Raw genomic sequence first — 144179 nt, forward strand, 5'->3', positions numbered from 1 at the left:
CCTTAATAGGGTACCCACTTGGATACTGAGCTGCCATGGGCTACATTTGTGCAAGAGTTCTAGGTTATCTCCGTGCATGGTCTTTGGTTGAAGTATCAGTCTCAGAAAAGAACATTGGGCCCAGATTTGCTATCTATTTTTGATAAGACTAATTATGTGTGAAATATGAAAAATGTACTTATGCACAAATAGAACTACAAAATGGCCGGTAGATGGATCAAGTGTTTTCTTAATACCCAAAGTCCCAGCAATTGTTCATTAGTGATACACTGAATAATATTTCCTCACCTAGAAACTCAATTATCCCCTTGTAATGGCATTTTGACCAATATATCTACACAAAATGACCTTGGTTATAGTCAATAACCAATATAGTCACCCAATATCTTCTCTTGGGAAAAAAATCACTATCACAGTAAGAGATAAAGATGTGTGTTCAATCAATTTATATTGAATACATGAATTATTGCCTAAATATTTCCAGACCTCTTTCAAATGTATAAAAGTCATCAAATATGCAGAAGGCAATCATTGCTCAAGTCCGGTCATTCTTTTGACAACGCAGTTCAGAATACTAAGGTTCTAAGTTTATGTAAAGTAGGTTATGATGGCTATCTTAAATAAGCAAATCAATCCCAAATCTCAGAAAAAAAAAAAACACGCTATGATAAGGTTGATGTTTTACATATTATTTATCTGTTGTGGGTTAGATGGGTAGTTTTACCCTATAAAATTTAGTTGACTTATGTATTTTGGTCATATTCAAATGACCAAAATTACTTCAAGGTACACCTTTTTTCTTCCTCCAAAGTTGTGTTCTCTATATATTTTTTTAAGATTTATTTATTTTATGTATATGAATGCTCTGTTTTCACACACACCAGAAGAGGAACTCGGATTCCATTACAGATGGTCATGAGCCACCATGTGGTTGCTGGGAATTGAACTCAGGACCTCTGGAAGTGCAGTGAGGGCTCTTAACTGCTTAGCCATCTCTCCAGCCCTGTGTTCTAGATTTTATCACTTCAGTATTACTTTGTACTGCTTAATTATTTTTGGCTATTTAGTCCTCAAGTAGAGTGGTCAGCTTAACAGGGGATACAAAATCAGAGAAAAGTTTCTTTCCTGCTATAACCAGTAAATAATTGCCCTTCATTCCATGATTAGTGTTGAGACATACCCAACTTCTCTTTTCATATTGGTCTGTCTTGGGCCTGCTCAGGTTTTGGACATACTACCACAACCACTATTAATTCATGTAAGCAGTTGCCCTGCTGTCTCCAGAAGATGTCTTCTTGTGGTCATACACCCTTCTCTAGCTCTTACATTTTTTTTCTTTATTAATTACACTTTATTCACTTTGTATCCGCCCCATGGTTCCCTCCCTCCTCCCATGCCAATCCCTCCTTTCTTCCACCCTCTGCATGCATGCCCCTCCCCAAGTCCACTGATAGGGGAGAATTTCTTTTCTTCCTTCTGATCCTAGTCAATTAGGTCTCATCAGGAGTGGCTGCATTGTCTTCTTCTGTGGCCTGGTAATGCTGCTTCCCCCTCAGGGGGAGGTAATTAAAGAGCAGACCAATCAGTTCATGTCAGAGACAGTCCCTGTTCCTATTACAATGGAACCCACATGGATACTAAACTGCCATGGGCTACATCTGTGCAGGGGTCTTAGGTTATCTCCATGCATAGTCCTTGGTTGGAGTACAGTCTCAGGAAAGACCCCTGTGCTCAGATTTTTTTGGTTCTGTTGCTCTCCTTATGGAGTTCCTGTCCTCTCCAGATCTTACTGTTTCCCACTTCTTTCCTAAGATTTCCTGCACTCTGCCCAAAGGTTGCCCATAAGTCTTAGTATCTACATTGATAGTCTGCAGGGCAGAGCTTTTCAGAGGTCCTCTGTGTCAGGCTCCTGACTTGTGCCTTCTTTTCTCCTTCTGATGACCAGCCTCTTTGCCTTTCTGGATAGGAATTGAGCATTTTAGCAAGAGTCCTCCCTCTTGCTTAGTTTCTGTAGGTGTACAGATTTTAGTAGGTTTATCCTATATTATATGTCTATATGAGTGAGTATATACCGTGTGCATCCCTCTGCTTCTGGAATAGCTCACTCAGGATCATCTTTTCCAGATCCCACCATTTACCTGCAAATTTCATGATTCCCTTGTTTTTTATTGCTGAGTAATATTCCATTGTGTAGATATACCACAATTTGTGTATTCATTCCTCCATTGATGGGCATCTGGGCTGTTTCCAGCTTCTGGCTATTACAAATAAGGCTGCTACAAACATGGTTGAGCAAATGTCCTTATTGGGTACTTGAGCCTCTTTTGGATATATGCCTAGGAGTGGTATGGCTGGATCTTGAGGAAGTGCTATTCCTAGTTGTCTGAGAAAGCACCAGATTGCTTTCCAGAGTGGTTGTACAAGTTTACATTCCCACCAGCAGTGGAGGAGGGTTCCCCTTTCTCCACCACCTCTCCAGCATGTGTTGTCTCTTGAGTTTTTTATCTTAGGCATTCTGATGGGTGTAAGGTGAAATCTTAGGGTCATTTTGATTTGCATTTCCCTGATGGCTACTGAGGTTGAGCATTTCTTTAAGTGTTTATCTGACATTCGATATTCCTCTGCAGAGAATTCTCTGTTTAGCTCTGTACCCCATTTTTAAATTGGATTACTTGATTTTTTGCTGTTTAACTTCTTTAGTTCTTTATATGTGCTGGATATTAGCCCACTGTCAGATATAGGGTTGGTGATAATCTTTTCCCAATCTGTACGCTGTCTTTTGTTCTGAGGACAGTGTCCTTTGTTTCACAAAAGCTTTTCAGTTCATGAGGTCCCATTTATTGATTGTTGCTCTTAGAGCCTGCGCTGTTGGTGTTCTGTTCAAGAAGTTGTCTCCTGTACCAATGAGTTCAAGGCTATTCCCCACTTTTGCTTCTAAGCAGTTTAGTGTGTCTAGTTTTATATTGAGGTCTTTGATCCACTTGGACTTTAGTTTTGTTCAGGGTGATAAATATGGATCTATTTTCATTTTTCTACATGTAGACTTCCAGTTAGACCAGCACCATTTGTTGAAGATGCTGTTTTTTTTCCATTGAATGGATTTGGCATCTTTGTCAAAAATCAGGTGTCCATAAGTGAGTGGATTTATGTCAGGGTCTTCTATTCAATTCTGTTGATGCACCAATTTGTTTCTATGTCAGTACCATGCAATTTTTAGTATTGTTGCTCTAGAGTACAGCTTGAGATCAGGGGTGGAGATACCTCCTGAAGATCTTTTACTGTAGAGAATTGTTTTAGCAATTCTGGGTTTCTTGTTGTTCCATATGAAGGTAAGAATTTTTCTTTCAAGGTCTGTAAAGAATTGTGTTGGTAATTTGATGGGAATTGCATAGAATCTGTCGATTGCTTTTGGTAAGATGGCCATTTTTACTATATTAATCCTGACAAGCCATGAACATGGGAAATCTTTCCATCTTCTGATATCTTCTTCTAATTCTTTCTTCAGACCCTGGAAATTGTTTTCATACAAGTCTTTGACTTGCTTGGTTAGGTTCACACCAAGGTACATTATGTCCTTTGTGGCTATTGTGAAGGGTGTTGTTTCCCTAATTTCTTTCTCTGCCCTTTTGTCTTTTGTACATAGGAAGGCTACTGATTTTTTTAAGTTATTTTTGTATCCAGCCACTTTGCTGAAGGTGTTTATCAGCTGTAGGAGTTCCCTGGTAGAGTTTCTGGGGTCACTCAGGTATACGATCATATCATCTGTAAACAGTGATACTTTGACTTCTTCCTTTCCAATTTGTATCCCCTTGATCTCCTTCAATTGTCTTATTGCTCTAGCTACGACTTCAAGAACAATGTTGAAGAGATAAGGAGAGAGTGGACAGCCTTGCCTTGTCCCTGATTTCAGTGGGATTAATATAAGTTTCTCTCCATTAATTTTGATGTTGGCTATAGGCTTGCTGTATATTGCCTTTACTATGTTCAGGTATGTACCTTGTATCCCTGATCTCGCCATGTCTTTAAACATGAATGGATGTTGGATTTTGTAAAATGCCTTTTCATATCTAAGGAGATGATCATGTGGTATTTCTCCTTCAGTTTGTTTATGTCAAACAATGATATCTGAGCTTTGGTGGGGTTTGGGGTATAGAGTATATTCTCTCTCTCTCTCATATATATATATATATATATATATATATATATATATATATATATATTTCCACATAGAGTTGAAGATTCTATAGTCTGTTATTTCTGCACTTTGACCGGTTTTAAGTCTCTGTGTTACCAACACCTGCTGCAAGTAGAAGCTTCTCAGATGACAACTGAAAGATGTAATAAACTATGAGTATAATAACATATAACTAGTACTCCGTTCAATACTATGTATGCATAATAGTAGTAGGATTTCTCCTACTTCTTTAGTACATCTAACCATAGGTTCTTGACCAGATAATTCTGTCAGGTATCAGCTACAACTTGTGATGTATGTTTTACATCTAATTAGAAAGTGGTTGGTTACTCTCGTAAAAAGTCTGCCATTGTCACACATATATCTTTTTTTTTTTTTCAATGCAGTTTATTCAGGAACCTTGAACAATCCTCGGACCCTGGGGAAAGCCAGCCCACAGCTTAAATAGCCTCTGGGTAGCCAACACAGGCATGCCACGTGGGCAATGCAGATAGGTCCACATACATGGAAGCAAGCCAGATCCTCAGCCTTAGCCAAATGTGGAATTGTTCGTAACAGAGAGCACTCACCATCGGGAAGGTGGAAGGCGGAAACCAGCTCCATCTTTAAGGCATAGCATTCCGCAGCTCTCTACAGTTCCCCCATTTTTGTTTTAGACACATCAGGCAAGAGTAGAGGTCTGATCTCTGATATTTGAAATAAATTGGGACTTTGTACTGATGTTCATTTAGGTGTCATCCACCCAAAGGGCATCAGACCCGTCTGATACCTTTTTCTCAGAGGCGGGACTTGGGGCATCAACCCGCATGCAATCAGACATGCTCTTCCTGGGTCCAAAGTGGCTGACCCTGAGTGCAGTGCTTAGCCTCGCATCCTGAGCGTAACATTTTAGCTTTTTATGGTATCCAACCATGCTTGGGGAGAATGTCCTGCTTCAATGGCTGTAAAGGCCTGATTGATCATGACTGCATCACACTGTTGTGAGACTCTAATCTTGCATATATACCACAGGCAAACCAAGGAGACCAACACCAGAAGGCCTGCTAACGCTCCCATGCCCGCCCATTCCTTCAGATGATGCATGGATGCAACAATCCACGATGATAATCCTGTGGCTAGTCCTGCGTCCACTCTGGTAGAATTTACTGTGACAATGGCCACTCTCAGCTGCTCCATTGTAGTATCGAATTATCCAGTCCAATTACCTAAACTACAGCTCGACAATTGTTTAGACAGATTTGCAGCACAGGAAAAATTCTCATGTTATATGCTAGTGACTCAAAGTCCAGCATATTTTCATTGACAGCCAAGTTGAACGATTTGCCATAGGGTATCAATTTGCTCCTGCACGAGGTCAATCCTCTGATTGAACACCATCAAGCTTCCTTTTAGTTGAGCATTAATTCATTTATGTACAACTAAGGCATGAGCTACATTGGCTAAATGATTATTCAGGGTCTGAGCAGTCTGCCCAGTATGACTCATGGCTAATGCCCCGGTGGTAGCTCCAACAGCCGCCAATGAGATGGTAGTAACAAAGGTGGCTGTAGTTCCAAGATCCCTTTTCTGTCTGAAGAGAGTCATAGCGTGAGGGGCATCAACGGGCACAGGCACCCAGTGAGGCATGCGAGTAACCAGGGCATACCTAAATTTTCTAGCATTCCAGCATTGGGCAAAAAAGCAAGTATCATTACCACAATTACTTGGCTCTATCTGGCTAATAGTGAATAAAAATGGGGGATATAGACAAACAGGTGTGGGCTTATAGGAAATATTATGAGAAGCCTTAACCCCCTCGTTGGAACATCCTGCGTCAGTTCAAGAACTAGCAGTGGTGGTGTCTGAGGTCTGAGTAGGTTCAGGAGACCATTGCCCCCAGGGGCGAGACGTGCTCCATGCCAATTGACTAACTCCATGTTTTCGTCCACTTTTGAAAGTCATTTAAGGTTCTTAAATTATTTTTTCCCTTTTTTTAAAATTTTTCATCAATTACACTTTATTCATTCTGCATCCCCCCATAAGCCCCTCCCTCCTCCCCTCCCAATCCCACCCTCCCTCCTCCCTCTGCTTGCATGCCACTCCCCAAGTCCACTAATAGGGGAGGTTCTCCTCTCCTTTCTGATCTTAGTCTGTCAGTTCACATCAAAAGTGGCTGCATTGTCCTCTACTATGGCCTGGTAAGGCTGCTCCCCCCCAGAGGTAGGTGATCAAAGAGCAGGCCAATCAGATTATGTCACAGGCAGTCCCTCTTCACATTACTATGTAACCCAATTGGACTCTGAACTGCCCTGGGCTACATCTGTTCTGGGTTATCTCCATGAATAGACCTTGGTTGGAGTATGAATCTCTGGGAAGTTCCCTGTGTTCAAATTTTCTTGTTCTGTTGCTCTCCTTGTGGAGACCCTGTCCTCTCCAGCTCTTACTATTTCCCAGTTTTTACCTAAAATTCCATTCACTCTGCCCAACAGTTGCCCATCAGGCTCAGCATCTGCTTTGATAGTCTGAAGGGAAGAGGCTTTCAGGGGCCCTCTGTGGTAGGTTCCTAGGTTGTTTCCTGTTTTCTTCTTCTTCTGATGTCCATCCTCTTTGCCTTTCCGGATGGGGATTGGACATTTTAATTAGGGTCCTCTCTCTTGCTTAGTTTCTTTAGATGCACAGGTTTTAGTGGGTTTGTCCTATGTTGTATGTCTATATGAGTGAGTATATACCATGTGTGTCTTTTTGCTTCTGGGACAACTCACTCAGGATGATCCTTTCCAGATCCCACCATTTACCTGCGAATTTCATGATTTCCTTATTTTTCATTGCTGAGTAATATTCCATTGTGTAGATGTACCACAATTTCTGCATCCATTCTTCAGTTGAGGGGCATCTGGGTTGTTTCCAGCTTCTGGCTATTACAAATAAAGCTGCTACAAACATGGCTGAGCAAATGTCCTTTTTGTGTACTTGAGCCTCTTATGGATATATGCCCAGTAGTGGTATGGCTGGGTCTTGAGGATGCGCTATTCCTAGTTGTCTGAGAAAGCGCCAGATTGATTTCCAGAGTGGTTGTACAAGTTTACATTCCCACCAGCAGTGGAGAAGGGTTCCCCTTTCTCCACAACCTCTCCAGCATGTGTTGTCACTTGAGTTTTTGATCTTGGCCATTCTCATGGGTGTAAGGTGAAATCTCAGGGTTGTTTTGATTTGCATTTCCCTAATGGCTAGTGAGGTTGAGCATTTCTTTAAGTGCTTCTCTGCCATTCGGTATTCCTCTACAGAGAATTCTCTGGTTAGCTCTGTTCCCCATTTTTTAAGTGGATTACTTGGTTTGCTGCTTTTCAGCTTCTTTAGTTCTTTATATATACTGGATATGAGTCCTCTGTCAGATAAAGGGTTGGTGAAGATTCTTTCCCAATCTGTAGGCAGTCGCTTTGTTTTGATGACGGTGTCCTTTGCTTTGCAGAAGCTTTTCAGTTTCATGAGGTCCCATTTATTGATTGTTGTTCTTAGAGCTTGTGCTGTTGGTGTTCTGTTCAGGAAGTTTTCCCCTGTACCAATGAGTTCTAGGGTATTTCCCACTTTTTTTTTTCAAGCCGATTTAATGTGTCTGGTTTTATGTTGAGGTCTTTGATCCACTTGGACTTCAGTTTTGTGCAGGGTGACAAGTATGGACCTATTTTCATTTTTCTACATGTAGACAACCAGTTAGACCAGCACCATTTGTTGAAGATGCTATCTTTTTTCCATTGTATGGTTTTGGCGTCTTTGTCAAAGATCAGGTGTCCATAAGTGTGTGGGTTTATTTCTGGGTCCTCTGTTCGGTTCCATTGATCCACCATTCTGTTTCTATGCCAGTACCATGCAGTTTTTAAAACCGTTGCTCTATAGTACAACTTAAGATCAGGGATGGAGATACCTCCAGAAGATCTTTTATTGTAGAGGATTGTTTTAGCAATTCTGGGTTTCTTGTTATTCCTGATGAAGTTGCGAATTTTTCTTTCCAGGTCTGTAAAGAATTGTGTTGGTAATTTGATGGGCATTGCATTGAATCTGTAGATTGCTTTTGGTAAGATGGCCATTTTTACTATGTTAATCCTACCAAGCCATGAGCATGGGAGATCTTTCCATCTTCTCATATCTTCTTCTAATTCTTTCTTCAGAGATTTGAAATTTTTTTCATACAAGTATTTGACTTCCTTGGTTAGGGTTACTCCGAGGTACCTTATGTCATTTGTGGCTATTGTGAAGGGTGTTGTTTCCTTAATTCTTTCTCAGCCCTTTTGTCTTTTGTATACAGGAGGGCTACTGATTTTTTGAGTTAATTTTGTATCCAGCCACTTTGCTGAAGGTGTTTATCAGCTGTAGGAGTTCCCTGGTAGTTTTTGGTGTCACTCATGTATACTATCATATCATCTGCAAATAGTGATAATTTGACTTCTTCCTTTCCACTTTGTATCCCCTTGATCTCATTCAACTCTCTTATTGCTCTAGCAAGGACTTCCAGCACTATGTTGAAGAGATATGGAGAGAGTGGGCAGCCTTGTCTTGTCCCTGATTTCAGTGGGATTGCTTTAAGTTTCTCTCCGTTCAGTTTGATGTAGGCTTGTTGTATATCGCCTTTACTATGTTTAGATATGTGCCTTGTATCCCTGATCTCTCCAATACTTTGAACATGAATGGATGTTGGATTTTGTCAAAGGCTTTTTCAGCATCTAGGGAGATTATCATGTGGTTTTTTTCTTTCAGTTTGTTAATATGGTGGATCACATTGATGGATTTCCGTATATTGAACCACCCCTGCATACCTGGGATGAAGCCTACTTGGTCATAGTGGATAATATCTTTGATGTATTCTTGGATTCAGTTTGCAAGTATTTTATTAAGTATTTTTGCATCAATGTTCATAAGGGAGATTGGCCTGAAATTCTCTTTCTTTGTTGAGTCTTTGTGAGGTTTAGGTACCAAGGTGACTGTGGCTTCATAGAATGAATTTGGTAATATTCCTTCTGTTTCTATTTTGTGGAATAGTTTGAAGAGAATTGGTGTTAGCTCTTCTTTGAAGGTCTGGTAGAATTCTGCGCTGAAGCCATCTGGTCCTGGGCTTTCTTTTGGATGGGAGACTTTTGATGACCACTTCTATTTCTTTGTCGGATATAGGACTATTTAGTTGATTTACCTGGTCCTGATTCAGCTTTGGTAAGTCAAATCGATCAAGAAAATTGTCCATTTCATTTAGATTTTCAAATTTTGTGACATATAGACTTTTGAAGTAAGTCCTAATGATTGTTTGGATTTCCTCAGTGTCTGTAGTTATATCCTCCTTTTCATTTCTGATTTTGTTGATTTGGGTGGTGTCTCTCTGCCTTTTAGTTAGCCTGGCTAAGGTTTTGTCGATCTTGTTGATTTTCTCAAAGAACCAGCTCTTGGTTTCATTGATTCTTTGAATTGTTTTATTTGTTTCCAATTGATTGATTTCAGCCCTGAGTTTGATTATTTCCAGCCGTCTACTCCTTCTTGGTGTGTCTGCTTCTTCTTTTTCTAGGGTTTTTAAGTGAGCCATTAGGGTGCTTGAACGAGCTGTCTCGAATTTCTTTTTGAAGGCACTTAGTGCTATGAACTTTCCTCTTAGCACTGCTTTCATTGTGTCCCACAAGTTCAGGTGTTTTGTGTCTTCATTTTCATTGATTTCTAGAAAGACTTTAATTTCTTTCTTTATTTCTTCCCTGACCCAGCTGTCATTTAGTAACAAGTTGTTCAGTTTCCATGTGTGTGTAGGCTTTTTGTTATTTCTGTTATTGTTGAGGTCCAGCTTTATTCCATGGTGATCAGACAAGATACATGGGATTATTTCAATCTTCTTGTATCTGTTGAGGCTTGCTTTGTGACCCACTATATGGTCTATTTTGGAGAAGGTTCCATGAGGTGCTGAGAAGGTAAATTCTTTTGTGTTTGGGTGTAAAGTTCTGTAAATGTGTGTTAGGTCCATTTGATTCATGACCTCTGTCAGAGACATTGTTTCTTTGTTTAATTTCTGTTTGGTTGACCTGTCCTTTGTTGAGAGTGGGGTGTTGAAGTCTCCCACTATTAATGTGTGTGGATCTATATGTGCTTTAAATTTTATCAATGTTTCTTTCACAAATGTGGGTGCCCTTGTATTTGGGGCATAGATGTTCAGGATTGTGATGTCTTCCTGGTGGAATTTTCCCTTGATGAGTATGAAGTGTACTTCCCCATCTCTTTTGATTAATTTTGGTTGAAAGTCTATTTTATCAGATATTAGAATGGCTACTCCTGCTTGCTTCTTGCTACATCCTTTTGCTTGGAAAGTTGTCTTCTTACCCTTTACCCTCAGGTAATGTCTATCTTTGTGTCTTAGGTGTGTTTCTTGTATGCAACAGATTGCTGCGTTTTGTTTACGCATCCATTCTGTTAATCTGTGTCTTTTTATTGGAGAGTTGAGTCCATTGATGTTGAGAGAGATTAATGACCAGTGGCTGTTAGATCTCTTGATTTTGATGTTGGCTGTGGTCATCAGGTTGTGTGCTTGGTTGCTTTTTGTTTTACTGAAGTGAGGTTATTTATTTCCTGTGTTTGCTTGAATGTAGCTAGCTTTCCTGGGTTGTATTTTCCCTTCCAGTGTCTTCCGTAATGCTGGATTTGTTTGTAGGTATTGTTGAAATTTGTTTTTGTCATTGAATATCTTGTTTTCTCCATCTATGAGGACTGAGAGTTTTGCGGGGTATAGTAGCCTTGACTGACATCTGTGTTCTCTTAGGGTCTGCATGATATCCATCCAGGCCCTTCTGGCTTTCATAGTCTCTGTTGAAAAGTCAGGTGTGATTCTAATGGGTTTGCCATTATATGTTACTTGGCCTTTTTCCCTTGCAGCTTTTAGTATTTTTTCTTTGTTCTGTATACTTACTGTTTTGATTATTATGTGGCGGGAGGATTTTCTTTTCTGGTCAAATTTGTTGGGTGTTCTGTAGGCCTCATGTATTCTAATTGGCCTCTCCTTTAGCTTGGGGAAATTTTCTTCAATGATTTTGTTGAAAATATTTTCTGGGCCTTGGAGAAGGGAGTATTCTTTTTCCTCTATACCTATTATTCTTAGGTTTTGTCTTTTCATATTGTCTTGCATTTCTTGGACGGTCTGTGTCAGGAATTTTTCGGATTTAACATTTTCTTTGACAGATACATCGATTTCTTCCATTGTATCTTCTACACCTGAGATTCTTTCTTCCATCTCTTGTAGTCTGTTGGTTATGCTTATCTCTGTAGTTCCTGTTTTCTTCCCTAGATTCTTCCTTTCCATTATTTCTTCCATTTGTGTTTTCTTTAATTTTTCCAATTCTATCTTCAGGTATTGAGTTGTTTTGTTTACTTCCTTCACCTGTCTGATTGTACATCACACATATATCTTAATGAGCCAATCATTACAGCTTGCAGGTTTCACATCTGGGCAAGAGAAATGTTTTTGAGAAAATGTTCTTGTTGTATAGTTGAGCATATTTCAGATATATGCCTAGGATTGGTATCTATAGTTGAATCTTGAATTGCCACTATTCCTAGTTTTCTGAAACAGCCCCAGATTGATTTAGAATGTGGTTGTACAAGTTTACATTCCCACCACCAATGGAGGAGGGATCCTCCTTTCTCCACATCCTCTCCAGCATGTATTGTCACTTGAGTTTTTTATCTTAGCCATTCTGATGTGTATAATTCTCAGGGTCATTTTGATTTGATTTAATTTCTCTGATGACTAAGGACCTTAACTCTACCCATCAGGGTATCAAAGCAGATGCTGAGATTCAAGCCAAACTTTGGGCAGAGAATATGGAATCTCATGAATGAAGAGCGATATAGAAAGACCTGGAGGGTACAGGAGCTTCACAAGGAGACCAACAGAGCCAAAAAAATCTGGACTCAGAGGTCCCTGCAAAGGCCAATACTGAAATCAATGACTAGGCATTGAAAGCACCTAGAACCCCTGCTCAGATGTAGGTCATGCGCAACTCAGCCTCCCTAAGGGAACCCTAGTAAGGGGAACAGGCTCTCTCACTGTCATGAACTTTGATCACCTTTCCGTGGGAAGAACAGCCTTACCAGGCCACAGAGGAAGACAATTCAGGCATTCCTGCTGATACCTGATAGGCTAGAGTCAGATAAAAAAAGAGAACCTTCCCCATCAGTGAACTATGGGAGGGCAATAGGGGGAGAAGAGGGATGGAGGGTGGGAATGGGAGGAGATAAGGGAGGGGACAATAGCTGGGATACAAATAGAATAAATAATAATAATAATAAATAAATGAATAAATAAATAAATACAGAAATGTTATTTCCCCCCCTGTAATTTCTGTAGTATCATCCTGCTTAAAGAAAAGTACATATTTCATTATGTTTATTATATATTATAGTACTATATGAATGAGTATATATCATGTGTGTCTTTCTCTTTCTGGGATACCTCACTCAGAATGATCTTTTCTAGATCCTACCATTTGCCTGCAAATGTCTTGATTTCCTCCTTTTTGATTGCTGAGTAGTATTCCACTGTGTAAAAATACCACAATTTCTGTAACCATTCCTCCATTGAGGGACATCTGGGTTATTTCCCGGTTCTGACTATTACAGAGAAAGCTGCTAAAAACATGCTTGAGCAAATGTTCTTGTTGTGTACTTGAGCCTCTTTTGGATATATGCCTAGGAGTGGTATAGCTGGATCTTGAAGAAGCACTATTCCTAATTGTCTGAGAAAGCACCAAATTGACTTTCAAAGTGGTTGTACCAGTAATGAAATCTATACACCTAAAGAAGATAAACAAGAAAGAGGACCCGGGGTAAGATGATCAATCCTCACTTCGAAAGACAAATGGGAGGTGCATTGGACATAGGAGAAAACAAGTAACAGGACAGGAGCCTACTGCAGAGGGCCCCTGAAAGACTTTACCTAGCAGATACTCAGACTCATACCCAAACCTTCGGCAGAGTGCAGGGAATCATATGAAAGAAGGGGGAGTTTGTATGACATGGAAAGGATAGGAACTCCACAAGGACCAAATATATCTGGGCACAGGGGTCTTTTCTGAGACTGATACTCCACCAAGGACCATGTATGGATAAAACCTAGAACCTCCGTTTGGATGTAGCCCATGGTAACTTAGTATTCAAGTGGGTACCCTAGTAGGGGGAACAGGGTCTATTTCTGTCATGAACCCAATAGCGGGTTCTTTGACCTCTCCTCCTCCCCCCATTGAAGGAGCAGCCCTGCTAGGACACAGAGGAGGACTTTGCAGCCAGCCCTTGAAGATACCTGATAAACCAGGGTCAGATGAAATGGGATGAGGTCCTCCCCTATGAGTGGACTTGGAAAGAGGCAGGGAGGAGATAAGGGAGGGAGGGTGAGGTTAGGAGGGAATGGGGGAGCAGGATACAGCTGGGATATAAAATTAATAAACTGTAACTAATATTAAAAAAATTAAAAAATTAAAAAATAAAAATAAACAAATGGAAAAAATTAAATACGGAGATAAAGGGGGGATACAAAGTGAATACATTGTAATTATAAAAATTAAAATTAATAAAAGAAAGTAAGATGGTATTAGGTGTAAAAATTAATTTTAGAACTAGTGTTCAGTAAAGAGAAAACAAAACAACAATAAAGACCAGAAATATAAGCGTTAATATATTTTTTATGTAAAGAATATGACTTTCCTAGACCATCTATAGTGTATCATTTCTGTAATTTTCGCATTTTGGGAGGGTTAGGCAGAGGGAATATCCTAACTGTGAGGTCAGACAAGTCCACGTATTGAGTTTTGGAGGAATACCCTGTCCTAAAACAGACATAAACCAAAACAAAACACAACCATAAAGTAAACTTCTGCTGTGAAAAAACAATAAACACTTTATCTTCTATAGTTCACACAACTATTAGCACTTTAGAGGCAATAAGTAGTCACACTCAGGTTCCATCATATTGTCCCTTGGTTGTGAGCCCTGTCCCTCACAGAAGACTAGATTTTTTTATTTTTATTTTTCTGTACAATTGAACCATATCCCAGATAGTTATGCAAAATAAATCATCTGCTCTTGAAGACTCTTTCTTCTCATTGTGGTTGTAGATGACTGCCACTTAGAAAGATGCATCTGTGTTCCTGTGTTGCTGTTCTGTTTGTATCTGTGGTTGGGTCCTTTAAGCTGTTTATTATTCCATCACACAGATTTACCTTTACTTCACCGTTCATAAAAGGTTTTCCAAATTTTGCTTGTATACAGTAAGACTTTTATAATATACTTGAAATATGGTAGAAAAGTCCTTCGTTTTCTGAAAGTGATTGAACTAATGTATTTTATTTTTATTGTTGGTAGTTTTTAAAGTGTTTTTTTTTCAGTTTATAAAACTGATTTTCCAATGCACATCTCATTTGCATTGGACGTATGACAGGAGTCTACTGCAGAAGGCATCTGAAAGACTCTACCAAGCAGGGTTTCAAAACAGATACTAAGATTCATAACCAAACCTTCGGCAGAGGGGAGTTAGTATGACAGGGAAAGGATAGGAGTCCCACAAGGAACAAATATACCTGGCACAGGGTTTTTTTTCTGAAACTGTTGCTCCAACTAAGAACCATGTATGGATATAACCTAGAACCTTTGCTCAGACGAAGCTCGTGGTAGCTCAATAACCAATTGGTTTCCCGTAGTAAGGGGAACAGGGACTATCTCTGACAGGAACTCAATGGCAGGCTCTTTGACCTCCTCATCCCCCAAGGGAGGAGCAGTCCTGCTAGGCCACAGAGGAGGATTTTTCAGCCAGTCCTGAAGATACCTGATAAAACAGGGTCAGATGAAAGGGGAGGAGTTCCTCCCCAATCAGTGGACTTGGAAAGGGGCAGGGAGGAGATGAGGGAGGAAGGGTGGGATTGGGAGGGAATAAGGGAGTGGGATACAGAGTTAATAAAATGTAACTAATAATAATAAACAATAAAAAAATAAAATAAAACTGATTTTCCATCAGGTTGGGTAAAAATTATGGCTTGTATTAAATGTGGAGAAAATTCCATGAAATTTCCTCTACTTGGGCTGTTAGGTTTGGAATATTTTTTTCTGTGTTATCTCTGACAACAAATATTTTCTTTTCATCCTTGTTTTCTATACCTCATTCTTTGGTTATTGGAGACATCATGGCACATTAGTGTGTGAAAGCCTTTTGATGCTGAGCCTTCAGATCCCCAAACCCTGTCAGTACAGTGAGAGAGAAGAACAGGTCTGGAGGTCAGGCTATAGTGGAGGACAGAACTTTTAACACACACGGAAAGGTTATGAACCATAGACTAGATACAACTATATTCAAATGAAATGTCTCCACTGCAACCATTCCAGTGCCATTCAAAAATGGAAATGTGAGTAGGAGAAGCCAAAGTTGGAAAAATGGTTATCCTTTGGGCTAAAGGGGTGGCTTAGATATTAGAAGCCCTGGCTGCACTTTCAGAAGATCCAGGTTTGCTTCCTATAACCCATATGGCAGATTAAAATAGTCTCTAGTGGACTCTACATCATATGTATGTGATTCACAGACATGCATTCAGGCCAAACACTTATACACACCAAATAAAAATACAATAAATGGATTAAAAAAGAAAGATAAATGGCATTCCTGCTGGGAGTTCAAATATCTAATATTAGAGTTTCATGAAGGTTTTACTCTCAACCATTTTACTCTCCTGTGTCTGTTCCATGTGGATGAGGTCGCAGAATGATATCCCATGGTCCTATTGCATACACATTACACTCAAAAACCTTATCACAGATGGACAGTCAGGACCCGCAGAGAAGTTAATAATAGAGTCTCTTGTTGCTTTCTTGGTCTTTATAAGGGGCTTCTCAAGATAAAACTCAAATATGAATACGTGTACCCTAAGTCCTCTCCTTCCCCAAGTTTCAGCTTTTGACACTCATATTCAACACTCCTCATTCATCTCAATCCTATTAAAGTATCTCCATTTTTTAGGGTCGCTGGAATATTCTTTAACTCTCACAAAATGAATTATGTTGGTTTTTTTCAATGACATCCTATATTCACTATTTTTATATTGACCAGTTTTGTTCTGTGATGCTAATCTCATTAGGCACCAGACATATGGTCCCACATGACTATACTTTTTCCAGTGTCATCTGTAGAGTTCAACACTGGATATTTTATGGCCAACAGAACCCACAGGTAGAAGCATCTAAAGTTTGCCAGGGATCATCTCGTGGAGTGAAGCAGATAAACCGTGCAGATAAGCATCAATTGTTTTGAAATAATAGAGAAATATGCAATAACAAACATGCCAAAGGGTTAACATTCTAAAGACACTGCTGTACTTGCCTTTCTGGATGACATGTAGAACTCAAAAGTACTCTTTTTTTTTAATATTTGGGGGTATGTGGGTGAGCTTTTTGACCTTATGCTGTTCAGGATAGAAATTATCAAACAAATGCTTTGTACTTATGGAAGGAGAAGCTCGAAATACCACTGTCCCTTGTAGAATTATCAAGACAAAAAAAGTTTTGCCCTGATAATTCTAGGTCAAGCCTGTCTTCCGTGGATATCATTAGGAAGGCAAACTCTTTTCTTAATGTATATGTCATTTATTAAATCAAATTATTTGAGAAGAAGACTAGTTAATGCATAAATTTGATGGTGCTGTAAAAAAAAAAAAAAAAAAGAAAAGAAAAGAAAAAGTGCCATAGCCTGGCTGGTCCCAATTCTGCAACCAGAAGTTTTTCAGTTTCCTCATTCTCTCTGTCACTCATCAGTGGTTATGGATTCATCTTATGTCTACATACAGTTGGTCATCCGTGTACCTCTGTATTCTGAATGCCCACGCCACCTTTTGTAATGCAAGGACACCTCATATATTGAATGAAGATCTAGTTTTTAAACTTTCTTCTTAACAGCATCATTTCTGTTAGGACCATCTTTCCAAGCACAGGTGCATTCTGTGAGGCTGAGGATTATAGATTGACAGGTGAACTGTGGAGGGGAATGTGTCATTTAGTCTATAGCAACCACATAATAAAAATTTTACTAAGTCATTATGTTACACATATTTGATATTTGATGCCCATAAAATTATGGTATTTTATGAATCACTATGAACATGAGAAAATGTTCATAGGAAAGTTAATTTTAAAATTTGTCCTATAGAATTATTTAGAATATATTAATAATATAAATAAAACAATTCTTACCTTTTTACAAAAACTTAAATTTTTAGAGCCTACCTTTTCTTTATTGACATATATTTAGAAATATAAGGTAAAACTGTGTCAACTAATGTAGAAGAATAAAATAGCAAATCATCTTTAAAAAAATAAATAAAATTAATTTTATTTATATATTTTTCAATAAATTTTTATTTTCTTATATTAATTACAGTTTATTCACTTTGTATCCCAGCTGTAGGCCCCTCCCTTCTCTCCTCCCAATCCAGTCCTCCCTCCCTCTTCTCCTCCTATGTCCCTCCCCTAGCCCACTGATGGGGGAGATCTTCCTCCCTGTCCATCTGACCCTAGCTTATTAGGTCTCATCAGGACTGGCTGCATTGTCTTCCTCTGTGGCCTGGCAAGGCTGTGTCCCCTCAGGAGGAGTGGTGTTCAAAGAGCCTGCCACTGAGTTCATGTCAGAGACAGTCACTGTTCCCCTTACTAGGTAATCCAACCAAGGACCATTCATGGATAAAACCTAGAATCCCTGCTCAGATGTAGCCCATGACAGCTATATATTTAGTTATTACAATTTATTCACTTTGTAACCCCCTGAAACTCCCTCCCTTGTCTCTTCCCAGTCCCACCCTCCCTCTTCTCCCTCTATGTCCTTTCCTTATCCCCCTGTTAGGGAAGGACCTTCTCCCCTCCTATCTGACCCTAGATTATCAGGTATCATCAAGGCTGGCTGCATCTTCTTCCTCTGTGGCCTTGTAAGGTTGCACCCCCCACCCCCAGAGGAAGGTAATCACTGAGCCCGCCACTGAGTTCATGTCAGAGACAGCTCCTGGGGAGCTGGAACCACCTGGAAACTTAGCAGCTAATGGGCTTCCTTTGAACAAGGGGTCTAGGTCCTCTCCATGCATAGTCATCTGTTTGAGTGTTGGCCTCTAAAGGGTCCCCTGGGCCCAGATATTTTGGTCTACTTGTGTAGCCTGGGCTGACCTTGAATGAACTCATGACCTTCCTGATTCTGCCTTCTTCAGCAAATCCTACCAGTTTGAGCTCCTGTCCCTTCCAGGTCTTTCTATCTCCCTCTTCTTCCATAATGATTTTGGCACTCTGCCCAAAGTTTGGCTACGGTATTTTCTTAAGATAGAGTCTTATTGTGAATCCCTGACTGGTCTCAAATGTTTTCTCTAGACCTTTGGCTCTGTCTGACTCTGCCTCTTTAACACTGGGATTAAAAGCTTTTTTTTTTTTCCAACATGCTTGTCAGTACCTAACATCTTTAAAAAGTTCACTGTCAGTAGTATCTTCAAGTAGCTTAAGAATATACTGTGACACTCAGTAAGAACTCAGTTGCAACTTCTCCTTTCACTGCCTACCAGATTTTGGTGCTATTCTGCCAGGCCCAACTACTATTTCCTCTCCCTCTAACATCTAATACAAAAGAGAGAGAGAGACTATGTCCCTATTTATTCTAAATTAGATGTTTAGATATATGTGTATTTTATGTGTATGTTTATGGAAAGAAAGAAGAAGGTTAGTGAGTAGTAGAGAGGACAAGAGAAAAAAGGCCCAAAAAAGGAAAAGAAAGGAAGTTACCAACATTTGTGAGGTGGGGATTGTGCACAAGAGTGTAAGAGGAAAAGCCCCAGTGTGGTGAAGTGTCTTCTTAGGAAGTTTCATAGCCCTAACCATCATCAAACTGAGGAGAGGATACCTAGGTACTCTATATTTTTCAGTATTAATGGTCTTGTTCATGAACTATGATCTGTGATCACGTTGCATTTCCTAAGCTCATCTAGAAAGTAAACTGAGACCTCTGTCTTCTTCTATGAAATACAAGAATACAGAGAATCAACTGTACACTGAGTACAGTGAGGGGAAATAAAAGAAATGTTATTCAAGTTGATATGTGCTCAGAGAATTTTTACAATAATTTTTTCAGCCATCTTTTTTGTAAGATATACTGCCTGAAATGTATATCCTGCCTTTCTTGAGAAATTCTTATGAGGTCATGTGACTGCTTACAAAAGATGCAATATCGAGAATTTCTGAATCAAATAGCCTGGAGCTATGACTCTCAACTGTTCATGCTGAACACAATCACCTTGAGGGCTTATTAAGACACAGCTTCTTCAGAGCTCTCAAGAGAGTTGGAATCAGTAGATTATTTACATTTCTAATCAGGTCCCAGGAGACTCTGGTGTTGTCCTTTCATGGAATAGCAGTGGTCCTGAGATATGGGGAGGTGGGTGGGTAAAGAAGAACCTGAGACTGGGTTCTTCTTCATTCCAATTTCAAAACTGCAGAAAGGGAAAAATGTTTCCTGCTCATATTTACTTACTTAAATTTTCTGACAAAGGAAAGATAGCTGAAGGAAAGATTTCGAAACAACCTGGTCATAAGCACAACATTTCCAAAGTGGCATGTTAAGAGGAAAGCCTTTTCAGCCAGAACCCCCGTAATTCTTTCAACTTGAATGTATACACACACACACACACACACACACACACACATGACATAACCCAAATTATGTTCTACACAGATCTTAGCTTTCACTGACAAAGCTTTAAAAATGATGTGTTTCTGTCACTCAGGCAACAACTTGGAGCGGGAGACTCAGCTTTAGAGAAGTGTCACAGCTGGTTTTGGAACTGCTTTGAAAGCTTCAAGCTTTGGCACAGCCAGACATTAACTTAGCATGAAGCAGAAGTTTCAACTCTGGAGACAACAAACTTGGATGACTTGGATGAATTGAATGCACATTTTTTTTTAATTTTTTTTATCAGTTACATTTTATTAACTCTGTATCCCAGCCGTGTCCCGATCCCTCATTCCCTCCCAGTCCCTCCCTCCCTCCCTCCCTCATCTCCACCGTGCCCCTTTCCAAGTCCACTGATGGAGGGGAACTCCTCCCCATTCATCTGAACCTGTTTTATCAGGTATCTTCAGGACTGGCTGCAAAGCCCTCCTCTGTGGCCTAACAGGACTGCTCCTCCCTTTGGGGGTGGGGAGGCCAAAGAGCCAGTCATTGAGTTCCTTTTAGAAATAGTCCTTGTTCCCCTCACTTTGGGAAACCAATTGGTTACTGAGCTACCACAGGCTACATCTGAGTGGAGGTTCTAGGTTATGTCCATACATGGTCCTTGGTTGAATGTCAGTCTCAGAGAAGACCCTGTGCCCAGATATATTTGGTCCTTGTGGAGCTCCTATCCTTTCCCCATCAGACTAACTCCCCTTCTTTCTTATGATTCCCTGTACTCTGCCAAAGGTTTGGTCATGAGTCTTTGCTTTGAAAACACTGCTAGTTAGAGTCTTTCAGATGCACTCAGTAGACTCCTGTCATACGTTCAATGCACATCCCATCTGTCTTTCTAAATGAGGATTGATCATCTTACCCCATGTCCGCTCAATTGATTATCTTTTTTAGGTGTATAAATTTCATTATGTTTATCATATCTTATAGGTCTATATAAGTGAGTATATCCCATGTTTGTCTTTCTCCTTCTGGGATATTTCACTCAGAATGATCTTTTCTAGATCCCACCATTTGCCTGCAAATTTCATGATTTCCTCCTTTTTGATTGCTGAGTAGTATTCCATTGTATAAAAATACCACAATTTTTGTACCCATTCCACCGTTGATGGACATCTGGGTTGTTTCCAGGTTCTGGCTATTACAAATAAAGCTGCTATAAACATGGTTGAGCAAGTGTCCTTTTTGTGTACTTGAACAAACTTTGGGTATATACCTAGCAGTGGTATAGCTGGGTCTGGAGGAAGCACTATTCCTAGTTGTCTTAGAAAGCGCCAGATAGCTTTCCAGGGTGGTTGTACCAGTTTACATTCCCACCAGCAGTGGAGCAGGGTTCCCCTTTCTCCACAACCTCTCCAGCATGTGTTATCGCTTGAGTTTTTCATCTTGGCCATTCTGATGGGTGTAAGGTGATATCTCAGGGTCGTTTTGATTTGCATTTCCCTGATGGCTAATGAGGATGAGCATTTCTTTAAGTGTTTTTCTGCCATTCGATATTCCTCTGTCGAGAATTCTCTGTTTAGATCTGTTCCCCATTTTTTAATTGGATTACTTGGATTGCTGCTTTTCAGCTTCTTTAGTTCTTTGTATATACTGGATATTAGTCCTCTGTCAGATAAAGGGTTAGTGAAGATTCTTTCCCAATCTGTAGGCAGTCGTTTTGTTTTGATGACGGTATCCTTTGCTTTACAGAAAGTTTTCAGTTTCATGAGGTCCCATTTATTGATTGTTGCTCTTAGAGCCTGTGCTGTTGGTGTTCTGTTCAGGAAGTTGTCTCCTGTGCCAATGAGTTCTAGGCTGTTCCCCACTTTTTTTTCCAATTGATTTAGGGTATCTGGTTTTATGTTGAGGTCCTTGATCCACTTTGACTTTAGTTTTGTGCAGGGTGATAAATATGGATCTATTTTCATTTTTCTGCATGTAGACATCCAGTTGGTCCAGCACCATTTGTTGAAGATGCTGTCTTTTTTCCATTGAATGGAATTGGCTTCTTTGTCGAATATCGAGTATTCATAGGTGTGTGGATTTATTTCTGGGTCTTCTATGCGGTTCCATTGATCCTCCTTTCTGTTTCTATGCCAGTACCATGCAGTTTTTATTACTGTTGCCCTGTAGTACAGCTTGAGATCAGGAATGGAGATACCTCCAGATGATCTGTTGTTGTACAGGATCTTTTTGGAGATCCTGGGTTTTTTGTTTCTCCATATGAAGCTGAGAATCTTTTTTTCAAGGTCTGTAAAGAATTGAGTTGGTATTCTGATGGGAATTGCATTGAATCTGTAGATTGCTTTTGGCAGTATGGCCATTTTCACAATGTTAATCCTACCAATCCATGAGCACGGGAGATCTTTCCATCTTCTGATATCTTCTTCAATTTCTTTCTTCGGAGACTTGAAGTTTTTCTCAAACAGGTCTTTCACTTGCTTGGTTAGGGTCACACCAAGGTACTTTATGTTATTAGTGGCTATTGTGAAGGGTGTTGTTTCCCTAATTTCTTTCTCAGCCGTTTTGTCTTTGGTATATAGGAGGGCTTCTGATTTTTTTGAGTTGATTTTGTATCCTGCCACTTTGCTGAAGGTGTTTATCAGCTGAAGGAGTTCTCTGGTTGAATTTTTGGGGTCGCTCATGTATACTATCATATCATCTGCAAATAGTGACACTTTGACCTCTTCCTTTCCGATTTGTATCCCCTTGATCTCCTTTAGTTGTCTTATTGCTCTGGCTAGGACTTCAAGTACTATGTTGAAGAGATATGGGGACAATGGACAGCCTTGTCTTGTCCCTGATTTCAGTGGGATTGATTTAAGTTTCTCTCCATTGAGTTTGATGTTAGCTATAGGCTTGCTATATATTGCCTTTACTATGTTTAGGTATGTGCCTTGTATCCCTGATCTCTCCAAGACTTTAAACATGAATGGGTGTTGGACTTTGTCAAATGCTTTTTCGGCGTCTAAGGAGATGATCATGTGGTTTTTCTCCTTCAGTTTGTTTATGTAGTGGATTACATTGATGGATTTCCGTATGTTGAACCACCCTTGCATGCCTGGGATGAAGCCTACTTGGTCATGGTGGATGATATCTTTGATGTGTTCTTGGATTCGGTTTGCAAGTATTTTATTGAGTATTTTTGCGTCAATGTTCATAAGAGAGATAGGCCTAAAGTTCTCTTTTTTGTTGGGTCTTTGTGTGGTTTAGGTATTAAGGTGACTGTGGCTTCATAGAATGAGTTTGGTAGTGTTCCTTCTGTTTCTATTTTGTGGAATAGCTTGAGGAGAATTGGAGTTAGCACTTCCTTGAAGGTCTTGTAGAATTCTGCGCTGAAGCCATCTGGTCCAGGGCTTTTTTTGAAGGGGAGACTGTTAATGGCTGCTTCGATTTCCTTGGGAGATATAGGGCTATTCAGTCTTTCTACCTGATCTTGACTTAGTTTTGGTAGATGGAATCTTTCAAGAAAATTATCCATTTCATTTAGATTCTCAAATTTTGTGGCATATAGGCTTTTGTAGTATGACCTAATAATTGTTTGGATTTCCTCAGTGTCTGTGGTTATGTCCCCATTTTCATTTCTGATTTTGCTGATCTGGATAGTTTCTCTCTGCTTTTTAGTTAGTTTGGCTAAGGGTTTGTCTATCTTGTTGATTTTCTCAAAGAACCAGCTTTTTGTTTCATTGATTCTTTGGATAGTTTTATTTGTTTCTAGTTGATTGATTTCAGCCCTTAGTTTGATTATTTCCAGCCGTCTACTCCTTTTGGGTGTATCTGCTTCTTTTTGTTCTAGGGTTTTCAGTTGGGCCATTAAGTTGTTTGTATGTGATGTTACGAATTTCTTCTTGCAGGCACTTAGTGCTATAAATTTTCCTCTGAGCACTGCTTTCAGTGTGTCCCATAAATTTGGGTATGTTGTGCCTTCCTTTTCATTGAATTCTAGGAAGTCTTTAATTTCTTTCTTTATTTCTTCCTTAACCCAGCTGTCATTGAGTAGTAAGTTGTTTAGTTTCCATGTGCGTGTCGGTTTTTTGTTGTTTCTGTTGTTGTTGAGGTCGAGCTTTAGTCCATGGTGGTCAGATAGTATACAAGGGATTATTTCAATCCTTTTGTATCTGTTGAGGCTTGCTTTGTGGCCCACTATATGGTCTATTTTGGAAAAGGTTCCATGGGGTGCTGAAAAGAAGGTGTACTCTTTTGAGTTTGGGTGAAATGATCTGTAGACGTCTATTAGGTCCATTTGATTTAGGGATTCTGTGAGTGCTTTTATTTCCCTATTTGGTGTCTGTCTAGTTGATCTGTCCCTTGGTGAGAGTGGAGTGTTGAAGTCTCCCACTATTAAGGTATTAGGATCAATGTATGATTTAAGCTTTAATAATGTTTCATTTACGAATGTCGGTGCTCTTGTATTTGGGGCATAGATATTCAAGATTGTGATGTCCTCTTGGTAGATTTTTCCTTTGATGAGAATATAGTGGCCCTCCTTATCTTTTTTGATTAACTTGGGTTGAAAGTCTATTTTATTAGATATTAGGATGGCTACTCCAGCTTGTTTTCTGGAACCATTTGCTTGAAAACCATTTTTCCAGCCCTTTACTCTGAGGTAGTGTTTGTCTTTGTTGCATAGGTGTGTTTCTTGGATGCAACAGAATGTTGGATCCTGTTTCCTTAACCATTCTGTTAGCCTGTGTCTTTTTATTGGTGAGTTGAGTCCATTGATATTGATAGATAATAGTGACCAATGCATGTTAGTTCCTTTTGTAATGGAGTCGATGATCTAACCCTGATTCATTGCTTGTTTTCTTTTCATTTTTGTTGGGACATTATCTGTATGCCCTGTTTTCTTGGGTGAATTTGTTTTCATTGGATTGGAGTTTTCCTTCTAGTATCTTCTGTAGGGATGGTTTGCTGTGTAGATATTGTATAAATTTAGTTTTGTCATGGAATATTTTGTTTTCTCCATCTATGTTGATTGAAAGCTTTGCAGGGTATAGTAGTCTGGGTTGACATTTGTGATCTCTTAGAGTCTCCATGATACTTGCCCAGGCCCTTCTGGCTTTCATAGTTTCTGATGAGAAGTCCGGCGTGATTCTGATAGGTCTACCTTCATATGTTACTTGGCCTTTTTCCCTTGCTGCTTTTAATATCTTTTCTTTGTTCTGTAGATTTAGTGTTTTGACTATGATGTGACGTGATGTGTTTCTTTTCTGGTCTAGTCTATTTGGAGTTCTGTAGGCCTCTTGTATATTTATGGACATCTCTTTCTTTAAGTTGGGAAATTTTTCTTCTATGATTTTCTTGAAAATATTTTCTGGACCTTGGAGTCTGGAGTCTTCTTTTTCGTGAATTCCTATTATTCTTAGATTTTGTCTTTTCATAGCATCCTTGATTTCTTGGATATTTTGTGATTGGAACTTTTCTGATTTTACTTTTTCTTTGAGAGAAGTATCCATTTCTGCAAGTGTGTCTTCAGCTCCAGAGATTCTCTCTTCCATCTCTTGTATTCTGTTGGTGATGCTTACTTTTGTGGTTCCTGATCTTTTCTCCAAGTTCTCCAGCTCAAGGGTTTTCTCATTTTGTGTTTTCTTTATTGATTCTAATTCTGTTTTCATGCCTTGCACCATTTCTTTCATGTGTTTGAATTTGGATTCCTGTCTCTCTACGATGGCCTCTATTTCTTTTTTCATTTCCTTCTTATATGCTACTAATTTTTCCTCTACTTGTGTATCTATTTGTTTGGCTATGTTTGCCTGTGTTTCTTTAAGGATATTGTCTATTTCTTCTTTCTTTGCCTCCAATTGACTGGCCATCTCTTTGAAAGACTTGTTCATTTCCTCCTTATGAGCCTCAAATAATTGGGCAAGCATGGCTTTAAAATCATTTTCCTGTGCTTCTGCTGAATTGGTGTATCCACCGATTTTGGGGTTTGCTGGTGAAGTCATGATGTCCTGATTTATGTTGGAAGTGTTCTTTCGCCTACCTCTGGCCATTGGCTTATCTGAAACCTTCCCTGTTTGTTTTTGGATTCTGCAGATCAGACTGGTGCTGTCTCTCTCTGGTGTCTGGAGAGTTCTTCCGGAAGCTGAGCACTCTCAGCGTGTGCTGAGGACTAGCTGTACCTGTGGGAGGAAAGTACGCAGGCGCAAACGGGGCAAATGCAAACGTGTGTGTGCGCGCGCGCGCGCGTGTGTCTGTGTGTGTAAGTGTGCGTGGATGAGTTTCTCGAGGGACAGAGTGATGGCTAATGTTGAACCCTTGAGTGTGTGGGAGGGGCTCTGTACTGTATATGTCGCAGGCGCTAATGATGATCGCAGCGCAATTTCTGGTATTAACTGTCTTAGCTCCTCAATCAGGCCCACAGGACAGGAACTTCAATGTCCCTAGTGCCCCTCTGTTTCCCAAAGTGGGTATGTGGGTGGGAGGGGGGTTCGATGCCTGGCTTCTGATTTAGAAGGACCCAGGATCTGGGGAACTGCAGATTCTCAAGGGTGCACTCACTTACAGGCAGGTCTCTTGGCCGAGATCGTGGTATCAGGGGCTCTCTGCTCTCTGGTTTGGCCCTGCTTCTTTGATGTGTTCCGCCAGTTCTGTGCTGCTGTCACTGCCAGGTTCTGAGGTCTTGCTGCAGCTGGAGATTTCAGGGTGGTCACTTCAGCAGGGATGGGGTAATCAGGCTCTCTGTTCTCTGGTTTGGCCCTGGTTAGTCTTAAACTGGAGGGCTGTGGTGCCCCGCCAATTCAGTACTGCTCCGCTGCCATGTCCCACTGTAACTGGAGAGTGGCTTGCTAGTCCCAATGCTTTCTGGGAAGTCCTGGGATCTCTTCGTTGTGCTCTCCAAGCTTGGGAGGCCCAGTGCCTGGTGTGTCCAGGTTGTATGACGTTTCTGCCTGGTTTCGGTGAGTATATAGCGTATTCTCTGTCACTGTGGGATTGGGCGGGTCGTACCGTCAGTGATGGCGATCCTGCGGAGCTAGTATGGTGTCTAGCAGATTCGCGCCCTGGGAGGATGGTGCAGCCGCTGCGCGAATCTGGGACTCCGGGGTACGTACTGCTGGCTTTTGTCTGCCGCTAAAGTGGTTGGGGCTCTGTCTCAGCGGTTGTATACCCCAGGCAGTTAGGTCTGCGCTTAGAAAGATGAGTCCGCTGTGCCGCTGTGCCAAGGAGGAAGGAGGTCTGGGGGAAGGGAGTGCAGCAAGAACAAAGGATCTTTTCTCTCCCTCCCCAAGCAAGTCTCCGGGTGACCGGAGGCCAAAGTTTTCACCTCCTGCGATGTTCTCTGGTGTTCAGAAAGCCTCGCTGTGGTTTTCCTGGGTTGGGGGTCCTTCCATTCTCCACCTCAGAAGATCAGGTATCCCACTGCTCAGAAACTGTGTGTGCTAGTCGCCATCTTGGCTCCGCCCCTGTTGAATGCACATTTTTAAATATCTTTGAAAATACTACCCTTAAGGGGTGAGACTGAACATTTTAAAGTGAGAGACAGCATGAAAGGAAGAGAATTGGCTATTCATGAGGAAACACAGTGTGTTAGCAAATCTTAGATGCCCTGGATATGGCCACAGAACCTTTCCTATCAAGACCATGGAGTATTTGTATTGACCCTTCCTTTGGAAGGTTAGCATATATGTGCAGCATTGAAACACAAATCCATCATCTGGCATATGACGTGCTACATGCTACTATCTATTCTTGTTTCAGAAATCCAGTTTAATAAGAGGTTACCTTCTTGATTCCAAACATTGAAAACAAGAACAAAACATCATAGGCCAAGCATTTGCTATCTATTAACCAAAACATATTGTCTTCTTGTTAAAATTTCTGTAGAATTTTTCCACAACTATCTCTCTGCTATTGATTTACCTTAATCTTACCATAATCAGGGTGTTCAATTGGGATTATTAAAATATCTTTCACCTCACTGAGGCCTCCAAGTTTTCAGATGAGAGGACAATTCATACACCTTAAACAAACAAACAAACAAATAAAACCAGTTTAAACTGAGAAAGGCCAAAAGCCAGGACCTTGGCAAAAGTTACAAAAATTGTTAATGGAATGAAAAAACTGATTGAAATAAAAAAAGTACTTCCCCAGTGAACACACAGAAGATGAGAAAGTTAAACAACTTTATTGCCAATTAGAGAGAAGGTTAGTGGGCTTGAGAGAAGATCAAAATAGCCAAGATAATCTTTTAAGACATAGCATTATTCATATATAAGCCCCGACTTGCTTCAATTCTTTGAGGACTGAAGCTTCAGAAGAAAAAAATTGAAACTAGCTGAGGGTGGAAAATGGGACTTCACTGTAACACAGAACTGTGAACTGAAGAAGTGAGTGCAGGCTCAGGAGCTAGGTCAGAGATCTGGAAGATCAGTGTAAGATTACGGGTGAAGGTGTGGATCCTGAGCCACAAAATGTCAGTAAATTGTGTGTATTTGTGTGTGAGTGTGTGTACCTGTGTGTATGTCTGTGTACCTATGTGTATGTGTCTCTCTCTCTCTTTCTCTCTGTATGTGTGTGTGTTTGTGTGTGTGTGTGTGTGTGTTTGGGAGAGTGTGTATCATGTGTGTGTGTATGTGGTTGTGGTTGTGTTTGTTTACCTGTTTGTATGTGTAGATTTTTACATGTGACTTTGCTCATGTGTGAAGATGCACATGTACCTAGTTGCAGGTGAATGTGGGAGCCATCTAAATTGATTTCTGATACAGGGTCTGTCAGTGGAAACTGGGGCTCAATGAAACATTTTTTTGGGATTTATTCACCACACTGATCCCATTAATACAACTCATGATTCATAGGAAGATACTACAAAACCAACATTGTTACAACTTAAGAAGAGGTTGACCCCTAACTCATATTGGTGAGTTCCAGAGGCCCAACATTTCAGTGGAGAGAGCATTTGAGGTGTGAAGGGAACACATTGGAGATGTAATTGGAACAGACCTCCGAAGGTGTAAGGGAATCACAGCTTTCTCATGTTAGCAGAAGAGGATTCTCTATTTATTAGTGAGCGATGGAAGTGGTTTCTTACTTTAAATACACTCCTGATGAAGATGCTGTGAACACCATTGAAATAACAAAAAAGGCTTAGAACATTATGTAACCTAAGCTGGCAAAGGAATATCAGTCTTTAAGAGGATTGAATCCTATTTCAATAAAAGTTTATTTGGCACCAGATTTCTCTAAAACATTGCATCTACGGTCAGATTATTTGGGGGAGGGAAGAACAAGCTAATAAACAAACTACATCATTATCTTATTTCAAGGATTTATCATGGTTGTCCCAACCATCTTCCATCAACATGTTGATCACACAAAAATATGTCAGTAACATAATGCTTTTAAGGAAAAACAAGGAGTACTATGGTTCTCTGAAACTTCAGAAATTATTACCAAGCTTTGTCAATAAATTATTTTTCTATGTTAAGTCATGTACATTTCTATATCTAATAGTATTGTACACTAATATGACCCATATGCTATAAACAAAACTTCTATATGTGGTAGGAAAACAGAATTAAAATGGATGACATTACATCTGGCCTTGTTTCTTTTATTATGTTAAAGAAGAAGATGAATAACAAATTACGGAACCATGCCAGGTTTATAAAACTAAGTTCTATAGCATCTCCTAGACTATACTTTCTCCCACTACTATTGTAAATCAGTCCTTTTCAAGTATGTATAATTCAGTCTGCATTCTTCTTAAGGCCTTATAATTATTATGGAGACTAGAACAAAATGAACAAGCAACAATAATATTGTGTGGGTACCATCTAGTGTTTTAAGGTACAGTTTTAACAGATGCCATGTAGAGCTGCCTGTGATTAAATTTTCCTTCATTTCCAAAAAAAATAAAAAAACACAATAAAACAAATTTTGACTTATTTCATTTCTATAATGGACAGGAATTTTGGAATTAGAAAGTGAAGTGTACTAATGAATGCACAAATCATAACTGCAAATATCCATCAAAGTGTTGAGCTAAGGAAATTGCTCGAGCAGGTTAAAATGTGTTGGGATACAGATATTTCTTTTCCAACTTATTGTCTTCAAATACTGAAGAAATATTTGAAAGTGTTAAATCATGCAGTTATCTGATCATTTATTTCTTGTTGACTTGATGTAAACATCATTCTTGTTTTGTTTTTTCAAGAAGGGGTTTTTCTGTGTAGCCCTGACTCTCCTGGACTCACTTTGAAGACCAGGCTGGCCTCGAACTCACAAAAATTTGCCTGTCTCTGCCTCTTCAATGCTGGGATTAAAGGCATGTGCACTTAATAGTACATCTTTTTTTTTTTCTAAATGTAATGCTAATTCAGTAACATATCCAATTTCTTTCTATAATTCTTCAATTGTTCATGATTACTGAGAAATCACTCTATAAATTTTTGATCTGTGAATATACACTTTATGACCTTGTTTCCAGAAAGTTTAGAAAATGATAAGGGAATGGGTATATTTTAATAAATACATAAACTAAATGTCTGAAATTCAAACAAGTCGTTCATTTATATATTGCTTTTTTGACAGTTTACATACTTGTTTATCTTGAACTTTAATAACTTTGTGTCCTATTGCCCTTGTGTTCCTCACCTCTCCTGAAAGAAGTTGTTTTGTACTGTGTGTGTGTGAGGCTTACTCAACTCATAAGTTAACAGTTACCCCAATGCATCAGTATCAAGAGCATTTTGGAAGTGTGTAAATCTCAAGGGTAGACTTTCTATAAATTGAACTAGTTCATCAATAAAGAGACAAATGTCATTTATTCCCTGCATCTACTCATTGACATCACTCCAAAAATTCAGCACCTATGAAGTAGGGAGGGAACGCTCATCCAGATACTTTCATGAGATTGTGACTTCTTTCTCTCAGGATCCAAACTCAGGAGAAATAAGTGTATACTGTTTATAAATTTTCTATTCTAAGGTATTTTGTTATAGCAGCCTCTTTGGACTAATATAGAGATGTTCATTTCTGCATGTAGATAAAAATCAAATGTTTATACACATACAAAGGAGGCTTGCATACCATACAAAACACATTGTCATGATTTTATGTCATATCATGTCATAACAATAGTACAATGTGATAAAGGATGCATTTATACAATCATGCATTGATAAAAATTTAGACAAATAAGATACATTTAAAAAATGTATTTCAATGTATCGTTGAAAAAAAATTACCACTGGGTGGATATTGAGAAAACCTAGATTCTTTTTTATATTATTTATTTATTTATTACAGTTTATTCACTTTGTATCCCAGCTGTAGCCTCCTCCCTCCTCCCCTCTCAATCCCACCCTACATCCCTCTCCTCCTCCCATATCCCTCTCCAAGTTTATTGATAGGGGAGGTCTACCTCCCCTTCCATCTGACCCTAGTCTATCAGGTCTCACTAGGACTGGCTGCATTGTCTTCCTCTGTGGCCTGGTTAGTCTTCCCCCCCTTCAGAGAGAGGCGATCAAATAACCACCCACTGAGTTTATGTCAGACAGTTTCTGTTCCCATTACTAGGGTACCCTCTTGGACAGTGAGCTGTCATGGGCTACATTTGTGCAGGGGTTCTAGGCTTTCGCTACGCATGGTACATGGTTGGAGTATAAGTCTCAGAAAAGACCCTTGTGCCCAGTTGTTTGTTTGTTTGTTTGTTTGTTTTTTCCCTGTTGCTCTCCTTGTGGAGCTCCTGATCCCTCCATATCTTTCTGTCCCCACTTTCTTTCATAAGATTCCCTTCACTCTGTCCAAAGTTTGACTATGAGTCTCAATGTCTGCTTTGATACCCTGCAGGATAGAGTCTTTAAGAGTCCCTCTGTGGTAGGCTCTTGCCTTGTTCCATGTTTTCTCCCTCTTCCAATTTCCATCCCGTTTGCCTTTCTGAATGAGGGTTGAACATCTTATCCAGGGTCCTCCTTCTTTTTAACTTCTTTAGGTGTACATATTTTAGTATGATTATCCTATATAATATGTCTAATATCTTCTTATAAGTGAGTATATACCATCTGTGTCTTTCTGTTTCAAGGATACCTCACTCAGGATGATCTTTTGGAAAGGATCTTTATCAACCCTATATCTGACAAACAGCTAATATCCAGAATATATAAAGAACTCAAGAAGTTAAACAGCAAGAAATCAAATAAACCAATTAAAAAATAGGGTACAGAGTTAAACAGAGAATTCTCAATAGGGGAATACTGAATGGTAGAGAAACACTTAAAAAATGTTCAACACCCTTAGAGATCAGGGAATGCAAATCAAAATGACCCTGAGATTTCACCTTACATCCATCAAAATGCCTAAGATCAAAAACTCAAGTGACAACACACGCTGGAGAGGATATGGAGAAATGAGAACCCTCCTCTATTGCTGGTGGGAATGTAAACTTGTACAACCACTCTGGAAATCAAACTGGTGTTTTCTCAGACATTTAAGAATAGTGCTCCCTCAAAATCTAGCTATACCACTCCTAGGTATATATCCAAAATATGCTCACGTATACATCAAGGACATTTGCTCAGCCATGTTCATATAAGCTTTATTTATAATAGCCAGACTCTGGAAACAACCCAGATGTCCCTCAGTTGAGTAATGGATACAGAAATTGTATTATATTTACACAATGGAATATTACTCAGCAATTAAAAACAAGGAAATCATGAAATTTGCAGGCAAATGATGGGAACTATAGCTAGATTCTTGATGTGGTACAGGGTCTTTCTCTCATCTCTCTCTCTCTCTCTCACACACTTTGTGTGTGTGTATTCCAATTAGTTAAAACAGTTACTAGGTTCTTACCAACTGTCTTTCATTTACAGTGGACAGAAACATTTGTTATTACTAAAATATTATTAAGTGGGTAGAAGTAAAAGGTTTAGAGGCTTGGCTTATACAGGAGGGCTATCTGAGAATGAATTTATTCTCCACATCTGCTGCTTCTTCTTGGCTTGTCTAGCCAAAATGTTTCTTGTAGATATATTTAAAAGGTTAATGTGCGATAGATTCAGTCTTCCTACCATGGAGACATCTTTCTAAGAAATAGAATAATTGCTACAGCGTAGTGAGAAAGTAGTTTCATCCTACCAACTGGATGCAAAGTGTTGTGTACTGCTTTAGGCAGAAAGAATAAAGCTGCTTTGCAGAAGTATCACACGGTTTACAGAACACAGCAGAGGAGTGAAGGAGATTCCCAGGCCAAGGCATGTCCATACACAGAAGGTTGTGAGAGCACAGGCAAGGGAGCACAGCCGGCAAAGGGGTGCATAGTCTGTACATCTTAGAGGGCACGACTGACCACAGAGGGTCCTTCTGCAGAATGGAATGCTATTCTTAGGGACACAAACAGCTCCTTTTTCTAGAATGGTGGTATGCCAAAATCAGGGGTAGACTGAGTCAATGAGGTAAATAATCAGCATATAGACTTGTTCCATTATTAAGAGTACCCCATATAGTCGGAAGAATGACTTTGGGGGCACGGGTGAAGACTAATTTTGTGGATGAGGAAATTGGGTTTCAGTAAAGCTAGACAGACAGAGAACATTCACGGAGGCAGTGCTTAGAGCTGATAACAGTGAGACACATAGCTTCTAAACCACACAGAACTAAACCTTAACTAAATGTGGAGCCCTGGGGCTGTGTTCCTCAGGCCATGAGTGAGCGTTACCGAGTGGATACACACCGCTTGTGTCTATGTGTAGACCCGTTTTGTAGGGGGGGAAAGAGGTAGACAGGTAGGATGCGGATGGTCTGGCATTTTAAAACACGGTTTCACTTATGACAATCACATCATAACCTATTACCTCAGCATAAAACCATGGAGGCCTAATCCCTCTAAGTCTAGGTCAGGATGTCATTCTGTTGCTGGAATATCAAGTAATATCAACATGATTTTTAATGCAAATACCGTTTTAAATAAGGAAGCTGCGGGGGACAGTTTCCCCTGCAAATTAGCATGTCTGCAACCAGGGGCCCTGCGTACCTTTGTACCTTTGATTCTTTAAAATCTCCCTTCACTTGTTTTTTTTTTTTTTTTTTTCTTCTTCTTTTTCTTCATTATGCCTCTACTTCCCAGGACCCCATGCCATCCCCTCAAACACTTCCTTCTTGCCTACGGAGATGGGAAAGGAAAGGAAATTGATGCAGTGTCGGGCCTAACATGACATTTGAAAAGTGACTTTTTGATTTTCAATTAACCTTGCACAAAGAGGAAATATTGAAATTCGCCCCTTTGTTCTTGTCTGAGTCTGCAGACAGGCTGGTTGGTGCTTCTTGCTGAAGGGACTTGGGGTGGGGTGGTGGGAAAGGAAGAGACCAGAGGAGGAATCAAATCTGCACCTACGATAGCTAAGTTTCGTTTTTGGCACAGAACGAGGGAGACTACCTGTAGTAATTACTCTCAGAAGGGAAACAGGTAGGAGGGAAAACGCTCCTTTCGTTTGTTTGACTTAATTGTATGCTTTTATGAGCCGTCTGGCTGGAAGGATTAAAGTTACTTTTAATAACACTTCCTTTCAGGAAGAATTTGATTTGAAGTTTCCCAGCAGGGCCTCCTAGTCCACAGCAGGGCCTGTTCCCCTATCTATGTCCCCCTCCTCCGTTCCCTTAGAGTCAGCCCTCTCCCCTTCCCTTCTTTGAAAATGCCCATTGTTCTGTTTGCAGGAGGGATGCACGCGCTGTTATGGAACACATCATGTTAACTCCCCAGTGTACACTTTGCAGATTTCCTAGGCAATCTTGGAGAAAGAAAGCAAATATCCTGTCTTACCCCACTTTTCTTCTGAGAGGAAACCTTGAAAATTAAATACGGAAAATACATTAGCTTGACTCCTTGGACCTTGTGGGGCTGCGAGTGAACCCTGAGTGGCAACAGTAACAGCTTCCATAGACACACACACATCATGGGACACTGTTACCCTGATGGAGCCTTTCTGTTGGCTTTCTTCTTTGTGTCTGTTCTTGCATGCAGCCTTTGCTCTTGTCTCCCTAGCTGTTTGCTCTGTCTTTCTTCTCACTGCTTTTGTCTGTGTTGCCTCCCTCTTTGCGGGTTCAGTCTGGTGGGCCTCAGCCGGGGTGACATCGGTGAAGTCCGTCGAGGTTGACTGAGGCCGGTGACTGGCCTGGATGGACCTTGGGTGCCCACCGTGGGTCCAAAGAGGATGTCAGGGGCCGCGCAGGCTGAGCGGTCCATCCCAGAGCCAGAGCACAGAGGACGCTTCATTTGGTCCCTAGATGGCAGCAGGATGCCGAAGCTGGGGCGACTCCAGGCAGCACGTTCAGGTCTATTTTCTTGAACAGATTGCCAGTGGATACAGCGGACAAACAGCTCAGCGCGTCCCGGAGTGCAGGTCAGGCAGAAGAGCCAGGCGCAGGGCTGCAGCTGGCGGGGCCTCCCGGGTCATCTCCAGACAGACGTGATAAGAAAAAGGCGAGTGCGGCCTCCGGGAGACAGTGGTGGTAAAAGCAGCGACTTCAGATGGTGACAAAGTCCTGTAGGCTTGAGAACACAGGACACTGACCCGTGAGAAAACATTGTTGGCAGGCAGGGACCCTGGGGCTATGTGGGAGGATGCAAACGCTGACTCCAATCTGACCACCCCAGACACATATACAGATGTACTGTGCCTACCCTCCCTGAACTCGGGTGTCTGCTCACCAAAACCAGGGCACTTCGGACAAATCAGGATCATTAGGACCATGGACAGAAACAAAGACGGTAGGGTGCAAGTTGCAGCAACAGCCCTGTTTTCAGGTTTGGCCAGAGAAAAACTTTCCGCTCCGCTCTGCACCCACTGTTCTCAGGCTGTTTATCTTTACTAGCCCGAGACACCGTACATGAAAGCAAAGCGGGGCGGGAGGCTGCCCAGCTTAAAAGCTAGCCGCCTTTACCTTCAAGCCACTTCTCTTACAGACTTCGTACCCTGAAAATCATAGGAATCTGAAATCTTCCTCCTTAGAAACTTATTTCTAACCAATATCTAGTGCCCAAAGGGGAAAGGATTATACAGGGAAGCAGAGACAATTGTCAGTGTATGCAGTGTGAGCGTGGCTTCTGACCCATAGCGTCAGTCGGAGAATTCTCAACATCAGTTACTCAGAGAGAAAAATCCATTTTCTAAATCCCTCCTCTTAAGGTATATTTAGGAGTATCTTTGCCAGCGGTGCACCGTGGAAGCCTCTCTCCAAAAGCTCCAGGACAGAGGTTACAGGCTTTCATTCTTTCTCTTGCCTGTGATCGTGTCTTCTTCAGTTTCTCCCAATCCCAAATTTCTCCTGAACCAAGGAATAACACAATCTGTGTAAAATACAGCTAAACTCACATCGAAAGAGGGAGAATTCATTGTCTGCAGTGTTAAAAACAAAACACAAACAAACAACAACAAAAAACTGTCGTTTATGGGATTCAAAATCGAATCAAAGTGATACAGGGGGAAAAAAAAAAGAAAGCTAGAACACGTTGAGAAGGCATTAAACAAAAGGTTTGTCAGTGCCTCTCATCGTTTCTGAAAGATTTGCCAGATCTTGGGGTCAGAATGCAAAGTCACTCCCTACTACCAACCACCTCCTTATCAGTTTTGAATCCAGAAACCTTGCCTCTCCTGTCAGTCATTCCACCAATCTCCTAAATCTCACATTGTAATATTAAAACATCATATAATCACTTTTTTAGGGTTAATGCTTCCCCCTCTCCAGATCTTTCACCTTCCTAAAATCCTCAACTTTCAGAATCTATCCTGACAATCAGATTAGCATTTGTTGTTTTAAACAGTTTTGCCTGTCACTGTTGCCGGCCTGAACCTCAGCAACTTGGCCTTCTCGTCTGGTGAAAACACAAACATAACTGAGAATTGTTAGGCAGCATAGAAAGTGACTCTCCCTGAAGGAAACAGGACAGTATTAGTGACACTTACCCAGCTTTCCTTTTGCCATCAATAAATGTATTGCATTAAGTTTACATGGGACCTTAAAGATCTCCATTGTTCAGTTTATTTCTTTGTCATTGGCTACTTCATTTATTTACCTGTAGATTGTTTTCCTTCTTACTTTCTATACTGAGTGTACCTTCTCAGGCTTCCCAACACTAAATTTTCATTCTTACAGTTGACATTTTGTTCCCCTCAATTGCTTTGCAGAAGAATGAAATCCATTAGGGAGACTGTAATTTAAGACCCTGGACTCCATCATAAATGTCACTCTTTCTGGGTCCCTTTCTTCTTTTCTCTTGGTCTCAGTAGCTGAAGAGCCTTTAAATGATATCTGGTGGTAGAGTATTCAGGAATGCTCTTCATGTGCCAAAAGACTGAGCTACCTTCTTTCCAGGTCAACTTTTGTTTTTTAATCGATTACCTCTCTGATTCTCTAGACACTTGGTGGTACCGAACTACTTGTGAGCATCATAGACTGGCACTTACCCACATACAAGCATACACACCAATACATACATAGCAGCACAGGTGAATATTCACACACACACACACACACACACACACACACACACACATACACACACACACACACACACATTCTTTTTTCTCTGCTATGTTATTTGCTTTCTTTCCTGCATCCCCGAGTGATGCAGAATGGCTTTATTATTAATTTTCCCTAATTATTCTTCATCTTTCATGATGCATAGCTTGAAAACAGCAGTAGTTGTCCAGAGTCCTGATAACATTATTTTTCCTGATATCTAACATAGGCTTTCTTTTACTTTGCCTAGAAAGGGACATGGATACAGTAGCTATATATGTGGTTTCTAGCATACATGCAACTTCTGTTTAACACATTTCTCAAGCCCTAAAATGTTATTTATTATTTTATTTTATTTTATTTTTAGCGGCAAATGCGGACTCTAACACACAGTTTTCAAAATAAATTTGTGTGTTTCCATCACACTCATTTCAGTGCTATTGCCTGCTAAGCAATAACACATACTCTCTAAAAACAGCCTGTGCCAGATGACCTCACTCCTTGTTTTGTGTGCTTAGATCACATTGCCTACTGGTTCTAAGTCTTACCAGTCTAACCAGTCAATTGTCTGTGACAAGAATTGGTGCAGAAGTACTTCTGAAAGACTCACAATATGGTCAAGGAGTATTTCTGATCTGAAATGGGTGCTGTGGAGAGGAGAAAGATGGCAGCAGAAAAGAAATCTTGAAGGTCTTGAAATAACTACAGACTCTTAGTGAGCTGCATGGGAGAAGGAGAAGTAATGAAACTGTCCTTGATCAGATTCAAAATAATAATCCACACCATGATTTCACAGCTTTGTCAAAATTTGCCCTGATGTGAGGTATCTCTATTAAGCAGAGGTTCCCTTAGTCCACATTATCTGCTTTACTCTTTTTTTTTCCTGTAATCTAATGAGCACTGCAAAGATAAATGTCAAGTGGCCAAGTATAACCTAGCCAAGAAGATAGAAAGGAAGACAAAAGAAGAATAAAAGACTGGTGAATTTCTGAAATATCAGGCAATACTGAACTTAGAAACTGATTTATATAATTTTATAAAAATACCATACTGTACAATTATGAACTATACATGATGAGAAGTGGCTTTTTCAATCAAAAGTCATTTTAAAAGCACCCAAATTAATGGCCAGAATAAATCCACCTTTGCCAGAGAGTAGTTTCCACATCACTATTACTACCTTCATCATCATCATTATCATCATCATCATCATCATCATCATCAACGTCATCATCATTATTATCATCACCATCATCTATGTGTACCAGGCATTATTCAAAGAACTATGCGTGTGTAAGAAATTAGTCTTTTGAGCAACCCCTTGATGTTGTTATTATAATAATCTGAACCTGTTACATAAGCTTATAAAATTCAAGTCAGTGGACGATAACACAGTCAACCTTCAGAAGCCATATGTGTGTGTGTGTGTGTGTGTGTGTGTGTGTGTTCACATATGTATTCTCATGTATTATTGGAACTACTAATGGATGAATTTTCTTTCCAAAACTTTTTGCTATAGCTCTTAATTTTTTCATTTCAGTTTCCCAAAGTCATCTGTCCAGATATTACCTCAGAAAGTTAAAGCTTTTATTCTTTGACCATACTTCTGCATGAGCAGGGGTGAGAGGCATGAAGTTAAATGTAGCCCTGTGAGAAGGGTGCCCCAAGTCGAAATTCTTAGTCTTCCACCTCGTTAGTAGTACAACGCTACAGTTAGGTATGTTTACTCTGTTTTGTGGTCCTTATTCAGGGTCAAGGATGTCAGGTAGTTGTGGCATTACTAAGTAAAAGCACAAGGAGGGACAGGACATCTTGCCTGTGTACCCGTTGGTAGCTCTCTCTTCCTCATTCTGAAACACAACTACCTTCTATGCAAATGAATTCTTTTTCATATTTTGTTTCTCTATTCTTTGACAGTTTCATACGAAAACATGTGATAATTTGGTCATGCTTACCTCACAACTCTTCTTCCAGCACACCTACTATCCCCATTTTTATCAAGTCCCAGACTACTTTATTTTCTTTTCGAATTGCTTCTCTTTGCTTTGTAAGTCACTAAATTACTAGGGTGAGTTAAGTGGCCATGGGTGTAAAGATATCCACTGGAACATGAGTAATTCTCCGGTGGCTACATTATGGAAGATGGTGACTCTCCTTGGGCTTGGTTGAAACATATTAGCCCATAATCCAATGTTGACTTTGATGGTATTTGCTATCTTAGTCCTGCGCAGGGTATAAGAAGGTAGCCACGGATTCTGTGAGTTCACAAATGTTACAGCCATATCACTCCAATAAGAAAGGGTTTTACAGCTCTCCTCTCGATGGTTCAGCTTTCACATTTTTTTCTCTCCCTAACTTTTTGATAGAGTGATATGGATGTCATTATTTAATGCTGAGCACTCATCATATATCCATACATAATGAGTCCATATTTGGTTCTGATATGTTCATATACCTTTATTCAATTCTGATCATCTTCAATAATTCCCACCTCTCAACACTATAAACAAATCAAGATCAAATTTTTGTAATGCCTCACAATGAGAATTAAATTGCATCATGAGATTTCTGAGGCAAAAAGGAAAAAAAAGATCACATTCAAACTTTTATAGGGTTTTCATGCTCAGCAAGAATCTTTGGAATTTACCAGAGGTGTAAACCTTCTGGACACAAAGATTAACCAGTTTCCCATTTCCATTTGGTGATACAGAAGGTCCAGCTCTTCCAAATTGAAACTGTTAGAAAAGAAAAGAACTTCTGCTGGTGTCTAAGACACTTTGAGCAGATCAACATAAAAAAGAGTACTGTTCCCTGTCTTCACCATCTTCTGAGGTCTATCCTATTTGCCTTTCTAAATGAGGATTGAGTATCTTATCCAGAGTCCTCCCTCTTACCTTACCTTCTTTATGTGCATAGATTTTAGTGTGATTATCCTATATTATATATCTAATACCCACTTGTAAGTGAGTATACACCATGTGTTTCTTTCTGCTTCTGGGTTACCTCACTCAGTATGATAATTTCTAGTTCCCGCCTGCAAATTTTATGATTTTCTTGTTTTTAATTGCTGAGTAGTAGTCCATTGTGTAAATGTACCACAATTTCTGTACCCATTCTTCCATTGTGGGACAACTAGGTTGTTTCCAGATTCTGGCTATTGTGAATAGAGCTGTTACAAGCATGGCTGAGAGAAGCAGAGGCTAGGACTCATAGCCAAAATGTGGGCAAAGTGCATGGAATTTTATGAAAGAAGGGAGAGATAGAAAGACCTGGAGGGGACAGGAATTCCAAAAAGAAACCAACAGAACCAGAAAAAAACTTGGCACTGGGAGCCCTGCAGAGACTTATACCCCAACCAAGGACAATGCATGAAGAAGACCAAAAAAAAAACTGCTCAGATGGATGTAGCCCACAGAGTCAGTCTCCAAGTGTGTTCCTTAGTAAATGGAGAAGGGGCTGTCTCTGGCATGAACTCAGTGGCCAGCTCTCTGATCACCTTCCTCTGCAGGGTACAGCCTTGCCAGGCCACAGAAGAAGACAGTGCAGCCAGTCCTGATGAGACCTGTTAGGCTAGGTTTAGATGGAAGGGGAAGAGGACCTCCCCTATCAGTGGATTAGGGGAGGGGCAGAGGGGAAGAAAAGAGAAAGGAAGGGAGGAAAGGATTGGGATGAGACAAGGGAGGGGGGCACAGCCAGGATAAAAAGTGAATAAATTATAATATATTTAATAAAAAATAAAAAATACTCTTATTTAAAAGAGACTGTATGTTCGAACATTCAAGAGGAAAGATAGAAGGAAGGAATAAAGAATGCAAAGGGGGGGGGGAAGACCTAAACACACAGACTGAGAGTAAGAGACAGACTGACAGACAGACAAAGACACACACACACACATACACACACACACACACTCCTGAACTTCCTCATCTATCAATAGGAGAGGATACACCTTTTTTTACTGGAATATGATAAGCCAGGCTTGGTTGATATCTTTGATATCCCTCCCCTTTTCTGAAGACAAAGAAGGAGGAGTGGATGTGGAGAGAGGGAAGGTAAGGGGAAAGCACTGGAGGGAGGGAGGGAGGGAGGGAGGGAGGAAGGAAGGAAGGAAGGAAGGAAGGAAGGAAGGAAGGAAGGAAGGAAGGGCGAAAGGGAGAGAGAGAGAGAGGGAGAGAGAGAGATAGTCTATAGACTCATAAGGACTTGGGATACAAGAGTTATTGTCGGAAAGTCATGTTTTTAGAGTGACATCTGTGCATCTCTAAAAACAAACACATAAACACACAAACACATTTTCATCAAATATTTAGAAGTTAAGTGAAAGATTATAGTGAATAAATTTCCATGCTCTCAGGAAACTGTACAAGAGAATTATTTTCTCAAAGAAACAGTTGTGCTTTATAGAGATGAGAGGATAATTTAGTTAATGAAAATGGTCAAAAGTTAAACTGTATCTTGTCTCTGAACTTGGTATCATGGAGATATCTCTTCATTATTTTCTAGATTTATTGTTAGTGCATGTGTGTGTTTGTGTGTGTGTGTGCACATGTTTGTGGATGCCCATGGAGCTCAGAAGAAGGTATATTCTTTGGAGCTAGAGTTAAAGGTGGTTGTGAGCTGTCAAATAGAAATAGTGGGGACTTTATTTTTTCAAAAGTATTAATATGTCACTGGATGAGCCTAATAAATTTTCTCTTAGTGATCCAGATATTCTGTGCACCCAATGGGTGATGGTCTAGTGTAGACAAGGAATTTAAATCACTACCCTGAGCAGACCAGCCTACTTGCTGGTTCTGAAACACCCTATCTTCAGTAGTCATTGTTGCCTTGGATGAAGCCTTGCATCTTGGCACCTCTGTAGTTGTTCTCATGGTCATTCTGAACAAAAGCAATGCTTGAGAAAATCATATTTAGTTTTGTCAGCCACAGATATTTTTCAGGAACTAGTGTTGGTCACATCTGACTTTCAAACTCTTTTTGGTAGGTGTCTCAGACAAGCATCAAATACACCATTAAATCATTTGTCCATTACAAAAATTATTCCACATTTCAGATCACAGTGTCTTTGAGTCATTTCCCTACCTAAACTTTTGCAGGATTTTGTTCTGTAATATTCATCTTGTACTTTTATATAGACATTAATATTATTAATTTTACCTAACCCTCTTGCTGGGTAATGAAGATTTTGTAGAGAGTATAAAGTTCTTTTACAAAATGTCTAATAAATGTTTCCTCAACTTTGTTCCAAAGATTCATGGATTATACTGAAAGGTGGTTATGATGAAGTGGCAGGTAGAAAAAAAATGTTATTTAAATGATTTTGAAAAGCTGTAGACATAAAATCAACTTAGTTTAATTTGACTTAAATATTCAAGAGTATAATGTTTTGAAAATTTTATGAGAATATTTTAGTACTTGTACAGCCATGGAAGAAAATTGTGTTAGTGGTTGTTTTTAAAAAATATAAATGAAAACTTATTTGTATTTGAACATAAAAAGAGAAATTGAGGTTTATTAAAAATGTTAGAACAACCATATGTAGAAAATAGCCCTCAATAGCTAATTGTCAACATAAGGAATGCCTTGGCTTGTCCATGTGTGTTCAAAGCTATCTGTGTGTTAAGAAATGAGGCTGGCTGTCAAATCTATAGGTAAAATGCAGTTGTGAGAAGAGTAAAGGCTATCTATTCGTTTCAAGTCAATGCAGTTTTATTGGCTGCTAACCCTACTTGGTCAGGCATCAGGAATTTGTCAATGGTTAGCTATCCTATTTAACTCTGTTTTAGGATGTGATGAGACTTGTTTGCTTTTTATTTGTTTCTGTTATCTATTTAGACTCAGTGTTCTATTTCGTCCTTACAAAGGTGATTCACAGATAGGAGAAAAAAAAAAACTTCCAAATTTTAAATCATTTTGAAAATGAATCTAAAAAGCCAAGACTGTGGGAGGAGTGGAAAAAAACATGCAAATATGATGCATGGAGTGGATTAGAAAGAGTTGAATATTTCAAGAACAGAAATTACAATTCAAGAGCAGCTATCAATTTTGAAAAAGCTTTTCTTCTCATGGGGCAAAGACAATGGGATTTTTTCCAGATAAGGAGTTCTGTGTCTATGGATGATCTTTATCTATTCTTTGGTCTGGGTGGAAACTGAAATAAGTGTATGAATCTTTTCCTCCATTACTTTGAAACTAGTTTAAATTTTGTCACCAGGGGACACGCCTTGTGTGGTGAGGTAGTATCAAAAAGGGGTGGTTATAAGGATTTCTTAGCAAAACACAAAAATAATAAATGAATAAAATGAAAAATCTACAACTCTTTCACCTGTGGTTGTTCTGTTTTGAAACAGTTTCAGTACCGCTATCAGGACGATATCATTAACTATAAGTGCAGAAAAAAAGTAATGTTTTCACATTGAAATAGATGTATAGACAATGACCGTCAGGGAAGAACTTGGCAAAATTATTGATTGTTATCCACTTCGTCTTTGTGTGAGAAGCAGCTTTCTAACAGTCCTTTGTTTGTTGATGTAGATACCCTCATATTATTTTTAGTAAGAGAAAAGTGGATTTCAGAAAGGTTACATCTTTACCTGAAGTTGCTGCCTTTGAAGAGAAGAAGCGGAATTAAGCAATGACCTGTTCAGGACGGCTTGTCCTACATGGTGTTCAAATATAGTGCTATTTTGTAAATTATGGACATATACAGTTAACTGTTTTAATATAAATATCACTTGGAACAGAAAAACCCAACTATCATTCCTCTATGAATTGAACAGAAACATCTTTTTGAGACTGGGTCTTACATTTTAGTGTAGGGTGACGCGGAATTTATATAGCCGAGGGCCACTATATGACCTCAAATTCATGGCAATTCCCCTGCCTCTTACTCCTGAGTACTCAGATTCCAAGTGAGAGCTAAATTATTTAGTTACTTTCTCTCATGAAATATTTTGAGACTAATGTTTTGGGCTATGAAACCACAAAAAAATTGTTTTTTTTTTCTATGACCTACTAGCAAAATCATCTTGTTGCCAATATGTAAAAAGTAAGGAATTCTTTGGCTCATTTTTATTTTCCCTTTAGTCCAGTTATTTATATCAGAAGTAGATGTACCCATATGTAGACAGATTGTTTATCCTCATAGCACTAATTCTTCAAGGTGTGCAGATGATGGGATTGGTGACTCAGTCATCAATCTACAAATAAACTGATTGCTCCAACATTGCCGTGATTGTTATAGCAAGGACACGGAATCTCTGATGGCCTTCCTTGACAAAGGCTTTTACAGGCACTGGTCATACACCAGTGAAGGGAGCATGGGATGGCTCTGCTCATTGAGAAACTGTGACTCACTGGTGAGCATCTGCAGAGAATAATACAAAACTAACTTCAACAAGCAAACAGACACACATTAGATAAAATAAGTTGAAAAACTTCTGGAAGATAAAATTTCAATTACAACGATACCTTAGGTGGGAACTAGATTTGCCTATTCTAGAACAGGAAGAGAGATTGGTGAGGTATTTATGCTGGAGAAAGGCTGTTTGTTCAGGGACCTAGTCATCCCCTTCTTCATTGAGTGGATCAGAAATGTTGATGTTAGTAAAACCACATTTAGAAGCTACATAGATATTTAAAGGGGAGACTGGATCTGATTTGCAATTTTTAACAGACTAGTTGGTCATCTGTATGAGAGAACAGAACAAGAGATAGAGAGCAGGAACATCAGACTATAGCACAATGCAGCATAAAAGTAAAGGAACCTTGAAAGGATAGAGACAGGATGACCAGCGAGTTCTGGGGTAAGACGCTGTCATCAAGGTAATAGGTGCTCCTGGGAAATTTCATGTAATGGGAGAGGAAAAGAGTGAATGAAAGAAGTGTTTTTGATTACCTTGAGCAGTGAAGATGGCTGACTGCTGGAAGAAATAACTACGGGAGAAGGCCAGGCATGGAAAACGAAGATTGCAAAGGAAGGATGGGGAACATAATGAAGAGTTCTGTTTTGAGCTTGATAAATATGAGATGCATATTAGACATCCCTTAGAGATACTCTCCTGGAGATGGGAGAAGAGGTCAAGGCTAGAGATACAGTTTGGGAGTCATTATCATATAGATGAATTTGAGGCCATGGGAATAGATGAGATTACCTATGGAGAGGCGGTAAAAGATCCCAGGAATGAGCCCTGGGGCACTTCAAAAATTTGAGAGTGGTATATTTTTTTTTCCTTAAATAAATGTCTTTCTATTTAACTAGTAGATTTAATTTCAGGAGTTTTCTTTTCTATGAAAGTATAGTAAGCCAAGTCCAAGCAATCATTATTTTTCTCTTTTAATATTCTCTAATCCTCAAGCCCTGAGGGCCACATATGAAGTTATAAGTAGCTTAATAAGAGAAAATACACAGTAACACAATTTGCTTCAAAGGGGCTTCACAATGGCTGCTTTGCAGTTATAGCATTTCTTCCCATCTTTGGACATGAATTGTCCTCAGGCCTGTGTAATGACAACTTATGTTACTGTACATTGCCCCATTGCAAACAAAGGAGGAAATGCTGCTTCCTATGTCCTTTATTTTAGATCTCTGTTTTGGGTGTGGCTGGGACAACCTTTTCCACTGAGCAACCCTTGCTTTAAGCTTTGCATTAGAACATACCATGGCACTTTTTCCCTCCCAAGGAACACTCAGCCCTCTATTTTTTTTTTGTTTTGTTTTGGTTTTTTTGGTGTGTGTGTGTGTGTGTGTGTGTGTGTGTGTTGGCAATGTTATCAAGCAGTTTCAGTACAAAGGCCTGTAAACTGAGGGTTGGAAATAGCTGTTCCCTGCAAAATCCAACATTGTAACATTATAAAAAGCAATCTAATTCTTTACCATCCACAAATAGAACCCTGGGGCCTGGCTCAGTTAGGAGCCTTTCTTATGATATCCTCAGAATTATTCTTTCCAAATTCCAGATTGGAAAGAATCTCCTCAAGAACTGTACACACACAGGCATTTCATCTTCAGTCTTAAACAATTCCTTTTCTATTTTTTTGTCCTCTCTGTACAGATTACATTTGTGATTGCTTATCTTCACTCTTTTAGAAAGGAGGTTTTTTCTTCCAAAAAAGATGCAGATCTGTTTCTCATGACCAACTTGGTTGGTTAACTTGCAGGTGTGTTTCACTATTACTGGCAAAGGAATTGGGTTTGGTTTCATAAATATTTGGAGTTTCTTTAACAAGTTTCTTTAGCAACCATGTATGGTTGCCCAAAAGAACTCAGCTGAACTTATTCCTACTCACATATATATGATGTAGTGTATGTCTCAAGACTCTGCCACTCACAGGTTCCATTACAAATGTTTTCATATTCTCTTTTTTTACTTTTCCTTTTGATATTTTACACTCAACGGATCCTTCTGACAATAAAGAAATTGCCAAATCTATCTTCCTGAATTCTAGCCTGCCGCCTGGGAAGGCCCTAAATGTTCATGACTTTCTATGTATACTGCAGGTCTACTTTGGTTGCCATAGTCATCTCATTTTTATTATCAGTGGACAGCAAGCACAGCCTCAGCCCCACTCCTCTGGTTCAAAATCACCCAGATCTCCTCTTCTGTGACATCATCATCGGTAGCCCTACATTTTTTTTTTTTCATTTAACACATCTCTGTGATCCTCTTGTGTCTTGAAATTGAACAAAGTTTAATATCAGGCTCCCAAAAGCAAAGGCTTACACAGAGAACAGAAATTCTTTTCATGTCCTTTAGGCCATGCACTTGGATTCACTTTGGATAAAAGTCAGAGAAAGTTCTGACTATAACAGAGATGTCTCAGCAGTTCAGAGCACTGTTCTTGCAGAGCGCCCAAATTTGGTTCCTAGCCTTCACATGGTGGCTCATAACTGTAATTAATTTCAAATATCAGGAATGTAATACCCTTTTCTGAAATGCTTAGTTTTCTGGCATGTGAGTGGTGGACAGCCATACACAACACCAACACATGAAGACAATGAAATGAAATGAAAACAAGAAGACCTGTGACAATATATTCTTCCATGCCTGAACGAATGCTGTGCCTGACTCTCTATCAATTTAGAAGAATATTTATGCATTTGGAATTTTTCACTTTATTCTTCTTATAATATTAGTATTTTAAATGTATTATTTTTGTCTTTGGGGATTAAGTGACTTAAAACAAGAAAGTTCTTTAGCAAAGATATTTTTTCCTTTTTACATGCTTATCTCATTGACCTTTCCAAAGTAAAGGTGATAGCCAGAAGTAATTTCTTCCATAGTCACCTTCTACTTCTCCTGTCAGTTGTCAATGCTTTGTCAGTAAAGAAGTTAATAAAAAAAAGAAGAGACTTTGATGATGACAGCTCTTAAGTAGTCTGAGCTGTGACTCTACTAACCTTAAAGTAAATGAAGCTAGATCCAGTGGCTGCATGATCAGGTGCTGTTATGGGGTAATTTAGTCCAATTGAATATTACCATAATGGGGAAGAAATGAGTCTGAGCACACTAAACTTGCTACAACTCCTAGAGAATTAAGCTATGCAATATCCATGTTCCCCAGTGAGTGCAGCTGAAATGAGGCTGGGCCTGCTTTGTCAAGGTGAAGGTCATGTCTGCTGACCTTGCTTTCAGGAATAGATATCCATACAGGAAACACCAATTTAAATTGATTTGAAAATCATTTGTATTTTCTGTTCAGTTTTGAACAACTAGCTTTATCTTATGTTTATCTGTATTAGCAATTTTAGAATTTTTAAAATTTTTATTTTATTTTTGTTAATTATAGTTTATTCACTTTGTGTCCCAGCTGTAACCCTCCCTCATCCCCTCCCAATCGCATCCTCCTTCTCTCTTCTTCTCCTATGCCCCTCCCCCAGTCCAATGATAGGGGAGGATCTCCTCCCCTTCCATCTAACCCTACTCTATCAGGTCACATCAGGACTAGCTTCCTTGTCTTCCTCTGTGACTACTAAGGCTGCTACCCCCTCAGAGGGAGGTAATCAAAGAGTCAGCCCCTGGGTTCATGGCGGGATCTAGAAAAGATCATCCTGAGTGAGCTATCCCAGAAGCAGGAAGATACATGGTATATACTCACTAATTAGTGAACATTAGATATATAATATAGGATAATCATACTAAAATCTGTACACCTAAGGAAGCTAATCAAAAAGGAGGACCCTGGGTAAGATGCTCAATCTTCATTCAGAAAGGTAAATGGTATGGACATAGGAAGAGGAAGAAAACAGAGAACAGGACAAGAGCCTATTACAGAGAGCCTCTGAAAGACTCTACCCAGCAGAGTATCACAATTCATGCTGAGACTCATAGCCAAACTTTGGGCAGAGTACAGGAAATCTTATGAAAGAAAGGGGAGTTAGAATTTTTTATAAAGTTATTTTCCACAGTTAGCTTATTGTTCTTAGCATATTATGAAATTTTACAGCAAGAGACAGACAGTGAAACAGAATTCTACACATATACAAATGAACTTAGTCACTGAGGGTCTCCTTAAGTATGTCTTAACATTACTTCTATGCAATTTAGTATTTTAATGGAAATATACTAGTTTCAACTAATATATGAAATAATTGTGGGAGAAAAATCTAGTGTATAATCTTATTATTCATATGTATTAATAGGGCACATTATTATTATTTTTTATTTTCAGTCATTGATCAAGATGTCACAGGCACTGAAAAGTTTATAAAGTTAATGTTATAGGTGAAAAAATATAAAACCTAAGATTAGGTCAGAGGATACTATCATGTCAGGAAGAGTCAACAACAAAAAGTGAATGGCAGCAAATTTCAGAATAATGAAGCAGGTGTGGAAAAGAAGAAGTGGATAGAGCATACCAACTAAGCCCAGAAAAACATTAAGATTTAAGTGCCACAGAAATGGCAGAAAACTTTTGTTATTAGGCACATGACTGCTTTGCATATCATTGGGAATGTGTGGTTGCTGATATTCCTTATTTAATAGCATCTTAAAAACAGCATTCCTTATCAGGATGGGGACTGAGCACTTTAGTCAGGGTTCTCCCTTTTGATTAGTTTCTTTAGATGTACAGATTTTAGTAAGTTTATCCTATATTATTTGTCTATATGAGTGAGTATATACCAGGTATGTCTTTCTGCTTCTGGGACAGCTCGCTCAGGATGATCCTTTCCAGTTCCCACCATTTACCTGCAAATTTCATGATTTCCTTATTTTTCATTGCTGAGTAATATTCCATTGTGTAGACGTACCACATCAGAAGAAGAAGAAAAAAAACAGGAAACAAGTTAGGAACCTGCCACAGAGGGCCTCTGAAAGGCTCTGCCCTGCAGACTATCAAAGCAGATGCTGAGACTTATGGCCAACTGTTGGGCAGAGTGCATGGAATCTTATGAAAGAAGTGGGAAATAGTAAGATCTGGAGAGGACAAGAACTCCACAAGGAGAGCAACAGAATCAGAAAATTTGAACACAGGGGTCTTCCCAGAGACTCATACTCCAAACAAGTACCATGCATGGAGATAACCTAAAACCCCTGCACAGAGGTAACCCATGGCAGATTAGTGTCCAAGTGGGTTCCATAGTAATGGAAAGAGGGACTGCCTCTGACATAATCTGATTGGCCTGCTCTTTGATCACCTCCCCCCGAAGGGGGAGCAGCCTTACCAGGCCACAGTAGATGAAAATGCAGCCACTCCTGATGTGATCTGATAGACTAAGATCAGAAGGAAGGAGAGGAGGACCTCCCCTATCAGTGGACTTGGGGAAGGGCATATGTGAAGAAGGGGGAGGGAGAGTGGGATTAGGAGGGGAAGAGAGAGTGGTTTGTGGGGGATACAAAATGAATAAAGTATAATTAATAAAAGTTAAAAAAAAATCAGTATGACCCAAGATATGGACTTCACCCAGAAACATCTGTTTCTAAATTTGGTAACTTCTCCCAAACCTGTCTAATATCTAGGTAATGTCCATGATAAGTTTCTGGATGACAAGTAGAAGACTGGAAGACATCCTAACAGATGCAGATGGAGGGCTATCTACGGTCAGCTTACGTAAACAGTTTTTGTTTTCTTGCACAGCATGTTACTTAATACAAATATTTGTATTAAGTAAGGCCTCTAGTACATGTAAAATTAATACATGTTATAACATGACATAATATGTCAGTGCAAAACTTCCTGTTGCTCCCAAGTTGCTATGATTTACCCCCGTGCTCTATCCTGGCTATTAACACCTGTCTTTGCACCCATAAGCTATTTTTGTTTCCATCCTAAACGTCAAAGTCCCTTACTAAATGTCAATACTTCCGTTACAGTGATAGCAGGTATCCAGTGTTAAGGAAGTTTTTGTTTTATATCTTTATATCTCTCTTTTTTTTAAAAATTTTTCATGGCTAGATATTGAATCAAACCCAGTGTCTTGCATATGCCAGACAATCTCCCTGCCACTGAAATGGTTATTTATATTATCTTTTACCTATGTAACTTATTGATCTTTTCAAAGATTACATAAGAGTCTTTTTTTCCTCTGTCCTTATATTATATCACATGACCATGATTAATTTTATAGGCATAGCTTATTTTTTTCTGAGAGGTGTTTTCCTATTCCATTCTTTTGCCATTGTTAACCCTACAAACTGAAAAACATGACTTGGGAGTATTTTTATTTTCTCTACATTCCTTTCTACTCACAACTTGTAAAACAAAATCTCTCCTTACATCGATGTTCATTGCCCTTTAAATATTTTTCGCATGTAAAAATATATGTCTCAATTTTACCTAAAGTTATGTGCTTACAATTAAAATTCAACTGTCCTTGGTAAGTTGTTTTAGTGAAGTCACTAACTATCAAAATTAGGGTAGCTCTAAATGAAGCTTGAGACCCATTTTATTCACAGTCTAAGCAAAACTTAAATTTATGAACACAATTAGTGACTTTTTTTTTCCACTTCTGCAAGCCAAACATAATCCAATGTTCAGGGACACATGTAATCTTGAAGCCTGTGATCCTAGTCAGTGAGGGTCCTCTCATCTTCTCTTACCTCTATCCTCTTTGTAGATTCCTCCAACTTCCTCATCTTGGTAATCATTATTGGCATTTGTCTCAGGTCTTTGGAGTAAAACTGAAAAATGCAATTTGTCCAGGCCTAATATCCAGTGTACCTGTGAATATATCACCTTCTATATTAGACAGAAAAGAAAACAAGCTACAGAAAACATAGGAGCTGAAAAGCAACACTTAATGGAGTGCTTATTTAAACATATTTTAAAATATGTTTGTCTACTTGACCTAACTGCTGGCTTAAATGCAATAAGAAGGCATTTTAACACCATTAGTATCTGGATGTCTGCCAGAGAAAGCTCCTTGCTTTATACCCCCTTAGGCAGTACTGATGAAACTACCTAAAATGGAGTTTAATAGCACTTAATTCATTTTAAATGCTAAAGCAACCAGTAAAATGTATCAGATGATTAAAAAAAAAAAAAAAAGACTCTAGAGGTTAAAGAAAGTATTCCAGCAGGGACTTCCTTGCTTATAAATAAAACGTGTCAGGTTTTTCTCTTGAAGTTCTAGTGAAAATCCCATCTTCCACCAGATAGTGATTTCTGGAAGGGATTGCCTTAATCCAGCTAGGGTACGGCTACCTTCTCCACTGTGCATTGCCCAACACCATGGTTCCTTTTTGATTGCTGATTTGGCAGATAGTGGTGGACAGATAGGCAGAAGTCTTTAAACTTCCTTCTATGCAATGCACTTAAGCAATCTAAATTTCAGATAGGAGCTGCCCAGGGAGACGATGCTAACTGTTTCTAAGCATTTTTGTTGAGAGCCAGTATTTAAGTAAACATTACAAATTATGGTTGTCTAGTAAATAACATGGGCCGAAGCCCTTGAGAAATTTATTATTCATAATATACATCATTTTGTCAGCTGGATCATGAAGGTTTTTTTTTTTCTACAGAATTTGACAGAGGTTTTTGTTGGATCACTGGCATGGAACAGTAAGTGCTTTTCAAGACCCACGCAAAGTCAAAGCTTAATGCTCTTTCCAGCCCATCCCTTATTAGAATATAAGCCCATGGCAGGATAGCCACCAGTTATCATGGCACAAGTGATGATGCTGATGCCAGCTAGCTTGGGTATTTGCTGCAGTATCTCCAGAACTGCACGATCTCTTCCTATTAGGTTTAACATGATGAGCCTAAGGAAAAGTTTCATTTGTCAGACTTTATAGTCACCGGGGAAAACATTCTGCCAGAAAATCTCCTCCTAGGCCTTAGCCTTTTGGTATAAACCTGAGGTTTCCTCTAGTTATCCCCTGCTATATTTTCTGTCTCTTCTTTCCAATATCCACCTCTTTGTAACTCACTGCCAACCATCCAAGACAGTCTCTTCCAAAAAAACTTAAAATAATAAGTATAAAGGAAAAAGAATAAACTCAAGTAAGAGGCACAGAAAATACATTTAGCAAAATCAAGAAAGAGAATATCTCCAAAATTTAAATAAAAAGATAGATATCAAGGTTCAAGAGGCATACAGAACACCAAACAGACAGAACCACGAAAAAGTCCCAACAACATTTATTCAAAACACTAACTGTACAGAACGAAGATATGATATTAAAAGTGGCAAGAGAAAGAGACTAAGTCGTATATGAAGTCAGGCTCACTAGATTAACACCTGATTTTAACTGGAGGCTCTGAAAGCAGTAAGAATTAACCTCTAAGAGATCAGAGATGCCAGACTAGACTACTGTATCCAGATACAGATATAGAGCACTGTATCCAATGAAATCATCAATGATATATATGTGAAATTGTCAAGAAAATACTTGTATACTGAATTAAAGAACACATCAAAAACATTATCCACCATGATCAAGGCAGCTTAATCCCATTAATACAGGAATGATTCAAGATAATTTTTTAAAAATATATGAATCCATTCCATAAACAAGAGGACTAAACTGACTATTAGGGGAGAAGGATGGAATAATGTAAAGCAAATCTTGGAAAGGTGTATGTGTCCACTGGAATCAGAGTTTAAGTGTATATGTGATAACTAGTTAGCAGAGGTGAAAGACAGCAAATTAAAGGGTAATAATAGTGTCATTTTTAACAGGGATAGAAAGGATAGTGCTGAGTTAAATAGACTCTCTGATTTAATTGATAAAGTCCAAATGTGGGTCATGGAGGAACTAGCTAAAGCAAATACAGTATACACTGAGATTAATATTTTAGGACACTGAAAATAAGTGTCAGTTTTGTTATTTATGATAGTGACAAAAGTTAATCCTTCTTCCAGTCCAGCAGTGAACTGGCAGCAGTTCATTTTTGTGTCAAAGCTCAGTATCTCATCCCTGTTCACAAGGTCCATAGTCACGGCTGTGATTGTTTACCCTGTCTCCTTAATACTGATGAAGGAGACAGTCACCCATGGTTTGCAGGGAACAGCAGGGTAGACATCCAAAGAAATGCAAGGAAGGTTCGTGGGTTGTCATTACAAGTTGGAATGAAAATCGAGGACTGTGTAGGTGGTTGATGGACATTAATTTAATTGTGGGGCAATTCTGTGCAAGGTTAACTTCCTAAAACTCCCCCACCCTGCAAAAAGGCATTTTTTATGATGATCTAATTCATGCAGAGATGTAGACAGGCTAGAGGCAGAGTAGGCTATATGTTTTTCCTAGATTGTGGAATGACATTCATGCATTTTCTGAGAGAATCATCTTCCAACAAGAAATGCTATGAAAACGCTTGGCATTTAGGATACTTTGTGTGTATGAATTTTGTTTATCTAGAATTTTTTCTCTCAATCCTAAAAGGGTTCTTTTGCCTCTGTGTGCCTTCATTTCTCTTACCCACCATTCCTCTGTATTTTCTATCTTTTCATTTACATAAAATATAAGCCTCTGAAAGGTTAAAGAAAAGAAAGACTTTCCATAGACAAGAAAAGTCAGTGAAACTTTTCACCCTACAGTGGATACAATACAGGCTTCAAAAGTATTGAATAGCACAGTAAGCCCAAAGCCAACAGATTCTGCTTTCACATTTACTTCCTCACTCACCCCAATACCACTTGCCTATGACCTCTCCACAGGTGTGATTCTACAGAGCTGACTCTGAAAGTCTATTACTTGATGAGAAAAGACTATGTAGACACGAATGGTGCTCAGGTCTGTACCTGTGGTGTGAAGTTTTTGCTCCCTGGTTACCTTTATGTCTCCTCATAATGACACATATCTTCCTTTTCCATAATAAAAGAAAAAAATTGTTCCATATATAATTACCAAATTCAGAGAGGGAGATATCCCTTCTGATTATTAATCAGGGTAGTTGGGGACATCACCTTTCTTTGGTTTGAAATGACGAAGGAGTGGAGCAGGGATTGGCAGTGCATGTTTTCTCCCTGCTGGAGAGATGAAAGAGATGGTGGTGGGGCTGACCCACAGGATCACGAACATCGTCTTTTACAATGCCCAGGAAATTTCCTTATTCTTTTTGCTTCCCTTAATTACCAATGAATTTTGTGAATATAAAGCAGATCACGTATATCTATGACCCACTAAAAAGCATCACATTATGATCACTTCTGTTGTACTATTCTCATTGTGTCAAAAAAATCACTAAATCAGAGACATCTAAACTTTTATGTTGACATACTTAGAGATACTTCCCTAATGCTAAGAAAAACAATGCCTAGTTCTCTTGGAAACTCGAAGAGTTCCAGGAGAAGTTTTCTGCTTCACTTGATGATCTATAAATTTTCTTTCCATACCCCACATTCACAGCATTACTGTTATTGCTTATCATTTCAAGTTTTCATTATTTACAACAAATACTACTTTACATTGTCATTTTTTTTTTCTGTCCAGGACAGGTCCAGGGCACAAATTCTACAGTATTTTAGAGTCTGCACATGTACTTTGTGTTCTCTATAGATTTAAAGTGGTCATAGGCAGAGCAGATGTCAAATGATCAGTAGCTGAATACATTTTGGTGGAATTAACAAAGATGTGTACTTGATATATTATCAGATGGCAATGACATAAGTCAGTATTTTTTTTTCTAAAGAACAAAGAATAAATGTGCCATGTTTTGATCAGGTGCAACTTCAGGGAGCATTTGGGTGGTGAGGGCTTTAACAAAGGCAGAAGCTGACAATGTGAGAATAGGAGGAAATGAGGAAACATTAGAAGGAAACTCTTCTAAGTAAAATGTAATCACAAAAGAGAGTCTGGCAGAGGAAGTGGGGGTGTGACGAAGAGGATGCACTGTCTGCAATGGGTTGAGTGTTACTATAAAGAAGACATAATTCCAAGGAGACCAACACCAGAAGGCCTGCTAATACTCCCATGCCCGCCCATTCCTTCAGATGATTCATGGCTGCAGCAATCCATGTTGATAATCCTGTGGCTAGTCCTGCGTCCACTCCGGTAGAATTTACTGTGACAATGTCCACTCTCAGCTGCTCCATCGTAGTATCGAATTCTCCAGTCCAATTACCTAAAATATAGCTCGACAATTGTTTAGACAGATTTGCAGCACAGGAAAAATTCTCATGTTGTATGCTAGTGACACAAAGTCCAGCATACTTTCATTGACAGCCAGGTTGAGCGATTTGCCATAGGGTATCAATTTGCTCTTGCAAGAGGTCAATCCTCTGATTGAACACCATCAAGCTTCCTTTTAGTTGAGCATTAATTCGTTTGCCTGTGGTATGTATGCAAGATTAGAGTCTCACAACAGTGTGATGCAGCCATGATCATTCAGGCCTTTACAGCCATTGAAGCAGGACATTCTCCCCAAGCATGGTTGGATACCATAAAAAGCTAAAATGTTACGCTCAGGATGCGAGGCTAAGCACTGCACTCAGGGTCAGCCACTTTGGACCCAGAGAAGAGCATGTCTGATTGCATGCGGGTTGATGCCCCAGGTCCTGCCTCTGAGAAAAAGGTATCAGACGGGTCTGATGCTCTTTGGGTGGATGACACCTAAATGAACATCTGTACAAAGTCCCAATTTATTTCTAATATCAGAGATCAGACCTCTACTCTTGCCTGATGCGTCTAAAACAAAAAGGGGGGAACTGTAGAGAGCTGCGGAATGCTATGCCTTAAAGATGGAGCTGGTTTCCGCCTTCCACCTTCTCGATGGTGAGTGCTCTCTGTCACGAACAACTCCACATTTGGCTAAGGCCGAGGATCTGGCTTGCTTCCATGTATATGGACCTATCTGCATTGCCCCCGTGCCACGCCTGGGTTGGCTACCCAGAGGCTATTTAAGCTGTGGGCTGGCTTTCCCCGGGGTCCAAGGATTGTTCAATGTTCCTGAATAAACTGCATTGAAAAAAAAAAAAAAAAGAAGACATAATTCTCCAATGGGAAGAACATGTTTTGATATTTCAGTTGTAAACAGCATTTAATTTTCTCCGAAATACAGAACGAAACTTTTGCCAGGGTTTGAGCACAGAAATGATAGAGAGAAAAAAGAGAGAGAAATAGTTTTGGATCGTGTTTCAGATGAGCTGGATTCCTTGTGGTAAAGAGAAGGCTGAAACACACCTAGTGAGGAAACAGTTGCGCCAAGTTGATCCTGGTTGGACAAATAAAAATCTCCTTTGAACTCATAGCATTTAACCATGGTGTAGAATATAGGCCTAAAGTTCTATACATCTTCCTTCCTCCCTCCATCCCTGCCTCATTCTTTACCTCCCTCCTTTATTTCCTTTCCTTCCTTTCTCCATCTTTCCTTCCATTTTTAAAGGATACAGGCTATTGGGTGTGAAGATTCTCTGTGCCTTAACTGAATTTGATAATCATATTCAAGATGAAACACTGCTGGACAGATGTGAAAAAAAAGAATGGCAAAAATGGCCATTCTAGAGTCAAATACATTTGTGTGGAATGTCTCTTCAAATATTGTCTTATTATACTTTTTAAAAATTGATTCTCCTATATGTCTATATGAGTGAGTATATACCCTGTGCATCCTTCTGCTTCTGAGATAACTCACTCAGGATGATCTTTTCCAGATCCCACCATTTACCTGCAAATTTCATGATTTCCTTGTTTTTTATTGCTGAGTAATAATATAGGATAAACCTACTAAAATCTGTACACCTAAAGAAACTAATCAAGAGGGAGGACTCTTGCTAAAATGCTCAATTACTACCCAGAAAGGCAAAGAGGCTGGACATCAGAAGAAGAAGAACAGATGCAATAAGTCAGGAGCCTGACACAGAGGACCTCTGAAAAGCTCTGCCCTGCAGAGTATCAGTGTAGATACTGAGACTTATGGGCAACCTTTGGGCAGAGTGCAGGGAATCTTAGGAAAGAAGTGGGAAACAGTAAGATCTGGAGAGGACAGGAACTCCACAAGGAGAGCAACAGAACCAAAAAATCTGAGCACAGGGGTCTTTCCTGAGACTGATATTCCAACCAAGGACTATGCATGGAGATAACCTAAGACCCCTGCACAGATGTAGCCCATGGCAGTTTAGTATCCAAGTGGGTTCCATTGTGATAAGAACAGGGACTGTCTCTGACATGAACTGATTGGCCTGCTCTTTAATTACCTCCCCCTGAGGGGGAAGCAGCATTACCAGGCCACAGAAGAGGACAAGGCAGCCATTCCTGATGAGACCTAATTGACTAGGATCAGAAGGAAGGAAAAGAAGTCCTACTCTATCAGTGGACTTGGGGAAGGGCATGCATGCGGAGGGTAGAGGAAGGGAGGGATTGGGACAGGAGGAGGGAGGGAACCACGAGGGGGATACAAAATGAGAAAAATGTAATTAATAAAGAAAAAAAATCGATTCTCACGAGTCCTGTGACTTGACATCAAATTTCTAAGGATATTATCTCAAAACCATATAGTATATGTATGTATGTACATCTAAGTATATATTTGTGTATGTGTGTGTGTGTGTCCCTAATCATGTGTAACTAGTAACACAGCACTTTTTAACTCCAATTACCAACAATTCACACTTTTAAAGCTTTTTATTTTCTTTTTCAGTTTCTTCAACACATATTCTCGCCTTATCAGCTATAAAATCTTACCCTATGCTTCATCTTCCCACTTGTTTCTCAAATATTTAAAGGTGTAGAGAGTAAAAACTGATGACCGGATTGCTTTTTTCTAAATTTCCCAATTTTTGTAAATATAACTATTTAGGTCTTTTCTATAATTGCCAAACCTACATCCCTCAGTCTCACCTTTATAAAAAGCATAAGATCACTGTTATGCAGCCCTCTTAATCATCACCTAGATATCTCTTTAGTTTAATACCTTAAGTCCATCCAACAGAAGGTTTTGTCTTGCAGGAGAGTCAATATCCTGGCTTACTATCCACCTAACAACCTGAAAACCAGAGAGGATTTCATACTTCCATTCTTTTCCTTTTCTTTACACCCACTATGAAGTGGTAACACAAGCTAAGATTATTCTCTGTTTATGTGTCTTTTGATATCTTTGGCCAATCTCCTGATCTATATTTCTATTTTTCCCTTTGGACAAGTCCAATAGACTACAACTGCTCTCTTTGCTCCATTGTAATCTCTTCTCCACCCCATACTCAAGAGGATTGTAGAAAATATCAAGGAATGCATTGCTTAAATTTGGCAATGGCTTCACCCGATATTGAGAATAAAATCTAGTTCTTTACCCCATCTGACCTTGACTTATTCTTCTGCTCGTCTTGCCTAACTCCATGCTTCAGCCAGAAACTTTATAAAAAGCTTTAGTTTTTGTAACTGTCTTCTTTGGTGAGGGAAGATTTTAATAACTCCTTCCTCTCTCTGAAATATACTTTCCTGATATTCAGTGACTAATCTCTCTCTTAAATATAGTATCTCTTAAATATAGTCTGAATAGAAATGTCTACTGTACCTACACAATCCGTAATTGATGCAAAAGGCTTTCAACATTAAGAATGTGATTATAGAAACAACAAAAACACACATTATGTGGACACTTTTTTTTTAGGATTAAATGCTGCAAGCCAAAGCCATAGAGCCAGTATTCTGACAAGACCCTCAAGTGACTTGTGGGTGCATAACTCTCAATAACCTGGGTTATTTATCCTTTTTTTTTTTAACTGCTTACATTTCCAGTTTTGTATTCCTGTCAGTCAACATTGCCTTGTACAATCCATCCCTCCAAACCAAGGTTAAGTCCCATGAAAGCGTGGTCCAGTATGCTCTGTTCAAATATATCATTTCTACAAGAAAGATATTAGTTCCATTTACATCGTGTTTATTAGTTCTTTTTTTTTAATTTTTCATCAATTACACTTTATTCATTCTGCATCCCCCCATAAGCCCCTCCCTCCTCCCCTCCCAATCCCACCCTCCCTCCTCCCTCTGCTTGCATGTCACTCCCCAAGTCCACTAATAGGGGAGGTTCTCCTCTCCTTTCTGATCTTAGTCTGTCAGTTCACATCAAAAGTGGCTGTATTGTCGTCTACTATGGCCTTATCAAACACACATTTTGGGGGCAGCTATGTGTATGCCACAGAGAGAGAAAAGATTATCTCATTTTTCTTGAAAAGACAATTTGAATACTTCTTATTTCTTATTTATATTTAGTACTCTGAATTCTTTGTATATTCTAGATGCTAACCCCCCTGACAGATATGTAGCTGCTAAAGATTACCTCCCATTCTATAGGCTGTTTCTTCATTTAGCAGATATTTCGCTGTTAAAAGCTTTTTAATTTCCTGAAGTTTCATTGGTTGGTTATTGGTCTTTTTTTCAGAGGGATCAGAGTCATATTTAGCCAGTTTTTTCTTACTGATGTTGTCTTGACCCAGAGTCCTTGAGTGGTATTCTTTTGTGTCGTGGGTGGACTGAATTCACTGTCCCACACATGTTAAGTTTGCACAGTACCACCATGTTACAACCTGTTCTTATTATTATTTCTTCCAAGATGAAGAGCGCATGCGTTAGTGCATTCCAAAGCCTTTACAAGAAGGTTTCATTCACTCTATATTTGCATTTCTGTGCTTCTAGGTGTCTCATCTCTTTTTATTTGGAATAAGTTTATAAAATCCCTTTTGACTGGTTTGTTATATATGGTTAAGAAATGGAAAACCCAAAAGTTAGTCTCTCTCTCTCTTTCTTTCTTTTTCTCTCACACACACAACCCCCCACACACACAAACATCAGAGGCAATGTATATGCTATAAGAAACAGAAAAATAACGTTCATCTCAGTTGAATGCTTTCAAAAGTACTTGTTATGTTCCTGAACACGTTTCACTTTTTCTAGACCCTGGAAAAGCAAAGGCATCAGTGGAAACAATGAAACAATGAATAGCAAATTTGGTTTTCCAACCGAAGTTCCTGCAGGTGATTTCAAAAGTGGCAGAACATGTAAGATGCTCTCAATTTTATTCAAGCAAAAAATCTTCCATCCCAGCTTTTTTATAAGCCCAGACTCACACTTGGTGGTACACACCAAAGCCCTCAGGAACTCTGGTTTCAAATCAGTGTCAGAGCATTTATATTCTGAAAAAAAAAATCCCTAGAAAATGCCAGCTCTACCCAGTCTAGGATTGCTTCCCCGTGTCCCGCAGTTACAGTTGTCAACATCAGTAATGTACATGACGTTTGAACTTCTTCCAAGTGGCTAAACCACACGCTCAGGCTCCTGAAAAATTTCAGTGTCTGCCCACCTGCTGTTCAAGTGTGGAGAAGAGATGAAAGACATTTTCCTCCATGAAATTAAAAAGGACCTAAAAACAAATGATTCTGACTGAATGCCTCTGTCTGTGTCTAGTCATTTGCCCCAGCTCAACAGTCTCTTCTACAGTACTTAATTCCTTACATCCCTTCTTTAATACAATCATATGCAAAGCAATTTTGATAGGACCCATTAATACTATATAAAACCTGAAGTGGGGTTTTATATGTAAGATATTTTTTGATGATGATGAAGAAGATAATCTTAACTTCCATTATGCGAAAAATGAGGCCATCTCTGTCAAAGAGGTAGATATAAAGAAATGAAATTGTTTTGCTCGTTAGAGAATTGAAGAGTTTTGTGGTGTAATACAATTTGGTAAAAGCCTTTGAAGCACTCTACACTAAAAACATAGTCATTCATTCATTCACTAGACTTCTGTTTATGCATTCACAGACTTTCTGTATTGTACCTCTGGAGATACTCTGCAAGGACAACAAAGGGAATTTAAAAGATGCATCTGCCCTAGTTCCTGTTCTCAAAAGAAGTTATTATTTTAGATTAGGCATATGAATAGAATAGATAAAATAGGAATGCAATGACTAATAATGCAAGATGCAGGCATACAAGATAGCATATGGTAACATTAAGTAAAAAAAAATAGAAATACAGTCAGGAGATATTTATACAGTCAGAATGATCAGGGAGATAAGAGAGCTTGGCTGGGCATTTTATAAATAGGGAATATTTAAAAGAGCAGCAGAGAAAAGACATTTTCCATATGGGATTACATGAGAAAATTCAGGGAGGTGTAACACAATCAGTACATGGGAAGTGGAGGAAACTGGCGTAATCATGGAATGTCTGCATCAGTTAATTAATGTATTGTCCACATAGATCTTTTTTTACATATATTTTAAGGCACTTAGAATCAACTGGAAATGTTTGTTGTGTGTTATTCATTTCTTTTCCTAGTTCAAAGTGTGGTCACATAGGAGAAGAGAATGTCAATAGCAGAATAGAAGTGATATGGTAGGGGAAATGGAGGGTCAATACAAAAAGAGCGAAGATAACAAAGTAGTAATATTCTATGTAAAGGCCACGAGAAATCATACTTTTATCTATTTATGTAAATATACCTACAATAAATATAATTCTGTACATAATATACATGTGCAGTTACAAAGAACATTTCTCATCTGAGCTGACAGTTCTCCCTTCAAGAGCCAAAGACCAACTAACAAAAAGCCAACATGAGGTATGAGAAGCTCTAAGTTGAGTTGTTGGTCAGGGATCTACAAGAAACTTCCCCAGAAAAAAACCATTATACCCTATTGCTATTGCCCCTGGTTATCTTCCAGAGGTGTACCACAAGTCTCTATCGATGAACACAATGCATGTCACAAACAGGACCCAGAGGCTTCTCATCTAGAGCTGATATGAAAGGTCCTCTACTAGCTTTTAAAGTACCAGAAGGCACCATGAAAGCTTCTAAAGGAGGAAGGCTAGCAACAGTGCTACCCATCTATGATAACCATGAACAACATCAATTATCAGCATGAAAAAATAGTTCTAAAAGTGCAGTAGTAGCAAGTATGCCTTGCCAGTAACTAATAGCTTTCTACTTAGACCAAAGACACACTGTACAGAAGGACTATCACACTTGGTATTGGAAACCTAGCTAATTGATTTATGCTAGGGAAGTGATGGTTATCAGAAGAGAATCTACGAACACTATGTTTATAAACCAGTATAATTCCTAACAACAATATAAATATTTGGCCTTATAACCACATATAAAGTTAGTCTTCACTCCTCATCAAAAAAACTTATCTTTGCAACATACGGAGATAACTTCAGCAAACCTCAAACAATTACATGTAAAGTCAAGTCCCATTGGATACATCTACAATGAATTATTACACTTAAGATTCTGGGAATATTGAAGCAAAGGAGATAGAAAAAAATTTGAGAGCTAGAAGATCTGGTAGTTTGCTAATAGATCATGTCTCATAGTAATGTCAAAGCTATACCTATAAATCCTCACCGACAAGACTGCCTAAACATGAGCTGAACATAGATTACAAAAATAGACATGCTAAAGTAGATGGTAAAACATCTACAGGGTCTCAAACCACCACAAATAATTTTGGGTATCTGAGGACATGTCAGAGTAGGAGAGATTTTCTCCAGGAAAGAACACACCTATTTATAGTCCAGTGATCAATAACTAGCCCTATAAACATACATAAATTTAATGTAACAGAGACCTTGCAGGTTATATTTATGAATATATATATATATGAATGTAATAACAATGAGAAAAGAGGAATGAATTTTAAGGAGAGTGGGGAGTATGAGAATGTTTGGAGATAGGGAAGAAAAGAGTGTTTTATTATAATCTCAAAGACAACACTAAAATGAACAAACAACATGAATAAATAAAAACTCAGCCCTTAAAAAAGATGATGGTGATGATGATGATGATGATTAGGAGGAGAAGGAATGGTGGTGGTGGTGGTGGTGGTGGTGGTGGTGGTGGTGTGTTCATGTCTGTGGACATGCATGTGGGTGAAGTTCCCCCAGAAGCCAGGAGAGGACATCAGGATCCCCTGGAGCTAGGGATTGTGAAGCTATCTAAAGTGAATGTTGGGCGCTGGCATGGAGTTTTCAGTACAGTATGATGCTTAAATGATTAGGTATCTCTCCAACACCTTACTTTCTTTATCTCACTTAATATCTAAAATACTTTTTCTACCTCTTTAAAGATGAGTGAATCAAAAATCAGATGAGAGACTATATTTCTGTATATAATATATCTTATAATTTATCCTAAATCAGGTAACTGAAAACGAAACAACCTGAGTTTACTATATGTTCATCAAACTTGAAGTAGTATCTGATTTATCTGTGTCTCCCACCTTCTCTTCCTCTTACACAGCTCTGATAATTTCTGAGAGAAATTAATCCAGTATTTGGTGGTTTCAGACCAGTATAATCAATCATTTGATGAACCAGATAATTGCTTTTGCTTTCTCATTTACTTTAATTATGGGCAACATTGGGTAACACTAGTTCATATTTGTCAAATGTAAAATTCAAAAAAATAATAACTCTTTAAGCCTACCTTAATTTTATTTGTAAGCCTAATTTTAACTCTATAGTCCTTGCAGGTATGGAGTTAAAATAGACTTATCTTAGAGTTCTACATTTAGCAAGTTTAGCTATGGTGATTTTCCTTAAGTAAGTTGTGACTTTTTTTTTTTAAGGAATGCTTTTAAAACATTGACATTTTTTCTAAAGCAGAACAAAAATTTTCTTAATATCATGTTGTCTATTGTTTGGCAAAATAAAATAATATAAACAGAATAAAATAATCTCAACAAATAAGCTCAAATTGTTAAGAGATCTTTTGACTAGTTATTGACGTATAGCATCTTCTTAGCCACAGGAAAAAAAAATGCTATTTATGGTATTGGGCCAGAAAGAACTTTCTAAGGATTTATTTACATGTGTGTTGGTGTTCTGTGTGTGAATTTTTTGTATTGTCTACATGCATTGCAGGTGGATACCAAAGAAGTCTTTCTAATTGAGGATTGATCATCTTATCCTGAGACCTCTTTCTTCAGCTTCTTTAGGTGTATAGATTTTAGTATGTTAATCCTATCTTATAGGTCTAGTATCCATTTATAAATGAATATATACTGTGTGTGTCTTTCTGCTTCTGGGATACCTCACTCAGGATGATCTTTTTTTAGATCTCAACATTTGCCTGCAAATTTCATGATTTCCTCATTTTTAATTGCTGAGTGGTATTCCATTGTGTAAATGTACCACAGTTGCTGTATCCATTCCTCCATTGAGGGATATCTGGGTTGTTTCTAGGTTCTGGCTATTACAAATAAAGCTACTACAAACATGGTTGAACAAATATTCTTGTTGTGTACTTGAGCATGTTTTGGATATATGCCTAGAAGTGGTATAGCTGGATCCTGAGGAAGCACTATTCTTAATTGTCTGAGAAAGCACTAGATTGATTTAGAAAGACAAATGGGATGGACATTGGAAGTAGGAGAAAACAAGAAACAGGACAGGAGCCTACCAGAGAGGGCATCTGAAAGACTACCCAACAGTGTATCAAAGCAGATGCTGAGAATCATAATCAAACTTTGGGCAGAGTGCAGGAATTCTTATGAAAGAAGGGAGAGATAAGAAGACCTAGGGGACAGGAGCTCCACAAGGCACAAGGAGAACAACAGAATCAAAAAATCTGGGGCCAGGTGTCTTTTCTGAGAGTGATACTCCAACCAAGGACCATGCATGGATATAATCTAGAACCCCTACTCACACATAGCCAATGGCAGCTCAGTTTCCAAGTTGGTTTCCTTAGTAAGGGGAATAGGGACTGTCTCTGACATGAACTCAATGACTGGCTCTTTGACTACCTCCCCCCGAGGGAGGAGCAGCCTAGCTAGGCCACAGAGGAGGACATTGCATCCAGTCCTGGTAAGCTAGATTGGATAGAAGGGGAGGTGGACATTCCCTATTGGTGGACTTGGAGAGGGGCATGGGAAGAGATGAAGGAGGGAGGGTGGGATGGGGAGGGAATGTGGGAGGGGGCTACAGCTGGGATGCAAAGTAAATAAAATGCAATTAATGTAAAAAAAATAAAAATTTAATTAAAACAAAGAAGCCAGATATCCTTGAAATGGAGTTACAGATGTTTGTGAGGAACCATGTTAAGACTGAGAACTGAAACTGGGACGTTTGTAAGAGTAATAAATCCTCAAAATATCAGAATCATTTCTCTTACAGTGACAAAGTAAATACTTAATTTGTGTAAAATGGCTATAATATGGAAGTTATACAAATTAGGCTTACTGTAGACATCACAATGGACAGCATAGAATGTAATAAAAGTAAGTTAGTATAGGCTGCAGAAAAACAAAGGAAATATGAAATTGTTGAAAATGTGAGTTTTATGGTGGAATAATAAAGGCAGATACACAGGAACTTTGTTGAAACTAGGATCTAGTAAAAAGTAGACAAACTTTATAGCTAATTGCACCAAGTTAAATTTATTCACTATAATGCATTTTAATTGTATCCTACACTTGAAAAAATACATATATAAGTGCACATATTCACATGACTTGTAAATCTGGCAGAATCTAATTAATTATTGAGATTTTGCTTTTTATTTTACCTCCACAACAGAAACTAAATAATGTGTATTAGTTGTAACAACGATGTTATTGCTTTCAGAACACTAAAATCTACTGGAATAATAGGGTATTACCCATATCAGCCTATGACATGTGTATTATTGTGTGTGGAAACTGAACAGTTGCCCTGTCTTCCATTTTCAAGTCTTGGTTGTTTGGACCCCAGAGACTATGGATATCTAGCTTTGCTCTTCGCTTCAACTTTATATGATGATAAATGAGTAAAGATTAAGGTTTGTGTTAGTCTTGCATGATCAATTTTCTAAAACTGCTTAGAACAACATCCTGTCATTCCCATTTTGACCAAAACAGTGAAGAGGAAAGAAATCAAGCCCATCACCAACTCCTTTGCTGCTTTGCTGTGCTGATCAATATTCTCAACCTATGAGACAACATTACTCCCTTTCCTTTCTCTGTTCTTTTGTTATGTCTCCACTACAGTGAGGAAAAGAAAACAAAATGCATGATTATTATATGTGCATTAGGCTTTGAATCTCTTTACATTCTTTGTCTTCTTTTGATGTGTCAAGAATATAATTCCATGCTGCAGCTTAAAGAAGTTCAACAGATTGTGAGTCTTCTTAAGCTCTTTTTATACTTCATTTAAGAAAGCTACCTGAACGACCTGTTCAAAAAAAAAAAAGACTTCATGTCACTGAAGAAAGATATTGAAGAAGATATGAGATGGAAAGATCTCCTGTGCTGATGGATCAGGAGGATTAATATAGTGAAAATGACCATTCTGCCAGATTCAAAGCAATTCCCATCAAACAACAACATAAGTCTTTACCCACCTCGAAAGAACAATTTTCAACTTTATATGGAAAAACAACAACAACAAAAATTGCCAAAATGATTCTGTATAACAACAAATCATCTGGGGGTAACTCCATCCCTGATCTCAAGCTGTATTACAAAGCAATAGTAATAAAAACTGCACGGCACTGGCATAGAAACAGAATGGTGGATCCACGGAATTGAATAGAAGACTCAGCAATAAATCCACATACCTATAGATACTTGATTTTCGACAAAGAAGCCAAAAACATAAAATGGAAAAAAGACAACATCTTCAACAAATGGTGCTGGTCTAACTGGATGTCTACATGTAGAAAAATGCAAATAGATCCATATTTATCACCCTGCACAAAATTAAAGTCCAGTGGCTCAAAAACCTTAACATAAAACTAGACACATTAAATGATTAGAAGAAAATGTGAGGAAGAGCCTAGAACTCATTTGCACAGAAAAAGAACTTCATGAACAGAACACCAACACCACAGGCTCTTAGGTCATCAATAAATAGGACTTCATGAAACAGAAAAAGATTCTGTAAAGCAAAAGAAACTGTTGTCAGAACAAAATGACAGCATACAGATTGGAAAAGGATCTTCACCAACCCCATATATGACAAAGGGCTAATATCCGTATTATATAAAGAACTAAAGAAGTTAAAAAGCAACAAATCAGCTAACCGAATTAAAAAATGGGGTACAGAGCTAAAAAGAGAATTTTCAATAGAGGAATACAGAATGGCAGAGAAACACTTAAAGAAATGTTCAATGTTCTTAATCATCAGGGAAATGCAAACAAAATGACCCTGAGATTTCACCTTACACCATCAGAAGAGCTAAGATCAAAAACTCAAGTGACAACACATGCTGGAGATGTTTTGGAGAAAGGGAAACCCTCCTCCATTGCCAGTGGGAATGTAAACTTGTATAACTACTTTGGAAATCAATCTGTCCCTTTCTCAGACAATTAGAAATAGCATTTCCTCAAGATCCAGCTATACTACTCCTAGGACTATATCAAAAGATGCTCAAGTACACAACAAGGACATTTGCTCAACCATGTTTGTAGCAGCTTTATTCATAATAGCCAGAACCTGGAAACAACCCAGATATCCATCAACTGAGGAATGGATACAGAAATTGCGGTACATTTACACAATGGAATACTACTCAGCAATTAAAAACAAGGAAAGGATGAAATTTGCAGGCAAATGGTAGCATCTTGAAAAGATCATCCTGAGTGAGGTATCACAGAAGCAGAAAGACACACATGGTATATACTCACTTATAAGTGGATATTAGACATATAATATAAGATAAACATACTAAAATCTGTATGCCTGAAGAAGCTAAGAAAGAAGGAGGACCCTGGGTAAGTTGATCAATCCTCACTCAGAAAGACAAACAGGATGGACATTGGAAGTAGGAGAAAACAGGAAACAGGACAGGAGCCTACCACAGAAGGCCTCTGAAAGACTCTACCCAACAGTGTATCAAAGCACATTCTGAGATTCATAATCAAACTGGGCAGAGTACAGGAAATCTTATGAAATAAGGGGGAGATAGGAAGACCTAGAGGGGACAGAAGCTCCACAAGGAGATCAACAGAACCAAGACATCTGGGCCCAGGTGTCTTTTCTGAGACTGATACTCTAACCAAGGACCTTTCATGGATATAACCTAGAACCCCTGCTCAAACATAGCCCATGGCAGCTCAGAATCTTAGTTGGTTCCCTAGGAAGGGAATCGTCTCTGACATGAACTCATGTCTGGCTCTTTGAGGGCCTCACCCTGAGGCATGGAGCAGACTTGCCAGGCCACAGAGGAAAACAATGCAGCCAGTCCTGATGACACCTGATAGGCTAGGGTCAGATGGAATGGGAGGAGGACCTCAGCTATCAGGGGACTTCCAGAGGGTCATGGATGAGATGAGGGAGAGTGGGATTGAGAGGGAATGAGGGAGGGGGCTATAGCTGGGATACAAAATGAATAAACTGTAATTAATATAAAGAATTTTTAAAAATCAAAGATGAAATTAAAAAGTACTAGAACAGCATTTTGCATTTATAGACATCAGTAGAGGTTATTCAATTTGTCTCTTTACCCATCTTCTCTGATAATGTCTCTCATGTGTGTTGAGACTGCTTGCCAATCTGCCTTGACCTGTATTTGAGACTGCTCTAATTAATCTCTCCATTCCACACAGATGCCTTTCTCTTCACTTGTATTTCTCCATGTAAATGTCTATGGCTTTTCTGTTGATGCATACAACCATTTGTACATGCCTTCATTCTATTTAATAAAGCCTGGATGAAGTTAAAAAAAAAAAGAAAAGAAAAAAGAAAGCAACCTGAAACAGCTATCAGTCATTATCAAACAATTTATGTACATTTCTCTATTCTCTAATGACATCTCTAATCTTTAAAGGTAAGAGGAATATGTCCTTTTCATCTTTACATAGACACTAAAAGACAAAAAAAAGTTATAAAATTCAGTAAATGATTAATTAATTATATGATTGTTTGACAGAAAGGCATGGGGAGTCCCTGCTTTGTGGACTTTCTGTTATTTATAATGGCTGCAAATTAAGATACTCGAAACTTTCGCTGATCAACAAGAGGCTCAGAGATTTGCTATGCAAATTTTTGACTTTCTTAAACTCAAGCCCAACACATCTTGTCTTATTCCTAGCGTAGTCATACTAACATGGTGCCAGTACACTGAAACACATATATTCCAGTACACCTCTATGTGAATTTAGATGAACCACATGTATCATTTGTACACTGAGATATATTCTTCAATCTATTAGAGTTCATATGGCTTTTTTAAAAATCACTCCTGAGAGTTAGGTCAAACACAATGTTAGCTAGATCATAGTTATTTATTTGGCCAGTGTGGTCAACTTTTGTCTCCACACTCACTCAACGTTTCATGTTCAGGTTCACTTACAGATGGAAGAACTGTCCTCAAGAATAGTTATGGATCAGCAAGGGCTGCTGACAGCCAGATGCATTCACAGCTGGGCACTATTCAGTCTAACTTTAGGGTTTTTAGGGTTGTGATAACTCCCAGAAAATCAATACTTTGAGTTTCAGGAGTATCCAAATCGGTCTTCCTGTCAAATGTGTTTGAGCTTGTTTCTTTGTTGGTTTTCTTTGCATTCTTTCTGTTTTCTATTTGTTTTTCTTTCTCTGTTATTTTGGTTGAAAAGTAAATAGCAACTGTGCCTCTGTGTTTATGAGATAAATCAAACAAAATAAACCTCAAATATGATCCCGCTCCCTAACTATCATCCTCATACCCATATGCTAAGTAAAGATAAAACTGAACAAATTCCTGTTTCTCCTTGCTGATGGTAGGAAAGAGGATATAATCACAACAGACTCAATCGCTCATTGAGCTGCTGGGCAGCAGCAGGGCCTGCAAGGGTTGGGGATCCTCAGTTGCTGAAAGCTGTGAGAGGATTGAATAGACATTTGTGTGAGTTGCTGGGTGCTGGGAGGCATCTGAATGCTTGGGATGTGATGTTCAACCCCATTGTGTTTATATGAATACACATTACCATTTCCAGCAAGGAAGCTGATAACAGCACCATGATGCTTTGCTATAAAATCCATTCAGCATTTTCCTGTGTGTTTTACTTCCTTTAAAATGGCTCAGGAACAGGCTTGAAAAGTGCCATTGGCTCTCTGTAACATCCCCTTTCCCCAAATAAGACCCCATTGAAATACACTGTAGGGGTGTTTCATTGCAAAACACTGGCATGCACAATAGGAAAAAAATGAGGGAATTTTCTTTTAACCTCAGTAGGTTCTGGGGTTTCATGTGTGGAGAATGGGTGTTTTTCATTGTTTTCATTTGTTGTTTGTTTGTTTGTTTTTGTTGTTGTTCTTGATAGTTTAATTCTCCTAGTATGTCTATGTTAATGATTACAAAATTAGAAAGCACATTTAACTACGGAGAAAAAGAATTGTGTGAAGGCTCCTGATAAGTGTAATTAGATGTGGGTATAGGAATCAGGATTCTTGTACCTGCCTTTTTAAAAAGTTAAAGATTGATTAGCTATGAAGAGAAACTATGGCATTTTACATTAACTGTATTTACATTTAAAAAGAAAACATGGATAGAAAGGTGAAAGAGCTTTTAACAATTGATGCACATCTGGGATTAGTTTAGTTACAAGAAGTGTGAGTTTATGCAACAACAAAAACGTATATCCAGTTGAGGCTTCATAGGCTTTTCTCATGGATTTAGGTGTGTTTATTGTTGTCTTTCTTTTCCTTCCTTCCTTCCTTCCTTCCTTCCTTCCTTCCTTCCTTCCTTCCTTCCTTCCTTCCTTTTTCTGAGATAGGGTTTTTCTGTAGCTATGGCTGTCCTGGACTCCCTGGAACTCACAGATCTGCCTGCCTCTGTTTCCCCAAGTGCTGGGATTACTGGCGTGGGCACCCTCATATAACTTGGTGACATTCTTGTGCAGCTCATGTTTGGGCATTGATGTTGGTGAGACTGTATGGGTGTAGCTTCTTTTGTTACTAGTAGATGAAATCTCATAAAAAGTCCCTGATTCTCTGTCTCTTATAATATTTCTGCCTCCTCTTCTACCATGTTCCTTGAGTTTTAGGTGTAGCAGTGCTCTGCTGATATATCTACTGGGACTTGATTCCACAAATCTTTGATTGGTTGTGGGTTTCTGTAAAGGTCTCAATCTGTTACAAAGAAAAGATTCCTTGATGAAGGGTGAAGACCACACTTATCTGTGGGTACGAAGAAGATGATGCTTATAAAATAATCTATAGGCAACTAAAGAAAACTGAGAATGGAAGAGATAATCTTCTCCAGGGAAGGAAGACCAATTGGTTGTCTAGTGCCAAATAATCAGTCCTGAAAACATACATACAGGTAGCATTATATGTAATGAACAGATTATAAGTAGGAATATATATATATATATATACATACATATATGCATGCAATAACAATTAGTTAAAAAAATGGGAACATGAATTTGGAGGAGAGTGTGAAGGGGTACATGACAGAATTTGGAGGGAGGAAAAGTAAAGCAGAGATTTAGGATTATACTATAATCTCAAAAATAAAATAGAAGTATGAATGAAAATCTGATCCATGTAATTACAGAATCTAGTATTTCTTCAACAAAGATCAACTTAGATATGATAAAGTTTTTAAACACACAGGTGTTTTGGGGGATGTAGGGTATGTGCACATATGTGTATGTGGACATATATGCACTCACATTTGCAGAAGACGGAAGGGGATTTTGGTCATCCTTCTCTAACATTCTTCACCTTATTGCCTTGAGGCAAGGCCTCTCCCTGAACCTGGAGCTGGACTGGAGGCCAATAATCTTCCTGTTGCTGCCTTCTGTTCCTTAGTCCTAGGGCTACAAGTGCACATGACTATAACTAGCTATATTTTATGTGAGCTGGGAATTTGAACTTCAGTTCTCATACTTGTACAGCCAGAACTCTTACACACTGACAAATCTCCTTAACATTCTTGTAAAATTTTTGTTGTTTGCTTGTTTAAAGAGACAGCAAGAAACTTTAAAAGCCCAAGCTGTCTCTCAAGTTTTAGCAATGGCATGAATTAATGTCTGATGGTCTAAGCAGTACAATGCAGGTCCTATTCCAGGATGCATGTTGATTCAATCAGAAGGTAAAAGTTTATCACTGGATATGAAAACCTTTTAAAAAATGAGTTGATGATTGCAATTCTGTATAATATGTGTTTTTGTATGCAATTTAGTTAAATCTCTCACACATATATGCAGGTGTATGATAATCACCTCCTATAGCCTGGATGTTTTTTATTTTCCTAATGCACTTGAGAAGCCTTCCTAATACAACACCCTGTGTTTCTTCCACAGTCATCATTCACTTGCTTCTATGGTCTTCCTTTCTGCACTGTTTTCCATTTTGGGGTGATTAGTCTTTGATAAAATGTAAATATAGTTGAAATTCTGAAAGTTTTTTGTTTTGTTTTGTTTTGTTTTTAAATAACTGATCACTGTTTGTCTTGGTTCTTATGTCCCACAAACTCCAAGACAAGGATGTCTGGACAGAATCCTGCTCAACATACTTATGAATGACTACTAAGTTACTTCACATTAAATGGTTTGTTAGTGATGAGGAAGTTCCTAAGGATGATAAGGAGTAACATCAATAAATAAACCTATAAGGGAATTAACCAAAAAGGTAGCAATTAGGAAAAACATATGATGGAATGAAGAATGTCTTACTCAAGGTTACACTGATAGAAATTCTTGCTATATAGTTATGCAACTGAAAAGTGAAGGCAGAAAGTTTCAAATTAGTTTGGGAGAATGTAGATGGTATAGAAGAATTCTGCTTAAAGATGAAGAAAAAATAACCACATTAAAACATGCCTGGATCCTGTATTAATAGAATAAACTAATAACTTTAAAAGTATGTCTTTATATTAGTTCACTGGCTAGCCAAATAAGAGTTTGTGTATATTGCCTCGTCTCATAATTCCATGTGACCCCAATGAGACTCCCCACCTTAAACTTGCCTTGTAAAATGACAGGAACTCATGCCAGCTTCCTGTCACTGTAACAGAATTACTGAGGTGTTTAACTAACAAAGAAAGAAGATGTTTTTTGGCTTTTAGTTCTAAAGTTTTTAGTCCAGAATAACGTTGTTGAACTGCTTAGGGCCTTCAATAAAAGCAGCATTTCCAGAGAATATTATGTAACTGAACCATTCACTTCTCAACCAAGAAGCAGAAAGCAAGACAGAATAGACAGAAATCCTAACATTTTATGGAAGGGCAGCTCTCCAGTGAACAAAGGAACATCTAGAAAGTCATAGCTCCCAAATACTGCAGTGAGCAATGGTACTATTCTGAGGAAAATGGCTTTGGCACATTGAATTTAAGAGATGTACAGCAGCTATGCTCTGTAGCACTCCTTCTTTTTGTTGTGACAGCACTCAGTGATGAACACTCTCCCTACTCAAAAAGCTGAATCAAATTATATCACTCCCCTACTGATGCATCTTTGTACAGGAATATATATTTCTTTCTTTTTAAACATAATTTATTTTATTTTATTAATTACACTTAATTCACTTTGTATCCCCCCATAATCCTCTCCCTCCTGCCTTCCTGCTTCCACCCTCCCTCCCCCTTCTTCACGCATGCCCCTCCCCAAGTCTACTGATAGGGGAGGTCCTCCTCTCCTTCCTTCTGATCTTAGTCTATCAGATCACATCAGGACTGGCTGCATTATCATTTTCTGTGGCCTGGTAAGGCTGCTCTCCCCTCAGGGAGAGGTGATCAAAGAGCAGGCCAATCAGATTATGTCAGAGGCAGTCCCTCTTCCTATTACTATGTAACCCATTTGGACACTAAACTGCCATGGGCTACCTCTGTGCAGAGGTTCTAGGTTATCTCCATACCTGGTATTTGGTTGGAGTATGAGTCTCAAGAAGACCCCTGTTTTCAAATTTTCTGGTTCTTTTGCTCTCCTTGTGGAGTTCCTGTCCTCTCCAGATCTTAATATTTCCCACTTCTTACATAAGATTCCATGCACTCTGCCCAACAGTTGGCCATAAGTCTCAGTGTCTGCTTTGATAGTCTGCAGGGCAAAGCCTTTCAGAGGCCCTTTGTGGCAGGTTCCTAGGTTGTTTCCTGTTTTCTTCTTCTTTTGATGTCCATCTTCTTTGCCTTTCGGGGTGGGGATTGAGCATTTTAGTCAGGGTCCTCTCTCTTGATTAGTTTCTTTAAATGTATAGATTTTAGTAGGTTTATACTATATGTCTATATGAGTGAGTATATACTGTGCGTGTCTTTCTGCTTCTGGGACAGGTCACTCAGGATGATACTTTCCAGGTCACACCATTTACCTGCAAATTTCATGATTTCCTTATTGCAGAGTAATACTCCATTGTGTAGATGTACCACAATTTCTGTATCCATTTTTCAGTTGGGAAGCATCTGGGCTGTTTCTAGTTTCTGGCTATTACAAATAAAGCAATAATAAGGAACCCAGAATTGCTAAAACAATCCTCTACAATAAAAGTTCTTCTGGAAGTATCTCCATCCCTGATCTTAAGCTGTACTACAGAGGAACAGTAATAAAAACTGGATGGTACTGGCATAAAATCAGAATGGTGAATCAATAGAACCGAACAGAAGACCCAGAAATAAACCCATACACTTATGGACACCTGATCTTTGAGAAAGTTGCCAAAACCATACAATGGAAAAAAGATAGCATCTTCAACAAATGGTGCTGGTCTAACTGGATGTCTACATGTAGAAAAATGAAAATAGATCCGTACTTATCACCCTGCACAAAACTAAAGTCCAAGTGGATCAAAGACCTCAACATAAAATGAGACACATTAAATCGGTTAGAAGAAAAAGTGGGGAAGACCCTAGAACTCATTGGTACAGGAGACAACTTCCTGAACAGAACACCAACAGCACAGGCTCTAAGAGCAACAATAAATAAATGGGACCTCATGAAACTGAAAAGCTTCTATAAAGCAAAGGACACAGTCATCAAAACAAAATGACTGCCTACAGATTGGGAAAGAATCTTCACCAACCCTTTATCTGACAGAGGGCTAATATCCAGTATATATAAAGAACTAAAGAAGCTGAAAAGCAGAAAACCAAGTAATCCAATTAAAACATGGGGTACAGAGCTAAACAGAGAACTCTCTGTAGAGGAATATCCTTAGCCTACTGTGCACTCATACTATTAATATTGGTCTTCTTTCTTCTACAATGACGATATCATCTCCTGTACCAGATATCCAAGAGAAATGGTGGTCAATGCCAAAACCAGGAACCCGAAAAGGAAGATGGTAGAAGAAAACAAATAAAGACTCTTGCTGTGGGCTGAAGAGCTTTGCTACAGAAAGCCACAAACATCACTGTAAAGTTAATGTCTTTAGGAAGGATATTGAGAGCTGAGAAGCATCCTGAGAGTTCAGTTCTCAGATGGTAAACTAAAGCATCCAGATTCTTATCTCTGAGCACACTTACTATTAGGGATTTGCTAATCTCTCTCCTACACCAGCAGTGCCATGCACATTCAATCTCAAGGCTGCTATACCTGCCTCAGATGGATTATACACCAGCCCTTGCTGGGGATGTTAAAAGATGTCTTCGTTTTGTTCTGCTACAAGCACTCTAGAGACATTGGAAAGAGCCCCGCATAGGCAATGGGGTTAGGAAGAATCAGAAATGCACTCATTTCTCAAGGCAGTCAATCCTGCTACTCCTTTTTCCTATGCCCAATCATTGCTCTGACTATAGCTCTGAGAAAGGGCCTGCCTTTGCCCTGATCCTCACCATATCACTGGGACATGTTCACTCTACTGACTGCTAGGCTCAGGACCTTAGGACTCATCAAAGCAGTAGCATCATGCTCTGCTTTGCATGAATTTATGATAGAACATGCATATGCCCAGAGTAAAAGTGGTGAATAAGCGAAAATGTAAACACTTGGGAGAAAGTATCTCTTCCTGCCCTGACCCATGGTCCTGGTTCTGCTCTCCCAAGGCAAATTCAGAGGCCAATATTATTTAGAAATTGTCATGATCTTCATATGTTTATGCATGTCAGCTTTCTGAATGTCTGCACTTATCTGTATATGTGTATATATACATAAATCTTTTGAGAGCTGGTCACTAGCATAATATTTATATCTGAGATGTATATTGGATTCTGGAAAGAAACACTACATGTTACTTTATGCTCCTTACTGCGGTTTTTTTTTTAATATGGTAAAAATAGCCATTGAAGGATCATATTCTCTGCTGACTATTAAACTACTCCACCATTGGAAATAGCTCCAAACATCATCTATCAGACAAATGTGCCACATGTGTTTTAGCAGTTGTGCACTGCTCTTCGCAAATTCAAAAAATACTATGCATGGAATTATGTTGTTCGTGCCTATGAGTCCACTTCTCAGCAGAATAAATACCTTGAGGAATAATTTCTAACCTAAAAGGTGAATGTTATTTTGTATATGAGATCTGTTGCCATTTTTTACTTATAAGGACTGTATAGTTTTAAAATAATTATGTGTCTTTTGTTCGCATACAGAATGATGCGTCGATGCTTCAGTGTTAAATGTCTGAACATACCAGTAATATAACCAATAAGTTTTTTTTCATTTATTACAATTTATTCAGTTTTTATCCCTTCTGTTGGCTCCTTCCTCATCTCCTACCAATCCTACCCTTTCTCCCTCTTATCCCCCTATGCCCCTCCCTTAGTCCACAGAGGAAGACAATGCAAACAGTCCTGAAAAGAACTTAAAGACTAGGTTTGAATAGAACCGGAGGAGAACCTCCCCTATCATACCAAAGATGTAACTGATAAGTTTTGCATATAGAAATTGTACTGTTTGACCTGAATGAACAAACTTTCCTGGAAAAAGAATTCCATGCATAGAAGCACCCATTATACAGAAAAAGATTTTGGAATTCATCAAGATCATGGTTAGTTCTTCCTCAACATCAGCTGAACTCAGTGATGTGACTGGCTTCTGTTATTACCCAGAACTTCATTGTGCATAGACGAACTCATTGTGGTTGCCCACACTTTTCTTCAGCTTTCAAAGTAAAGAAGAAGAAGACACATCTGTCTTATCTCCCTATGAGCCAATAATATTTGATTTGGAGGATTTTGATGGGGACAAAACTAAATTGTTGTTTTTTTTTTTTGCCAATATAATAAAGAGGGTCTATGTAACTGACATACTACACAAAGTGTAGTGCTTTGGACTCCCTTGCATAGGGATTCACATGTGTATCTCTCCAGAGAGGGAAACAATATTTGATTTTGATTATTTTCTAAATTAAATCAAATTAATTGGTAATATATATTCTAAAGGATACTTAGTCCAATCTCTGATGGGATGGTAGATAACTTTAAAGCAAGAGGCTTTCGTTTATTTTGGCACTTCCTTGGATGAGACTTAGGGGAGGGAAAGAACTGATGAATTTGTTAATGAACAATATTGTTAAAAACCCATTTTAAGACCATGGAGTGTTCATAGCAGGAAGTTGAGTATAATGTTCACTAAGAAGATAAACCAATCAGTCCTTATTGTTGGTGTCCATTTGAATATTTCATCATCAATCTTCTATGCACCCTGCAATTTAAATAATAAGTTTGTGAAGACAAATTGGTTATTTTAATTGTAAATCAACTGAAGTAATATCAACTTATTGGTTTTTTGTTTGGTCTGTTTGGTTTGGTTTTTTTTTTAACATTTCCTATTTATTACTTATTTATTTTACCAAGTTTGTTACTTCTGGTCTGTTGAGATCTAGGTATTTTTACTCCAAAGTATGTGTGAGATTTTTTCACATAACACTTAAAAAAACAAAAAACAAAAACAAAAAGAAAACAAACAAACAAACAAAAAAAACACAGTCTCTTTTGTAAGCAACCAGTGTGCTGCAAAAAGAAAGAGGGCCCTAGATAAAGAAAACAAGGAATGCCCAAAAGGAATCCCATATACGGAAAGCAAGCAAGTGTCATTTCTAGAAGACAGTAAGTGTTGACATGTATCGCCAAACTATTAAACCATTATGTTTTATATTTCCTACAGCTTCTCATGTATTCACCTCTCTTGGAGCTCTTAGGCCAGCTACCTCTTCTGTCTCTGCCTGGGCCGGTCTCCTTTGTAGTGCCCAGTCAGGTTTGTGCAAATGGCTGTGAATTCTCTATCAAATGGAGCCTGGTTCAGCTTCCTCAAGTTTGACTTTTAGAATGTCATAATGCTGGCTCCTACTTTGTATTGAGAATACTGAGAAAAATATAAGCTCCTAAGCAGAGAATACCCACCGTAACCTGAACCAAATTTCTTGCTGCTCTGTTTCTTCCCCATATGAGAAATCTAAATATGTTCCCATGAACCTTTTGTTTCCTCTGATGCCATTTCCTGAATAACACACATTTCCTTACTGCTCATAAGCCAGAATCAGGCATCCCCCCCACCTTAAATTCAGCTTGTAGTCCTCTCACCTTTACATTTCAATTTATAGAACTTTCCTCAATTCTGTCTTCATTATAATCCTTTGCACACACTTTCTTTGAATGTAACCATTTGTTGTCATTCTTCATTTCTGCATGATATTAAATTCCACTGACAGCGGAGGATGGGATTTTTCATTCCCACAAACTAGATTTTATTTGCCTTGGGATATAATTGGCAGAAAGGCTTAGAGGAAATTTTAGATCCAACTGCCTGAGTTTCTTTTTCAACTGTGCATTCTATTCTTTGTGTTTAACAAGTTCCCTGCCTCCAGCTTGGATTCCTTAATTCCATTCATTAATATATTTATTCATTTATTCAACAAGTAAGTGAATGAGTAATTTACTCCAAAACTACACATGAAAAACACATTTATTGCCACTACTATGTGCTGGGAATTCAATGGTGATCAGAGTTTCCAGGCATCTGATTTGGACATTCACACAGGGCTCTGAGCTGACAAAAATTCTGCTTAATATTGTGTGTTCATTATCTATGAAATCCTAATAATTCTTGGGACAGAAGTCCATTTCTTGCTAGACTAAAAAAGAAATATGTTATTGATAAAGATGGTGAGATGAATACAGTCCCTGCTTTTAGGAAAATACTTAATGGATAAAAAAGAAAAAAATGTCAATGAAAGACGCTAGAAAAGCAGTGACAACATTGAGTGTGCTAGGCAGACTAACGCGTTAAGGCAACATGTGGAGTGGAGATCTAAGTGATGAAATTTATCATGTAAACCACTTGAGATTAGTCCGAGAGTAGACGACCACAGGAACAAAGATGCTAGGTCAAAGGTGAAACCGGAAGGCTCATGAAAAACTGTTCTAAGAAATATTAAAGCAAAACAGAGTATGGACAAACGTAAATCTCAGTGACAAACTGAGCCGGTAAAGTTAGTTAAGACACAAGCCTGAGGGCCTCAACTGGATTTCTAACCTCCGTGGTGGGAGAGGAGAACTGACACCTGCAGGTTGTCTTCTGACATTTACACATGTACCATGGATGCATTCTCCATTCCCATAGAAATAAAAAATAAGTGCAATAAAGACTGGCCTGGGCCAGCATATCAAAGGTAGAGTCCAGTGTTTGCTTTCTGTTCCGAGTGAAGTAGGAAGCCATTATGTGGTTTATAGTGAGAACATTAACTTTGATTTACATTTTACAATCTCACTCTTTTCAATTACAGTGAGAAAGCCGTGAAAGCAGGAACAGATGTAAGAAGGTGACTGTGCATGAGGGGACGAGTTCTGGTGGCTCCCTGAATCTGGACGATGCACAGGAGCCTGGCAGAAAGAGAAGGAAACATGTTACGTATGGGAGATACTGACTGAAGATGCACAACAAAGAAAAAGAGGAGCCATGGATAATGCCTGTATTTTCTTTTCTTTTTCTTTTTTTTAAATTTTTATTATTAGTTACATTTTATTAACTCTGTATCCCAGCTATATCTCGCTCCCTCTTTCCCTCCCAATCCCACCCTTCCTCCCTGCTCCTTTCCAAGTCCACTGATTGGGGAGGAACTCCTCCCTTTTCATCTGACCCTGTTTTATCAGGTATCTTCAGGGCTGGCTGCAAAGTCCTCCTCTGTAGCCTAGCAGGACTGCTCCTCCCTTGGGGGGCAGGGGGTCAAAAAGCCTGCCATTGAGTTCATGTCAGAAATAGTCCTCATTCCCCTTATTACGGGAAACCAATTGGTTACTGAGCCACCACAGGCTACATCCAAGCAGAGGTTCTAGGTTATATCCATACATGGTCCTTATGGAGTATCATTCTCAGAAAAGACCCCTGTGCCTAGATATATTTGGTCCTTGTGGAACTCCTATCCTTTCCATGTCATACTCCCTTCTTTCATATGATTCCCTGCACTCTGCCGAAGGTTTGGTTATGAGTCTTGGTATTTGCTTTGATACACTGTTAGGTAGAGTCCTTCAGAGACCTCCTGTCCTGTTACTTGTTTTCTCCTACGTCCAATGCTCATCCCATTTGTCTTTCTAAGTGAGGATTGATCATCTTACCCTGGGTCCTCTTCTTGTTTATCATTTTTAGGTGTATAGATTTCATTATGTTTATCATATCTTATAAGTCTATATAAGTGAGTATATACCATATGTGTCTTTCTCCTATGGAATACCTCACTCAGAATGATTTTTTCTGGATCCCACCATTTGCCTGCAAATTTCATGATTTCCTCATTTTTGATTGCTGAGTAGTATTCCATTGTGTAAAAATACCACAATTTCTGTATCCATTCCTCTGTTGATGGACATCTGAGTTCCTCAAGATCCAGCTATACCACTCCTAGGCATATACCCAAAATTTGCTCAAGTACACAACAAGGACATTTGCTCAACCATGTTTGTAGCAGATTTATTTGTAACTGCCTGTATTTTCAATGTCCTGTCTTCTGTTGAGCAAGGATGATTAATAACAATTTTAGGGACAGACAAGTGTATGCTTAGGCTCATGTCAATGTTTTAAGTCACTTTCTGAGAAGCTTTACTCTATTAGAAGCATTTCTAGAAGATATTCAGGGATCAAAGTGCCAAAGTAAGTAATCTGCACAAATAAATAACTGTGAAAAGAGAGGGGACCTAGGATTTGTTTCTCTCCACAAATAGATGCTTTTTACTCAGTAACATATACTAAGCTCTGTGGCCTATATCAAAAACCAACATAAGAAATTTTGAAAAAGAGCTTCTACTCAGCAAAGCAAAGGCACACATTCCACCATCTAAAGAACACACCACTTGTATACATTGTTTTTCGTATTTTATTGTTGGCAACTGAAAAAAGTTTTCACTGTTCCACAATGTTATAGGATAACGTTATAAGATAACGTTGTCCATTCCTTTAGAATGGACAAGAACATTGGACTTAACAGGTTTCATTGACTTTGCCTTAAATATCCTTTTGGAATGCTAATGTGTACAGTTCTTCTTTTTCCATCAGTGAGTCTTGATATCCTAGTCAGCTTTCTGTTGTTATAATAAAACACTGGAAAAAAGAAAAGTACCAAAAATCCACCAACAAACAAACCTAAGGGGATAAAGAGTCTAATTGGCTTAAAGGTTAAAACCAAGGCCTGAGGGAAAATGAGGCAGATATTCAAGACAGGAATCTCGAGTCAGAAATTGAAGCAGAGGCCATTGAGGAACCTTGCTAACTGGTTTGCTCTCCATGACTTACTCAACTAATTTTTTTTTTCTTATACATCTAGCTTCCACCTGCATAAGGATCACACTGCCCATAGTGGACAAGGGCTTCCTACTTTAATTACTAATTATGAAAATGTCCCCAAAGAGACATACCACTTGGCTCATATGATGGAGTCAATCCATCTCCTGTGGTTCCTTCCCAGGTGAATCTCTGTGTCAAGTGGACAAAACTAACCGACCAGCACACCTGGTTCTAGACAAGCTTGTTAGAGTCCATCATTGGGCGTGTAGTGTAACAGAGGGGGATGTGATAAAATACTCAAATGTTTGACATGTGTTACCCATGATCTGTCTATCTTGGGTACAGAAAGCACTTCAGGAAGAATTCAAATGTGTGCAAGTCATACATTGTAGCAAATGTAAATAACATTGGGATTATTGACAGTAATGCTATAGTATTTTCCATTTAGTCTATATACAATTAAATGTTAACATGATGAGTCCATTCCCCTACCAAACCTTGGTTTACTCAGAAAGAAGTGTGCATATTTGAAACACAAAGCAGTGTGCAAGAAGCTTGCTTGGATATGGAGGTAGGTCTCCAACATTACTCCTAAGAGTCTGCATCTTTTAGTAGCTGTAAAAACAGATACAAAACCCCTCAAGCCCATTTGTGCCCCTGTATAAATGAGAACTCAACAACAGGAAGTAAACGAAACAGAGGTTTTTAGTTGAGATTTGCAAAGACACAGTATCAAATAGAAGAAGGTTTGTGACTAGCCCCTCAGTTGCCCTTAGACATTCTTTTGGTGGCCTCTAGCTCATGCTCCGCTAACTGCAGTTTCTCCCCACCATTTTTCTGCCGGTCAAACTCACCAGGGTCCTACGCATTGTCTCCATTCTATTGCTCTGCACAGGAAGCTAAAAATACATATCTCACAGATTTGTGTCACGCTAAATGATCATTTAAATCCTCAGATCAGAACCCCTGGAATTTTCCATCTGCCTTTCGTCTGTTGGGCTGGCTGTGAAAGGTACCACTGAGAAATTCCCTGTGGGTTGGTTTTGCAGTGGGTGTGACTGAAAATCTGTCACTAACACTTGTAGCTTGCAGAAACGGATGAAGGGGACAGTTCATAAAGGGATGAAAATACAGATCAAAGAGATGTAAACACACATCAAAGCTTGATCTTAGTATCATTTTTAAATAATACATTAGCACATTTGGGGGATCAGATTGGTGTTTCTATGTTCCCTCGAAATAAACAGAATATTCTTACAACTCTCATGGAAGCTGCTCTAGTTAAAAAAAAAAAAAAAGTAGATCCAGCAAATAGCCAATTAGTTTGAGGGTAGGTATAGAAATGGGCAGTAGAGATAGATGATCTTAGTGTCAAAAATTATGCTGATGACAGACAGGAGGTTGATTACACATATGGGGTTCTCCATAGAAAAAAACATACCAAACACAAGAGGGAAAGAAAACCACACCCTTGCTTTTTGTTTACACTTATAAAAAGACACTCCACCCACCCCCTCCAAAAACAGAGATCATTATACAGAATGTCCAAGGCAAATTAAGGAAAATAATTACTGTAGCTGATGAAGCAGAAACCCTATTAGAACCAAACGCTACTTCACAGTACTCAGAGGTAGAGGTACTGGGATAAATGTGTTTTCAGCATCTTTAGTGTGTATATTAAATTAAGTTTTTAACCACTTTTCTCCTCCCCTTTATTTTCTCCTCCATACCACCCCCTCACTGCCCACCCCCCTTCAAGCAGCCAGTGCCTGAGAGGAAGTCTGCAGAAGGTGCTGCAAGAAAAAGATCCAGTGGAATGAAAATCTATTTCCCAACTCTTTTCCTCTTAGAATTAAAGTAAATACAATCCTACAGGGGTGATGAATGGAGGAAGACTGATCTAAGTGGCAGGGATGACGCACTAGGAATGATGAAGCGGGGCTCCTGAGAAACAGTGGGAATTAATCCTGAAGCTCACCTGGCTTGCTTTTCATTTCCGCTTAAAGAGGAGAGGCAGGGTTCCTGCGTCTTCCATTCCTACCCTCCTCACAGGGGGACACATGATTTGAAATTCATGTGTTTGTTCTTACTTAACTAACACTATGACAATTTTGTTAAGACTGCTGTTGTTCTTGAGCCTTTGTGTATTATACTTAATATGTGTATTATGTATTTAGACATTTGATAACTCCATATGATCAGATCTTATACTTGTATTTTCCATGAAGCTCAGCAACATTCACTCCTCTTGATAATGAGACACGTGATTGACACAGAGAGAAGTACATACTGTCTGACTTTTGGGTTCAAGGACGTTCTGGTGGCCCTAAATGCTACTGTGACTCACTATCATCTCCTAATGCATCAGGTTCAGCAGCCTTAAAGTGGCCCATCCTGAACTACCTGCATGCATAGGTCATACAAGGACCTCATGCAAAAGAGGACGTGGTTGTCAGCTAGGCTCTTGATGTTCCAGGTGAACCTCAGTGATCTTCAGCAGATATCATTAGTTTCCATTATCCAAATACGGAACTGTCAGTGTAAGGACAGGAACCATAAAAGGAAATTGTGCCTTCCAACTTTAGAACCCTTATTAAAGCTTTGGATATGGCAAGTGTTCTCTAAGTACTTTGTACTTACTTAATTATAACAAATGGGTAGGTCATTCTACAATTATTAAAAAATATGTTGCCTGAGAGACCTCAATTTTCCCCCAAACTGGAAAAAAAAAGACAAAAAAGGTTAGCAGTGTTGTTTCTCTGCTAATGCTTAAAAGATATAAGATATCTGCATACTGTTGACATGAATAACTAGTCTCTTCCTTGCCATGTAATCTAACATTTGGGGATAGAGGTGGGCCACCAAACATCAAATACTAGATGTGATCAAGGAAACCAGAGATACCCTGCATTCACACAATGCCCAGAGCCTAGGCTTACTTCCTGCAAATCACATCTGAAAGTGCTTGGCATAAATCAATATATTTATTTCTCACAACTCTTAACATTAAGCAAGTGATATCCTCATGTTACAGATGAACAAATTAAGGCAAAGTATGTTAAATACCTTGTCCAAGATTCTGTGACTGTATCAGTTTTGCACTGCTACCCAGGGCTTTAACACACAAGTCATTGCCTCCAGTTGAGGATTTGTTGAAAAAAAAAATCATATGAAGAATGACTCTTGTAAATCATCCACCTAAAGATAATGTTAGGGACTTTAAGAATGTTTTAAACATTAGAGAGCCCACACTGTTGGACCTAGTAATCTCCCACTCCATCTGATATAACTTGTCTGCTCGTGAGAATCCCATACTTTCCCACTCCTATTATCAGAAAGAAAAGGGTACAGCCACACATGCCTTGCCAGATTATATCCAGAAGCTAAGTGTGGGTGTTTTCAGTGGTGAATCACCTCTCTGTGTGCTTTGTGTGAGCCAAGAAGACTGAAAGTGCTTAGGAGTCCCAAGCTCTTTGTCAGCGGTGTTTAAAATGCAAGCTACTGCACCGTATGATAAATAAGTTGAACAGCCCTATCACAAAGCTCCATCCTGCTCTTCAAGCTGCTGTGAGTCTGGCAGACCCTGTAGGTAGGGATGCGATGCACAGGGGCCATGATGATACATATTCAGTAGCAGAGGAAACTTGATTCTGCACCTTGCTGGTTACAGCTGCCAGCTTGTGTGCGATCGATGGAGAGCTTTCTTAATGATGTGGAATTCACTTCTGGCATGCTCTGCAGAAATACATAAGCAATGTATTATCAGTGCCCTCAATGACAGGACTGTCCAGATGGGATTCAATTCAAAAAACCGGATTGTCTTTCCCTCTTTGTACACTTATAATTGGAATGTTGTTGATCAGATTCTGCTTTTAATAAAAGCAGCAAAGCAGACAGCATTTTCCTGAAACAATTTATTTGGCAGCAGACAGTAGAACATCAGATGATGGTAGTAATAGAATAGGGTGTATGGTATAGCAGCCCAGGGGAGAGCATGTTACAGAGTCCTGGATTACACATGGCAAGAGTTGGGGGAGGCTGGGGATTATCCATGGATACTACAGGGTTAGATGTACATACATAGATCCCTTTCTGAAAGTGGAATAGTATCATCCTCCCATATGTGGAGTCTTAACAGCAAATGTCAATTTAATATTCAAGCACGAGCTTTGCATTGAAAAGACCGAATTGCATTACCAAAGCCTAGAACTGGTAGACACTGAAGCCTAATGCAACAGCAAATAAATCTGGCAGGGCAATTTAAGGCCGAAAAGAAATAGAAAGATAAATGATGTCATAAAAGATTCACAGGGGCGTTTTTTAACTGAGCTACTAAATATTTTAAAACAGAATCGCCAAGGCCATTTTGTATTAGAAACCCAAATGAGTGGCTCTCTCCGTTTATTAAATTTAGCACACTCTGTGTTTATCAAGCATGTTCTATATGGAAGGTAGTGTTTGAGCAATGAAGTACTGAAATGGTCTCAGTAAGCAAGGAAATTGCTGATTAGTAAGTTAGAAAGGAGCATATAGGTGAGAATTCTTACATTGTCAACCTTGCTGGCTTGTTTCAGAGAAAAGGCATGGACACCTCCCAAGCCGTTCATTAAAGTTCCAGATGGCTCTGGATCCAATACACTGGGAGTTCCAGCAAAAGCCATACATATTTTAGAGACTATAAGGCATTCAAGGACTTACAACTGAAGCACCATTTTCACACTGGGTAGGGGCTAAGCTACCCTATCTCCTTTTGCCTTTGGATGTGTTTAACATAGAATGAGAATTGGGTGTTCTATCTTCCCCTTCTTTCCTAAGATTAACTGCACTCTGCCCAAAGATTGGCTATGAGTTTCAGCATCTGCTTTGATATCTTGCTGGGTAGAGTCTTTCAAATGCCCTCTGTTGTAGGTTTCTGTCCTGTTCCCTATTTTCTCCCTCTTTTGATGTCCTTCTCATTTGCCAGGAACAGGAACTGTCTCTGACATGAACTCAGTGGCAGGCACTTTGATCACTTTCCCTTGATAGGGGAACAGCCTTATGAGACCACAGAGGAAGACAATGCAGCCAGTCCTTATGAGACCTGATAGGCTAGGGTCAGAGGGACAGGGAGAAGGACTTGGGAGGGACATGGGGGGAGATGAGGGAGGGAAGGTGAAGTTGTTCCATTAAAAAGGAAATCCCGATAGGAAAGCAAGATGTTTGCAAAAATTACATAAAATATACTTTGTTATTCCTTCAAGAACATATACTTTTTGTATTGGCTATGTTCACATTTGACTCCAGGTCCTCCTGATACATTATCTGCCAGGAATTCCTGCTAGGAGGAACAAAATCTGTTTGCAATGGAATATAAGAGTAAGACAAGGAGTGAAGCCCAAATTTTATTTTTTGCTGCCCTTTCGTAGAACAGAACTTGGTAGTATTGGGAAGTTATATATGGTCAGGAAAAGATATTTTTGATACGTATTGCACTAGTATAGGGGATAGGAGACACGAAGAGTAGCCGTTAGACACTATATGGTTTATTCAAATACTGGCATATCTGCAAGAAAAATTGTTGACTCTTTGCCTTCTAAAAAGAAATCCCTGCAATCAATATTTCTGTGAGCATAACCATGACATCTTTCAACAAATAATAGAACATTAATGGAAACAACTTGCATAGGAGAAAGTAATGAGAGATGGGGTGGAGGGGAGGAAAGGAGGAGAGAGAGAAGGAATAAAGAATAAAGAGGAAGAAAGTAAAAAGTTAAATTAATCCAAAAATACTCCTTCAGGACGAACCCTGGTAGTCTTCCGAGAATTTTCAGTTTCTTTGAATGTCCACGTTCTGACGCACACTAGCACGAGGCATGCATTTTGAAGGCAGTGGACACATCCTGACACGGAGTCTTTATTTGTGTGCCTTTCTGATTTTCTGCAATGCGGCATTATGAACAGTGACAGGTTTTAGGGTCTTAGTGAAATGTCCAGCCATTCTTTCCTGCCTGGTGATGTAAGGCAAGCTAGGATCAGCAGGTCAGGTGTTCAGTGTTACTCTGCCTGTGTGCACAATAGAATCTCCCATAAAGAGGGATGGAGCCTCAGAATGTTGTTTTGTTGTTGTTGTTTTTCACTCTCTCTGCACTTGTCTCGACATAGTTTTGTTACACATTTATTTCTGGAAACCTCCAGAAAAGGTTATGGTGGTTTGTAAATAGCTAAATCCTGTCCATTCTCATAACATCTAAAGTTCTGACTACCTTGTCACTTCCCACTGAGGCTGCCACTTCCTCATCTGACAGAGGTGAAAACCTCATCAGACAGGGCTTTCACTCAAATTGTGATAGAATTAAGTTACTTTGATCTAGACATTGTGTTTTGGAATTTCATAAACTAACTTAGTAACAGACAGATGGAGAGAGAGAAATTCTACATATAGATTTTTATGTATTGTTATTTTTTCTCATTCTATTGTGAAGTAAGGACTGACGAAGAGAAACCCAGGAGAGAAGCACAGATTTTCGTTTTGTTTTCATGTGTTTTCCAGGTAATTACCTAGCCTACCCTTTATGATTGTCACCCTTGGGTCACCTCCAGCTTAGTGCACAGAAGAGAACTACATAATGAAGTCTCTCTGCCCTCCAGACCAGTGGCCTTTCATGACTGGGTCAGTGGGTTTCTCAAGAAGGCTGTCACTTTGAATGGTGACAGTTGCTTCCCTTCCTAAAAACAAGTATTGGATATGCATGTATGTTGAGATTTGTTTTTCTGGAATTAAAAATCCTTTAATGTCAACATTCTGGCAGGCAGACATGTTGACAGAGTGTAGATCTTACTTGTTCTGGAAGTGCTGTGCTGACAGACAATGGAGGGGAAAGACAAGACTAAAGATGACTAGAGAGAGGTGTGTCTTTGGGACATAAGTTAGATCACAGAGCAGACAAGGATGTAGTTGCCATGGGCGTCAAATATCTGGGAAAAGCCTGGATTTTGAGATGTCAGGGACATCTGAAGTTCTTATTTTCCAAGTGTCTCCCACAGACTAGCTGAAGAGTCTCATGACTAGTAAGATTGGGTTTACATTTCAGAAATGCAGCAAAGCTGTGTCCCTACAAAAGATGCCAAAAATATGTAGTGTTCTGTAGCCTTTCACTGAAGGCTTCTTCCTGGGTAGGAAAAGAGATGTGTTTTGCTTCAGATGTGGGGTGATAACATTCATCCTATCTCCTCACATGACAGGCCATGATCTTCCAATCTAGAATATTTGGGAAGTAATTTCTGTTGCTAAAATATGGTGAGTTGAGTAGTTATAAATTTATAATCAAATAACTCACATTTCATAAAAGTATTCCCTCTCACTAAGAAACAAAAAACCTAAAGCCCTTCAATCCCAGTCTTCTGGAATCTATCATCTCTCTCTAGCTCCCCTCCTTAGGTTTTGCCAGTTTCATCAGATCAGGCCTGGAGAAAACATTTTTTTTTGAGAGAGAGAGAGAGAGAGTTTTAGTTCATGGTTTTAACTCACAAATATTATTGTTGATAAGCTCTTTTGTTTCCCACAGACACTTATGCCCGCTAAGACATTCCAGAACCCACAGGGTTCCTCAGTAGTATGCACTCACATTTTACTTGGGTCTTTCCCTTAACCCTTGCTGAAAAGTATAATTTCTTCCTCATGGTTCTTTCAACCAGAGGACCTTCTTCCCAAGTCTTAAGATTTAGATGTTTTAAAATAGGGATGTATCCTCCATCTCAGCAGTTCTTTCTGATTACTTCTCTAAATACAGAGGCCATTTGGATAAGAATGAAAAGAGAAATTCATAGCATCATGAAGAACCTAGGAAAATTGGGGGAAGGGAGCAAAATGGTTGGCTCAGCAGGAGAAAATACTTGTCACAAACATGAAAATCTAAGTTTCATTCCCAGGACCCACATAAAGTTTAAATGAAAGAACTAATTCCACAAAGGTGTTCCTTGACACCATATGTACTCTGCCACAGAACATATATGCTCCCCTTGAAGATGTCATATATACATTACAATAATAAATAAAGATATTATATCATGGTACTTATTTAAAAAAAACTTAATTTTATAGTTAAAGATACTGTATACATTGTTGCAGATTGATATCTGTGACCTGAAGTCTGGTCAATGAGGTAAATGTAAATTAAATAAATTTTGATTGCACCTTAGACTGATAAGGCATTTGTGTCCATTAAGAATGGGTGTATCCTTTCAGATCTTGTGAGGTGGTTAGTGAGCTGGCCGAGGCATTGATGAATATGTCCATATTGCCAGGAACTGCTAAAATCTGAGATCTTTGCATTTCTGGTATCACCAAACTCCTTTGGTCCTATGATCTATCTTTTGTAACTATGAAGATATGTCATACATGAAAGTCTGTGATTTTGCACTTTGCCAAGTTCTGGCCTTGAACTGTGTCTTCCAGGGGGCTCTGTTTATAGACAATTCTTTGATGTATAACACAAAGAGAAAGCCATTAGGGAAGGAAAGGGCCACATTTTCTCTTAAAAAATGCTTTTCTACTCCTGAAATAGCAAATTATAACCTGAGTTTGAAAAGGAATGTTCCCCCAAAATGACAATGACAGCTGCAGCTTTAATTCACTTCTGTGCCTCTGACAATCAGGTGATAAATGAGATCAGAGACTCCACTGAAATTTCTATGGCTTTTGTGGTTAAATTCATGGTCCTTCTCAACACCAGAAATGTGTCTTTGGAGGCAGTCATCCTTCATCACCACCTCAGTGGTGATTGAAGCTGTTGATTCCGTAAGGAATCACTTGATCCAAAGAGGCTATAAAGTGCAAGTGATGCCAAAACTAGCAAAAAACCAATATAGTCACATACCCAGACACATGCATAAACACACACATAAGCACACATACACACACACACACACTTACACCTACACACATAAACACACACAGAGTAGAGCAAGGAAAACTGGAAAGGCATGCTCAGAGGAAAACACTCAAAAGCATTGCAGCAAACAGTGGGTTAGTGTTTAGTTTGATTATATTTAAATTACTTGTTTTGTACCATTCCCACTTTCAAAAATTACTTCAGGAAAACATAAAGGTCACTGCAAATGTGACCTTTATTGGTCATTTTATCAAGTAGTATTCTCCTCTTTGTGATGAAATGAAAGGCCTGGTAGGTTTTATTACTGGTATAAAATACCTCCATAGAGTAGGGCACAGTGTAGATGCAAGTGCAAAGCCATTGTTCTTCTACTGCCTCACTTCATAACTCCATGCCACCTGCCTGAGTGACCTTATTGTCTCACCAAAGTGGGTAAAAGTATGGATATTTTGGGTTGGAAACGTATCAGGGACAGAGTGCTTTGTTTGTATTGATTTAGGCCCAGTGTCCTAGCCCTAGGCAAAATAGAGCCAGGGAATAACTCCAATATTTTCAGAAAACTTCCCTTCTAGAAGATGATGAGTTCAATACCCAGAACCAACATCAAAGCCAAAAATGCATGCATATATACAAAAGTAGGTCCAAGATGAGAAGTGCCTAAAGATCCTGGTTGCAAGCCATTACAATTATGGCTGGTTAAGGAAAAGCTTTCCCAGTCTTCACAGATCATTGACACATGACTAGAGGTCTATGAATCAGCACACAGAGCATGTGTTTAGAAGAAGAAAGAGATTAGCTTGGTTAGGTAAGCTGCATTAACTAAAATGGTCAAATAATCATGAGTGTTTTACCTGAAAATAATCTATAGAAATAATTGTGATCTCTAACCCATAAACAAAATCATAATTTGCATTGTCACTTCCAGCTTTTATAGACAGTACTGTGATGCTATGTGATTATGTCCCTTGGGTAAACTGTCCATCACTGTGTAAAACCAAGAGATAGTTTCATGCTTTGTATGGACAGTTTTTTCTAGTTAATGATTGATCAATTTGGGGGAGGGGGGTTGAAGAAATGGAAAAGAATTCTGGCTTAGGAAGCTTTTGCTAGTGTTTCATGGAATGTTGTGAAAGAAATTAATTCAAATTGGCTTGGATATGAGCCTTGTCATATGCATCAAAGACTCTCAGAAGAATCCAAACCAGTAATGATAAACAAGGCTGTCTTGCTGGGAGGAGGTGGTTAATACTGTGCCAAAGGGTACATTTTTCAAAACAGCAGTAATCATTTAATTGCTCTAATGTTCACAGCACCATGGCAATTCCTTTCAGGATCAGGCAGCATAAAGTTTCACAACTTGAAGTATTTGATGGCAGAAAAGAACAGTTGTTATCTGTTGTTGTAGTTTTGGTGTTGATCCAATAATACTGAAATAGTTTGAAAATAAGCATCAGCCCAAGATACTAGAGAATGGGGATAGTTGTTAACACGTGAGCCCATAACGTTGTCTCGCTAACTGCTGGTTTAGTTCGAGTTCAGTGTCCTAGCCCTAGGCAAAGCCAAGCAAGCAGTGAGAGCTGTGAAACTTTGTGTTTCTAGGACTTTTTTTTTCTTCACAAATAAAGTGGGTATTTTCAGAACTGATAGCACCCGAGATACTTGCCTTGTAATTTTACTCTAGAATCATATAAAGCAAATACTATTCTTGTTGCCATTTAATGTTTTTACAAACTCTACTGCTCTTAATTGCAGGGATAAGACTCAGATCAGGAGAGAACAGGTGTCAAACTCAGGTATTTAACTTAGAAATGACACAGCTTTAGTTAGAGTCCATTCCTGACTCTTGCTGTGTACATAAATAGCTCAAACGTTCTCTCCAGCAATAAAAATGAAATTGCTAAAACAGGTAGACATTATTGATCAGCATAGTAATATAATTTACAGGTGTGACCTCTCCCAAAATTGGCATTTCAAATAAAGTTTTGGATGTTAAGTTAAATAAGTAAAGTTTTTCTTTCTAGTGAAATTTGATACAGATCTAACAATTTGTGCATAGAGGATAAGGATCAGAGGTCCACATTGATGTTGACAAGGATTTCATTGTTTTAGACATTCTGGTGGCCTGTTTACTCTGGTACCTGGGAATGGCCACTGAGATGTAACTATGAGCTCTGTGGCATGACATCCTTGAGGCATGATCTGTAAGTGTCAGTCTTAGTCTTGATAATAAACTGGCTGATGCCTTCAGGTATCAAATACGATAAAAATAAATTACATCCAAATGTAATTCAGATGTATCCAGAACATGTGTGAAGTCCTATGAGTAAATAATTTTCTTTTGTTTCTCCTGTGGACTCAGAAGTGTTTAATAATATGTTTAATAAAAGCACTTTATTAATATACAACATAGTTAACATTTTCATCATGTACACCTCTGGGTTTTCACAGAAATAGTTAATCAGAAACACTGAAATTAAATCGCTCAACCATTTTACAGTGCTCCAGATATTAGTATCCAGTGTGTAGAAATACTAAATCTTTAATTAATTCATTAACCAAAGAATATTTGTGTTTCTTAAAGTTTGTAGCAAAGGATACCCCCAATATTTCATCCTCCCAGCTTCAGGGACTCCTTTCAAAATGGTTTGATTACTTCCTTATTTAACTCATTGAGTTCAATCAGTTCTTTCCATGAATGCATGGGTGTGGGCTCATCCACTGGGATGCTACCAAGGTTCATCCCTAAGGAAAAGCAATCCCACCTCCTTCAGCAGCTATCAACTAGTAATAACAGCTTCTTAGCAAGGGATGGACACTTTGGAGTTCACTCAAGTCCTTGTTGAAATTTAAAACTGGATTTACCAGGTTAGGCTCCTAGGAGGAGATGAGGAAGACTCAAACAGAGATTCCTAGGAGCAGAGGCCATAGAGAGATAAGAGGACACCCTCTAACTAGACTAGTCTCCTAGCACAGGGAAGGGAACGAAAATCCTTCTTCCCAAAATTTACCCTGCCTACAGAAGTACAGGGATGTTCTGGTTGTGTACTTGATTATTTTTTAGATATATACCTAGGAGTGGTATAGCTGGATCTTGAGGTAGCACCATTCCTAATTGTCTGAGAAAGTGCCAGATTGATTTCTATAGTGATTATACCAGTTGACATTCCCACCAGCAATGGAGGAGGGTTTCCCTTTCTCCACAGCCTCTGCAGCATGCGTTATCTCTTGAGTTTTTGATCTTAGCCATTCTGATGGGTGTGAGGTGAAATCTCAGGGTCGTTTTGATTTGTATCTCTCTGACGGCTACACATGTTGAACATCTCCTTATGTGTTTCTCTGCCATTCTATATTCTTCTACAGAAAATTCTCTGTTCAGCTTCATTACCCCATTTTTTTTAAATTGAGTTACTTAGATTATTTCCTTTTAACTTCTTTAGTTCTTTATATATTCCAGATATCAGCCCTCTGTCAGATGTTGGGTTGGTGAAGATCCTTTCCAACAGGCTGTCTTTTTGTTACAACAAGAGTGTCTTTTGCTTTACAGAAGTTTTTCAGTTTCATGAGGTCCCATTTATTGATTGTTTCTCTTAGGGCCTGTGCTGATGGTGTTCTGTTCATGAAGTTGTCTCCTGTGCCAATGAGTTCTAGGGTCTTCCCCAATTTTTCTTCTAATCTATTTAGAGTAGCTTGTTTTATATTGAGGTCTTTGATCCACTTGGACTTTAGTTTTTTTGCAGGGTGATAAATATGGATCTAGTTTCATTTTATGCATGGAGACATCCAGTTGGACCAGCACTGTTTGTTGAAGATGCTGTCTTTTTTCCATTGAATGGTTTTGGCTTCTTTGTCAAAAATCAAGTATTCATAGGAGTGTATGTTTATTTCTGGTTCTTCTATTTGGTTCCATTGATCCACCTTTCTGTTTCTATGCCAGTACCAAGCAGTTTTTATTATTTTTGCTTTGTAGTACAACATGAGATCATGGATGGAGATACCTCCAGAGGATCTGTTGTTGTACAGGATTGTTTTGGAAATTCTGGGCTTTTTGTTTCTCCAGCCTTATTCCTAATAGCCAGAACCTCGAAACAACCCAGATGTCCATCAACAGAGGAATGGATACAGAATTGTGGTACTTTTACACAATGGAATACTACTCAGCAATTAAAAACAAGGAAATCATGAATTTTGCAGGTAAATAGCAGGATCTAGAAAAAAATCATCCTGAGTGAAGTATTCCAGAAAGAGAAAGACACACATGGTATGTACTCACTTATATAGACCTGTAAGATAGGATAAACATAATGAAATCTATACACCTAAAGAAGATAAACAAATGTGGAGTTGTTCGTGACAGAGAGCACTCACCATCGGGAAGGTCGAAGGCGGAAACCAGCTCCATCTTTAAGGCATAGCATTCCGCAGCTCTCTACAGTTCCCCCTTTTTGTTTTAGACGCATCAGGCAAGAGTAGAGGTCTGATCTCTGATATTAGAAATAAATTGGGACTTTGTACAGATGTTCATTTAGGTGTCATCCACCCAAAGAGCATCAGACCCGTCTGATACCTTTTTCTCAGAGGCGGGACCTGGGGCATCAACCCGCATGCAATCAGACATGCTCTTCTCTGGGTCCAAAGCGGCTGACCCTGAGGATCTGGCTTGCTTCCATGTATGTGGACCTATCTGCATTGCCCCCGTGGCACGCCTGGGTTGGCTACCCAGAGGCTATTTAAGCTGTGGGCTGGCTTTCCCCGGGGTCCGAGGATTGTTCAATGTTCCTGAATAAACTGCATTGGAAAAAAAAAAGAAAAGAAAAGAAGATAAACAAGAAAGAGGACACGGGGTAAGATGATCAGTCCTCACTTAGAAAGACAAAGGTTGAAGTTGGTTCCATAGGAGAATTTCATATCTGATATGGTCAACATTTTAAGACTGAGGTTGAAGTTGGCTCCATAGGAGAATTTCATATCTGATATGGTCAACATTTTAAGATAGATAGATTGATTGATTGATTGATTGATTGATTGATGGATTGCTGCAGCCATGAATCATCTGAAGGAATGGGAGGGCATGGGAGCGTTAGCAGGCCTTCTGGTGTTGGTCTCCTTGGTTTGCCTTTGGTATATATGCAAGATTAGAGTCTCACAACAGTGTGATGCAGCCATGATCATTCAGGCCTTTACAGCCATTGAAGCAGGACATTCTCCCCAAGCATGGTTGGATACCATAAAAAGCTAAAATGTTACGCTCAGGATGCGAGGCTAAGCACTGCACTCAGGGTCAGGCGCTTTGGACCCTGAGAAGAGCATGTCTGGTTGCATGCGGGTTGATGCCCCAGGTCCCGCCTCTGAGAAAAAGGTATCAGATGGGTCTGATGCTCTTTGGGTGGATGACACCTAAATGAACATCAGTACAAAGTCCCAATTTATTTCTAATATCAGAGATCAGACCTCTACTCTTGCCTGATGCGTCTAAAACAAAAAGGGGGAACTGTAGAGAGCTGCGGAATGCTATGCCTTAAAGATGGAGCTGGTTTCCGCCTTCCACCTTCCCGATGGTGAGTGCTCTCTGTCAGGAACAATTCCACATTTGGCTAAGGCTGAGGATCTGGCTTGCTTCCATGTATGTGGACCTATCTGCATTGCCCACGTGGCACGCCTGGGTTGGCTACCCAGAGGCTATTTAAGCTGTGGGCTGGCTTTTCCCAGGGTCCGAGGATTGATCAAGGTTCCTGAATAAACTGCATTGAAAAAAAAAAAAAAGAGATGGGTTGGTTACCCCATATACAGTCTTGTCACTATTACATAAGTTTGTGTGTGTTTGCCTATTTATTTATATACCTATAGGAGTGATGGGTTGTTTGCTTCATATTATATTTGAAAAATGAGAGACTGAGACTTCTCAATGATTTTCATCATCATCAAAATCATTTTGCCATAGCATCAGTGGACTCTTTTGACCTCTATTACCTCTTGGTAATTTCTCTAACTATATGGTACATTGCTCTAAGTATTATAAACGTATAGTAATTGTTTAAAAAATCATGCAAATTTCTAGTCTTTTCACTTCTTTCTCATTAAATATTAATTACTCAAGGCAAAGCATTTTTTCTTCCCGTATAGATGTTAAAATTAATTTATTAGACTCTAACAGTAATTTCAAGAGTCATTTTATATACAAAATTACATATTGTGAATAGACTTCATTTCTCCTTTAAAATTTATGCATCATATAGCCTTGATTTTCTTGATTAATTGTTCTGGCTGGAAGATTTTAGTATGATAAATAGGAGAAACAATCATATTCTTTCCTTTTACTTATATTTTGTGGAAAAGCCATTTAAAATATCTCTGTAAATATACCCAGTTGCTTTCATTTATTTTTTTCTAGATTTTTAATGATATGGACATTCATTACACAGGTTTTTTTTTCCTTGTTTGTTGTTTACTTTTGTTTTTGTTTTTGCATTGTCCAAAAGGGTGCAGAAGCGCTGGTTGAAAACATCAACGTACTTGAAACTATGTGTTACAGGACCAGATGTAGGTTAAGAAAGACCAAAATACTTCTGAAGTTTGTTGCACTGAGTTCCCAATGGTGACCACAGACACAACACAGGGCCACACAGCAAATTCCACCATCACTATTACAGCAGCACAGGAGGATGACAGTCCAGAATATTCTGTGAGCTTTGCAAAGGGAGAAACTCACATGACAGGCAAAACAGGCCTAAGATTAGCTAACAACACTGATCTTTTTAAATGGATCTAAGTAATAGAATCAGATGTTTATGTCAAAACCCTGCCTATGCAGTGGACAGGGGATGAGTTGTGCAGATACAGTCTGGCAAAGCCATGAATGGAAAAACAGGCTGCTCATGAGATGAATGGCTTTCATACAGATACTAAAAACTGGCTCAAAACAGAGGTAAAAGTGTCTACTAAAAAAGTAGCATTTTCACCAGCATCTCATTTTCTATCAAATCCTGTATATCTTATATCTTATGTCTGAAATTATAACACCAGAACTTGACTGAGATTCTGACTTGTTACTGACACTCGTTGGCTGAAAACAGCATTATTCTTAAGAAACACAGCCTTTATTACCCTACCACTTAAATGATTCATTCCCAGGTTGTATTTGAATAATAAATGCAAATATATAAGTTTTTACATCTGACTTTTCAACATTACACCCCAAGGGTCAGAATTACAAGTTAATTATTTCTCCTTACTTAGAGAAGCTGGGAATATGGCAATACTTGGGTAGAATGTGACTCAAAAGGTTTTTAAATAGATCCTGACAAACAGTATGACCATGTTCCTTTAACTTCAAATAAGATATAGACATAAGATAGAAAAAATGTAAACTTTCAGATTCATGTCATGCTAAGTTTCTAAAGTTGACCTGATTTATAATTGTATTCACATAGGCACAATTCAAATTTGAATTGAGGCCTGGCATGAGTCAAACCAATATATTGTTGATGACACAACAACAACCATTAGAAGAATTAAAAGGAAAGCAAAAACAACAAAAATAAAACCTGTCCGGTTTCTCCAAACACAGCACAGAATGTTTTCAGAATTGCTTAATAATTATCTAGGACTAAATCAAGATGACTGAATAGCATGCTAAGTAGGGATGTGATGACTAATCTCCACCATCAGTTTGCTGGGATGTAAAATCACCAAGGAGCTACACCCAAGACATCTCTATGCAAGCATAGAGGGAGAAGCTCTGCTCTGAATGTGGGAGCCGTTTATCAGAGTATACTTTACGATTCGGTAACAAGGATAAAGCAGGCTGAGCATCCACAGCCATCACAGCATTAGTGTCAGCTGCCTCATGATCCTGTCATCCTGTGCTCCCAATATGAAACACTGCGCCTTCTCCAATTGTGAACTGAAATTAAATAATTTTCTTTAAGTTGCTCTTAACACACAAAGTAACAAATGACAAACATAGGAAATTTGAATAACACTTCTGGTGGTGGTGGTGGTGGTGGTGGTGGTGGTGTGTACATGTGTGTGCTTCCTAAGAAATCTTTACAGAACTTAGTTTAAATGCAGTTAAAACGGTCACTTTATCTGTCAGAAACTGTTTGAAATAAAACTAATAATGGCTTTCAAACAACTTAAAAAGATTCAACATTTTTATTGATTGAAATGTTTTTTTTATGTTTTGATAATATTCCTCTCTTCCCACATCCATTCCTTTCAACAGTGTTTTCTTTTTTAATTAGTTTGTTATGTCTTGGAACCCATCAAATCCAAATTGTGATGCCCATATGGGTATATGGCCATCCACTGGATAGTGGTCCACGCTATCCAGGGCATAAGCATCCTTAAAGAAAATTGACTCACCCCATTTCTTAGCAGCTGTTACCCATCAATTGCTCATATGTTAAAGGTTCATGTCTATATCGTTGTTCAGATTGTGCATCTTGTCACAACCACTATGAGTTCATATATGTGCAACTTCCTATTTGTCTGGTCTGGAAAGCACTGATTCCCTGTAGTGATTCAGCTTCAGCGGCTCTTGAGACACCCAGTTTACTTCTTGTTTACTTTAACTCCATTTCCTAATAGTGTAGTGAATGACCTCATTGTAGGATCATCCATATTCCCATACGGATTTAATTAAAATACGCCGTCTGCGTTAGTGAAACTTCTTTCCATATCTTCTTCACTTATATTTTCATTTTAATTTTATTTCCTTTATTTGCTTATACTAGCTTGCAGTACCAACTCTTGTTAAATATTTTCTTTTTCCAATTCAGAACTTTGACTTTACATGCAAAAATAATATGACGTTGAGTGCCTAAATTGGCTATGTCTTATACCCAAAGCAGCACACTTTATTTAAATACATAATATAAGGCAGGTTATAAAGAAAACACTGTTTTAATTTTACAGTCATTCAAACATTTTCCACTTTGCATAAATCTTCAAAATCTACTTAACTTTAACTTATACAGACAGACTTTAAAAGGTAGAAAATTATTGTGTCATTAAATTACATAAAACTATTTATCTAGGAATTTAGCTCTTATCTCTTTAGCTCAGATCCATAGAAACTGGCACTCCCTCAAGAATAAGCCGTGGTTAAAATTCTGAAGAAGTAAAAGCTGGTGAATATGTATGCTTTGTTAAAAAAATTAATTGTTTTGTTAGCTTTAAAGACTTGTGTGGGGTTGATTAGGAAGACGATACAAAGGTGTCTTGGGACACTTTGGTCTCTGGGGTTTGTAAGAGGCAGTGTGTGGGGATAGCAGAGTTGAATAATTTCCTCAAAGACTCTGGAGACATTCAAATCCACCAGTGCTCTGAGTCTTGTGCCAGAATCTGTAGCTACAAAGTCCTGCTCTTTGAAAAACTATTTTTTTTTTTTTTTTGTCAACAAGGGACTTCACCACCAAACCTTTTCAAAGAAAGCGTAGTGGAGGTATCTGCTGTACAATGCGAAATAATTTAACTTTCTTTGAAGCAACCAATAGCCTAGAAGGATAAGAAAGTCACGAAGTTTAAAACGTTACTCATTCTGACTTTGAACTTTAAAGCTTTCTTTTCACTGATAACAGGGTCTCCAATAGGAGATCAGACCTGAAAAAAAAAATCACAGCTTGAAATGCCCATCATATGAGGTCATGGAGAAAATGAAACATATCCAAGAGATTAAGGCCATGGCCACAGAAAAGCCAATGTCAGGGGAAAGGATAATGAGTGGATAACCAGTACTTACCTTTGTGCCTTCCTCAGCCACCTCCTTCCTTTCCAGTGAGTAGATACCCAGCATCCCTTCTCTGCTTTCTTCCAGCTCCTCTTAATGTCCATGATCCAACAAAATAGATACTCAGCATCGCATAGTCTTCCTTTCTCCTGCTCCTCCTAATGCCCACAAGCCAATAGATATTCAGCATCTCCTCTCTGCTTCTCTATCTTTTCCTTGCTCCCATGACCCCATGAAGTAGATATCCAGCATTCCCTCATCTATATTTCCTTAGATCTTGCTTCCTATCATAATCCAGTGAGTAGAAATTTATGATCTTAATTTAAAACACCCTTCTCTCTTTTTTTTTTAACAGGAGCCAATGATTGGATACTCATGGATACTCAGCATCTTCAGCTTTGCCTTCTGCAGGATTTTCAACCTTCTCATACCAAACTAAGTCTGAAGTTCTTTATTCCCCTAGATTTGAAACCAATGTTCAAGATTATTTAAGAATCTTTAAAACTGTTCCTGTTACCTTGTTCTTGGGGGACATCTATACAGGGGCTTTAGTTAATAACTGTAATCATAAATGGAGGGCAAGCTCTAGTTATTTAGCTTTTAATAATAAACTGCAACTTCTTGTTCTTTCATTAACTGGCATTCACAGCCTTCCAAATGTTTCTTTTTCTAGGTCACTGAACATATTCCAAACAAACTTCCATAAAACTCTGACTAGCTCCACTTTGAATATTCCTTTGGCAAAAACCATTAATAATGACTCATACATCTCATTTCTCTAATTTTTTTCACAGGACACCTGTTTCTGCCAGGCTATGACAACTGTTCTGGTGGTAAGTGGCAAGTGATAAGTTCTTCTTTTTCTTCTTCTTTCTTCTTCTTCTTCTTCTTCTTCTTCTTCTTCTTCTTCTTCTTCTTCTTCTTCTTCTTCTTCTTCTTCTTGTTTTTCTTCTTCTTTTTCAAATGGGGCTGGAGAATATTTATCACCCTGCACCAAACTAAAGTCAAAGTGGATCAAGGACCTCAACATAAAACCAGATACCCTAAATCAATTGGAAAAAAAAGTGGGGAACAGCCTAGAACTCATTGGCACAGGAGACAACTTCCTGAACAGAACACCAACAGCACAGGCTCTAAGAGCAACAATCAATAAATGGGACCTCATGAAACTGAAAAGTTTCTGTAAAGCAAAGGATACCGTCATCAAAACAAAACGACTGCCTACAGATTGGGAAAGAATCTTCAATAACCCTTTATCTGACAGAGGACTAATATCCAGTATATACAAAGAACTAAAGAAGCTGAAAAGCAGCAATCCAAGTAATCCAATTAAAAAATGGGGAACAGAGCTAAACAGAGAATTCTCGACAGAGGAATATCGAATGGCAGAAAAACACTTAAAGAATGCTCATCCTCATTAGCCATCAGGGAAATGCAAATCAAAACGACCCTGAGATATCACCTTACACCCATCAGAATGGCCAAGATGAAAAACTCAAGAGATAACACATGCTGGAGAGGTTGTGGAGAAAGGGGAACCCTCCTCCACTGCTGGTGGGAATGTAAACTGGTACAACCACTCTGGAAAGCTATCTGGCGCTTTCTAAGACAACTAGGAATAGTGCTTCCTCCAGACCCAGCTATACCACTGCTAGGTATATACCCAAAGTTTGTTCAAGTACACAAAAAGGACACTTGCTCAACCATGTTTATAGCAGCTCTATTTGTAATAGCCAGAACCTGGAAACAACCCAGATGTCCATCAACGGAGGAATGGGTACAGAAATTGTGGTATTTTTACACAATGGAATACTACTCAGCAATCAAAAAGGAGGAAATCATGAAATTTGCAGGCAAATGGTGGGATCTAGAAAAGATCATTCTGAGTGAAATATCCCAGAAGGAGAAAGACAAACATGGGATATACTCACTTATATAGACCTATAAGATATGATAAACATAATGAAATCTATACACCTAAAAAAGATAATCAATTGAGCGGACATGGGGTAAGATGATCAATCCTCATTTAGAAAGACAGATGGGATGTGTATTGAACGTATGACAGGAGTCTACTGAGCGCATCTGAAAGACTCTAACTAGCAGTGTTTTCAAAGCAAAGACTCATGACCAAACCTTTGGCAGAGTACAGGGAATCATAAGAAAGAAGGGGAGTTAGTCTGATGGGGAAAGGATAGGAGCTCCACAAGGACCAAATATATCTGGGCACCGGGTCTTTTCTGAGACTGACATTCAACCAAGGACCATGTATGGATAACCTAGAACCTCCACTCAGATGTAGCCTGTGGTAGCTCAGTAACCAATTGGTTTCCCAAAGTGAGGGGAACAGGGACTATTTCTAACAGGAACTCAGTGACTGGCTCTTTGGTCTCCCCACCCCCGAAGGGAGGAGCAGTCCTGTTAGGCCACAGAGGAGGGCTTTGCAGCCAGTCCTGAAGATACCTGATAAAACAGGATCAGTTGAATGGGGAGGAGGTCCCCCCTATCAGTGGACTTGGAAAGGGGCACAGGGGAGATGAGGGAGGGAGGGAGGGACTGGGAGGAAATGAGGGATCGGGACACGGCTGGGATACAGAGTTAATAAAATGTAACTTATAATAAAATAAAATAAAATAAAAAAACAAAAACAAATGGGGCTGGAGAGAAGACACGTGAAAACTGATTTTTGTGACCTATAGTTTTATCATTTGAATTTAGTAGAAAAAATTTTCACTGTCAAACTACTTTACTAAGGCATAGCCCTTTAATTTACTATGTAGATAATATTTATACTAAACTTAAAATCTCAATAGAAAAATATGTCCCTGAAGGAATTGGTAAGTTGGGAAAAAGACTGTGGGCTCACTAAGAAACAAAACATGCAATTTACAATGTACCAATGTCTGTGAAATCTTTATTTGACACTCAGGAGGAAAACCAACCTGCCTGTTTTCATTTTAATTTTTTTTTGTAATTTATTACAGTTTATTTACTTTGTATCCCCCCTCCCAAACCTGCCCTCCCTCATCTTCTCTCATGTTCCTCCCCTAGTCCACTGATAAGGAAGTTCCTCCTCCCCTTCCATTTGACCCTAGCCTTCTTCAAGTGGGTCCCTAGTAAGGGGAACAGGGGCTGTCTCTGACTTTCCTTTTAATGCAACTGTTTGCCAAACCTTATAACAGAATTCCAAAACCCTAAATTGTGTATCTTGTGTATCCCAGTGACTGATGGTTGTTTCTTCCTTCCAGAAGATAAAAAGGACATATAAATATGTCTATATACTGGGAAATAAAACCAGGGAGATACTCTCAACTGTTCCATGTGGGTGGCTTCACATTGAGTTGTTAAGACTGCAAAGAATGCCCTATTAATACACTAATACCCTGTTCGTGGTTAGTAATGATTATCCCTTGAGAGCACACACCCTTATTATGCATACACTGGGAGACATGGAGGCTGAAATGGCCAATAATGGTGAATATAGAACTCAAGGTTCTTTTGTCATTTTAAGTCTTGCTCTATAAACGATGCCTAGCATCTCAGATCTTTATGAATTAATGTGCATGTTTGTGGAAGTAGCCAAACACTCACATACATATACCTATGGATTCCAGATGTAAGCTTCAGATGCTGTTTCTTTTTTTTGTTATTTTTTTAATTAATTACACTTTATTCACTTTGTATCCCCCCCCATAAGCCCTTCCCTCCTTCCCTCACATTCCCACCCTCTCTCCCCCTTCTTCACACATGACCCTCCCCAAGTCCACTGATAGGAGAGGTCCTCCTCTCCTTCCTTCTGATCTTAGTCTATCAGATCACATCAGGAATGGCTGCATTGTCATCTTCTGTGGCCTGGTAAGGCTGCCCTCCCCTCAGGGGGAGGTGATCAAAGAACAGGCCAATCAGATTATGTCAGAGGCAGTCCCTCTTCCCATTACTAGGTAACCCACTTACACACTAAACTGCCATGGGCTACATCTGTGCAGGTGTTCTAGTATATCTCCATGCCTGGTACTTGGTTGGAGTATGAGTCTCTGGGAAGACCCCTGTGTTCAAATTTTCTGGTTCTGTTGCTCTCTTTGTGGGGTTCCTGTACTCTCCAGATCTTACTATTTCTCATTTCTTACATAAGATTGTTTTCATAGGCTATTTACATGTGTTCTGGTGTTCTGAGGTTCTGAACACAGGCAATCATGTTTGTGCATAAGCACTATCCTCTGGGCTCTGCCCAGAATACTTCATCATCTCTGGTGAACCAATATCTACTTTTTTTTTTTTTATTCCTGTGCTTGAATGTCTTGTGTCCCTATATTTTGACTTTATTATTGGGTTCTACTTCAGAATCTAAGACATAGCGGAGATGCGATAAAGTTAAGGGAAGAGACATAAATATTTTTTCCAACTTGATGTTTCCTGAAATGCCCAGACTTTCTGAAAGAGGCAATACCAGCAACAAATGAACACAAACTCAAGAAGGTGACAATATAAATTACAGGGGCCATTTATTTGCATTATAAAGCTACAAATATTGTGGATTGCTCACGTTTAGGACTATATTTCCTAGAAGAAAAGGAAAGCCTTCTTTCAATTTCCTGGTCCTGCTGAAGTCCTGATGCTGTTCAAAAGTATAAGATCTCTTATAAGATGGAAGTAGGAGGAGGGTAATATCAATGTAGGATATATTTTGGACTCAGGGAAAACTGAATGGTTAGTCTGGGCACAATAAAATTAGCTGGAATACAAAGTGAATAAATTATAATTAATGAAAAAATTAAAAAAGAGGACAAAAAATTTAATTGTTAGAACAGAGTAGCCTTAGACTTCTAGTCAGTATATTGAGAGTTTGTGTTGCATGACCTTTCTCCTACCTGATGACTTCAGCCTAAGGACCAAAACTTTACAGAAATAAATGTAAAAGATCCCATATGGGTAGCTCTGGGCTTTTCAAAATCTCTCATTTTGCAATTGAAGAACATTTTAACATGGATAAAAAGGTGTAATGTTTTTAAGGTTATAGATGAAATCTTTACAAATCTCCTGAAGATAGCTTATATTATTAAACATTGCAGGATTTCTTTTTTTAATTATTTTTATTTTTATTAGAGTTTATTCACTTTGTATCCCCCCTATAGCTCTCTCCCTCTTCCCCTCCCTATCCCATGCTCCCTTCCTCTTCCCCACCTGTGCCCCTCCCCCAGTCCACTAATGAGGGAGGGCCTCCTCCCCTTCCCTCTGATCCTAGTATATCAGGTCTCATCAGAAGTGGCTGCATTGTCTTCCCCTGTGGTCTGGTAAGGCTGCTCCCCCCTCAGGGGGAGGTGATCAAAGAGCAGGCCAATCAGTTCCTGTCAGAGACAGTCCCTGTTCCCATTACTTTGGAGGCCACTTGGATACTAAACTGCCATAGGCTACCTCTGTGCAGGGGTTCTAGGTTATCTCCATGAGTGTTCCTTGGTTGGAATAACAGTCTCAGAAAAGACCCCTGTGCCCAGACTCTTTGGATCAGTTGCTATCCTTGTGGAGCTCCTGTTCTCTCCAGATCTTACTATCTCCTACTTCTCATAAGATTCCCTGCACTCTGCCCAAAGTTTGGCTATGAGTCTCAACATCTGCCTCAATACCCTGCAGGGTAGATAGAGCCTTTCGGAGGCCCTCTGTGGTAGGCTCCTGTCCTGTTCCCTGTTTTCTCCCTCTTCTGATGTCCATCATTTTTGCCTTTCTGAATGTGGATTGAATATCTTAGTCAGTCTTTTCTTGATTAGCTTCCTTAGGTGTACAGATTTTAGTATGTTCACCCTATATATCTAACACTTATGAGTGAGTATATACCCTGTGTGTCTTTCTGTTTCTGGGACACCTCACTCAGGATGATCTTTTCCAGTTCCCACCATTTACCTGCAAATTCATGATTTCCTTGTTTCTTATTGCTGAGTAATATTCTATTGTGTAGATGTACCACAACTTCTGTATCCGTTCCTCAACTGAGGGGCATCTGCACTGTTTCCACTTCATATCATATTTTTAGTGTGTTTATCTAGAAATTTTATAGCTTTTGTTGTCAATTACAGAAAAGACTTTTCTTTAAAGTGCTTTATCTAAGCTCTAAAATAGGTGTTCCCAAACTCAGTTATATAAGCCAAATTACTAGAAATAAAACTTCCAAGTTGTGTCACAATTTTCTTCATTTAATGGTCTTGAAATATTGGAGAATTTGTACTTAAACACTTTTACTTTGAAGTAGCCTGACCATAGTGGGCACAGCAGAAACCTTCTCTGATGTTCTACCATGTGATAGAAATTTGAGTTAATGCTCAAACAGCCCTGGAGACTTCTATGAATCCTTGCCATTAAGAAATGGCATTTCCTGAATCAGGAGCCAGTGAGTGATGGCTTATAGGAATAGGCTCACTACTTCTTATTGTAAATAAAGTTTTACTCACATTTATATGCTTTTACTGACTTTGCAAGATGCAATGGGAGAGTTGGTCATTGAGACAGAGGTTGTGGGGTTTGCAAAAACTAAACCATGAAGGAATCATTTCAGAAAACATTGGTCAATCTTTATGCCTTATAATGAAACCTGTTCACTAAACTCGGAAATCTCACATTGCTATTTCTCTATCAGCCAACCCTCAAACCCCTACTAAACGTTTACAGTTGCCCAGAAATGCCCTGTAAAGAGTCAGTTTAGGCTCTTGATATATTTAGCTGTCCCATGTCTTCCATGATCATATTACAGTGACCCCATGAGTTTTATAATACCAAATCTTTTGAAAGCTATCAGTCAGTTGCTGTATAAAATGATATTTCCATTGAATTTTACTTTTTTGATCTTCTTTTGTGATTAGACTTGGGTTATGCACTTTAGGAGGAAGTCCAGTATTATGTACCCACTGGACTTTTCTCGTTACATACTCATAATGGTTATTAATGGTGTTGCTTTAATTTGATTGAGAAGGCACCTGACAGATTTCTTTATATCTTGACTTCTAATGAGAAATAGAGAACCTTCAATGGCCAACTGTGCTTTTGGTTTTGTTTCAGGTTTTGTTTCGTCATTCCCTACCTAGTATTACAGGGTACCTGGTTCACCGGATTCCAGGAATTTTCATACCTCTGCCTCTCATCTTGCCAAAGGAGCACAAGGATTACATATGTGCACTACCAAAACCAGGTTGACATGTATTCTTGGGTTCTCAAGCTTATCTGGCAAGTGCTTTACTCAAAAAAGTCTCTCTTCTCCACAGGATCATTTGTAATGTTAATAGTGGAGTGGTGTCCCAGAAGACTAGACAGAGCATGGTGCCCTGTCACTTAAAATAAAGCCGATTTCTGTTTGTGTTTGTGATCAGCAGTCTGTGCCACCTGCTGTATGCAAACGTCAAGATTACCAAGTAACCCCATACGTTTCTGTGAGGCTCTGCAGAAGTTCATGTACTTTTCCCAGCCATTCTTATGTGACATTCCACCTTTTCCAAGATTTCCAGTCACACTATCACCTTTCACTTCCAGCAGTTGCTGGAATTGGGAGTAAATAAATCGATTGGTGGGTACATCTTAAGACCTGGTTTACAAGATGACATGTAACGTACGAAAGCACCCGTGATTATTTATTTGGAAATGATCTTCCACACAAGCCTACTTGATGGAAAATCTGCTGCCTAATTAAGGGCACTAACTCACTGAAATACAAACGAAGGCTGGCCAATCAGCCAACTTTCTTTCATATTCTTTAAGTTCACACTGTTCTATTTAATTCCACGTTTTAACATAATTCATAGTGTACGTTCATAGTGACTGGGCTTCACAAACACATTTTCATATAAGTGTCTGGTATACTTTGACTTAGTCAAACCTCTCACTCTCCTCTTTCATCCCCTTCTCTCTCTCCCCCCCCCCCCACAATTTCTCAAATCCACAAATAAACCAGATTTTAATATGGAATAAGTCATCCATAGTTTCAAAAAGTTCATGTTCTAAGTTATCACAATGTTTGGTTAACACTTTTAAATATAACAGCACTGACCTATTAATTAATTACATATTTACCTATCTATTTATTTATTATCTTAATAGATAATTTGCAACTGTGTAACCATAGATGGCCTGGTACTCCCACTGAAGTCCAATCTGGCCTCAAATTCAGACGAATTTTTTTGTATCTGAATTCTTAATGCTGAGTTCACAAGCTTGAGCCACCGGACAGCTTATATCACTGTTAAAGTCAGTTGAGTTTATCACAGTGTTATATACATACTTCGTGGAAATCTTAGACAAACCAGGGAACAACAGCAACCCCAAGTACAAACACTTAGTCCTGAGATGCCTGAGACCAGCCTGCAGGTAGCACTTCAGTATCATCTCACTACTGAGATTCACACTCGATGAGCTATTCCTACATTTTCATGCTTTTTTTTTCATATCTCTAAAAATGTTTTACATCTAAGTCCTTCTTGGTACATTCTTTTCTAAATCCAAAACATTGCGGGAAAGCCAGTGCACTGGGTGTTTCTTTAACTTCGGTGATATCGCATTGACTATGAGCTAAACCAGAATGAATTCCAAAGGCAATGAAAGGATTACGTTAAGATATAATCTTGAAAATACTTAATAAACATTGGGAACTGGAACACGTTACACCCAGCCAGGAATCCAACTGACTACTACTCAAAATGGCCCCTGACGATAAGCCTACAAACACACAGAGGATGAATCCTCAGATTTGATCGTATTATCCCTCCGTTTCCCTAGCTACAAGGACGGAGATTTAGCCTGCGTGTCTCAATGCCAACTCAAACAGCGATAGGACTTACCACTTACAGCTGTGGCACGTGTCCCTCATCAGAAGGCTTTGTGAATGAAGCTCATTAATCAAGCAGCCATCTCAAGAGGCCGCGCTGAGGCAAGAGCTGAGCTTGGAAGGTGTCTGGAAACTGCCAGGTGCAAAAGCGGGCAGTTACAGCATCGTCCATCAGTGCCTGGGTGTCTGAGGGCTTTCTAAATAACGGTTCTGGCCGGCACTCCAACTCTGGTTTCTGCATCTCTGAAAACTTCAGTCTCTTCCTTTCAGCTCCAAGACAGATCCTAACGTTTGCCTCAAGACAGACATTTTTTTTTCTTTTTTTTGAAATCCAACTTTTTACACAAATTTATTTGGTTGCTTAGGGCAAGTTACTCAAATTATTTGACCCTTAATTTTCTCATCTGTAATAAAGCAGGGAATCATTATGATCTATCTGCTGTCAGTGAGATAATTTTATTAGATGGCATAAGCAAAGATCCTTGCAGAGCCTGGCAGTACTAATTTTTATGACTTCTTTGTGAAAATATGTGTTATGCCTGCTTCTTCTGAGCACACTCATTTTCATATTAGTTTGCTAAATCACAATCTTGCCTACTTTTTTACACTGACTTTCAATGCTATCCCATGTATGTTTATATGAGTTTATAATTGTTTGTAAATATATCTAAATTTTTTACTCTGTGTATGTACACATATTTAAAATAACCCTAAGATAAACTGAGTTATTCTAAGTAAATGATATTTAATTCATTGTATGAATAAGCATTATTCTAAGTTTGTTTCTGACATGACTAATTCTGAAATTAAAAAATATGGCTTATGCCAATGGCCTGTGTGTATTTTCATGGAATTAAATCTGATTGTATAATCCCACTGTCTCCTTGATCCTCATGATAGTTAAAATACAGTACAGCATCTATAAGGGAAAGACAGAGTCATGAGATCATTTTGCTTTTACGGGTTTTATTTTGTAAATTACATTACAGAGTAACAGATTTCCATACAGGTATTTTATACATGTTTTATTTGTATTGGTGTTACTAATTTTTCCCTCTTGTGATCATTTTCCCGTCTCCACTTCTCCTACTGTACCCTTTGCCTGTATTGGTGCTTCTATATAATTCTATTGTCATTACCATTTCCTGCAATTAGTATTTCTTACATTTTGCTCCAAATTCATGCCCCTTTTCTGTTTTCCTGGTATTAACTCATAACTACTCCCACTTGGATATACATATTTCATTGTTAGAGGGCAAGATCAACATGTGAGATTAAAGGGCCTCACCAACTGACAAATGCCATTGCATGAAATTAGAAAGATTGTGGCCTGAAAAAGAAATTATCAGAAGATTAGACTGACAGCCTTCTGAATGGAAGACAGTCCTTGACTTCTAAGAGAAGGTGTTCATTTCTCTTGGGAGTAATAAGTAACCAAGTTCTAATTCCTCAGCCAATTACTTAGACAAACTTGGGTATACAACTGAACTTTACCAAAGATGAATTGTGCAATTCCTAAAATATAAGAGAATAGGAGATATCTGTCAAAATATGTTTTGTTATATAAAACATGGGAAATCAGTACATACCTAAATACATTACAAATTAAATATGCAATCTGAACTACTGAACAGTACTATAAATTTTGCATTCAGAAATATGTTTATTTTTTGTTTATATATACAAGATTGTGTTTCAGAATTGGCATACCTGATTATTATTTACATATAATGAAAGTGATATAAACGAGAGTTGGCTATTATAGTGTATAACTCTACCCCACCGATTTTTAATTAGAATATTTGTGACTACCCAGTGAGACGGAGGTGGTAAGTGCAGTGTTGCTTATAAAGATTGGAAGGTAGGTTCTTGAGAGACTGAATGATCGCGGTAATTGTGGACTGAATATATTCTTTACACATTAACATAAATATGAAAATTTATCATGTTACCTCATGACTTGACATAATTAGTTTAGGTGAGGTCACATTAGACAGGAATGAGTTAATATAACTGGTGATTGTATGTGTGTTTGTGGGCATAGTCATGAGTGGATGTAGTATATATAGGAGTGAGAAAGCCAAAAAGCAGCTGCAGGTGTCATTTCTTCTGGGACTACCCCTGTCTTTTTTTCTGAGACAAGGTGTTTCACTGACCTGTAGCCCACCAAATAGGTTAGACAGCTGGCCAGTGATTTCAGGCAATCTTCCTGTTTCTGCTTCTCTAGCATTAAGATTTCAGTTTTTTGTTACCTTGTCTGTCTTTCATCACTTCAGTTGTAAGGATCTAATTCGGGTCTTCATACTTTTGAGGAAAACATTTTAATACCCTTTATCCATCTCTCCAGACCTATCATTAGTATCCAAAAAGAGAAAAGAGACAGAAACAAATACAGAGGAAATATGTGTGGGGAAGGAAGGACAATAGAGATGAGCATTTCCAGTATTAACATAACACTAAAAAGTGGCAATCTAGGGTTCTTAGAACCTTCAATGTCTTTAGATACCTCTGGGAGAGCAGGAGCTGTGAAAACTCCTGTGTGAAGTGCTCCAAGAAGTCATTTCCTTCAACAGCCCTTTTTTGAAGTGAATGGCATGTCTTAATTGACAGTTTTGAAATAAAACTTAAAAAAAAAAGACTACAGAATAGCATGGACATGAATGCAACTTAGAGACTATGCAGTAATGCAATAAGTCTATGGCAGGTTCATAAAAATATACAGTGACGGAGATAGGATGTTTGTTGGATTTATGGAAGGCCTGTCTCAAGAAATGGATATCTCTCTGCTAAAGTGCTGGTTTTGAGGAGATATGCTCCTCAGTATTTCCTTCTTTGACAAGGTGACAGATGGCTGAAATAAGATGAAAAAAAGTAATAATTTGATTTGCAGTAGCCAAACAGATAGCAATGTTTTTTTAAATTTTCTATTGAAAATTCAACTTGAAAACAACTATTTTCATAAAGTTAAAGTGTGTAACATAGTATTATTAACTTTATACATACCATCACTTACTAGCAAATTGCAAGACTATATATGTATAGTCTTGCAATTTATATATATATATATGTATATATATTTATGTATATATACATATATATACATATATTTATGTATATATATATACATATATATATGTAAAATAACTAGACCTTCAAGATCATCGATTAGTAATTCTCAGTTTCCCTATCAGCCCAGCTCCTGAAAAGACTAATCAACTCTTACTCTATAGGTTTAGATATTTAAGATACTTCTTATCGATGAACTACTAGTTTATTTGTCCTTCTGTATATGACTGAACATATGTTTTTCAAGGTTTATCACACTGTTGCATGTTGTGGAATTATAAAAACATCCTGATGATTTTGTATGCATCTATAGCCCATATATGTCCTGGGATCTTCAGATTCGCAGTTCTTGAGGGAGGATACTATGTCCCAGTTTTGTTCACAATTCTCAAACTCGTTATAATCCTAAAGCTAAATAACTCAGAAACTGAACAATAAAGGTTTGAATTATTAATGTAATACTTATTTCTGACTAAATTTACTTCCAAGGGAGTTTCCGCACCAATAATGACATGTCAGTGTGTAATTTGTATACAAGAACAATGTAAATAATCACATGCACACACTTGTATATAAGTACAGGCATTAATGTACAAACAAATGTACAGCACATGTGAATGCATGAGCACACACACACACACACACACACACATATATATATATGCATACATGGTAACACATATTCAATATGTGTTCATATTGATGAACAATAATGACATGTAGAATGCCCAAAATCAATAAAAACAGAGGAGGCAGTATGGAAATCTGTGACCCAGGGTATAGGATTCTGCTGTCAGCATGAGCTTTCAGGGAAAATAAGGCAGTTGAAAGCCTCTTTCTCCATAAGTAAAATGTTTATGTATTATTCAGAGTAGCAAATAATTGCAAAATGTCAACATTTCATTTTCCTCTTAAGAGCTTCTTTTGATTAGTGACCTAATTAACCATTAAGAAGAAAAGGATTTTTAACTGTAAATATAAAATGGAAAAGTGTTTCCTAGTAGCAATTTGTGATCTTAAAATGTCACAGGCAGGCTCCTCATGGAGGAGCGACCAACCAGCACTTTTCAAAATGACGTGGTGTCAAGAGCATGTGGCATGGATTTGTTTAGCTTCTATTTCATTTTTATTTTGTCTTTATTCTGGAACAAGCAATGCAAATATAGATATGGTTGCCCGAGAGATTTTTCTTTGCTTTTTGAAAACCCTTCAACATTTTTTTTTCCTGACAGCCTAGGAAAGGTTGGTTTTAATCTATTTAATTTGAAGCTGCATTCTCCCCAGATAATGACACATTTTCTTTTCTGTTACATGAATACATATGGGAAAATGCAGAAGATTCCCCCCGTCTCTTTAAAACACATACACACAGACACACTCAATCCCTAAAACTAGCTTGTTTCTATGCTGTACATACTCTACATATACACATATGATAAATATATACTAACAGGCACACATACATTTTTATGTTTAAGCTACACATGTTTATATAATAAATATAACTATTCTCAACATAAATGCACATATAAATGAATTGCCACATAAATCACTAAGATAAACTTAGTCTTGTAACTATAGGACCTACATGGGACAACCAAGTGTCATAGACATATCTCTCATATAAATATATGACAACCAAGTGTCATATACATATGTCATATACATACATATGTATGTATATGTGTGTGTTAATTTTAAGGGTTTTCATGATGCCAATATTAAGGTATGCTACCTCTGGGGAGATATATGAAATCTCTGAAAAAGATTTTCAGAGATTTGTTATAGGTGGCAGTGACCTGCCTTTCATATTGTCTCCTCAGTGGGAACAGAGATGGGCAAAGCATATATGGTGGAAAAATAAAAACAAATGCCTAACACCATGAAGACTTCTTTCAAAAGGACTAATCCTTGAACTGTGCTGCAACACTGTGATGGGTACAAACAAGGCACCCAGTCTGTCTCCAGGCTCAACGGGAGACCTTTTCTCATGTAATAAGAGAAGGATAGAACAGGACTCCAGACATTCTTCAGTGGATTCTATGCATGTGCCTCCACATGGTAAATGAGGAAACAAATAAAAAAAACTATATACATGCATATACTCATAATATTTTGATGATCAAGTTATTTTTTTACATAATCATGTTGTATGGCCTCTATACCCCAATGAGACAACAGTGTTTTATAATCAGAAAGAAAAAATAATGAAAGCCTTTCCCTCCTTGCAGGGGAGATAGCAGTAGTTGTGACAATCAAAATCAGAGTCTAGACAACACAGTTTATTATTCAAATCAACATAGATTAAATCATTTTCCTATTTCCTTATAGTGTCAAATTCATCAAATCTGTCTTCACCCAGCCTACCATGCTTACCTGCAGTGTTTATGATAATCTCTGGGAGAACAGTATCATGTTCTATCTTCTCTTTAGTTACTCCCTTTTCCACCACCAAGCATAAATGATGGAGGTGCTAATTTTAGAGCATAAGTGAATTCATATTCAGGAATTCCAATCATTAGAGCCAAGGATACACAGAAAAACCCTGTCTCAAAAATAAGCACATACACACAAAGAAAAAGAAAACAAAGACAAAAAAAGGGAAAGATTTACAGTTATTTAGCTAATTGTAATGAAAGTGTCAAATATCACTATTGACTAAAGTATTGAGATCCTACTAAGTGACAAACAGTGTTTCATGCTCCTAGAGAGAGCAATGCCAGAAAACTCTGCCATATGGAAACCTCCAGACTTGAGAGCCCAGGGCACAGTCCAGTGTTTGCATATCTGTGTTCAGATGAAGGTGCCATTAAAAAGTCACTGGGGAATCTGATCAACTCTGTCCAGGAGTCATTAAATATCATGAACATTTTTTCCCCTCTTTGGACTTTATTTGCCAAATATAGATACTTTGCAAGACAAAGATCACTGTGTAGACAGTAGAAAATAATCACAAACATTGGGCCATCACAGTGCCTACAAAGACTACCACTGTTCACATAAACTCACACATTGTGACGACTCCTTCTGGAGTAAAATAATTAACTATTTGAGAGTCTACCTCCCACACTTTTATTTGCCCCTGTGGCCCAAATCTGTGAGTAGAAAACAGGGGAAACACTTGTGCTTTCTGAATAGGCCTGTGAGCAAGTGAGGGTGCCTTCAAATGAGTGCATGCAAAGCCTCAGATCCAGGGTCCCTATATACTAGCAGCCAGTTAATGGATCCCTCCTACCCACACTCCTACTGTGGGAAAGATAAGGATCCTTGGGACTGCATTCTCAATATTGAAGCCCCTGTTCTGTGGGTCTCCCAGTAGAATCCAGGCAAACAATTCCTGGAACGCAGACAATCTTAATACTAGGAAGACATACAACAGGCTTGTGCATGCGCATTGCACCCATGAACAGTGCCAACACCCCCCCACACACTATGCTTAAGCTCCACCTCTCCAGACATTTACATGCTGTAGCACCCTGTCCCTCAAGGCACACTTCCAAGCATACTCCCTTTGCGACCTTCCTCCCTTTCTTACAGCTGAAACACTAACATCTCTCATGTTGGTGGACATCTCTCATTTTTCTGAAGAATACTCCAGACACCACAGACAGATGGAGCCAGTCTGAAGTACAGACTCCAGGAACAAACAGCCAAGGTTATGGATTAGCAGATGGCTAGAGGTCAGCATAGGAACACATTCAACAAAAATCAGGACATCATGGCTTCACCTGCAACCCCCAAAATCAATGGATATACTAATTCATTGGAAACACAGGAAAATGGTGGCAAATCTATGCTTATCCCCTTATTAGAGGCACATAAGGAGGAAACAAACAAAGCTTTCAAAGAAATACAGGTAACTACAGCCAAAGAAATAGAGGCACATGTAGAGGCATGAGTAGTGGCATATAGAGAGGAAATGAATTTTTTAAAAAAAGAGGTCTTCATGAAAAGACAGGAATCCACATTCAAACAGATGAAGGAAATGGTGCAAGACATGAAAACAGAATTAGAATCAATACAGAAAACACAAAACAGAGAAAACCCTGGAGCTTGAGGACTTGGAGAAAAGATCAGGAACCACAAAGGTAAGCATCACCAACAGAATACAAGAGATGGAAGAGAGAATCTCAGGTGCTAAACATACGGTTGCAGGAACTGATACTTCTCTTGGAAGAAAAGTTAAATTGGGTTGATCTTTTCAGACAAATGGTGGGAACTAGAAAAGATTATCCTGAGTAAGGTATCCCAGAGGCAGAAAGACACACATGGTAAATACTCACTTATAAGTGGATATTAGACATGTAATATAAGCTAAATATTCTAAAATCTGTATGCCTAAATAAAGAAGCTAAGCAAGGAGGACCCTGGGTAAGATGATCAATCCTCACTCACAAAGGCAAAAGGGAAAGACATTGGAAGAGGGAGAAAACAGGGAACAGGACAGGAGCCTACCTCAGAAGGCCTCTGAAAGACTCTACCCAGCAAGCTATCAAAGCAGATGCTGAAACTCAGCCAAACTTTGGGCAAAGTGCACAGAATCATATGAAAGAAGCGGTAGATAAAAAGACCTGGAGGGGTCAGGAGCTCCACAAGTAGAGCAACAGAACCAAGAAATCTGGGTCCAGAGATTTTTTTTTTTCTGAGACTGATACCCCAACCAAGGACTATGCATGGAGATAACTTAGAACCCCACACAGATGTAGCCCATGGCAGCTCAATGTCCATATGGGTTCCCTAGAAATGAGAACAGGGGCTGTCTCTGACATGAACTCAGTGGCTGGCTCTTTGATCACCTCTTCCTGATGGGAGAGCAGCCTTACCATGCCACAGAGGAAGAAAATGCAGCCAGTCCTGATGAGACCATATAGGCTAGGGTCAGAGGGAAGGGGAGGAGGACCTCCTTTATCAGTGGACTGGGGGAGGGACAAAGGTCGAGAAGAAGGGAGGGTGGGATTGGGAGGGGAAGAGAGAGGGGGCTGCAGCTGGGATATAAACTGAATACATTGTAATTAAATTTTTTAAAAGAAAAAAAAATTTAAAAAATGAAGTCATTTCAGGCTCCAGTTTGTTTATGAGCATATCAGTCTTGCTGAAAGCTAGAAGTACAACTCTCCTCCTTTAGGATGAATGATAACCCAGGTACCTATTCTCTATCTATTCTCTGATTTCAGACTTATTGTTCTCATAAAAACACACTTATGTTGGGTCTTTTTTAATGCTACATATTGTAATCTACCTGCATACATATGTTAATTCACGCATGTTAATATGCAAGCATATATATGTAAGCACAAAGATGGACATTTGTAGGCTTGCTGTCTGTGCCTTACTAAAGCTAAAGCTAGCATATGTCCCAAAAGCCTGTCTTTAGCAAGGCCATTCCAGAAATGACTGATAATCCCCGAGGTGAGCTTTTGATATAACAGATGTTAAACATGATGAGTATATCGTCACCTAAAACACTGAGGCCATGACCACCCTTCCTGAGCATGGACTACTCTCTCCCCTTTGGGAAGCTGTTATCCCCTCCAACACCACCAGAAACACTGGAGAACCTTAAATCACAGATGAAACTTTTAAGCAACCAGCAACTCCACCTTAATCTCTTAAGTTCCAGACGGTCTTTTGCAGAGCCAAATGGGACTTTAGCTTATTTCACATGTAAATACTCTTCTGGTTACCAGGCTTTTGCCACATGCACTTCCTCTGAACCCTTTGTGGGTCCTCATGAAAACCACTTATTCCATTATGCCCAACGGCTCAACTACATCTCATCTTTACCTTTTCTGTTTCTTTGCTCATTGTGGTCTTTAGTACAACCATTCCTAAGTTAGTTTTCACAAATTCTCCTCCCAGGAGATTTTTTTAGCATAAACTCTTGCAATGTTTGAGGCTTCTAGTTGTTAAGTTTAGAGTGTACAGATCTGAGATGGTGGAAACACACTTCCTGTAGAAACATCCCCAAAGAAAGCTCATTCTTGGAATCAGATGTGTGTTTTTGAAATATTCCATTTTGATAGCTTGGAGACTGAAGAATTACATGGAATCTTAATCATGTAATGTCTTGCAAAAACTTTTTTTTAAGCAATCAAAGGAAAAACCGATGCCCACAAGTTCATTTCCTCAAAAGTATAACTTTCGTGGACTTAGACTATGGAATCCAAGTGTCACTTTTCGGCTTTTTGCTGCTGCTCTACATCTTTCTACCTTCCCAGGTAAATAAACCAGCCACCATCACTTACTCAAGGCTGTAGAACTAGGCGCCTTTCCAGTTGCTGTGCCAATCATTGTTCTAACATCGGTTTGCAAGTGAGCACCCGCTCATAACCTCAGCAATAATGGGTGGATTCTCTTGCTATAAAATTTGAGTCCACAGAGTACATGTCTGATGTATTTGTGAGTCCCGTACGCCTCATAGTTAACCTCCCAACTCCCTTTTCATCACTCCTATTGGCCTTTGTGGCAATCTTTCCAAACAGCACACCTAGTCTTTTCTTTGACTTTGAATTTAGAGTCCTCTTTTCAGGATTTAACCCTTCTGGCTCTTCTGTGTCATGGAAGATTTAATTAAAATGCCTTCTGCTGCAGAGGCCCTCTTTCATCACTCATTTCTGAATAACCTTGTACCCTGTTATACCACATAGTGATTTTTATAACGGTTAACACAAATATTATGATGGTCAGCCAGTGGAATTCTCTCCACGGATAATTTATAAAATCTTATTTGAACCCACATCACTGAAATGTAGTTTTGTTAATTCAGATTATTGATCTTTGAGATTCAGTTTACATCTGAGGTTAACTGTCACTATTTAATATCATGGACCAGAACTGAGCTGTTTGGAAATATTTAAGACAGTATTTTTCACTAAAAAATTTCAAATATGCTGTCAATGTGTATGGCCTGTACTAGGGGAAGAATAACATGATTGTAAGCATAAACTGGACCAGATTTTAAGCAATACATCATAAAAACTTGCCACTCCACTGATATGTGACCTTTATAGCTAGTAGCATTTAAAATCACATTCTTACCCAGTGCTGCATGTCACACTCATTAAAATAACAATTAACCCTATAGACTGCATGGTGCCTTCAGTATATTTTACAAGAGCAGCCCATGATTTCATTTCATGCAAAATGAATAGGAAAGGTCAGGCTGATAACTCAACTATTTTCCTTTTCTAAGTCACCATATGAACAGGAGAAATACCAGCATAATTAAATTCACAGGAACATGAGCCAACAACTTCAACTTCATAAGAAAGACAGAGATAGTGAAAATAAAGGCAGAAGAATTCACCTGTAGGTTGGCATAGTGACAGATAAGGAACTGGAGTCTAGCAGCCACAGATATGAGATGGATGAAATTCCCAGTCTACACATATAAAATTTCAAATATGAGTTTATTCATCAGCTTTATTAAATAACTTTGCATCTCAGGGTCATTCGCAATTGTGTTAATGAGTCTATATTAATGCAGTAGGTGGATTGCTATACATAACTGTTATTTGATACTCAATTCACAAATAGGTATTTCTATTTTAAATTACTATAATAAAACCATTAGAGTTGAAAGATATTAGTATTATGCTAACAAATCTAATAGGGGAAAAAAAGAATGGTATGACTAAAATGAGGGGAGAGATCTCATTTATAAATACTGTTCATAATCCACTGCATCATCTTCCATTCATAACAATATCAAGAAAAAAAAGTAATTCGGCTTTTGAAAAATGTATCATTTTTGATAGTAAGGCTACTAAGCAAAATAAAACCTAATTGTGTGTATTTGAGTTAAAATCGTGAAAGCACTTTCTTTTTAGTTTCAGAAACTACCCAAAATTCCTTCCAGTAGAGACTAAATATTCTTAATGGAAGAATCCCTGTGTGTCCTAGATTAACCACCATATTGTAATATAGATTAGTACATTAAACTGGTAAACTCAAAGGACATTATTAACAAAACTGAGATATTGGAAAGAATTTGGGATTTATACAGATGATTCTTTGACTAACATGATCTATGTTACAGGCCTGTTTGTTAGTCATTTGGTTTGAATTGATGATATCTAATTATGATATCATCACCAGCTCTGTGTGCAAAACTGGAAAATGGAAGCTCCCGTTGTACAAATGAGAAGTCTAGTACATCCTTGCGGCCCGTGAGTTCTGCCATCTCATAGACTGTGTGTCACTTGCACAGTTAGGCTTCAGACACTTGACATAACAATTTAAGGAGTAAAATTTTATGACTACTGCTTCAGAAGTTTCAGTTGATAGATATTTGTTTTCATTGTTTTTAGGCAATGCAGGGAATTAATTTTGAGCAAGTTACTGGGCTCTTGTACCATAAAATTAAGAGGAAAGGGGAAAAGAAAGAGAAAGAGAGGAATAGAAAAGGGTAAAATAGAAGAAATACAAGAAAAAATGGAAAGATGAAGAAGAGAGAATGAAAGAAGAGAAAAGGAAGGAGATGGCGGAGGGGTGTCAACCTACCTAGATCATGACTGTTTGACTCAGGATTTTTAAAAAATATCCTCAAGGAAGATCCAGGCAAACAGAAAACATGTATGGGTATTTCATAATTGGTGAAAAAAAGGTAATTGACCTATTACTAAGTCAGCTAAGAAAACCTGACTTGAGCTCATATCTTCATGGGAATGTGCTATGTATTTGCAATGCAGTTTAATCTTTGCTGGGCTCTAGCAGAGGCTTCACCCAGAGAGGGAAAATGTTCAATGCTCTGTAAATAAACACCTCCAAAACAAAAATCAAATCCGTTCAATACTGTGTTTTGCTAGTCAAAAAGAGGGAGGGGAAGTAAACGGAAAGGAAAAGAACAGGAAGGAAGGAAGATGAGCAGAGATAAATTAAAGGGGGAAAGGACAGTTGAAGGAAAGAAGTACAAAATGAGAGGCGAGAAGGACAAAAAGGGCAGTGGAGAGTTAACTCATAATCACCTTCAAACACATGGTGTCTGTTAGACTCCACCTCCTAATTATTTTATCATCTATACATAAAGCTTCAGCCTAATGACTGCAATGCAGGCTGAGGGAATTAAGATCTACATGATATAATATTGTTCCCACATGAAACTGCCTATCTCTTCAGGTTTCTTTTTTGTTAGTAAACTTCTCAACCCATTCCCCACTAGAGGGTTTGCATTCCTTTACTTCAAAAATAGGTTTTACCTGAAAATTTTCTCTCATTTCAGTTTAATAACTTATCTTTATAACTGCAACATTATGTGTGTGATACACTGGCTCTCTCTAACTAAGATTCCTTACTGTTTTGCTAGGGAGGTATCATATTGATAGTCTAATCCCAATTTTGTTGGCCTTTACTCAGGTACCTCTTCACTGCCATGCATTCATTTGCAAGTGAATTGTTTCATTATTTTTCTAATTATATCATGTCTTTTTTGCAAATCCCCCTATGGAAAAGTGGTCACTTTACTTGGCATAATGTTCTAGAAAGTTTGTGTTCACCATCCATTTCCCAAGGCATACCTTTGTGCCCCATTTTCCCACATTTGATGTTCTTTGGTTATTGTCTTTACTGTGGTGTATGTATGATTTCCCTTTCGTTTGCATATATAGTGAGTTTTCTCCAAGAATAATCGGTTTCTCCTAATTGAATTGGATTTAGCTTCTGTCTCAGTTAGTGTCATTATGCTGAGAAGAGACACCATGACCATAGCAACTCTTATAAAGGAAAACATTAATTGAGGCTGGCTTACAGTTCAGAGGTTCAGTCTATTATGGTCATGCAGGAAGCCTGGCTTTGTGCAGGCAGACATGGGGCTGCAGAGGTTGCTGAGAGCTACACATCCAGATCATCAGGAATCAATAATCAGATTGAGAGAAAGACTGGGCCTGGCTTGGGCACTTGAGACATCAAAGTCCACCTAGAGTGAGAAACTTCCTCTAAGAAGGCCATGCCTACTGTTTTAAGGTCACACCTTCTAACAGTGCCACTCCTTAGCAGACTATGGGGGCCGTTATCATTCAAACACCACAACTTCTTATTTTCTCCTCTGAATTTTATATCAAAGGAGTTCCTTCCCTTGGAGATTAATCATATGCTCTTCTGGTTTATCTCTGAGGTTTCTACCAAATAATTTTCTTTAGCAAGCCCAACTAGAGCTCTAAGTATTTAACTGGAGAATTTTTCCTAAATATACCCCAAGAAGAGCCAGGCAAGTAGAGAAGAGCCAGACAAGTAGAGAAGTAGAGAAGGTTCTGTGAGTACTTCATAGCTGATACCAAAGAAAAGATGACTATTAAGTTATTGTGAGTTCAAGACTTGATGAGTCTGAATCTTAAATGGAGCCAAGTATATCTCCTAGCTTGCTAAGGAGATTAAAATTTTGCTTGGCTCCATGAGCGATACGATGGTGAGAAGACCACTTGCTGTGCTGTTTATCAAAACCATGGTGTTACTGTTGAATCCCTAACATTTTTGGCATTGGCACATCATAGATCATATTAAGCATAGAAAATGCAAACAAAACAAAACAAAACCCTGTTATCTTTATGCTTGATAAGGGCATTATGTTTTGCATGATGTATTTCTACTTGGGTCTTAGGCACTGTCTTCTCTTTACACTGAAGAATGCTGATTTTAGTGTATAATATGTTTTGAGATACTCAAGAGTGTACCTGAATTTGAGGGACAGTGTTTCCTTGTGTAACAAGTGTAGAATGACTGCCATTTGGTACCCACCCTCTGAAGTATTTCATGAAATCACTTCTGCGCCACAGATTGAGAAGGTTTGACACAGAAAACTTAAATAATTTCTGAACAATTCTATGAGGTGAATCTAATATTTGTCATTGGCTCATACATTTTTGTGTCTAAACTGTTGTGTTACTTTCTTCATACTCGGGGGTATTTTTTTTCAAAGTTCCTTTGTATTTGTTTATTTTAAATGTCCTGTTGCATTGTTGGAAAAATATTGATAAAAATAATTTAATCAGGCGCTGGAGAGATGGTTCAGAGGTGAAGAGCACTGGCTGTTCTTCCAAACATCCTGAGTTTAATTCCCAGCAACCACATGGTGGCTCACAACAATATATCATGAGATCTGGTACCCTCTTCTGGCATGCAAACACATATGCTGGCAGAATATGTATAATAACATAAATATATCTTGTGAAAAATAATTTAGAAATTAGGGAAACTACAACCTTCACAGCAGCCACAAATAACATAAAGAACCTTGGTGTGACTCTTACCAAGCAAGTGAAAGACCTGCTTGAAAAAGACTTCAAGTCTCTGAAGAAATTGCAGAAGATATCAGAAGATGGAAAGATCTCCCATGATCATTGATCAGTGGGATTAGCATAGTGAAAAAGGCCATCCGGCCAAAAGCAAACTACAGATTCAATGCAGTTCCCATCAAAATACCAACACAATTCTTTTTTTAAATTACAGTTTATTTACTTTGTATTCCAGCTTTAGCCCCTGTCCCCCCCCTCCCCTCTTAATCCCACCTTCTCTCCCTCTTCTTCTCTTATGCCCCTCCCCCAGTCCAATGATGGGGTACATCTCCTCTCCTTCCATCTGACCTTAAGTCTATCAGGTCTCATCAGGACTGGCTTCTTTATCTTCCTCTGTGGACTGGTAAGGCTGCTCCCCCGTCAGGTGGAGGTGATCAAAGAGCCAGTCATGAGTTCATGTCAGAGATGGTCTCTGTTATTTATTATTATTATTATTATTATTATTATTATTATTATTATTATTAATTACACGTTATTCACTTTGTATCCCCCATAAGCCCCTCCCTCTTCCCCTCCCGATCTCACCCTTCCTCCCCCTTCTTCACGCATGCCCCTCCCCAAGTCCACTGCTAGGAGAGGTCCTCCTCTCCTTCCTTCTGATCTTAGTCTATTACATCTCATCAGGAATGGCTGCATTGTCATCTTCTGTGGCCTGGTAAGGCTGCTTTCCCCTCAGGGGGTGGTGATAAAAGAGTAGGCCAATCAGATTATGTCAGAGACAGTCCCTCTTCCCATTACTAGGTAACCCACTTAGACACTAAACTGCCATGCGCTATTCTGTGCAGGGGTTCTAGGATATCTCCATGCCTGGTACTTGGTTGGAGTATGAGTCTCTGGGAAGACCCCTGTGTTCAAATTTTCTGGTTCTGTTGCTCTCTTTGTGGGGTTCCTGTCCTCTCCAGATCTTACTATTTCCCACTTCTTACATAAGATTCCATGCACTCTGCCCAACAGTTTGCCATAAGTCTCAGTATCTGCTTTGATAGTCTGCAGAGCAGAGCCTTTCAGAGTCCCTCTGTGGCGGGTTTCTAGCTTGTTTCCTATTTTCTTCTTCTTCTGATGTCCTTCCTCTTTGCCTTTCAGAATAGGGATTGAGCATTTTAGTCAGGGTCCACTCTCTTGATTAGTTTCTTTAGATATACAGATTTTGGTAGGTTTATCCTATATTACATGTCTATATGAGTGAGTATATACTGTGTGTGTCTTTCTGCTTCTGGGACAGCTCACTCAGGTTGATCCTTTCCAGGTCCCACCATTTACCTGCAAATTTCATGATTTCCTTATTTTTCATTGCTGAGTAATATTCCATTGTATAGATGTACCTGTTCTTATTATTGGGGAATCCTCTTGGACACTGAGCTGCTATGGACTACTTTTGTGCAGGGGTTCTAAGTTATCTCCATATATGGTCCTTGTTTGGAGTGCCAGTCTCAGAAAAGACCCCTGTGCTCAGATATTTTGGTTCTGTTGCACTCCTTGTGGAGCTCCTGTTTCCTCTAGGTCTCCCCCTTCTTTCATAAGATTTCCTGCATTCTGCAAAAAGTTTGGCTATGAATCTCAGCATATGTTTTGATACACTGCTGGGTAGAGTCTTTCAGAGGCTCCTTGTGATAGGCTCCTGTTCTGTTTCCTGTTTTCTCCCTCTTCTGCTGTCTATCTCATTTGCCTTTCTGAATGCATACTGAGCATCTTACCAGGGTCATCCTTCTTGATTAGCTTCCTTAGGTGTACAAATTTTAGTATAATAATCCTATATTACAACACAATTCTTTACAGACCTTGAAAGAACAATTCTCAGCTTCATATGGAGAAACAAAAACACCCAGAATTGCCAAAACCATTTTGTACAACAAGAGATATTCTGGAAGTATCTCCATCCCTGATCTCAAGTTATACTACAGATCAGTAGTAATAAAAACTGCACGGTATTGGCATAGCAATAAAATGGTAGATCCATGGAATCAAATAGAAGACCCAGAAATAAACAGACACACCTACGGATATTTGATTTTTGACAAGCCAAAACCATACGATGGAAAAAAAGACAGCATCTTCAACAAATGGTGCTGGTCTAACCGGATGTCTACATGCAGAAAATGCAAATGGATCCATATTTATCACCCTGCACAAACTAAAGTCCAAGTGGACCAAAGACCTCAACATAAAACTATAAACACTAAATGGGTTAGAAGAAAATGTGGGGAAGAGCCTAGAACTCATTGGCATAGGAGACAACTCCTTGAACAGAACATCAACAGCACAGGCTCTAAGATCAACAATCAATAAATGGGAACTCATGAAACTGAAAACTTCTGTAAAGCCAAGGACACTGTCATCAAAAGAAAACAACAGCTACACACCTTGAAAGGATCACCAACTCTGTATCTGACAGAGGGCTAATATCGAGAACATATACAAACTCAAGAAGTGAAAAAGCAACAAATTAAGTAATCCAATTAAAACTGGGGTACCATGTGCATAGCTGTTTTATTCATACTAGCCAGAAACTGGAAACAACCCATTGGCTTTCAGTAGAGGAACTGATACAGAAATTGTGGTACATTTACACAATGGAATGCTACTCACCAATTAAAAACAAGGAAATCATGAAATTTGCAGGCAAATGGTGGGAACTAGAAAAGATGATCCTGAGTGAGGTATCCCAGAAGAAGAAAGACACACATGGTATATACTCACTTATTAGTGGGTATTAGACACATAGTATAGGATAAACTTACTAAAATATGTACACCTAAAGAAGCTAAGCAAGCAAGAAGCTAAGCTAAGCTAAGCTAAGCTAGCAGGAGGACCCAAGGTAAGATGCTCAATCCTCACTCAGAAAAGCAAATGAAATACATACCAGAAGAGGTAGAAAAAGGAAACAGGACAAGAGCCTACACAAAGGACCTCTAAAACACTCTACCTAGCAAGGTATCAAAGCAGACACTGAGGCTCATAGACAAACTTTGGACAGAGTGCAGGGAATCTTATGAAATAAGGGGGAGATAGAAATATCTGGAGGGGACAGGAGCTTCACAAGGAGAGCAAAAGAACCAAGAAATCTGGACTCAGGTGTCTTCTCTGAGACTGGTACTTCACCCAAGGGCCATGCATGGACATAACCTACAATCCCTGCACAGATGTAGCTCATGGCAGCTCAGTGTCCAACTGGGTTTCCTAGTAAGGGAAAGATGGACTGTCTCTGACATGAACTCAGTGGCTGGCTCTTTGATCACCTCCTCCCGAAGTTTTAAATTAAGTTTTAAGAACTTGAAAAACGAATAAACATCAACATGAATTTTATGCTTTCTAAAGCACTTATAAGGTTTCTGGTTTAGTCAAGATGACTCTCTGGTTGGGTTTACAAATTATTTCCTGGGAATTTTCAGTTATGTTAATTAAATTCTTCCTAAAAACAATGGTGGTGGGACCCATAAACTTCAAATGCATATAGACATGTCCCCAAATTGTAATGTTTAGATTCATATTGTGATTTTGGACAGATGTTGGTTAGCAAGCATTTTAGCATCTTGCCCTATTCTTTCCCATCTTCCTTTTACTTAAGGAAGTAAAGGCAACTATGAGAACAAAGTCTTCTTCAGAAACTCAGAAGAATTGGTCACAGGGGTCTTTATATGGACTATATTTTATGTTTTGAAAGAAAATACAATTACATCATTTTACCTTGCTTTTTTTCTCCTTCCCATGCTTCCTATGCAGAAGACCTCTTCTACTCTATATGGAATCAGTGGATTGTTTTTAATTGTTGTTACATATCTCTGTGTGTGTGTTTGCATGTCTATGTCTGAGTATGTGTATACGTACATACAAATATATGTACATCCTTTACATTATACACATGTATATAATATATGAATGAATATATAAATGCAACTGTTCAGTCTGTATAATTTTACTTGTATGCCTATGATTTCCAGGATAATATCTTGGTATTACCAAACTTGGAGGATTTTCTTTCAGTAAGCCTTTTCCTCTTGTTTTCATGTATTTTTTTTTTATTATTATTACTAATCAGGACATGTTGGGATGGAGATACAAAATGAAATATGCATCAATCATTTATACTTGCATAGTAATAATAGAGGGGAATGCTTTATTTTGAGCATCAATATTTCAATTAATTAAGACCAAAATAGCCCCTTTGGCTTTGCATTTAAAGACAGTGGCTTGAAAATGTGGCTCAAATCTAAAGCAGGTTTATGTTTCCCAAGAGATGGGCTTTGATTGCAACAGTGTTCTCTGGCAATGCTGAAGTGTTCCAATAAATCTCAGCAAGTTCACAAGGTTTCACATCCTATTAGACAATAAGAAGAAAAGAACAACAGAATTACATACGAATGATAGTACCTGGTGGCAAAAAGAAGCTCCATTAGAAACTTAGGAAAACCTGAAAAAATAAAATATAGTATCTTTGAAGTTTGTTTTGAACTGGTGGCTGATCTGTGGCTCCAGAATGACACCACTGAATTGAAACACTCACTTTTGGAAGCTACTCCCCAAACAACATGAATATTAAGTATTTCTCACTTTAAGAAACATATTTTTCTCTTTCTAAGCAGTCATCTAGAGGTTTAATTAATGAGTTAATATTTGCAGATATTTTTGATATTTTTTTTTCATGATTGGGGTTGGAATTGTTACCAGCAGAAAAATGTCCTTTTGGTTACAGGCTATATGAAGTGCTAGGCTGGGGTACATTTTGCAATTGTGATTAAAAAGTTTTGGACTTGTTTCTCTGTTTCGTTATAATCATGCCCATTATTCTGGAGGATATGAAGCTAATAGAAGAAGTAAATTCTCATTGGCCAGAGAACATTGGTATCCACATATATTGACACTTCCCTCACTGGTTAAGGCAGGTGGAAAGTTTATGGGAAGCCTCTTTCTGGAGCAATAAAAGTAGCTTTTATTTCAAATTCTCTTTTTACACCAGTTGCTATTACTCTGAAAAGCTCCTGGCATTTGGAAGGCAATAAGCAGGGCATAAAATCCATTCTTTCCTGAATAAGTCCTGTTGCTAGGGCTGCTTTTAAACTGACTAGTTTACAGAAAAGATTCATACAGCTGGGCTCCTGAAAAAAAAAAAAAAAACCTCCCAGGAGAACTGATAACTAGCTGAGTTGAGTACATGGGTTGTCAATGGATATCTAGCAAATTCCTTATGTTTCTGGATTCCTTTGTATTTGAAATATTAAATTGCCACAATTTATGTCAGCTGTGGATAGAAGGAATGACATGTTCATTCCCCCCCCTTTTTTTTTCTTTCACAAAATCACTAACCCGTGGTTTGGGATCACTGTGACTCTTCCCTTTTCTAAAATAGTACTAAGAAAGGAACCCACAGTTGGGAAGATACTTAGTGCCTTTCTTAGGTAGTGAATGAAATATTCTACCTGATAAAATGGTGACCTATATGCCATGAAGCTTTTGTAAACATCAACCCAAATCATACCACACTATCCTTCCTGTTTAGAATGTTAGCAACCCTGTACCAAGAATTTCCCTTTCCTGTCACAGAAAAACAGAGGGCATCTCCCCCTTTTTTTCGGCAGAGCAAACCAAGCTGGTAGCAATGAATTGTGACTGACTTGGAAAGAAATCTTAGCCAATGAAACAGCTGTGTAAGTCAGCAGCTAGGTGCCTGAAGAGGAATCTGTGTTTATTGATGCTATGTCAAGAAAAGTTCAGATAGCCAAAAGCTGGGACAACTGCAAAACCACCTTGAAAAGTCTGCTAAAACAGGGGGTTCCTGGGTGGAAAGTAACTTGGGCTAGATACAAATTCACATCAATTGCCTATATTTTCCTTCTATATTGCGTTCTTTTTTACCACTTCTGTATGGTAATGATATGAAAATATTTGTTGGCCTCATTGATACAATAATAATTATCAAATTTTAGCAAACATTTTAATGAAAAGAATGTCCAATGTGTGAAGTGAGTCATTCCATGTGGTGGAAGATTATTTCGACATTTCTTATACAGGCTTCTGTGTGAAAACAATAAACATACTGCTGCTTTGGTTTTCATACAGTGGGGAAGTTTCCCTTTCCAGTGAGGGATCCTGCAAGGATCTCTAGATGTTCAAGGCAAATTTGCTGTGGAAGCTCAGGATCAGTTAGAAAAGTGATGGTGTAAAATGAATAAATAGAAAATTATCAGGAGATGAAACAGAGAGATCCATAGGTGGAGCAGGGCAGGTGAAGCAGGAACCATGGATTTGGAGAGAGAAAGAATCACTGTTTCCTCTAGAGGTGGTGTTGGTGCAAGTCTTCCTTTCAATACTTCTGGCTGCAAATGTAACTGGGATAATATCAGCTGATTTGGCTTGTGTTAGTCCACTTCCTAGGATGCTATTTTAGGTGATACTTGAATGTATTCTGCATGAAGCAATTTACCATTAGATTTAAAATATAAAGATGATTTCTTAACATTCTTTTCTGCCTAGAAAACAAACAGATATTGATTATTCTATCATCAGCTATAGGGCACGGCCATACAGAGAAAGGCTGTATCTTTATCACTATTGAATACAACTCACATCAAGGACCACCTGGCTCTTTCGCTGATGTGAATTTAAGAAATTTTATAGCTTTTCATTCTGTTGTCTCAAAAATAATACATTGTAGACAAACTTTATGGTTAATCATCTTTGATTGTTCCCTGGAGCCAGATAAGAATTGGTCTTCATGACTCAATGCACCATGAATATGAGAAGAAAAAAAAAAGAAAAACACATGAAAATCTCAGCAAGTCCCATTATTTTAAAGGTTTAGACCTTTTTCATCACCAATCCACTCAGATCACCGACTACCAATATAATAGCACTACAGTGAAAATGTCTGGAATTCTTCAGATGTGTGGCTAGTGTCAGAAGATGAAGACAGCAGCTCTTGGTCCATTATCATATACAAGTGGAAACCAACATATGAATATACCATTGAAGATTTGCTACTGATAAGTTTAAATGCAACTGGGTGAGGTAGCACACACCTGTAATACCAGCATGAGGGGAGGCAGAGGCATGCAGATCTTTGTGGGTTCGCATCCATCCTGGTCTACGAAAAGAGTCCAGAATAGCCAAAGCTACACAGAGAAACTCTGTCTTGAAAAAAACAAAACCAAAGCAAAAGATCAAATGGACATAAACATGTTGGTTCTCAATTGTATTAAGCATAAGAATTTGATAAATATCAGAAAGGGTGTCCATATATTTGAAACAATACTCTGAACTAGGGCCTTATTCTATATCTATTTGCTAAAACTGTCAATGTGAATGTGACTGTATTGACCTTTTAGTCTAATAATCAAGGTGTGATGTCCTGGCTCCAAAACAGGCTCTTCCCTTTCCTACTGTGAAGGGCTGTGTGACATTTGCTCTCAGGCCTTCTCCTTTGCTATTGTCTTTTCCTTCCTAATTCTTTTCTCTTGCTCAGTTTTCTTGGGTCAATAATGCTGAAGTCAAAATGCCAGACCCAGTCTCATGTTTTAAAAGGAAATTGTAAAGTCAGGGTGACACTCAAGATATTTTCACTATCTCTGGAAGCACTTTGATTTTGGTAAATAAACTTTACATGAAAGTGTGTTCTAAATTCATGGTATAGCTATCAGTTACTCATATTTGCCTCCTGCCTTGTTAATAATATGTGACAAAGATGCTCAGGCAATAAGGTTGTTTGTGTGGCAAGATGAAGTTAATAAACAAAACAAAACAACAACAACAACAACAAAACAAGTCATCAAAATGATCCTTGCAAGAATAGCAACTACCTGCTCATTTCCCCAAGACCAGGATCAAACATTTTTAGTCTGCGACTTCACAGTGATCTGTATTGAAACCCGTCAGAACTTGGAGTATGTTTTATTGTTGCCTTCACTTACAAAGACATCAGCAACTTATCTTCGAGATGTACACACTTAACACAAAACATTAGTTCTTTTTGTTTTCAAGAAGTAGAAAAATTACTACACCACTGCCTTGCCTTATTCCTGTGAAATTTCAGGTTGTTATTACCAATGTCTCATAGTCAAATCTTTAGTTCAGACACTGGTGGATGTCAGTTATTGATGCTTTAGAACACTTGAATAAATAGATGATTGCAAAGCCACAGCAGGTACTATAGATTTCCACTGCAAATTTTCTGCTACTTAACTCTTTTGACATTTATATCTAGAAACAATTTAGTTTTTTCCAAATCTTCTTGCTTACTCACATCCACAACCACTTATTATGAAAGCATGTAAATAACATGGAATTCAACCTTATTTTTTAAAAGTATAAAAACTACAATTAGATATACCCCATCATTTAAAAGTTAGCTCCACAAACATGACAAATACATAAACAAGGAAATGATCTACAAACAGCTTGAAGAAGTACTGCCCTCTTTAACTTCAACTTCTAAAGTTAGAATTTCTTACCTCAAAGCCAAAGTTATCTCTAGACTTATCGTAAGTCGTCTTTTATTAATATTTCCACAACTATATTTTTGTCCAATCTTAAAAGAGGCCATCAGTTCAAATTAATGTAATAGCATTGGCTAGGAGACATAGCTCTAAATCAGAAGCCTTGGTGCATTCTAGAATGAGGGCTATTTGTTTATATTTGCGTCTGCATGAGAATGTATGTATCTTTTATCTTGTTATTCCCATTCTATTTATAACCTCTGAGAAAACCAATAATAGTATTTATATCCATTGTAACATAATCATTTTATGTCCAATTTTCAGTTCTAGTCATTCTTTCCTGAGCATTCCATCTGAGTTTACCTCCAATGCTCAGTGCAACACTCATACACATAAAAAGTCAAAAACAAAGATTTTCTTTTCAAGTTTGTAAAACCTGAATGCATGGCAAACCTTTACTTAAGGAAAATTAAGATGGCTGCATATTCATTCACTATCCAATTCTGAAAGGGCCAAGGAAGGCTTTATGTGTAGATACCATATCGCACTGTGTTTAAAGTTTATCACAAAAAAAATAAATAAAAATGCACTTTCTCATTACATCCATTGAGACAGTAGCAAAGCTACTGAAGTCAGTTTTACTTTATATGAATTATTGAACTAGAAATACCCTGCAAATCAAGGACAGCTTGCATGCATAGGAGAGGCAGTTTTCAAAAAGTAAGGAGAGTTTAGATCCATGTTAATTTGTGTCTTGTGTCAAGACATGAAGTCGATGAAATGTAGGACAATAATACCTATACCAAACCTTCCAGAACAAAAAGCATCAGGCCAGGAATTGTGGCACAATCTTTTTCTCCATTTTTTATTTACTCACCTCTCATATATTACATCCTGAATGTAGTTTCCCCTCCATTCCCTTCCTCCCAGTCTCCCCTACACACACACACACACACACACACACACACACACACACACACACCTATCCTTTCCTCCAGATCTAATCACACTTTAACTCCCCTTAGATAAAAGGAAGTCTTCCAGGAACATCAACCAAATATGGTATAACAAGGTACAATAAGAACAGGCACATATCCTAACATCAAGGAAACCCAATAGGAGGAAAAGGGTCCCAAAGCCAGGCCAAAGAGTCAGAGACAGCTGCCACTCCCACTGGTGGATTCCCACAAGAATATGGAGATACACAACTATAGCATATATGCAGAGGACCTAGATCAGACCTGTACAGATTTCATGATCTCTGTGAACCCACTTGACTTTGAATCAGTTGATTCTGTGGGCAGTGTTCTTGTGGTTTCCTTGATGACTCTGGCTCCTCAAATCTTTCCTTCCCCTCCTCCACATAACTTCCCAAGCTCTGCTTGTTAGGCTGTGAGACTATGCTTTTGCCTTCATCAGTTTTTGGATAAAGTCTCTCTGATGACAGTTATTTTATGCTCTTGTCCCAGAGCATCATGCAGACATGAATAATTGTAAGTAGGAAGTTTTGTGGTGGGCTTTTCTCCCAATTCCTCTACTTGAGGTCTTGCCTGGTTACAGATGATGGATAGTTCAGGTTCAGAGTCAGCCATTACTAGGCGTCTTTGAAAATGTCACCCTTGTAGATTCCATGGAGTTTCCATTGTAGTAGGTTTCTACCTTCTCCCAAAATTGTCCCCTAATTCTCATTGTCTCTCCCAATACTCTCTCCCTCAATCCTTCCCCACCTGATTTTTCCTGTTCCCATCTTCTCCACCTACAATACACCCTCTGTATCTATTCTATTTCCCTTTTCCAGGAAGATTCCTGCTAAGTCCTCATTATTTAGCCTCTCTGGGTCTGTGGATTCTAGCATAATTATTCTTTACTTTATAGCTAATATCCACTTATAAGTGAAGACATATTTAATGTTTGTCTTTTTAGGTCTGGATTACCTCACTCAGAATGATTATTTTTCAAATTCATCCATTTACCCACAAATTTTATGATGTCATTTTTTAAATAAACAGTTCAATAATACTCCATTATATGAATGTGCCACTTCTTAAAAAAATCCATTCTTTGGTTAAAGGATATCTAAGTTGTTTCCAGTTTTGGTCCATCGTGTTTAAAGCTACTAGGAACATAGATGTGCAAGTTTCTTTGTGGTAATATGAGGCATCTTCTGGGTATATGATTAGTAGTTGTATTAGTGGGTCATGGGGTAGATCTATTCTTAATTTTTTTAGAAACTGCCATATTGATTTTCAAAGTGACCGTACATGTTTGCACTTTTTCCAGCAATGGAAGAGTGTTACCATTTCTCCATAACCTCACAAGCCTGAACTATCACTTGTATTTTTTATAGTAGCCATTCTGTCACATGTAAGATGGAATCTCAAAATTGTTTGATTTGCATTTCCCTGATGACTAAGGATGATGAATACTTCTTTAAGATAATTCTTAGCCATTTGAGATTCCTCTGTTGGGAATTCTCTGTTTAGATCTGTACAACTTTTTAAATTGGATTAATAAAGTTTGTTGATGTCTAGTTTCTTGAGTTCTTTGCATACTTTGGATATTAACTCTCTGCCAGATTTGGAGTTGGTGAAATACTTTTCCCGTTCTGTTGGCTGCCATTTTGTCTATTGACAGAGTCCTTTGCTTAACAGAAGCTTTTCAGTTTCACGAGATTCCATTTATTAATTGTTGACTTTAATACCACTACTCTAGAAACAGAAATCCTATCTCAACAACAACAACAATTACAAATAACAAATAACAAGAGTGCCTTGAACATAGGACATGTGGTCATTCTGAGAATGGGCCAGGTCACTGTTACTCTTCCTGGTATTTTATAGAACTTGGGTTACTGAGAGAAACAGGTTTACAGTAGTTGGGAAGACATGAAGGGTGACAACAATGATCACAGGAACTTTTGCACCTTAAAATACTCCTTTTGATCTATTTTAGTGCTTGAACTCCATATAATCAGTTTCTAATGGTTGTTTGATCCTCAACCTAGGTGCCTCAAGCCAGAATTGCTAAATGTGAGCCTTCTACATTTTTTTTTCTTTAAAAAACCTGCCTAATTCTTTCTAACAGATTGTCTCTGTTAAAACTCCTGGGTTGGAGATACCTTATTAGGGAAGTGTTTGTTCTCCAAATTTCTTTATATCTCTTCAAGTTTGTCACATGCAGCATCAGACTCATTTGCAGTTGACATATTAATTGTGTGCATGCAAATGTATGTTGCTAAAAGAGTTGAAAGAAAATTCTTTTAAGTGATTAAATAGACCTCTCTATAATCTTGTTTAGATGATTAATTTATTTAGCAAACTCGTCTTTATAGTAAATACAAGGACAAACTTCAGTCCCAACACCTCCTGAATTATCACAGTGTCCCTATTACTGAGGGTGAAAATTAATGAGTTTCCAGAGCAGAGTGTCAAGCCGTCAGGACCACAATGCTGATAATGTTAATGCAGGGCTTTTTAATCTCAGGGAATAAATGAAGTTTTCCTAGATGGCAGCTGATCTACAAGATATTTGTATTTCATGCTGCTAATAAATGTTCATTAAAACACGTTTCATTATTAATTATACAGAGTGGGACTCAGAGCTCCAGTAAATTGTATCCCTATTATAATAAATGCATTTAATTACAGAAGTTCTGTAGTAAAGCTTATTTTTGTGAAACAGTTTTATTAAGTGTGTCATATGGTTTAAAATTCAGAGAAGCAGACCTCACATAACATAGTATTGTTTAACCATACGGGGAGTGGAAATTTCTCACCACTGTGATGGTTGTTCTCAAGTTTAATATGAACACTTTGTGTTACATTTTGTCTATCATGTATGAAGAACCTACAGCACGTCCTGAATACCCCATAGGCACCATCCAGCTTGCTTCTCAAAGGCCACTATGTCATCTCGATTTTCTATGACTGTCCTGATACATTATTCCTTCTCAGAAAGATAATTCAGTCTGGGCATCTGAGTGCTCTTACATGGTAAAGGCCTCCCTGGAGGGGTTAAAATGATGCCCAGCTAATAAATGTGATACTTTCTATAGGAGTGTCATTACTCTGCTTTTTGGGACTGTTGACAGAGCTGAGATAGGGAAAACAATCTGTATGAGCTTTAACGAATGACCGTGAACTACACTATGTCTCCAATAGGGACAAGAGAGTTAGCTCTGGTGAGCAATGCTCTAAACTGTGCTTACAAGACAGGAGAAATCAAGTCCTGTCTCCGCTACTTTTAATGCTGTGAGCTTAGACATAGTGTTTAAAAGAACATCTTAGTTTTCTTACACATGATGCCATAATTTCCTACATGCTTTGCCTTGCCAGCTTGTTGCAAAAAGACCTTGCACTCCACTTGACACCCAGAAAGCTGGGTTTGTTTCTCCCCCTCAGGTTGAACTGTAAGCTAGAGTGAGTGTATGAAATGATCAGCCCTCCATTGGATATTAGTAGTTCTTCCATTTCCTTGAGGCAATGTTTCAAGTTTATTATTTGTTCCTGAATGCTGTTTGCAGAAGAAAATGCTATCCATGTGGGAAGCAGATGGAATAATAAAAAAAAAGAGATAATATATACTCGCCACAACTAGGATTATTTGTGAAGATGGTGAAAAACCTTTTCAGAGCCCATTGTTAGTAAGGATCCCATAGAGTTAGAACTGTTAGCTAGCTACTTTCTAAATTCCCATTGCATTTAAACATCTGAGACTTGTAGGAGAGGAATAGTTTCGTACCAATTGATACAAACCTTCATTTTGGATTGAGAGGCCCCTAGTACACTACAACGTAAGTGAAGATGTATCCATAAAGATGTTTCTACCTCTTCTGAGAGACATAAAACAGAGACCCATTCTGAATGGGGGCATCAAATATCTACTGGCTGGCAGCCTATACAGTAAAAAGAAGGAAAACAGAAATTTGGAAGTGTAGCAAACACAGTCATATCCATGCACAAACATAAAAAAAAAAATCAAACACGAAACACTCTCATTTCTGCTTTTCTCTGTCTCCATTCATATTCACACTTAGAAGTAAGAAGTCTGGAGCAAATATTTTACTACTATGATATTCTCCCTCACCGTAAACCTAGAATTAATAAACCCAAAGACTATGGAACTATGGGCCAAAATAATCTTTATCATTCATAATGTCTATGACAGGCACTGTGGCATAATGACCAAAAGATGAACTCGTTCAATCTGTAACTGTAAGTAAAATCTTACAGTTTTACCTGAAGAATTTTTTTTCATGTGTCTGTTTTCTGCTTTGGCTCTGGGAAGGAGGCACTGTAATACTTTTAAGCCTTGACCATGAGTAGCTTGCTTCAGACACAGTGGAAATAATTAGCAGGGATAAGTACACAACAAGGGGATTAAGCATTCATACAACTGAGAATAACATCTGCAATGACATGATAAAAATGATACAGACCATTAAATAACATACATTGGGCATACAGTGATCGCCAGCTGGGGTCAGAATAGAATCTCCCCTCTTGGAACAATATTTATCGTTAAGTAAATTTAGAGATTTTATGGCTTCCTTTAGAATGCATATTATCATCTAGCTTCAGAAATAAACTTCTACTTCTTTATTGTCTCCCTCTTCATTCCAAATGACCTTAAACACTCACATTTGGCAGTCAAGTTCATGTAGCCTCAAGACGCACAGTCATCCATTGTATACGTCCTGTGGGCATCCTGCCTGTGCTGCTTCCGTATTGCAAACTGCTGTGGACTTTTCTATTCTCTATGATTATCTTTTCATTCATACTTCCATGACAGTATTGAGTTGATGGACTACCAATGTATTTTATTGGGAAGTGGACTAAGGGTTAATGCAAATTTCAGAAAAGAACTTGAACTTGCCTTTGTATCTTCTCTCATTGTATGAATAATAAAAACATTAACATCAACTGTTCAATGACAGCCTATAATGTGAAAGGAATTCTTCAATGATTTAAGACTATAATAAAATGTATTTAAGAGATAACTAATAATGAATGGCAAAACCAACAACACTTGACAGAAGTAAAGGGGGAAAGATAAAGCAGTAGAAATAACTTCTCACAATAGATATAAAAATCAACAAAGAAGTAGTTTTGTAATATAATAGCCAGTAAGAAAAATATGATCGCTATATAAATTTTTGTAGACTGTGTTCATCTCAATAAACCGCATACTGAGCTGTGAAGTAAATAAAATTAAATTAAAATGATCAAAATAATGCAAAGCATGTTCTGCCACCATGGAACTGTACCACAAAAGAATTTGGAAACTTTTGTCAGTTTTTATATTGTAATGCAATACCAGAGTTCAGAATATGCTTTATAATTCTTATTCTAGCATCCTGAGATGGTCACTGGAGGTGTTCCCACAGTAAGAATGCATAAGAGGTCGAGTAATCAGATCACAGGGTAGAACTCAAAGGGTTGTGTATGGATAGTTTATATATATATAACAATACTGGTATGAGAACTATTGTAATGTCATCCAAGAGTCATTTCTTCAGTGCCATTTAATTCTACTCTTAGATCCCATCACCTCATAATATTGTCACAGTGAGAACCAAATCTCAACACATGCACCATTTGGGGCAATTTAAACCATAGTACTTACCGTATATCTCACATAACTTTTCTATGGAGACTATGGCTAACAGAGAAATCAATCTGTTTTTAGACAAATAAAAGTCATCATACTCAAAATAATGGAATGATGCTAACACAGTATGAGATTCACAACTATAAAATCAATTAAAAACAAAACTATAATCAGGCACACACCATCAATCTGAGTACTTTAGAGGCAGAGGCAGGCAAATCTCTGTGAGTTTGAGGTCAACCTGGTCTACCTAGATGGTTTCAGTCTGTCCAGAATATGAGAACCTGTTTCAAAAGGAAAAAAGAAGATAACCTCATGTAATTTTTCAACTCTTCACCTACCCCATTAAAAGGGAAAAACAGAGTTTAATAAGCTAATTGGAAGAAATTAAAAAATATTTCAGTGGACATTAATAAAATGTAAAAAAAATGAGAGAAAGAGTAAGTAAAACGCAAAGTAATATCTCTGAAAAGAAAAACCTTCTAAGTAGTTTAAACATGGTGAAAAGGAATGGGATTGCATTGCTAGAATCAGAAATGAAAGAAAGGCAATCATTCTTTGAGAGATAAAATGGATCATAAAGATTCCACGACAAAATCTACATGCCAACCAATTAGGTAAGCAGTGAACTGGACAAATTCTTAGAAATATACAATGTGCTAAATCTGACTTAAATATAGGGAGCTAACCAGTACAAACAATGACAGGCAAGGATGTGAATCAAATTATTAAAAAAAAAAAAAAAAAAAAAAAGCTCAGTTCAAATGGATTCACATGTGGTTTTATCCAATACAAGAAACACCCTTCACAGTGTTCCAAGTATTAAATGATGAAAGTATCTCATAATTCTACAAGATCAGCTTATTCTAGATACCAGTGCAACAGAAGACATCACACGCAGGAGGAAACTAAAGTATCTTCTCTTGTGAAACAGATACAAGCACCCTTAGCACATACTAGCAAAATAAATACATATCATATGAATGATGTTGAAGTGACAGTTTTCCTAATATTCTCTATCAATAAAATTGATTCTCTATCAAAAAATAACAGCAAGACCAAAACCTGATCACCTCAACATCAACGATACACAAAATGGACAACAGATGAGAATTTTATCAAATAATGGGTTTCTACAAAACCCTACAATAATATACATAACGGTAAAAGAAACCTCATCAATAAAATGCAAAACTAAGATTAAGGAAACTGTTCTACACCAAAAGCCTTGTGAAAAGTCATATTGAAACCTACTAATTTATGGAAAGAGATTTAAATGGAGTCATATATATATGTATATATGGAGATTTAAATGGAGTAATCATATAATGGAGAAGACACACCCCACTTAGACATCTGATTGCAAGAAACAATACCTGGAATGTGTTACAGCTTGCTGAATTGTTGGCCAAATGGTTCTCTGAGAACCATCAACACAACAGTCTATTGCCAAGGCTATTTGTTATTCTCTACAATGTGATGGGAAGTCCTTATTGATGAAGATACCACTTATATCATTACATCAAACTATTGCCCAGCCAAAAGCTTCATTCACACTGACTAGCATTTCTGGGCTTGGAAGTTATTTTGCATATTATCAGATGAGAAAAGTAGTCATCAATGTCAGCTAGCTACAAAAATTGTGACCTGTATGGTATATACACTGTTGAAATAGTGGTACAAATATTATGGTAGTTACTAACCACTTGCTGGTTGGGTTTAAATCCCACTCCACTAGGTAGACCCCATACCTGACACTGCTGAAAGCTGCTAAGATTATGACAATAAATAAGCCACAGATTATGCTATTATTCTGCTAAAGAAACACAACAATGAAATGATCATGATGCCAAATTGGTATATCTATTGGTCAATGCATCACTCAACCTTCCTTAGAGTAGCTTCTTACAGTAGATAACAATTAACATATAGACCCACAATTGAATGATATGCAGATAGTATGAGACTATGAAACAATCAATATTAAATTAGGTGTTTTTATCAAAACCTTAAACTTCAAGGTTCAAGGATTTATACCGAAAAGGAGGAGCTTGTAAGAGTCAGAGTTCATACATGACTCCAAGGAAATGGCATCTTCCAGATACAATAGGACTGATACAGATAGAAACTCTCAGAAACTGTGACAGCATGCACAGTACCTGCACAGGCTTAAACTAGCTAAAATTTAAAGAAAGCACTGAGAAGGAAAGGTATACACAAAGTACCACCCCTAACCAAGAAACTATTTGCTTTTGATGCCTGTTGGGAGGGAAATAACAGTTTTCTACAGTGGAGTGTCACTGAGCATATCAACTACACACCAGGGCAGGACTCATCTGAGGAACTGTTGGTCAACACAAAAGAAGTTGCACGTGTGAGTATTTGTTTTCTGTGATGTTTAGTCCTGATATACTTTTTGTTTTAATGGTATTTTTGTTTGTTTTGTTTTTCTTTAATGTTTGTTAAGAAGGGGAAAAGATGAGAGAGACGGTGCACATAAAGTTGTGTGGATATTGAGGTGGGGGAGGGTCTAGGTATTAGGGGAAGGGAATGAATATAATCTAGTTACCTTTTATGAAAACATATCCATTTGCAGTAACATCAAAACTTCTTAAATATAAATTAGTCACAGAGAAAATAAGTCATAAATACTGAATATTCAAAATATAATATGTAATAGAATTCAGAAAATTTTTCCATGTTTGCTTATCAGAATAGTTGATTTTGTTAATAGAGGCATTCTCCATGTATTGATTTGAAAATCCATGGCAGTTTTTTTTTATTTTATTTTATTTTTCTTTATTAACTACACTTTACTAACTTTGTATCCCCACCCCTTGGTTCCCTCCCTACTCCAGTCCCAATCCCTCCCTTCCTCCACCCTCTGCATGCATGCCCCTCCCCAAGTCCACTGATAGGGGAGGACTTCTTTTCCTTCCTTCTGATCCTAGTCAATTAGGTCTCATCAGGAGTGGCTGCCTTGTCCTCTTCTGTGGCCTGGTAATGCTGCTTCCCCCTCAGGGGCTGGTAATTAAAGAGCAGGCCAATCAGTTCATGTCAGAAGCAGTCCCTGTTCCTATCACAATGGAACCCACTTGGATACTAAACTGCCATGGGCTACATCTGTGCAGGGGTCTCAGGTTATCTCCATGCATAGTCCTTGGTTGTAATATCAGTCTCAGGAAAGATGCCTGTGCTCAGATTTTTTGGTTCTGTTGCTCTCCTTGTGGAGTTCCTGTCCTCTCCAGATCTTACTGTTTCCCACTTCTTTCCTAAGATTCCCTGCACTCTGCCCAAAGGTTGCCCATAATTCTCAGTATCTACATTGATACTCTGCAGGGCAGAGCTTTTCAGAGGTCCTCTGTGTCAGGCTCCTGACTTATTGCATCTGTTCTCCTTCTTCTGATGTCCAGCCTCTTTGCCTTTCTGGGTAGTAATTGAGCATTTTAGCAAGAGTCCTCCCTCTTGATTAGTTTCTTTAGTGTACAGATTTTAGTAGGTTTATCCTATATTATATGTCTATATGAGTGAGTATATACTGTGTATCCCTCTGCTGCTGGGATAGCTCACTCAGGATGATCTTTTCCAGATCCAACCATTTACCTGCAAATTTCATGATTTCATTGTTTTTTATTGCTGAATAATATTCCATTGTGTAGATATACCACAATTTGTGCATCCATTCCTCCACTGAGGGGCATCTGGGCTGTTTCCAGCTTCTGGCTCTTACAAATAAGGCTGCTACAAACATGGTTGAGCAAATGTCCTTATTGTGTACTTGAGAATCTTTTGGATATATGCCTAGGAGTGGTATAGCTGGATCTTGAGGAAGTGCTGTTCATAGTTGTCTGAGAAAGTGCCAGATTGCTTTCCAGAGTGGTTGTACAAGTATACATTCCCACCAGCAGTGGAGGAGGGTTCCCCTTTCTCCACAACCTCTCCATCATGTGTTGTCTCTTGAGTTTTTGATCTTAACCATTCTGATGTGTGTAAGTTAAATCTTAGGGTTGTTTTGGTTTGCATTTCCCTGTTGGCTAGTGAGGTTGAGCATTTCTTTAAGTGTTTCTCTGTCATTCGATATTCCTCTACAGAGAATTCTCTGTTTAGCTCTGTACCCCATTTTTGAATTGGATTACTTGAATTTTTGTTGTTTAACTTCTTTAGTTCTTTATATATACTGGATATTAGCCCTCTGTCAGATATAGAGTTGGTGAAGATCTTTTCCCAATCTGTAGACTGTCGTTTTGTTCTTAGGACAGTATCCTTTGCTTTAGAGAAGCTTTTCAGTTTCATGAGGTCCCATTTATTAATTGTTGCTCTTAGAGCCTGTGCTGTTGGTGTTCTGTTCAGGAAGTTGTCTCCTGTGCCAATGAGTTCAAGGATATTCCCCACTTTTTCTTCTAAGCGGTTTAGTGTGTCTAGTTTTACGTTGAGGTCTTAGATCCACTTGGACTTTAGTTTTGTGTAGCGTGATAAGTATGGATCTATTTGCATTTTTCTACATGTAGACTTTCAGTTAGACCAGCACCATTTGTTGAAGATGCTGTTTTTTTTCCATTGAATGGATTTGGCATCTTTGTCAAAAATCAGGTGTCCATAAGTGTGTTGATTTATGTCATGGTCTTCTATTAGATTCCATTGATCCACCAGTCTGTTTCTATGCCACTACCATGCAGTTTTTAGTATTGTTGTTCTATAGTACAGCTTGAGATCAGGGATGGAGATACCTCCTGAAGATCTCTTACTGCAGAGAATTGTTCTAGCAATTCTAGGTTTCTTGTGGCAGTTTTAAACCCGGTTCCCTGTTGGATTTTTAGTGAAAATTGACATGTACTAAAGTTCACATTATTGCACAAGGTGTAAAATGGCCCAAAAATTATTGATAAAGTAGAGAATTTCTAGTTTCATGATTGCCATCCTAAAATTTTTTAGCAAAACAGCAAGTTAAAACTTTAAGTCTATATAAATATACACGTAATGTTTAATATAATACAATGAACCAAGGCATACAACAACAGTCTGTGACAGTTGATATTTGCCAAGCACTAAAATCATTTAATGTAGAAAAAATGTTTTTCAGCCAGTTATACTAGACACACA

This window comes from Meriones unguiculatus, chromosome 2, assembly GCF_030254825.1.
Source record: "Meriones unguiculatus strain TT.TT164.6M chromosome 2, Bangor_MerUng_6.1, whole genome shotgun sequence".
In the NCBI taxonomy this organism is placed as follows: Eukaryota; Metazoa; Chordata; class Mammalia; order Rodentia; family Muridae; genus Meriones; species Meriones unguiculatus.